The 123,600-nt window shown below is 43.4% G+C and overlaps 1 protein-coding gene across 1 annotated transcript; it reads left to right on the top strand.

Annotated features, from left to right (window-relative positions):
• The first annotated feature begins 4,855 nt into the window (after window positions 1-4,855).
• Window positions 4,856-110,181, top strand: abcb4 (ATP-binding cassette, sub-family B (MDR/TAP), member 4). The gene is made up of 22 exons (XM_080210614.1): window positions 4,856-4,909; window positions 16,190-16,340; window positions 41,555-41,615; window positions 43,023-43,214; window positions 47,562-47,733; window positions 56,600-56,724; window positions 57,423-57,594; window positions 65,062-65,175; window positions 66,211-66,321; window positions 67,328-67,453; window positions 71,791-71,994; window positions 76,274-76,444; window positions 79,700-79,861; window positions 83,041-83,208; window positions 84,441-84,587; window positions 89,335-89,439; window positions 92,661-92,738; window positions 96,310-96,393; window positions 97,113-97,316; window positions 103,099-103,199; window positions 106,998-107,138; window positions 110,069-110,181. Exons 1-22 carry the CDS (start codon window positions 4,889-4,891, stop codon window positions 110,142-110,144), a joined length of 2,886 nt encoding a protein of 961 aa, XP_080066740.1. The 5' UTR covers window positions 4,856-4,888; the 3' UTR covers window positions 110,145-110,181.
• The last annotated feature ends 13,419 nt before the right edge of the window (window positions 110,182-123,600 follow it).

The raw sequence follows: 123,600 nt of genomic DNA, 5'->3' as shown, positions 1-123,600 counted from the left end.
TCTATCGATGATAAACAAAAATGGATAAAATGGTAAATCAATACAGTTTTGCAATTTTTCATCGGTTCCCAACATCAATAGCTTGAGGAGATTTCAGCTCTCCGCTACCCTTTTGTGAAGACAAGCTTGCTAACAACTCCAAATCCCGCATATTGACAGGGGGCTGACAACACAAGAGCCAATTACATTTACCGATGAAGCCTTGAACTCAGCCTCCCAGAGTGAGTGCGGCAGGTTGATTCGTGCCGAGTCCATCAATCAGCCACGCTCATTTTCCGCAACAGGATTTGTTTAATGGATCAGCGGCCAATTTATCTCTATTGTTAGACATTGCACCATAATCAAAAACATTCAAAGTTCATTGTCTTTGAGGAACGCGCCCATTGTTATTCTTACAACCCTCAAGAACAGTTCAGAAAACCGGCACTCTGGATCTCCCTTTATCCGGCTAGGGCTCGTCCATCCTGCATATTTCTAGTCGGGAGAAATAAAGGTAAACGTTTCATTTCTCAAAGTTAATAGTTAAGGAATACGATTTGCCCGATATGTTGACTGTTTTTACGAAAGCTCCTTCATTTAAAAAATCTTATTTTACTGGAAAGTTTTGGGGTGATGTGCAGCTTTTAAATAATTGTTGAAATTGGGTTAGCTATGTACCTAATTCTATTGGAGTCCCAGACTGGATCTGATATTGGTCACTTGATAGTCTTAAATGATTTTAGGCACAATGATCTGGTACTGGTAGGTGTGAAATATATATGTTGGGTGGCATGGTGGCGCAGTGGTTAATATTGCTGCCTCACAATGCCAAAGACCTGGGTTCAATTCCCAGCTTGGGTTACTCTCTGTGCGAAGTCTGCACATTCTGTGTGTGGGTTTCCTCCGAGTGTGGCAGTTTTCTTCCACAGTCCGAAAGACATGCTGGTTAGGTGCATTCGCCATGCTAAATTCTCCCTCAGTGTACCCGGACAGGTATCGAGGTGTGGCGACTAGGGGATTTTCACAGTAACTTCATTTCAGTGTTAATGTAAGCCTGCTACAACTGATAAATAAACTTCAAACTTCTGTGGGGCTGCACACCTGAAGTTGTTCCTATTCACCCCACTTCTTCTGCCTAAGTCAAACTCTACTTCAATTTCCTGCCAATCTTGGTGGCATATGACGAACATAAAATTGAACATAAGTCAGTGAGAAGATAGACTCTGATGCAATACTGCTTAGCTGTGTGCAACTCCAACAACACTGAAGCAGCCTGACTTCATCCAGCCTACTAGATCAACACCCCATCTACCACCTTAATATCTGTTCCCTCCACCATGGTGCACAGTGCCAGCATTGTGTACCATCTACAAGATTCATGACTTGCTGAGACTTCTTCAACAACACTTTCCAAACCCACACCCTCTACCATCTAGAAGAACAAGGGCAGAGGATAGAGAGGAACACTCTCTCTAAGTCCTTGTTAGTCATACAAGATCTTGACTTGAAAGTATATTGCCATTCCATCACTGTTGCCAGGTAATGCCAGCTAATGGGTGTTAGAGGAGTTAATCCCTATTTTGTTTATACCTCGGGCTTGAGGATCCATGAGAATATAGAAGTTAGGGAGATAATTTTGAGAGGGAGCGCGCCATGGTGGCACAGTGGTTAGCACTGCTGCCTCACTGTATCAGGGACCCGGGTTCAATTCTGGCCTTGTGTGGAGTTTGCACATCTTCCCCATGTCTGCATGGGTTTCCTCTGGATGTTCCAGTTTTCTCCCATACTCCAAATGTGTGCAGGTTAGGCGGGTAGGCCATAGTAAGTTACCCCTTAATGCACAAAGATGTGTAAATTAGATTGGATTAGCCATGGGAAATGTGTTGGGCTATTAAAATCAGGCAGGGAAGCGGGCCTGGGTAAAATAATCTGTCCGAGAGTCAGTGCAGACGTGATGGGCTGAATGGCCTCTTTCTGCACTGTAAGGTTTCTGTAATCAAAATGATTCTTTAATCAAAATGATTTGATGACCCAGTTGGTCCTGTCCATATTCACACAAAGTAACTTCAACACAGTTTGACTGCCATGGCATCTCTACTTCCCCCAACATATAATTTGCTGGGAAAAGGAAACTAGAGAAAGAGAAATACAGACAAGTTCTCTTGAAGCAAATGGGGGTAGTTACTGCTCCACATGACTAGTAACGTGACACTTAGTTCTATGCATTCATGTTAAAACACATTGTGGTTAACGTGCATGTAAAACAGACCCTTTTACACATGGAAGTCATTCCCAAACCGAAGAGAAAACTGGGCAATAAAGGAGCATTTTTGGCTGCTGAGTAGCACAAGGAAGAGTAGAGTCAGTACATCCAGATTTTGTTCTCTAAATGTACACGTCAGTGGCTTTGGATATTGACTTTCAATGTTGGAGGTTTGCAGTTTAAATTTACTTTAATTAAAGAATTCCTACCGATACTAGGAGTGTATGGTGTACAGACTAAATCTGTTAGGGGGTAGAGAACGGATTCTGTGATATGCAGGCTGGATTTGTTAAGGAACAAATTAAGGATCTTCTATATTGTTTTTGCAATCCCTCTTTCATTATACTTGTCAACTTTTTAATTGTGCACTAATATATTTTAAATTGTTTGAAACTCAAAACTTCTTCCATCATGACAGTTACATTTCATGAACAGGTGAAGAGATGTCAAACCAATATACAAAAGGAAACACAGATGAGGCTGACCAACATGAAAATAATGTTCTTACTGATGAAGATGAGAAAAAGAGGTAACAAACTCTGCCAGAAAGATTGTGGAGAAATAATTGAAAGTAATTCTATGAATGATACTATGATGTAAATCACATCCTGTTATGAAATCTTGCATTTTATTTACTAGTGAGATTGTGTGAAAAAGCATTCAATTAATTTGGAGTGGCACAGTGGTTAGCACTGTTGCCTCGCAGCACCAGGGAGCCTGGTTCGGTTCCTGGCTTGGGGTCACTGTCTGCAAGGAGCTTGCATGTTCTCCCCGTGTCTCTGTAGGTTTCCTTCGGGTGCTCCGGTTTCCTCCCACAGTCCAAAGATGTGCGGGTTAGGTGGATTGGCCATGCTAAATTGGCCATGCTAATGTCAGAGGGACTAGCTACGGTAAATGCAGGGGATAATGGGGATAAGGCTTGGGTGGGATTGTGGTCGGTGCAGACTTGATGGGCCGAATGGCCTCCTTTTGCACTGTAGGGGTTCTATGATTACTTCCATGATAACCAATTTACTGATTCATTCAATTTTTATTGAAACATATTTGCCATAAAAATATATCTTGGTCTGGAATGCCAGGTTACACTTTCATTTGACAGTATAATTGCAAAATAATATACATACAGAAACGAAAGGCACACCTGTCCTACACAATCGTGATTCTCAAACGTATTCTGTCTAAAACTATCTTCTTAGCCATTTATTCATTTAACTTGCTTCAGATGGATTTTTGTAAAGTTAGCTCTCTTGAAATCGGGAGCCAGTGTAATAAATTGCCTGTAACTTTTGATTCGTTAATTAGGTTACATTTAATTATATTGTGCTCACTGGTGAAAATAATGGCAGTAACAATGTGCATTTGAGGATAATTATGCCAAATTTTAATTTGGAAATAAAGTGCTTAAGATTTTGTATTGTCCTAGCCTTCCTTCAATAATCGTTTTTTAAAAATTGTATGGTTACATAGAACATAGAACATAGAACACTACAGCGCAGAACAGGCCTTTCGGCCCACGATGTTGCGCCGACCAGTTTTTTTTAAAAAAAAACCACTGACCCACTAATCTAAACCAATCCCTTTTCGTCCATAAACCTATCCACAGATCTCTTAAACGCCCCCAAACTAGGCGCATTTACAACTGCAGCAGGCAGGGCATTCCAGTCCCTCACCACCCTCTGGGTAAAGAACCAACCCCTGACATCCGTCCTATAACTAACCCCCCTTAATTTAAAGCCATGCCCCCTCGTGCTAGCTTTCTCCATCAGAGGAAAAAGGCTATCACTATCCACCCTATCCAAACCTCTAATCATCTTATACGTTTCAATAAGGTCCCCTCTTAGCCTCCTTCTTTCCAGCGAAAACAACCCCAAATCCTTCAGTCTCTCCTCATAGGACCTCCCCTCCATGCCAGGCAACATCCTGGTAAACCTCCTCTGCACCCTCTCCAAAGCCTCCACGTCCTTCCTGTAATGTGGGGACCAGAACTGCACACAGTACTCCAAGTGCGGCCGCACCAGAGTTGTGTACAGTTGCAACATGACGCTGCGACTCCTAAATTCAATCCCCCTACCAATGAACGCCAAGACACCGTATGCCTTCTTAACAACCTTATCTACTTGATTCCCAACTTTCAGGGATCTATGTACACATACACCTAGATCCCTCTGCTCCTCCACACTATTCAAAGTCCTCCCGTTAGCCCTATACTCAACACATCTGTTACTCCTACCGAAATGAATTACCTCACACTTCTCCGCATTAAACTCCCTCCGCCACCTCGCGGCCCAGCTCTGCAACCTGTCTAAGTCACCCTGCAAACTATGACACCCTTCCTCACAATCTACCACACCTCCGACTTTGGTGTCATCAGCAAACTTACTAATCCACCCAACTATACCCTCATCCAGATCATTAATAAAAATTACAAACATCAGTGGCCCCACAACAGATCCCTGAGGCACACCACTCGTAACCAAACTCCATGACGAATATTTTGTATTAAATTTTGGAAAATTGTATAATGCTTATTCTAATAAAATAATATTTGGAGATATAAAACAGCTACATTTCACAGAAAAATCTAATTACTATACCTTGAATATTTACAGTAAATCAAAACAGAAAAAGAAGGAACAAAAGCCTGAAATGGTCAGCCCGCTGGCTTTGGTAAGATACATTTTAATGATGCATATGAATTAACTTAGTTACTTTTTCACTCAAAGTAATTGTAAGACCTGATTACATGATACTACTAAAAGATACTAAAAGATACTTACATACATAATTCATGAATTGTAAAACAAGAATGTACTTGTGCAGTTTGTCACTTCACACCTGCTGCCATCAGACTTCTGAATGGACCTGCCTCGCATTAAGTTGATCTTTCTCTACACCCTAGCTATAACTGTAACAGTACATTCTGGACGCTTGTTTCATTCTCTATAAACAGTACGCTTTATCTGTACAGCATGCAAGAAACAATACTTTTCACTGTATGCTAATACATGTGGCAATAATAATGAAGTGGGTACAATTTTGTCTTTTAAAAAGCATTTAGATAGTTACATGGGTACAATGGGTATAGAGGGATATGGGTCAAATGCGGGCAATTGGAATTAGTTTAGGGGTTTTAAAAAAGAAATGGTAGCATGGACAAGTTGGTCCAAAGGGCCTGTTTCTATGCTGCTAATCTCTATGACTCTATGACTCTAATAAATCAAATCAAATTAGTAAAGTCTCTTTCCTATTTGAGAAACCGCACACATTGGGGAACTATTTCTGATACTATTGGTGAGCATGGCTTGTCACTTCCACGCACACCCCATTCTGACTGTAATTGTTCTATTGTTGTTGCTCTAATAACAAAAGAAGCTGCCATTGGCATCCCGTATCTACGTGACAACTCCATTTGTGATGCGATAGTTTCATATGGTGCTCTTTTGTTGATGGCTGAAGAAATGAATCTATGAGAAGCAGGTTCTGTTACAAGTACCCAATTTCATGTGGTTATTGGGTGTTGTTATGCCCTGTTGTTTTAGCCATTGGCTGCTGTTATCAAGTCACTGTAGCCACTGATCACTATGGTGGCACTCACTGGACGACATATGATGCAACCATTTTCCTCTATTGTTTGGCTAGCGCCTCCCGTGTGTGAAAATCAATGTTTAGAGTCTTCATACCAAGCTTTTAAGCATCCTTGCAGCAGAGCTTTTAGTGTCCTAATGGGTCTTCCAGCTCCAGCTATCCCACCAGCTGGACTATCCTTGAGATTGCATCTGTCTTTCATTCTGTGAATTTGTCTGAGCCAGTGAAGCCACCTTGATGAGTTCTAGCATACTTGGGAAATTTGTCTTTGTGATGATTGTCATGTTAATGATGTTGTCCTTCCATGAGATTGCAAACAGTGAACATAAAATTGTTGATTTCTCCTGACAGTGGCTTCACAGTCATACAATAATACACTGACAACACATGACTTATAATTAGCATGTTGATTCCGTGAGTCAGCTTGTTGCTTTTCCATGCACCTTAAATGGGTTGCCCAAAGGTGATAGCTGTTTTCTTATGCATATATCAAATTCTACATCAGGAATCAGATTCCCCATCACTGTGAACTCTTGGTAGCAGATTTTGCTATCTCGTCTCAGTGGAGTGTTGTTCAGTGTGATCAAAGGTGGAGATATGACATTCTTGTCCTAGAATCACAGTTTTCATGATGATAAAGGAAAACAAGGTGTAGGTACAGAAGAGGTAATCCATTCTTTGTAACTAGCTTTCAGCAAGTGAGTAGCAGGACGTCAACAGCATGGATGAGCTATCTGGTCAAGATGTGTTGCATTTTTGTCTGTGTTTTTAGTAGGTTCAGTTACCAACTTCCGTAATTGAGGTTTATGACTCACAGAAGCATAACAAATGACTGTCGCCTTTTGAAGGACATGTTTTCTTCACTTATTTCACTCTTTTTGTTGTTGTCTACATTGAGTTGTGCTCAGACATAATTTTCAAATGTTGCCGTGGGATGATCTTTAAATTTATGTGTTAGTACCTTTGGTTTTATGTCATACTTCCTTTTGGTTTTGGATGTCCTTCCCCTGGGGATTCACTTCTGTTTTGTGAAACATCAGCACTAAATTATTAAGAGCCCCGAAGCATTCTATCCTTGAGTCATCATTTTCAGAACGAACATTGATTAGCACCACCAGGAATTGAAACTACAAATATAATGAGACAAAAGAGTGGAGGCAAAATAATGCAGCAAAATAAAGCACAGCTAAGTTGTTGGAAAAACGATTTGTCAACAATTGAGGAAAGACAATAAAGACTATTACAAAGTATAAAGGAAACAGTAAAGCATAAATTACACCTGGGGCTCAGAAACCAGAATTGGGCAGACAGCTGAGAACTGAATTTTTAAAAATCTGTGCTCAGGTCAGAGAGCTGAACAGGTTTGTGCTGCAGTTATTTATAGAATCATAGAATTCTTACAATGCAGAAGTAAGCCATTTGACCCATTGAGTCTGTACCAACAACAATCCCACCCAGGCCCTATCCCTGTAATTTACCTTGCTAGAACCCTGACACTAAGGGGCAATTTAGCATGGCCAATCAACCTAACTCACACATCTTTAGGGTGTGGAAGAAAACTGGAGCACCTGGAGGAAACGCACGCAGACATGGAGAGAATGTGCAAACTCCACACAGACAGTGACCTGAGGCTGGAATTGAACCCGATCCATGACACTATGAGGCAGTGCTAACCACTATGCCATGATAATAGACAAATGACAATGACAGTGATAAAGGGGTGAGGATGGATAAAACCGGCTGCCCACCAAAGCTCCATTCATTCCTTTCATGATGACATGCATTGTAATGTACAGTTTGACAGCATCACTTTCAACAAATGCAGGATGAAGGAATGGAGTAAATCAGCTCTGTGCCCTGGTTTCTACTCACTATTTAATTGAAAACCATAGAACAACTTTACTTCAATAAAAACATACAGTAGTATAATCCAACGTTCTCATAAAAAGCAAACAATTTGATTTCAACAAGACAGTAAACGTCAACACTCTCCCATTGAATGGCCAGAAACTTCTTGGTTACGAAGGGTACACTGATGGAAGGGAAGTCTGACATTAGACATACATGTATGGTTCCACATATCATATTGAAAGACAGATGACTTGGGTAGATAAAGTTGCTTCATGTGCCAAGTATTTGGCAACCAACTCTTGCAACCCTACAGCCTCAAATTCATTTAATCTGACCAGGCAAATGTCTTTGTGGTTTGTTGGAAGGTATATTTTTCCAGAAGGTGGGGTTAATAAATAGGATAGTGAGGACAACAGCTTGTTATAAAAGTTTTGAATATAAAAGTAGGGAGGTCTTGCTGCAGCTATATAGGGCATTGGTGAGGCCGCAGCTGGAGTACTGTGTGCAGTTTTGGGCGCCGCACTTACGCAAGGATATTTTGGCCTTGGAGGGAGTGCAGAGGAGGCTTACTAGGCTGATGCCAGAGTTGAGGGGGTTGAGATATGAGGAGAGGCTGAATAAACTAGGCTTGTACTTGTTAGAGTTTAGAAGAATGAGGGGAGATCTCATTGAGACACATAAGATGATGAATGGGATGGATAGGATAGAGGTGGAGAGACTCTTCCCGCTCAGAAAGGACAGTAGGACTAGGGGGCACAGCCTCAAAATAAAGGGGGGGGCAGTTTAGAACGGAGTTGAGGAAGAACTTCTTCACTCAAAGGGTGGTGAATCTCTGGAATTCTCTGCCAGTTGAAGTGGTGGAGGCTACCTCACTAAATATTTTTAAGACGCGGGTTGATGGGTTTTTGATAAGAGAGGGGATTAAGGGTTATGGGGAGAGGGCGGGAATGTGGAACTGAGCCACGACAGATCAGCCATGATCTTATTGAATGGCGGGGCAGGCTCGAAGGGCCAGATGGCCTACTCCTGCTCCTATTTCTTATGTTCTTATGTTCTTATGTTATAATGACCTTTGTCAAGTGGTCTTGCTAAACCAGTGGATATCAAGGTAGGTTTCAACTTGGTCCCTAAGCCATTTCATCTGACAATCATTGTAGCAATATTTGTGCTACAGCACACTGTTGAAGATTTATTTGGGAATTCTCTAATCAGACACATGAACAGCTTGTCTAGATCAAAACAAATATTCTTAGATGATGAGATGGAAAGAGATAGAGAATCTTATGAAATGCTGCGACAGCAACAATTTTGTTTTATTCATTCATGAGACATGGGTGGTGCTGGCTGGCCAACATTAATTGCCCATTCCTAGATGCCCCAGGGCTGCTGAGAGTCAACCACATTACTGTGGCTCTGGAGTCATATGTAGGCCAGAACAGGTAAGGATGGCAGATTCCCTTCCCTTAGTTAACCAGATGGGGTTTTTTTGACAGTCGACAATGGTTTCATAGTCATCGATAGATTCTTAGTTCCAGATATTTTTTATTAAATTCAAATTCCTCCATCTGCCATGGCGGGATTCAAACCCAGGTACTCAGAACATCAGCTGAGTTTCTGGATTAATAGTCTAATGATAATACCACTAGGCCATTGCCTCCCCGAATCTTTCCCTCAACGTCAGCAAAAAGAAGATAGTCATTGACTTCAAGAAGCGTAGTGGAAGACATGCTCCTGTCGACCTCAATGGGGATGAAGTGGAAATGGTCGAGAGTTTCTAGGTGTCCAGATCACTAACAACCTGTCCTGGTCCTCCACGCTGATGCTATAGTTAAGAAAGCCCACTCACGCCTCTACTTTTTCAGGGGATCAAGGAAATTTGGCATGTCTTCTATGACTCATCAATTTTTACAGGTGCACCTTAGAAAGCATCCTTTCTGAATGTATCGCAGTTTGGTATGGCTCCTGCTCTGACCAAGGCCATAAAAAGCTACAAAACATTTTGAATATAACCCAATCCATTACGCAAACCAATCTCCCATCTATTGACTCTATCTACATTTCCTGCTGACAAGGTGGCATGGTGGCACAGTGGTTAGCACTGCTGCCTCACAGTGCCAGAAACCCGAGTTCGATTCCCGCCTTGGGTCACTATCTGTGTGGAGTTTGCATGTTCTCCCCATGCCTGCATGGCTTTCCTCCAGGTGCTCCGGTTTCCTCCCACAGTCCAAAGATGTGTGGGTCAGGTTGATTGACCGTGCTAAATTGCCACTTGGTGCCAGGGACACTAGCTAGGGTAAATGCATGGAGTTATGGGGCTGGGTGGAATTGTGGTTGGTGCAGCCTTAATGGGTCAAATGGCCTCTTTCTGCACTATAGGGGTTCACTGAACACAGCCAGCATAACCAAGCACCCTGGACATACTGCATTCCATTAGGAGAAAAACAAAAATGGTTTTTTTAACCAACTCAGGAACAGCTTCTTCCCTGCTGCCATCAGACTTTTGATTGGATCTACCTTATAATAAATTGATTTTTCTCCACACCCCAGCTATGACTGTAACACTATTCTGCACCCTCTCCTTTCCTCCTTCCCTATGCATTCTATGAATAGTATGCTTTGTCTGTACAGTGCACAAGAAACAATACTTTGTCACAAGTATTGTGATACAGTGAAATAATAAATCAAATCAAAGCTTTCTTGATTGTGGTCTGAATTTGAGTTATGTTGAAATGGTCAGGACATTGGCTTTCCTACCATTTGATTGCTGAAGTGGAAATGGTCAAGTTGCTGATGTGGTAACAATAGCAGGTCCACAACTCTAGTCCATATAGTAGGATAGTGAGGGCAACAGCTTGTTATAATGACCTTTGTCAAGTGGTCTTGCTAAACCAATGGAGTCACTTTGCCATTGATTGTGGATTTTTATGAAAGAATGCTACTTGATGGGGTGCTGGTGTTAGGGGGGTCGTCTTTACTTGCTTGAAGTTAGAAGAGGTTTTAAACATTTTCCCAGTAACTATTTTCTTAACCCAGTGGGAACCATCTGAAGTTTGCGATTTAAGTTGCATTTTCGGATTCGTCTCAGTGTCCAGAGCAATTGCTAATGTATAAAGTTCTGAGAGGGCTTCCCTCGTGCATCTCTGTGGTATGCCCCAAATCCGAGGCTGCAGAGCTCTGGACTTACAGCCCATAGTGACTTTAACAAGAATATAATTCACTGTTCCAAAAAGACAACTGAATGTGTTCAAGCGGGCTAGCCTGTGCTTCATGCCTCAAGATCTCCAACAAGACTAAAAATAAATTATGCTCAAATTAAATAAGAATCCTGATTTTACTTTTGTCTGCATTGTATAAATTCAATTGGCGAATCTTTGGGACTAAGGTTATGATGGAAAATATCACAAATCACTTGAAGACATTTGAAAAAACATTTTCCACTTTGTATCGCCTAACTCCTCCAGAGATTGGTGTTGATTGTTATGTGAAATGAGAAGAAATGCTTTGAGCTTACCTCTGTTGGCAGTTAGAATGATTAAGATTCAGCCGACTACTGAAGATTGGATCAATGTTAACACTGTTGTCACTGAGCCAGACCTTATAAGTTGATGCAACAATCTTGTAAGGCCTATCTGGGCTGGCAGTTTGGTTTAGCCCTAAGAGGGTGCTACATTGTCAGAGGTGCCATTTTTCAACTGAGATATTTATTTGAAGCTTTCCTTGTGAAGAAAAGCATGGAGTTCTCCCAACATTTGTCCGCCAACCAAAGCTTTTAATACAAATTAACTATAGATCATCTCATTGCTATTTGTGAGGTATTGCTGTGTCAATATTGGCTGCATCTTGCCTGCAAAAGAATAATAGTTATCCCCAACCTCCCCTTACTTCCCAGAGTTATTGAATGCATTCTCAAGTCTAAAATCTATGTCTGTCTTTTCCACAACTGTATATTTGAATTTCCCTGTTTTTGTTCGATGTTCTATAGAAGCTTTCAAGTGGTTATTGGATAGGTAACATGGAGCACACCAGAATGATCGGGAGTGGGATAGCTTGACCTTGGCTTTGGACATAGCTTGGTACAACATTGAGGGCTGAAGGGCCTGTACTGTGCTGTACTGTTCTATGTTCTGTGTTCTCTCCAATCAAGTATCTTCCACTGCACAGCACTGCAATGGTCTTAGTCAGAGTCATAAGTGATATCCTAAGTGACTTTGCAAATGGTGTATGATCCCTCCTTGTCTCTTCTTGCAGCCTTTTACATAGTTGACCATGCTATCCTGCTCCAATTACTCTCCTTTATCCAGCTCAGTAGGATAGCTCTCCAATTGTTGCCAGAGCAATGCCTTTAATAGATTCTCTTCCAGCCCACATTGTTGCCTCTAAAGATCCTCAGGATCTGTTGGCTGTGTGGCTTAATTCTCTCTTTCATCTACATGATGTCCCTTGATAACATCATCTGCTTCCATATCTCACTGTTCATTCCATCTCCTTCCACAGATTGAGCCAGACTATTTGCAACCTGAAATTTATCTTCCAACCCCATAAGCTCTCCATCTGAAAGATCAACTACTTCCATATCTGTAATATCACCTATCTCCCCCCCTCCACCCTCCCCATAGCTGTTGCAAAGTTGCAGAATGAATCATTTAGAGCAATAAAGGGAATGCAGTAGATAGGGTCTACATAGATTTTCAGAAGACATTTAATTAAATAGTTCAGAAGAGACATGTATGCAAAATTCAGGCATGTGGTTGAAGAGAAAATGTAACAGCATGGATAGAAAGATGGATTTTCAGATTGTAGTACGACTAGAAATGCTGTACTTCAGGGGTCAGTGCTATGTTTACTTTTGCTGTTGATGTATAAATGACTTGGACTTGGACGTGAAGGGAGAAAAATCTTGACATTTAATGATAGAGTAAAACTTCTGCAATCTGCTATCTACCAGCTGAAATTCTCTTATTAACCAGAATTTTCTACAAATCGAAATTCTGAGATTAGGTCTTTTGATTTGATTCACCAGTGCGAGTTATTGATGGGCTGTTGTTGCTACTCTCAAGACCTCAACATCTGCATAGGATGAAAACACGGAAGTTATGTTACATCTCAGTTATATATATGTCAAATAATCACATCATGATGGAGCGAGAAATAACTGATGCATGTAAAAATGGTACAGCAAATGTCATGGGGGATTTTAAGCTACATCACAATTGGTCAAACCAGGTCAGTCAAGGCAGCCTTGAGGAGGAGTTCATAGAATGTATCCGCGATAGCTTCCTTGAACAGTATATAATGGAACCGAAAAGGGAGCAAGCTATCCTAGATCTGGTCCTGTGTAATGACATGGGAATAATTAATGATCTTGCAGTTAAGGATCCTCTTGAAAGAAGTGATCACAGTATGGTTGAATTTAAAGTACAGATGGAGCATGAGAAAGTAAGATCCAATAGTAGTGTCTTGTACTTAAACAAAGGGGTCTAAATAGGGATGAGGGAGGAATTGGCTAAGGTAGACTGGGAGCAAAAACTTTATGGTGGGACAATTGAACATAAGAACATAAGAAATAGGAGCAGGAGTAAGCCATCTAGCCCTTCGAGCCTGCCCCGCCGTTCTGGAGGACTTTCAAAGCGATCTTTCACAGTGCTCAGCAAAAATATATATCAGTGAAAGGGAAGGACTGTAGAATAAGAGATAATCAGCCATGGATATCTAAGGAAATAAAGGAGGGTATCAAATTGAAAGAAAATGCATACAAAGTGGCAAAGATTAGTGAGAACCTAGAGGATTGGGAAATCTCGAAAGGTCAGCAGAAAGCCACGAAAAAGGCTATAAAAAAAATTAAGATGGATTATGAGAGTAAACTAGCTCAGAATATAAAAGCAGATAGCAAAAGTTTCAACAAATATTTAAAACGAAAGAGTGGCTTAAGTAAACATTGGCCCTTTAGAGGACGAGAAGGGGGATGTAATAACTGGAAATGAGAAAATGGCTGAGGCATTGAACAGGTATTTTGTATTGGTCTTCACAAAGGAAGACGCAAATAACATGCCAAAAATTGATGACAGGAAGGCTATGTCAGGTGAGAACCTAGAAACTATCATTATCACAAAAGAGGTAGTGATGGGCAAGTTAATGAGGCTGAAGGTAGACAAGTCTCTTGGTCCTGATGGAATGCATCCCAGAGTACTAAAAGAGATGGTGGGAGAAGTAGCAAATGCACTAGTGGTAATTTACCATAATTCACTGGATTCGGGTAGTTCCCGCAGATTGGAAAACAGCAAACGTGACACCACTGTTTAAAAAAGGAGATAGACAAAAAGCAGGTAAATAAATATAGGCTGGTTAGCTTAACTTCTGCAATAGGAAAAATGCTTGAATCTATCATCAAGGAAGAAATAGCAAGACATCTGGATATAAATTGCTCCATTGGTAAGACGCAGCATGGATTCATGAAGGGCACGTCATGTTTGACTAATTTGGTGGAATTGTTTGAGAACATTACGTGTGCACACTGGACAATGGGGAACCTGTGGATGTGGTGTACCTGGATTTCCAGGAGGCATTTGACAAGGTGCCGCACCAAAGACTGCTATGTAAGATAAAGGTGCATGGTGTTACGGGTAATGTATTAGCATGAATAAATGATTGATTAACTAACAGAAACAAAGAGTGTGAGTAAATGGGTGTTTTTCTGGTTGGCGATCAATGATTAGTGGTGTGCCTCAGGGACTGCAATTGTTTATGATTTATATAGATGATTCAGAGTTGGGGACCAAGTATAGTTTGTCAAACTTCGCAGATGACACTAAGATGGGTGGAAGAACAAAGTGTTCAGAGGACACTGAAAATCTGCAATAGATAACCTAAGTGAGTGGGTGAGGGTTTGGCAGATGGAGTACAATGTTGGTAAATGTGAGGTCATTATTTTGGTAGCAATAACAGCAACATGGACTATTATTTAAATGGTAAAATATTACAGCATGCTGCTGTGCAGAGGGACCTGGGTGTCCTTGTGCAGGAATCTCAAGGAGTTGGTTTGCAGGTGCAGCAGGTAATTAAGAAGGCAAAAGGAATTTTGCTCCATTGCTAGAGGGATGGAGTTTAAAAAGGTTATCTTGCAACTGTCTAAGGTGCTGGTGAGACCACACCTGGAATACTGTGTAAAGTTTTGATCTCCTTACTTGAGAAAGGATATACTGGCACTGGAGAGAGTGCAGAGGAGATTCACTACATTGATTCCGGAGTGAAGAGAGTTAGCTTATGAGGAGAGACTGTGTAGACTGGGACTATGTTCATTGGAATTCAGAAGAATGAGGGGAGATCTTATAGAAACATATAAGATTGTGAAGAGAATAGATAAGATAGAAACAGGGAAGTTGTTTCCACTGGCAGATGAAACTAGAACTAGGGGGCATGGCCTCAAAATAAAGGGAAGCAAGTTTAAGACTGAGTTGAGGAGGAATTCTTCACGTAAAGGGTTGTGAATCTGTGGAATTCCCTGTTCAGTGAAGTAGTTGAGGCTACTTCATTGAATGTTTTTAAGGCAAGGATAGATACGTTTTTGTAGAGTAATGAAACTAAGGGTTATGGTGAGCGGATGTTCTGATGTTCTTATGTATATCTGATTACCCAGCATCTCTTATTCATGGAGCATGCTGGATAACACGTATGGTTTGACAAGTAGCAAGAAAGAGTGTCATAAATTTTAAGAAGTGATAGATTGGTTAATGGAATATGCAGACAAGTGGAAGATGCAATAAAATATGGTTAAGTGCAAATGTTATGCATGAAAGCAAAGACATATTTAAGAGAAAGATGTTGAAGCACATCGATAAATGCAAATATCTAGCAATTGAACTGCATAATTTCCTGAATGTATCAGTGGTAGCTAAAGCCATAGAAAGGTCAACGTGTATTTTGGATTTTATTAATTGAGTCATAGAGCAGAAGAGTAAAGATGTAATGTGAATTCATACAAAATAATGGCTAAGTTATAGAAAAGATATTAAAACTATAGAGAGTATATAGATTCATCAGGATGATCCCGAGATGGAAAGCAGAGATCTGAAAGCAGACTTAAGATAATGGATATACTTACATTGAACAAAGAAGGCTAAGAATATCTAAATGAAGGTTTGTGGAGTGAATACCCTGAGTATCATGTTATATGGTTAGGGGGTCTGTAACAATTAAAATTGTCACTGAAAGTGGAGCATGGATTGCTTTACTACAGGGGGTTGTTGTTGAGGCCATTGTTATTTTTAAGGGAAATGGTTATCTCTTTGAAGCAGAGGAAGATGAATGATTTTGCTCTTAGTAAATAAATTATGATATGATTAATAATCGTTTCTTTAACGGTGGTCATCCCAACTGGGAAAGGTACATTTTGAGAAGCAAGATGCCCTAGGATTTAAATGTATCCGATAACAAAAACAATAATTTGTATGCATTGTTTTTATTTTATATTAGAAAAATAATAATTTTTTGTATTATTGTATTATTTCTGTTTAGTTTCGCTATGCGGGCTCTCTAGACAAACTGCTGATGGTGCTTGGTAGTGTTGCAGCATTAATTCATGGAACTGGCTTTCCTCTCATGATCATAGTATTTGGAGAGATGACTGACAGCTTTGTTCAGGATGAAATGTTGAGAAACATATCAGGTAAATGCACAACTTTATTGAATCTGATTACTTTTCTTGTTCCTTCATGTAACTGGACAGCAGCCTTTTTCCGGGCTCTGTACTTGGAAGTGACTGATTAAAGTTTTTCTGTAGAGATTGAGAAAGATTTCCTAACAACATGATGTTGCTGATTGGAGAGATTCCGCCCTACTACTCAAAACATATTCCAGTGTAGTTTAACCTTTGTGCATTCTTAGGATAATGTTATTTTTCTAGACATTTTACTATTCTGTGCAATTAATAATTTGTTTGGAAATTTTCAATGCAATCTTTTGTTTTCATATATAAATTACTCTGGTAAATACATGGCAACAGTAATGTTGGGTTTATTGCACAGAAAAGCTAACAGTCTCTTGGATTTTGTATTTTGGCCGCTTTCTCAATGTAAACCTATCAGATATTTCTGGATATTATTAGATGACAGTGAGGAAGATCTATTATTTACTAGGATGTATGGTTACTGCTAGGTTTTTGGTTGGAGGGGCAGGGTGCTAATAAATGTGCTGCTGAGGCAGCAGTGCCACACACACTGAAGATTTTTTGTATTATTCTTAGAGTGATCTTGCATCTTGAATTTAGTGCTCTGTGCAAACACACGGTGGCACAGTGGTTAGCACTGCTGCCTCACAGTGCCAGGGAACGCGGGTTCAACTCCAGCCTTGGGTTACTGTGTGTGTGGAGTCTGCACGTTCTCCCCATGCCTGCGTGAGTTTCCTTCGGATGCTCCGGTTTCCTCCTGCAGTCCGAAAGATGTGCTGGTCAGGTGCATTAGCCATGCTAAATTGTCTGTCTAAATTCTGATTTTGAAGGAGATTTTAAATAGGCAGGATGGTTCTGAGTGGGTATCCCACCCTCACTGTTCCCATAGAAGGCTCACAGAAAGCCTTCCCAACCCACTGCTACTTGAGACACTTAAGTGGGCAATCTGCTGGCTAAACACAAGGCTAACTTACATTGTGCTTTGTAACATGTATTTTACTCTTATGTTTGTCAGGTAATTAATGCAAGCAGATCATAGAATCATACAGTGCAGAAAGAGGCCCTTTGGCCCATCGAGTCTGCACCGACCACAATCCCACCCAGGCCCTAGCCCCATATCCCTACATATTTTACCCGCTAATCCCTCTAACCTACGCATCCCAGGACACTAAGGGCAATTTTAGCATGGCCAATCAACCTAACCCTCACATCTTTGGACTGTGGGAGGAAACCGGAGCACCTGGAGGAAACCCACACAGACACGAGGAGAATGTGCAAACTCCACACAGACAGTGATCCAAGCCAGGAATCGAACCCAGGTCCCTGGAGCTGTGAAGCAGCAGTGCTAACCACTGTGCTACCATGCTGCCCATGAAAGCTCATGTTACCAAATAAACCTGTTGGACTTTAACTTGGTGTTGTGAAATTACTTACTGTGTCTACCCCAGTGCAACACCAGCAACTCTACATCATGGATCACCCAATTAGGGTGAAGACTTCATGCGTGGAGCTCATTTCAGGTCCATAAACACGTGTGAAACAATTAAGACTTTGAGTCTATCTAATTTTACTTTTTATTTATTCATGACACATGCTTCGACTCGCACATGTGTTAGATTCTTGGTCCTATTTCAAGACAGGTCAGGTGGCATTGCTGCTGACCCCTGACGTCTGGCTCTTGGCTCTTTCCAACTCTGGGGTGAGACGCAGTCGGGGTACACTGAAGACAGTCCACTCCAATCAAAGTCACACTGGGAGCATGGGGAACCAGTCCCTGCCTGTGGATGGGCAGGGAAGGTGTGGCTGCGTTCGCTTCCCTTGGCCCCCGGAAATGGCGAAGGCTCCAGGAAACGGACAGGAGGGCTGTAAGACTCACCGCTGGAGCAGTAAGCCACCTTCACCATCAGCCTTCGCAGCCAACCAGCCCAGGGCAACTCAGGATGGGCAATAAATGCTGGCCAGCCAGCAACACCCATATTTCATGAGTGAATAAAAAAAAAATTAATTCATATGATTTTGGTGCAAAACTAGCATTTATTGTCCATTCTAATTGCCCTTGTGAATGTATTTGTGAACTTTATTGAACTGCTGTTGCTTGTGAGGTAAATGCACAGTGCTTATAGAAGGGAGTTCCATGTTTTGACCCAGTGATGGTGAAAGAATGACATATTTCAGAGTTTAAAGAGAATTTTGCAAATGCATGCACTGTTCTTGTCCACCTGTCTCTAGGCCTTGCTGCATGTGGGATGGGTTGCTTCATTATCTGAGTAGCTGCAAATGGGATTGAGGACTGCAATCATCAGTGAACATTCCCAGTTCTGACCTTCGGAGGGAAGGTCATTGATGAGGCAGCTGAAGGTGACTGGACCTATGATACTACCTTAAAGAATTGCTGCGCTGATATCCTAGACTTGAAATGATTGGCCTCCATCAACCACAGTTGTCTTCCCTTATGATACTAACTAACATCATATGTACATTAGAATGACCTTTCTCACATATTTTTACAAGGCTGCATATACTACAGGCTCAGGCAAAAGTAGGTGTGACCATAACTATGTTATCCGCGTCATAACTATGAATTGCAGTACAGAGGTGACAGGAAATAATATAATCTGATTTTTTTATCTGTCTAAATTCTTATTGTAAAATTAAGCAACATGCACCCTAAAACTGTAATTAACAGTCTCAGTGCTCAGGAGTTTAGTCAGTATTAAACTGTTAAATAACGAAAATTGCAGGCTCAATCCCCAATCTGTGGTAAGGTAGCTCATTTCGGTCAAGGTGATGGCAGAGGAGTTAGAGCTGGCTGCAGTTAGAAAGCACGAGGGTTAGAAAAAGGAAGAATATGGAACTTGCTACTTCAGCAACCATTCCACTTCTGCTTCTCTGCAGGAAGTTCCCAGGATCCCATGACGATCATTACCATAGGCTTCCCTAAAATATTTCAGTTAAGCCGGCCTAAAGAAATTCTCAGTCAGCGCCAATTCACAATGTTGAATCGCTGCTCTGTCATACCTCTGGAATAGGAAACAAATGTGGGCAGGACATAGAACCTATGAAAAAGATCCAGTGTGGATTCACAATGATGACACCAGGGAATGAGAAAGTGTAGGGCGGAATTTTGATCTTCAGCAACTATGTGGTAATCTAATAGATTGAATCCCCTATCCGTCTATAGGAATGGCTGATATTCATATTAATGAATTGAATGGAACTGGCAAATTCTATGAAGGGCATCATCTGCTATGGCAGGTTATCAGCCAGATGGTAAAGGTGAAAAATTAGCCCTTTGATGACAAAGCAAAGCAGAACAATGTTGCGCAAAGTGACAATCTGATAGAAGTGTTGAATATTATTGATGGATTTGAAACAATAAATGGAGAGTGAATTAGCTCCCGTGATCAGGTGAGATTCCTGGGATGATGGGACTGACATATGAACATAAGAACACAAGAACATAAGAAATAGGAGCAGGAGTAGGCCATCTTAGCCCTTCAAGCCTGCTCCGCCATTCAATAAGATCATGGCTGATCTGAAGTGGATCAGTTCCACTTTCCTGCTTTCTTCCCATAACCCTTAATTCCCTTGTCTGTCAAAAACATATCTACTTGTTACTTAAATATATTTAGCGCGGTAGCCTCCACCACTTCAACGGGCAGAGAATTCCAGAGATTCACCACCCTTTGAGTGAAGAAATTCCTCCTCAACTCTGATCTAAACTGTCCCCGCTGCCCCCCCCCTTATCTTGAGGCTGTGCTCTCTAGTCCTGCTATCCTTTCTAAGCGGGAAGAATCTCTCTACCTCTACCCTATCCATCCCTGTCATTATCTTATACGTCTCTATAAGATCCCCCCTCATCCTTCTAAACGCCAACGAGTACAGACCCAGTCTATTTAGTCTCTCTTCATAGTCCAACCCCCTCATCTCCGGTATCAGCCTAGTAAACCTCCTCTGCACTCCCTCCAAGGCCAAAATATCCTTGCACAAGTGCGGCGACCAAAACTGCACACAGTACTCCAGGTGCGGCCTCACCAGTGCCCTGTACAGTTGCAGCAAGACCTCCCTACTTTTATATTCTATCCCCCTCGCTATAAAGGCTATGAAGAGAGATTCAGTTGGTTTGGATTATATTTGCTGGAGTTCAGAAGAATGGGGGTGGGGAATCTCATAGGAACCTATAAAACTCTGGCAGGACTAGACAGGGTAGGTTCAGGAAGGATGTTCCCGATCATGGGGGAGTTGAGAACCAAGGGCCACAGTCGAAGGATACAGGTTAAACCATTTAGGACTGAGATGAGGAGAAATCTTTTCACCCAGTGAATGGTCAGCCTGTGGAATTTGCTGAAGTACGGTAAGTAGTAGAGACCAAAACATTGTATGTTTTCAAGAAGAAATTAGATATAGCACTTGGGATTAAAGGGATTGAAAGATATGGGGGAAGGCAGGATCAGGCTACTGAGGTGAATTATCAGATGATTCAAGATGGATAAGCTCAAAGGGCTGAATGGCTAACTCCTGCTCCTATTTTCTATGTTTCTGAACAACGGGCCATAAATTCAGAATTAGTAAAATAAGGATAAAATGGGAGGTTTCATACCGAGATATATTGGAATATTAAATGTTTATATCGTCATTCCTTCACTGTTGCTGGCTAAAAATCCTGGCAATTGCACCCTAATGGCACTGTAGGGAGCACGGACATCAGGGATGCTTTGATTCAGCGGCTCTTCGATAACATTCCCAGGCAATCTTCAGTTGACGCTGGCATCTGGGATGGTCAGAGGTTATGACGTGGGGATGTTGGCGTTAGACTAGGGTAAACACAGTAAGAATCTCACAACACCAGGTTAAAGTCCAACAGGTTTATCTGTAGAAAACACCTAGCTTTCGGAACTGGCTGTTCCTTCATCAGGTGGGTGGGAGTTCGGTTGGCAGAGTGACGGATGAGCTGGTGCCCTTGTTCGGGACTCTGTAAGATGAGTCCACAGAGATGGCAGCGGTCAGCTCGGCTGCCATTCTGAGATGATCCTTCACCTCCCTGCTCACCCATGAAGGATGGGCACCCAGAGGTGAGACTAGTTGGTGCATCTTTCTTCCACTCAAGCATTAATTCCCTCAGATCAGTCCTTATGTGAGGGCTTGCAGATCTGAGCACAACCCCATTCTGATCCTGGAGCTGCCGCTCTATAAGAGTCGCAACTCTGTCAATGGATGAGGTTGTGTGCTCGGAGCTCAGGGTCATTGTTGCTCTTATGCTCCGCAAGGACTCCTCTGTGACAGATACCATGGCACGCAGACCCTCGGGAATCTTTGCCAGATCTTCCCACACATCCCGCTGGACGTCCAGCATATTCGCCACTTCATGGATAAGTCCTGAAACTCATAATCTTTGTCGGACTCTATATAGAACATAGAACATAGAACATAGAACATTACAGCGCAGAACAGGCCCTTCGGCCCACGATGTTGCGCCGACCAGTTACAGAAACAATGGCCCACTAGCCTATACCAATCCCTTTTCGTCCATAAACCTATCCAGAGATCTCTTAAACGCCCCCAAACTAGATGCATTTACAACTGCAGCAGGCAGGGCATTCCAATCCCTCACCACCCGCTGGGTAAAGAACCTACCCCTGACATCCGTCCTGTAGCTACCCCCCCTTAATTTAAAGCCATGCCCCCTCGTGCTAGCTTTCTCCATCCGAGGAAAAAGGCTATCACTATCCACCCTATCTAAACCCCTAATCATCTTATATGTTTCAATAAGATCCCCTCTTAGCCGCCTTCTTCCCAACGAAAACAACCCTAAATCCCTCAGTCTCTCCTCATAGGACCTCCCCACCATACCAGGCAACATCCTAGTAAACCTCCTCTGCACCCTCTCCAACGCCTCCACATCCTTCTTGTAATGCGGGGACCAGAACTGCACACAGTACTCCAAGTGCGGCCGCACTAGAGTAGTGTACAGTTGCAACATTACACTGCGACTCCTAAATTCAATCCCCCTACCAATAAACGCCAAGACACCGTACGCCTTCTTAACAACCTTATCTAGCCCTTGTCTCCAGGAGTACTCTGATTGCTGGCACTCTGGACACTTACGATCTCTGCCATCTGCCCATTCAGCATGTAGTACCCTCGCCACAGTGCCCAAACAACTTTCCCAACACAGTACTGCCACTGGCATACATGTATCTCGGCTGTTGCTGGGTGCTGAGAAATGGTGTGCTGCGTGCATATCGCCCAGTATCTTGGGTATCAGTAAAAGGGGAGGGTGGTCTGCCTGCTGGCTGGCTCTGATGGACAGCTCAACTGAAAGATAAAAACAAAGCGTAAGATTGATTAGTCATATCACACAGGTTAGTATCTCAGTACATACTGGCCATCATGATGGGCCTAAGTGGCATTGAGGTTTTTCAGTGCCCAGCACATAAACAAGGTTGTTCTTGTGGAGCAGAGACTCCATTATCACTTTCACCCTGAATGTCTCATGCTGCAGCCTAATGGATTTTTATCTTCCTCAGAGACACCGGCCATTCCACGGCCTGACAACCTTCCCCCTTGCTCACCCTCCAGGGCTCCCAGCTCATGGCTCCCCCCCACCCTCCCTTCCCCAGCTCATGGCTTACCAACCACCACCACCACTGGCAGGTGGCTCCTGGTTGTTTGACTTTGTTTCTCCTCCAAGTCAGTGCAGATCTCAGATGAGTGCTGAAACCTTCATCTCGAACACCATACCATGCTGCCCCCCCAACTCAAAACACCCTGAGATGTTTGAGAATGTTACCAATGCCCAGACACCTGAACCTTTGATGGACCAAGAGGCTGCTGAGTTATCTCTTCAACCTTCGGACACATTGGCACATGTGTGATCTGAGATGATATGAAACCCGCACACCTGAGTGTAACCATGGATGGCCACCCTCTTTATTGCCCCATTCAGCTAATGCTCATTCAATACTCACCCATACTGGGGGAAGAAGATTATTGAACCTTTTCTGGCACAAGATCTAAGCTGTCTGGACAAGGTCATGCCCACTGAGCTCCACTGCCACCTGGCTTCATGCCTTCTGCGTGAGTTGGGGTGGTCTCCTCCTCCCATTCTTCAGCACCAGAAAGCCCTTCCTTTGTTTGACTGCCTCTGAACCCTGGAGGAGGCAGTTACATAAAGGAGGGACTTTCTGGTGGTTGCCTCTGAACCCTGGAGGAGGCAGTCATCTAGGAAATGGGGCACTTGCTGGCTGCCTGAACTCTGCTCATGTCTGCTGTGCATAGTTTTTACAGGTCTTTTTTTGCAGCCTGTGGAGCCCGCTTTTGAAGTTTGCAATGGGCCACCATGGTCACAGTACCCACTGCGTGCCTAGTCCTGCCAACTCACTCCACCAGTTCGTCCACATGCTGGCTGCCACTTGGGCAAAAAGTGAAATTCTACGCAGGGAATAATTGAGGTCCCAGCACTGAACCTGGGACACCGCTTATCACATCCTGTCAATTTGAGTTTTCTTTCTGTTTTAAATTGTCCCTTAGCGCTTTAGTTGTCTGTGGCTGCCTTTTTGGCAAATAGAGCTCTTGCCACTTAGGAGTTTAAACTAGTTTGGTATCATATTATTCTTTGCACACCTCTGACCTGTCATTTCACCCATTAGCAGGTTTGCCCTGTTTAATGTGGACAGTCTTTATCTCATAAGAACATAAGAATAGGAGTGGGAATAGGCCATCTGGCCCCGAGCCTGCTCCAACATTCAATAACATAATGGCTGATCTTTTTGTGGACTCAGCTCCACTTACCCACCCATTCACCATAACCCTTAATCCCTTTACTGTTCAAAAATTTATCTATCCTTGCCTTAAAAACATCCAATGAGGTAGCCTCAACTACTTCACTGGGCAGGGAATTCCACAGATTCAGAACCCTTTGTGTGAAGAAGTTCCTCCTCAACTCAGTCCTAAATCTGCGTTACCTTATTTTGAGGCCATGCCCCCTAGTTCTAGTTTCACCTGCCAGTGGAAAAAACTTCCCTGCTTCTACCTTATCTGTTCCCTTCACAATCTTATATGTTTCTATAAGATTTCCCCTCATTCTTCTGCATTCCAATGAGTATAGCCCCAGTCTAGTCAGTCTCTCCTCATAAGCCAACCCTCTCAACTCCGGAATCAACCTAGTGAATCTCCTCTGCACTCTCTCCAGTGCCAGTATACTTTTTCTCAAGTAAGGAGGCCAAAACTGTACATGGTACTCCAGGGGTGGCCTAATCAGCACCTTATATAGCTGCAACATAACCTCGCTGTTTTTAAACTCCATCCCTCTAGCAATGAAGGACAAAATTCCATTGGCCTTCTTAATTACCTGCTGTACCTGCAAACCAACTCCTTGAGATTCTTGCACAAGGATACCCAGGTCCCTCTGCACAGCAGCATGCTGCAATTTTTTTTAACCATTAAATAATAGTACATTTTGCTGTTATTCCTACCAAAATGAATGATCTCACATTTACCAACATTGTACTTCATTTACTAGACCCTTGCCCACTCGCTTAGACTACTCTCACTCTATTTAAGTCAGACTTACCTAAATCGAGAATCTTAGTAAGGTGTTTCATCTTTCTCCCCATCAAACACCATAATCCTGATCATGTTATGATCACTATTACATCTGGCTCATTTATTTTTATTCATTTGTTGGGCATGGGCATTGCTGGCTGGCCAGCATTTATTGCCCTTCCCTAGCTGCCTGAGGGCAGTTCAGAGTGAACCATATTGCTGTGGCTCTGGAGTCACATATAGGCCAGACCAGGTACAGACAACAGATTTCCTTCCTTAAAGGACATTAGTAAACCAGATGGGTTTTTCCAACAATTGGCAAAGGTTATATGGTCACCAATAGGTTCTTAGTTTTTACTGAATTCACATTCCACCAGCTGCCATAGTGGGATTTGAACCCATGTCCCATGAACGTTAGCTGGGTTTCTGGATTAATAGTCCAGCAATAATACCATTAGACCATTGCCTTCCTGTTTACTTATTCATTACTAATTATAATATGAGATATCCCTGTTGACTGCAGGACATACTTGAGAAATGCATTGCTTCTGTGATGTGTACTGAATCGAGCTTATCGTAATCCATATAAAAGTTAAAATCCCACATTAAAACCACTCTTCCCTCAACCATCAGGATGCTAACAGCATGTTGTGCGTGCTACATGTCAAAATGCTGCAAACATGTATAAGTGAACAGATCCTATCATTAACAAGCGAAGTTCATATACTGGAGTACAGGAATGAACAGCTCCACAGGAACAGGGGCTCTGTGTCACAGACAATTGTGAAATGATTTGTTTCTATGTGGACAGAAGAGATTTTAATATTTGGTCTCACGGAGGAATGTTTGCAGGCATCCGAAGGCATTGCAGATGTAGTTAATTGCCTAGAGGTGGCCTCCCAATGGCAGGGTGGAGGGCCAATGCTCCAAGCCACCCTTGTGACCTGGTTAAAGCTGCCTCCCCCCATCCCAACCCCATGGAGGGACTCCCTCTCCACAGTGGTGGCCACGCTGATTTTTTTTATTTAAAAAGTTGGAGAGAAGATATTCTCAGGAAAAAGCTTTCTTGAGAATCCATTGGAGGTTTTCCCACAGTTTGACTGGAGGTCTGACCATGTGCTCTCTGCTCAAATTTATATTGCATTTATCTGACAAAGATGAGATCATTAGTGTTTGTTTTTATCTTTGCTTTTTCACAAGTAGTTGTTGTACACAAAGTTGCAAGAACTAGTGGGCCACCCTTGAGGCTGAGAACAGGGAAGAGGGAAAACAAAAGGTGGGGGAGTGATTTGTGCAGGGTTGGGTTGGTGGGAGAGTGTGGGGGGAGAGAGATCTGAGAGAAACTTTGATTCCTCCAGGACTTAATCGTAATTCAGTGCAAGTCCATGAATAGCTGTCTGCAATACAGGTAACACTCAAATTACCCTCTTTATCTACAGTGACAGAATAATTCATTTACTTTTAACTGGCAATAATAGGTATAACACTTGATATCCTGAATGGAACAAGTAATGACCCCATAAACTACTGATCAAATGGCTTAGAACAAAGAAAGAACAAAGAAAATTACAACACAGGAACAGGCGCTTTGGTCCTCCAAGCCTGCAGTGACCATGCTGCCCAACTTATCTAAATCCCCCTACCCTTCTGGGAACCATATCCCTCAATTCCCATCCTATTCATGCACTTGTCAAGATGCCCCTGAAAAGTTACAACCGAACCCACTTCCACTATTTCCCCTAGCAACCAGTTCCAGGCACCCACTGATCTCTGTGTAGAAAAATTGCCTCGTACAACTCCTTTAAACCTTTCCCCTCGACCTTAAACATATGTCCCCTAGTAATTGACTCTTCCACCCTGGGCAAAAGCTTCTGATTATCCACTCTGTTCATGCCTCTTATAATTTTGTAGGCTCCTATCAGGTCTCCCCTCAGCCTCCGTCGCTCAAGTGAGAACAAACCAAGTTTCTCCAACCTCTCCTCATAGTTAATGCCCTCCATACCAGGCAACATCCTGGTAAATCTTTTCTGTACCCTCTCCAAAGCCTCCACATCCTTCCGGTAGTGTGGTGACCTGAATTGAACACTATATTCCAAGTGCGGCCTAACTAAGGTTCTTTAAAGCTGTAACATGACTTGCCAATTTTTAAACTCAATGCCCCAGCCGATGAAGGCAAACATGGCATATGCCTTCTTGACTACCTTCTCCATCTGCATTGCCACTTTCAGTGACCTGTGTACCTGTACATCCAGATCCCTTTACCGATCAATACTCTTAAGGGTTCTGCCATTTACTGTATATTTCCTATCTGTATTAGACCTTCCAAAATGCATTATCTCAGATTTGTCCGGATTAAACTCCATCTGCTATCTCTCCGCCCAAGTCTCCAACTGATCTATATGCTGCTGTATCCTCTGATGGCCCTCATCACTATCCGCAAATCCACCAATCTTTGTGTTGTCCGCAAACTTACTAGTCAAACCAGTTACATTTTCCTCCAAATCATTTATATATATTACAAACAGCAAAGGTTCCAGCACTGATCCCTGAGGAACACCACTTGCCACAGCCCTCCATTCAGAAACATACCCTTCCACTGCTACCCTCTGTCTTCTTTGACTGAGCCAGTTTTGTATCCACCTTAGTAGGTCACCTCTGATCCCATGCAACTTAACCTTCTGCACCAGTCTGCCATAAGGGACTTGTCAAAGGCCTTACTGAAGTCCATGTAGACAACATCTACTGCCCTACCCTCATCAATCTTCATCAGTTCTTTGAAAAACTCGATCAGGTTCGTGAGGCACGACCTCCCCTTCACGAAACCATGTTGCCTCTCACTAATACATCCCATTTATTTCCAATGGGAATAAGTCCTGTCTCGAAGAATTCTCTCCAATAATTTCACTATCACTGATGTGAGGTTCACTGGCCTGTAATTACCTGGATTATTCTTGCCAGCCTTCTTAAACAAAAGAACAAAATTGGCAATTTTCCAGTCCCCTGGGACCTCCCCTGTAGCTAGTGAGGATACAAAGATTTTTCCCAAGGCCCCAACAATTTCCTCCTTTGCATCTCTGGGGTATATCCCATCAGGCCCTGGGGACTTGTCTACCTTAATGTGTCTCAAGATCCCCAATACCACCTCCTTTTTGATCTCAACATGACTCAAGTTATCTACCCATCCTTTCCCAGACTCATCATCCACCAAGTTCTTCCCTTTGGTGAATACAGACACAAAATACTTATTTAATACCTCGCCCCATTTCCTCTGGCTCCATGCATAGATTCCCTCCCTTGTCCTTGAGGGAGCCAACCCTATCCCTGGCTGCCCTCTTGCACTTTATATATGTATAAAAAGCCTTGGGATTTTCCTTAATCCTGCTGGCCAGTGCTTTTTCATGATATCTTTTAGCCCTTCTTACTCCTTGCTTAAGTTTCTTTCTACTTTCCTTGTATTCCACACTTGCTTTGTGTGCTCCTAGCCTCCTAGCTTTGACAAATGCTTCCTTTTTCTCTTTGATTAGGCTCACAATATCTTTCGTTATCCAAGATTCCCAAAACTTGCCATACTTATCCTTCATCCTTATAGGAATGTGCTGGCCCTGAATCCCTATCAACTTACACTTGAAAGCCTCCCACATGCCAGATGTTGATTTGCCCTCAGACATCTGCCCCCAATCTACATTTTTTAGTTCCTGCCTAATATTGTTGTAATTAGTCTTCCCCCAATTTAGCACCTTAACTTGAGGCCTACATTTATCTTTATCCATCAGTACCTTAAAACTTACTGAATTGTGGTCGCTGTTCCCAAACTGCTCCCCTACTGAAACATCGACCACCTGGCCGGGCTCATTCCCCAATACCCGATCCAGTATGGCCCCTTCCCTGATTGGAATATCTTATTACTGTTTCAGGAAGCTTTCCTGGATGCTCCTTACAAACTCTGCCCCATCCACGCCCCTAGCACTATATTGAGTCCCAGTCAATATAGGGGAAATTAAAATCTCCCACCACAACAACCCTATTACTTTTACAGCTTGCCAAAATCTGCCTACATATCTGTTCCTCAATCTCCTGCTGGCAGTTGGATGGCCTATAGTAAACCCCTAACATTGTGACTACACCTTTCCTAATTCTTAGCTCTACCCATATTGCCTCGTTGTATGTGCCCTCTAAGGTGTCCTCCTAGAGTACAGCTATGACATTCTCCTTAACCAGTAGTGCAACTCCCCCATCCGTTTTACATCCCTGTCTATCCCACCTGAAACATCTGTATCCTAGAATGTTAAGCTGCCAATCCTGTCCTTCCCTTAACCAAGTCTCTGTAAGGCAACAACATTGTAGTTCCTAGTACTAATCCAAGCTCTAAGTTCATCTGCCTTACCTGCTACGCTTCTCACATTGAAACAAATGCGCTTCAGTCCATCAGACTCTGATGAGCAATCCCACCCTGTCTGCTGTTTCCCTGAGTCTTACTGGCCCTACTCTCTGATTCCCCTTCAGCTAATTCACTTTTACTTTGGTTTCCACCCCTCTGCCAAACTATTTTAGTGTATTTTACAACATTAGATCTTCCATTTCAATGTACATTTATTATTAACGTTATTCTTTTTTGAGTTAGTTTCCAACAGCAGGAATTTTAGGCCTTAAAAGGTGCATGCCTGGAGCTGGACATTGCTGGTTCCATCCCCTTCCCAGGGTCATTTTCCTGGAGGCAGGATTGAAGAGTTGCTTGCTCACTAGCGGCGGGTAGTCAATAAACATGATTTCAAGGCCAATTAAGGAAGGAATTTTTCAATTGGAGGAATATTTTCAGGCTTCCTGAGTCATTGGGGATGTGGTTAATTGCCTGGAGGTGGCTTCCCAATGGCAGAGTGAAGGGCCAATGCTCCAAGTTATCCTTGTGACCTGGTTAAAGCTGCAGTCTGTGGAGGGACTCCCTCTTCACAAGTGGTTGCCAGGCTGTTTTTAAATTTAAAAAGTTGGAGAGAAGATGCCTCCATTTTGAGGCGTTCTTTTTTTCTCTCGGCTGAAAAGGCAGTCCGGGGCTTCTTCAATCGGCCCTCCACCTTTAAGAGCCTGTCCACTGCCTTCAATTGGACAGTGAACCCATCCTCTGGCCACTAATTGGCCACGTTGGAGAAGATCAGTACTAGTGACTGGTCCCACACAGGGCAAGTTTGTGGCCCCCTATTTGACCCCAACTTTAGGGTCCTGAAGCCCACAAAAAAAGACCTGCTCCAATTCTCTGTTAAAAGGACTTGCACTTTACATTATGCCTTTCATGAACACTGGATATTCCATAGTGCTTTACAGCCAAATAAATATTGTTGAACTGTAGTCAGCATTGCAAAGTAGAAAACACAGCATTCGATTTGCAGAATTTTCTGCCATGATTTGTAGCTGTGAATTCCACACTTGGACCATCAGCGTAGAGCATTTTTTTTCTGTATTATTCTTTGTTTATATTTGCAATTATTTGGAGACAATCTATTGCTATCTATGTTTACACAACCTTCCATTCTGGCTTAGCCTACAGAATGCCTGCAAGGAGTGTTGTCAAGTTTCAGTCTATAACCAGCCAGACTCTCGTGGCTTTCTCTGTTATTCTAGAACTTGAGAAGACAATCATTAATGGCTGCTGGCATCTAGGTAAATATGGTCAGTTAGATGGAGCTGGCATGCATTCATAGAATATCACAAAACATAAGAACATAAGAAAGAGCAGGAGTAGGCCATCTAGCCCCTTGCGCCTGCTCTGCCATTCAGTAAAAGCATGGCTGACCTGATAGTGGGTTCAGTTCCACTTACCCACCTGCTCCCCATAACCCTTATTTTCCTTGTTGGTTGAAAATCTATTTATCTGTGACTTAAACACATTTAACGACTTAGCCTCTACTGTGTCATTGGGCAGAGAATTCCAAAGATTCACTACTCTCTGGGAGAAAAGTCCATCACGTAATGATTTGAATATTTCTTGAAGAATCAGCTAACGTATTAGTTGGTTAGTCATTCACATACTGAAAGCGTAAAAGAAGCCTCCACCATTCCCACGCTGTTTGCCAATACAAGGCCACTTCCCCTCTCTTTATAGGGTTCGTGCTGCAGATCTGCACGGAACAAATACTTGGATGGTCTGACCAGACTGGTAGCTTCCTGTAAGTTCTCCTGTTCTTCTGAAATTGGCAGTTTAGGGGCTCACATTGGTGAAGAATTTTGGTGGCAAAGGAAGAAGTATAATAATTATAGTCCATGAAGGACTAAGTGACAGGAAGGCAAATAAAAATGACAAATTATTAAAAACACCCCACAAATGGTCAAGGGCTTGTGTGCTTCGAAGAGCAGAAGACCCTAATATTCCTTTGGGGTAAGTCAACAAGTATTCCAGCGAAATCAAACAGACACTGAGTGTCTCAGTGACATTGAACCTTCATTGTTTCTGGCATTTTCCAAAAACCTATAAGGATGAAAACTCTGGGCTGAATTTTGTGCATATTATTCACCCCCTCCACATCCCTTTCCCTTTGGAAGAGTCGTGAAACCGCCTGTAGACCTAAATAAAAAGGTACCTCACAGCGATGATATGTTCCAGGGGACTAAACAGGCTGATATTAGGACCTCCTCCCATCATCGGAAGGAAATGTTGTCCTCAAGATCTGCCAGCCAATCAAATCAGCAGTGCCAGAACTGAGTAGTGAGTGCTGCTGGGACTGCAAAGAGGCCCATGGAGAACTTCAGTGAATCTCAAAGTCAGACATACCCTGCAGAGAGCAGTTTGGGGAAGGATTGAGGTGGGGATGAGGGGGGTGGGGGGGGGCAGTGTTTAGTCAATGGGTTTTGGAGGCCGGATGGGGAAAAACAAACAGGGGGTGGGGGGGTGGGTGGTGAAGGCGGGGGGGCAACATCTTTGGGGATGGTTCCCCTTGCGTGTAAAGGGCCCTGAATGCTGTGCCTCTTCCCACCATTCCAAAATGTTTTCAAAATCTGCCTCACCTTTCCCATCTACCTGCTCATGCTATGGTGCGAGCAACGTGACATGCATTCCACTTGGCTTGGGAACAAGTTTATTTACCTGTCAATCATATTTTTAAAAATGTTATACAGGCTGCTGATTTCGATGACTAGGTTGAGGGTGGGTGGAAAGGCAGTACATTTTATATGCCACCCCACCCCGCAACCTGGCAGGGGGCTGTAAAATCCAGTCTTCTTTTACTGCTGTGTTTCTTGGCCAGTTGGTTGGCCTGCATCCATGAAGAATCAAAGCGTAGTGACCATGACCTGTGGGATTTGGCCTTTTTAAAGGTCAAACAAATAAACAAACTCAAGTTAAATCAGGACAAAGTAAAAGGAGCAGCTCCCCAAATGGAGGGGGAACAGCCCGAACAAAATCAATGTACAAAGGAAACCTGAAAACATCAAATTAAAATGTGATTTTTTTATATGAGTCAATAATGCACCCCAGACCCTACGGTGCCCAATGGGCACAGAACACGTCAACTGTGCCCATGTTCACTGCATGCTCCCTCTCCAGGGACACCTGGCCGTGAATGTAGCCACGGTAAAGGGGTGGACAGTCAGGATGGATGGACCCCTCAATCACTCACTGCCTGGACCTGTAAATGGCGAACCTGTGGATTTTGGGGCCAGGGTGCTTCTTCTTATCACAGTTGACTTAATTTAACAACACGGAATAAACTGGTTGCATTTTGATGCTAACAACTTCAAATAATCCCCTCAGTTAGCTCACCTGATTATCATTTATTCTGTTGACAGAACAGCTTCAATTAACTCACTGTGTGGTGTTGACAATAACAACAGCTCAGATTAGTGCCCGTATCATTCTGAACAATTTCCCTTCCTCTTGCTGCACTTTTTTAAAATTCTTTCACAGAATGTGGGCACTGCTGGAAAGGCCAGCATTTGTTGTCCATCCCTAATTACCCTTGAATTGAATGGTTTGCTGGACTGCTTCAGAGGGTACTTAAGAGTCAACCCCAGTGCTGTGGGGTTGTGCGTTGGAGTAACATAGATGACTTGGAGTTGAAGACCAAATGTAGCGTGTCAAAATTTGCAGATAACACTAAAATGGGTGGCAGAGCAAAGTGCTCAGAGGACGCTGAAAGTTTGCAAAGGGATATAGATAGTCTAAGTGAGTGGGCGAGGTTCTGGCAGATGGAGTACAATATTGGTGAGGTCATCCACTTTGGTAGGAATAACAGCAAAATGGTCTATTATTTAAATGATAAAAAATTGCAGCATGCTGCTATGCAGAGGGACCTGGGTGTCCTTGTGCAGGAATTGTCATGGTTCCCCAGGACGACAACTGACTTTAGCCAATCGAAACAGAGAGTCTGAGCCTTGATCCTCCAAGCAGTAGACTTTATTCTCCAGTACAAGACAATAAAGCCGGGATGTCCAGAACAATCCAACGAACTGTTCGCTTACAGTCTTTTTATGCTTACTGCAGCTCCATACCCCGAGATCCCTTATCTCATCCTCAAGGTTGACGTCTTTTAGCCACTGTTGTTTCTGGGCCTGCCATTTATCTACCTTGCTTGAGATTGGTCACTAATTAACGCGTCATTTACTTCTTGAAACCATTGTAGTTACAACCTTTGTCCTTATCCAAACAGCTCTGCTTATACAACAATCATGGTTTAGCTGACTCAGGCTGAATAGTAAAGAAAACATATTTACTTCATTCTTTCTTTCTAGTCATAATCATATTATGAGTTGGGTAACTGGACAATACCCATTGTTCCTCAAGGTGGTTACTGTTTACATTCATTGATTATAAGTGATTACTATACTGATTACATTAGGTAACATACATTGATTATATTGGTTATATTTGATTAACATGCTGATCTCATCACATTTCAACGTACAAGTTTTAATTACAAGTTTCAGTTGATGAGAGTAAATTCTGTCACAGATATCAGGGGCTCACACGGTGAAGCCTTCCGTTGTTTGCTGGAGCAGACGAGTGAAGGAGCAGAGAGACAGATAAGAAATTACCTGTTAAAAACCTGTTTAAATAAGTTTAAAGCACTTTCGTAGTAAGAACTTACCTTGTAGAACTGTTTAAATCATTTAAAAGCACTTTTGCGGGCTTTTTGTATCTACCGCTTTAAGAATTCTAAGGGAGTGGATAGCAGGGAGTTGTGGGGGAGCAGGCTTTAAAACAGCGCCAGGTTTAAAAGGAGGCCTGGTGTAGACAGCGGGCAGCGTCGGAGCGGGCAGCGGAGTGAGAGGGAAGCAGAATGAGCTATTAGGGCTTAGGAGCATAAGGGCTGGGGAGAAAAAGGGCCAGGTAAGTTTGTGTTGAAATTTCAATATTACTACAGTGAATAATGGAGGGGCATGTGATGTGTTGTTTCTGTATGATGTGGGAACTGGTGGACCCCAGGGTCCTTCCCAGTTACCATGTCTGCAGTAAGTGCAGGTTGCTGGAGGAGCTCCAGCTCAAGGTAGATGAGCTGGCCTCTGAGCTACAGACACTGAGGCTCATCAGGGGGAGAGAGGGTGCCATTGTCAATGGGGTGCAAGTGACATCCACCCCACCTAGACTGGCTAACTCTAAGGGTCAGGGACAAGAGGGGGCTGCTGAGCGGAGGAAGGAGGGTGGGGAGCGGAGGAAGGAGGGTGGGGAGCGGAGGAAGGAGGGTGGGGAGCGGAGGAAGGAGGGTGGGGAGCGGATGCCTCGGTCTCTCAATCTGCATAACAGGTTTGAGGTTCTTGCTTCCAGTCTGGACGAGAACGAGGGAGGTGAGGTTGGTGAGCAGACTGCACACGGTACAGTGATGCAGCAGGACATAGGCAAAGAGAAGGTGAAAAGGAACGTAGTAGTAATTGGGGATAGTGGGGTGAAGGGTATTGACACTGTCCTTTGTCACAATGACAAAGTGCACAGAAGGGTGTGTTGTCTGCCTGGTGTTCGGGCCCGGGATGTCACATCTGGGCTGCAGAGGAACCTGGAGTGGGAGGGTGAGAATCCGGTCGTTGTGGTTCATGTGGGTGCCGGCGACGTAAGCAAAATGCGAACTGAGGATCTGGGGAGGGAGTATGAAAAGCTGGGAATGGAATTAAAAAGTAGAACCGACAAGGTGGTTATCTCTGGGCTACTGCCTGAACCGAGTGCAGACGGGCGTAAGGTTGATAAGATTAAGGAAGTGAATGGGTGGCTCAGGGATTGGTGTGGGAGGAATGGGTTTGAATTTATGGGGCATTGGCACCAGTATTGGGGTAGGTGGGACCTGTTCAGGTGGGATGGGGTTGGTCTGAACCGTGCTGGGACCAGAGTCCTGGTGAATCGTGTAAATAGGACTGTAGACAGGGCTTTAAACTAATTAGTGGGGGGGAGGGTGTGAGGGTAGGTGACATTACGGGGTCTAAAGTTAAGGAGACGGTACAGGTAAGGGAGGAGGCGGAGGATGTCCCAATAATAAAGGGAGTAGGGGGCGTGAGTATGGTTGGTGGCATTCTGGCAAATAGGGTCCAGGTGAAGGCTGGGATGAAGGCACTTTATCCGAATGCACGAAGCATTCGGAATAAAGTGGATGAGCTGGTGGCGCAGATCAGCACAAATGGATATGGCTGCAAGGTGACAGGGACTGGGAGCTGAATGTCCAGGGGTATCAAGTGTTTAGGAAGGATAGGCGGGAGGAAAAAGGGGGGGGTGTAGCTCTGCTGATTAAGGATAGCATCAGGGTGGTAGCAAGGGATGATATAGGAACCAAAGAGCAGAAAGTGGAATCGTTGTGGGTGGAGATTAGGAACAGCAAAGGGAGGAAGACGCTGGTGGGTGTCGTCTATAGGCCCCCGAATAATGATCTGGAGATGGGGCGGGCTGTTAACGCGCAATTAAGTGCGGCGTGCAGGAATGGGACGGCCGTAGTTATGGGGGATTTCAATCTGCATATTGATTGGTCGACCCATGTTGGACGCAGTGGGCTTGAGGAGGAGTTCTTGGAATGTTGCCGGGATAGTTTCCTTGAACAGCGTGTGTTGGAGCCGATGAGGGAGCGAGCTATCTTGGATCTGGTGTTATGTAATGAGGCGGGTAGAATTAGGGACCTTGTGGTGAAGGATCCTCCTGGGAAGAGTGATCATTGTATGGTGGAGTTTCTGGTGCAGATGGAGGAGGAGAAAGTGGGTTCCCGGACACGCGTCCTTTGTTTGAACAGAGGGGAGTACGGTAGGATGAGAGAAGAATTGGTGAATGTTGACTGGGGGAGCGCGTTGGAAGGTAGGTCTGCTGAGGAGCAGTGGAGAATCTTTAAGGAGATCTTTCTTGGTGCTCAGCAGAAATTTATTCCGATGGTTAAAAAGGACCGTAGGAGGAGAGGTAATAAGCCGTGGATAATGAAGGAGGTGAAGGAAAGTGTTAAATTAAAAGCGGAGGCGTTTAGAGTAGCTAAGAGTAGTGGGCGAGAAGAGGATTGGAAGAGGTTTAAATGTCAACAAAGATTGACAAAGAAGTTGATAAAGAAGGGTAGGAGAAACTATGAAGCTGGGCTAGCGCTTAATATAAAAAAGGATAGCAAGAGTTTTTATAAATATATAAAAAGGAAGAGGCTGGCTAGGGTGAACGTTGGACCCTTAGAGGATGAGAGGGGGGACTTAGTGGTAGGGGATGGGGAAATGGGTGAAGTCTTGAATAACTTTTTTGTTTCTGTCTTCACGGAGGAGGACGTGAATAATTTGCCGGGTGTTAGCGATAGAAAGGTGGTAGGACTCGATGACATTATTGTCACTAGAGAGGCGGTGCTCAACAGACTGGAGGGACTGATTGTGGACAAGTCCCCAGGACCGGATGGAATGCATCCGAGGGTTCTGAAAGAAATGGCGGAGGTGATAGTGGATGCCTTGGTGGTTATTTTCCAAACGTCGCTGGATTCCGGGGAAGTGCCAGAAGATTGGAAAACGGCTAATGTTACGCCGTTGTTTAAGAAGGGTGGCAGGCAAAAGGCAGGGAATTATAGGCTGGTTAGTTCAACGTCTGTTGTAGGTAAAATGTTAGAATCCGCCATCAAGGAGGAAATAGCGAGGCATCTTGAGGGGAATTGCTTGATAGAGCAGACGCAGCACGGTTTCGTTAAGGGGAAGTCGTGTCTGACAAATTTACTGGAGTTTTATGAGGATGTGTCTAGGGTGGTGGATAGAGGACAGCCGGTGGATGTGGTCTTTCTTGATTTTCAGAAGGTGTTTGACAAGGTACCTCACAAGAGGTTATTGCAGAAGGTAAGGGGGCATGGAGTTGGGGGTAGGGTGTTAGCGTGGATAGAAGATTGGTTGTCAAATAGGAGACAGAGAGTGGGGGTTAATGGGTGCTATTCGGATTGGTGGTTGGTGACTAGTGGAGTGCCCCAGGGGCCGGTGCTGGGGCCTCAGCTATTTACCATTTATATAGATGATCTGGAGGAGGGAACCGAGTGTATGGTGTCGAAATTTGCTGATGACACCAAGATTGGTGGAATGGCAAATTGCGCGGAGGGTGTGGAGAGTCTGCAGAAGGATCTAGATAGGCTGGGCGAATGGGCCAGGAAATGGCAAATGGAATTTAATGTTGGCAAGTGCGAGGTGGTCCACTTTGGTAGGAATAATGGTAGGAAGGACTATTACTTACGTGGCGAAAAACTGCAGCAGGTGACGGTGCAGAGGGACCTCGGGGTCCTTGTGCATGAGTCGCAAAAACCCAGCCTGCAGGTGCAGCAGGTGGTCAGGAAGGCAAATGGGATGCTGGCCTTCATAGCGAGGGGGATTGAATATAAAAGTAGGGAGGTCTTGCTGCAACTGTACAGGGCACTGGTGAGACCGCAGCTGGAGTACTGTGTGCAGTTTTGGTCGTCGCACTTGCGCAAGGATATTTTGGCCTTGGAGGGAGTGCAGAGGAGGTTTACTAGGCTGATACCGGAGTTGAGGGGGTTGAGCTATGAGGAGAGGCTGGATAGACTGGGCTTGTACTCGTTAGAGTTTAGAAGGATGAGGGGGAATCTCATTGTGACGTATAAGATGATGAAAGTGATGGATAGGGTAGAGGTGGAGAGGTTCTTCCCGCTCAGAAAGGACAGCAGGACTAGAGGGGACAGCCTCAAGATAAAGGGAGGGCAGCTTAGAACAGAGTTGAGGAGGAACTTCTTCACTCAAAGGGTGGTGAATCTCTGGAATTCTCTGCCTGTTGAAGTGGTGGAGGCTACCTTGCTAAATATATTTAAGACATGGGTAGATAGGTTTTTGGTAGGCAAGGGAATTAAGGGTTATGGGGAGAAAGCGGGAAAGTGGAACTGAGCCACGACAGATCAGCCATGATCTTATTGAATGGCGGGGCAGGCTCGAAGGGCTAGATGGCCTACTCCTGCTCCTATTTCTTATGTTCTTATTTTCTTATGTTCATTTTATACTTTAAAGATGTTGAAAGCCCACTTTAGCCAACTGTTGGAAGCAGCCAGTTGGTCTTTGTTCTTTGTTCTTTGTAATTTGTCAATAAGGAAATAAGAGCCCATTCATTAGTTTCAGTTAATTATTTACTTTGTCTTAACCTTAAGGCAAACATTTATAACTGAGACAGCTGTGGATACATTTACCCTACATGGATTGCAAGCAGTTAAGATCAGACAATAAACAAACTGGTCCTGCTAGCCCCTGGGAGGAATCCCGATGGCCCATTGTATAAGGCATTGGGTCTAAAACAAAATTCTTGCAATGCACCCGGCCGGCTACACCGACACTAATCAGATTCCCCCCCCCCTCAAGCGGGTAGGAACCCAATAAATGTTCAAAACACCTCATATGCATTTAATTAGTGAGCTGGAAGCCTGTTCCCGCTATGCACCCACCTCCCACATCCCCAACAAAAAGCCCATTAGACAGGCTTTGGTGCAGGTCCTGACAAATATCACTTTGTACTCTAAAGTGGGGGAGGGGCAAGGAGGTAAGTGGTGTGCCATGTGGCCCTCTGTCGCTGCAAGACTGCAAAGGGATACCGCCCTCAAGACCCCCAGTGCCAACATTGCACAGCCCCCTTGCACCCTGGCAGTGACATCCTGGCCTGGCATCTTATACTTTGAGGGGAGGGGGACAGGGAAGTAAGTGGTATGCTGTGTCCCTCTGCACTGACTGGCTACAGAAGGAACATCCCCCAAAGGTAGTGGGGCTTGGGTGCACTGGGGCTGGGGAAAGATTATGAAGGGAGTAGATAAGATAGAAGGAGAGAAGTTATTTCTACTAGCAGGTGAAACTAGAACTAGGGGGCATAGCCTCAAAATAAGGAGAGCAGATTTAAGACTGAGTTGAGGAGGAACTTCTTCACACAAAGGGTTATGAATCTGTGGAATTCCTTGCCCTGTAAGCAGTTGAGGCTACATTATTGAATGTTTTTGAGACAACAATAGGTAAATTTTTGAACAGTAAAGGAATTAAGGGTTATGGTGAGCGGGTGGGTAAGTAGAGCTGAGTCCACAAAAAAATCAGCCATGATGTTATTGAATGGTGGAGCAGGCTTGAGAGGCCAAGTGGTCTACTCCTGCTCCTAGTTCTTATGTAGCCTAGGCCAGATTAGGTAAGAATAGTGAACTATAGCAATTGTTTATTCTTCTCTGACACAACAGTAAAGCGGGAAAGGTGACTTACAGTGGAAATTAGAGACAGAATTTAATCCAAGGAAGAAGCATTAGAAATTGACCAAAAAAGCAACAGATCTGAGGACTGGGAGCAGTTTAGAATTCAGCAAAGGAGGACCAAGGCATTCTCTCAGAAGGAGAACATAGGGTATGAGAATAAGATTGTGGGGAATATAAAAACAGACTTTAATATTTCATATAGGCATTTGAAGAGAAAAAGATTGGGGAAGACAAATTTAGGTCCCTTACAGTCAGAAACAGGAACTTATAATGAGGAAGAAGAAATGACTGATCAATTAAATACATACATTGGTTCAGCCTTTACAAAGAAGAAAAATAACATAGAACATAGAAAACTACAGCAGAAACATGCCCTTTGGCCCACTAGTTGTGCTGATCATATCCATACCTACTAGGCCTACCTATAACCCTCAATCCCATTGAATCCCATGTGCTCATCCAGAAGTCTCTTAAACGACCGCAACGAGTTTGCCTCCACCACCACTGATGGCAGCTGATTCCACTCACCCACTACCCTCTGAGTAAAAAACTTACCCCTGATATCTCCTCATAACATACCAGAAATATGGGGAACACAGGGTTTAGTGAAAGAGAAGAACTGAAGGAGATTAGTATTAGTAGAGAAATGGTGTTGGGGAAATCGATGGATTGAAGGCTGATAAATCCACAGAATCTGATATTCTATATCTCGGAGTATTTAAGGAAGTGCATACATTGCTGGTCATCTTCCAAAATTCTATAGACTCTAAAACAGTTCCTACAGATTAGAGGGTAGCTAATTTGACCCCACTACTTAAAAAAGGAGGTAGAAAAATAGGAGGTGTAGACCAGTCAGTCTGATATTGGTAGTGGGGGAAATTCTAGAGTCCATTATCAAAGATTTTACACCAAAGCATTTGGAAAACATTGGCAAGATTGGACAGAGTCAGCATAGATTTATGGAAGGGAAATCATGCTTGACAAATTTACTGGAATTCTTCAAGGATGTATTCTTCAGTATATATTAATGATTTAGATAAGGGAACAAAATGTAATATTTCCAGATTTGCAGATGACAATGCTGGGTGGGAGGGTGAGCTGTGAGGAGGTTGCAGAGATGGTTCAGCATGATTTGGGTAGGCTGAATGAGTGGGCACATACATGGCAGAATCAGTATAATGTGGCTAAATGTGGAGTTATCCAGTTCAGAAAGATAGATTATTATCTGAATGGCTAGAGATTGAGACAGTGGAATGCACAGTGAGATCTGGGTGTCCTCGTACACTAGTCTCTGTAGGCAAGCATGCATGTGCAGTAGGCAGTAAAGATGGCTAATGGTATGTTGGCCTTCATTGCGAGAGGATTAGAATACAGGAGCAATGATGTCTTGCTGCAGTTATACAGGGCTATGGTGAGGCTGCACCCAGAACATTGTGTGCAGTTTTGGTCTCCTTATCTGAGGAAGGATGTTCTTGCTATGGTGGGAGTGTAGTAAGGGTTTACCAGGCTGATTCCTGGGATGGCGGAACTGATGTATATAGTGAGATTAAGTCTGTTAGTAATATACTCACTGGAGTTCAGAAGAATGAGAGAGGAAACATGTGAACTAAGGTTCATAGTCTAAGGATACAGGGTAAACATTTTAGGACTGAGATGAGGAGAAATTTCTTCATCTATAGAGTGTTAAGCCTGTGGAATTCACTACCACAGAAAGCAGTTGAGGCCAAAGTGTGATATGTTTTCAAAAAGTAGTTAGATATAGCTTTTGGGGCAAAGGGGATCAAAGGGTATGGGGGAGGCGAGGGGAAGGCTGGGGGAGTGGGGGAGGCAGGATTAGGCTACTGAGTTGGATGAATGGCCATGATCAAAATGAATGGTAGAGCAAGCTTGAAGGGCCTACTTCTCTTTTTTATGTAATGACAGATTTCCTTGTCTAAAGGGCATCAATGAAGCGGATGGATTTTGATCACACTCGATGATAACTTCACAGCTTTCAATTGCAGAAATATTAATTGAATTTAAAACTAACTAGAACACACTGTTTTTCAGGAAATGTTACTTTACTCCCAACCAGTAGTCCATTAGGCACATTGGAGGAGCAGATGACAAGGTATAGAAAACTTCAAACATGATTACATTTGAATTAATTGCTTTTGTGACCTATGTTAGGCTGCAGATGACTTTATCCAGCTTCTATTTATTACTTCCAAACTAAATAGAACTGAAATTAACTTATTCTTGAAGTAGTTCAGCATCATCCCTATAACTGATAGTTTGTAAAAGTATTGTATAGAATGATGCAATTGATACAAAAATTGTACGGCATAGGAAAGAAAAATTGATTTTGTTGAAAAAAGAGTCATGTTATAGAAACCTACAGTGCAGAATGAGGCCATTCAGCCTTTCGAGCCTGCATCGACAACAATTCAGAGCACTCTGAGGAAACCCATGCAAGACGGGGAGAATGTGCAAATTCCACACATTCACCCGAGGCTTGAATTGAATCCAGGTCCCTAGCTTTGTGAGGCAGCAGTGCTAACCACTGTGCCACCGTGCCATCCCACCTTATTAAAGCTTTTAGCACTTAATCAGGACATATGCAAGAATGTCAAATCAAAGGGAACAACAGATTATACTGCATGAGGAAAGAGGTGCAGGTTGACTGGCAAGTCATCTCTCATTGTTTGAGACATTGCTATGGAGAATGTACCAGGGAATTATTCTCCCCCATCTCTTTTGTTTGATTTTTAAAAAACACAATACCGAGACTATTTCTTTGGTTGGTTGAATTTGGGTTCTGTTTGGATTTAATTTTGAAAAAAGAAATTTTTTCATTTATTTTGTACTAATTTTATGATAAGATAACCTTTAAAGAAATCATAATAATTAATCATTGATTTTCATTGTTCATAGTTGGCTACATAACCACTGAAATAGGGAAAAGGAGCCAACACTTCTGCTCCTAACTAATTTCCGATGATTCCTGCTGGAATATGTGCTTTTTGAACATTTGACTACAAGCATAATTGCAGTGACTTTGAATTTTGCTACCAAGCAAATAAATAGCCATCTCACTCAGTGCATTGGCCCTGAAACATAGGCCCCAAAGGATGGTAATTTGACTGGTGAAGTGTCATTGTCATAGCTAAAGATAGTGAGTGAGAAGGCGGGGAAAGATTTTTCAACTTTGCTGCCAGACTGGAGAATCTGGAAGAATGGATCTCCAACCCTTTGGAAAACCCACCTAATTTTCATTCATTCATTTCACAGATGAGTTCCAAAAAGGGTAGACACTTCTTCTAAATTATCGCACAGGTAGCAAAGTTGAACATTACTGCCAGGATCTCATGGTGGGCAGGAGTTGGTGTTGGATGGTTGCAGGATTGTAGAAGGTGGAAATTGAAAATTGAAAATGGAAATAATTTCACATCTGACTGTTCTGAAATGTGACCTATTGACTACGTACCTAACCGAAAGTTTAATTTCAAGAAAGCTTTCTTCTCTTTCTTATTTACAGATTTTCCTATTATTATATCGGGATAGGAAGTGCTGTTCTGCTTGCTGCCTATATCCAAATTTCCTTCTGGTCCCTGGCTGCAGCAAGGCAGACAAAGAAGATCAGAAGGGCATTTTTTCATGCAATATTACGTCAGGAAATAGGATGGTATGATGTCAGTGAGATTGGAGAGCTCAACACTCGTCTAACAGAGTAAGTGACCACAAATTCACACTTTAATACATAGGTGTGTAACTGAATGGACATGTGCTGGTATTTGGCTTTTTTGCCAAACCTAAATTATGGAGAGATTGTGCCATGAATTTCTAAACAGAGGTTTAATAATTGTTCTAATTAATCATTTTGCTTCAACTCATTGAAATCCATTAGTGCTGATGAATAGAACTCTTTTCTACTTTGAGCTGTAAGAGACAGCAATAAGTTCTCTCTGCTCAAGTGTGGTACAACTAGTTTAAGAGTAAAGCTTAACTATTTTTATTCCTACAATACGGTTTGTCTCCAGTGGCAGAAAGGCACCCTTGGACCTCCTCGACGTAGATTCCTGACTTTCACTGAATTGAAGTTAATTTGTGGTATCGCATATACTAAGAACTGGATTAAGATAAAATTTTGGTTTTACAGCTGGTGGACAAACATTTTTATCCCTTCTGTGTGGACTGAGTGCAAAACCAGATTCTAGCTATGAAAGACAATTCTGTTAACTCTTTAACCATGTAACGTTCAAGTAATCCTCTTACTATTACATTTTTCTTATTTCCTTTTCTGCTTCCATCCACCTGCCTTACCAAGTTAATTCTTTTATTTCCACACTCTACTGTTCCCCTTTGTATGGAGACTGGAATATTTCAATCATGTTGATAACCATTGATCTCATTAGTGCTATCTCTCCGTTAAGTGTGGTTGGGGAGCATGAAAAGGCCATTATAAAAGGAACAAGAGAAGGTGATTATGTCCATCAAGCACACTTCAACAGAGCATGCATAATTGTTTTTGGTATATACATTCTACTCAAACAAATGAATCACTTAAGGAAATTTATCGACAAATATCCCCAGATCACCAATTGTTCTTTTCATCAGTACATTTTTATGATGTAATTCTGTTCCGTTGGGTCACTTAAGTAGCTGGAGTAGCTGATTAAAATCCAGCAATACTTCTGAACACGTATGGGGGTCTTTAAGATGTGGCTCTGTCATACTGTCAGCTCTTTGAAAGTGGGATAGATCCCTAACAGGGATATGTGTACTTCCATATTGTGCAAAGTGAAACCCTACAGATGGTGATAGATTTCTCAGTAATTTAAATTGGAGAATCTTAAAAAGCAACAGCCCCTCCTCGATTCCCAGTAGCATGGATAAATTGTGTTGCAGAGGCTTGTTTATCAAACAGATTTGTTTTTAAACTGGAACTTTTTTTCATTATAAGTATTTATCCAACATCTCAAAGACATTGAACAATTTTACATCTTCTGACTTTAAGTCTCAGTTGAGGTTTGTTCAACTTAAATATGTCTTCTAGCACTCATCCTCAATGAGGAAACTCTCGCAGACACGGGGAGAGCACGCAAACTTCACGCAGGCAGTCATCTTAGCCAGAAATTGAACCTGGGCCCTGACGCTGTGAGGCAGCAATGTTTACTACTGTGCCACCATGCTGGCCATGTTGTCAGGAAGGAATAGCAAGTGGCACAGTGGGTTAGAACACAATGCTTCAATGTTTGAGTCATGCTCACATTGGCTATTCCAAAATGGTATTGATCAAGTGCATTTTGCTGTTATGCCTAAATGAGAAGAAAAAGAAACTGTATTTCTAACAAATGGTCCTTGTGTACCTATCACAAACCTTATTGCTTCATATGAAAACCCTTGCAAATAAAATTTATGAAAAAAGATTCATGTTTATGACATCCCAAAACGCCAATTGAGTTATTTTGTTTTTTAAAAGTCATTGCCGTAATGCAAGAAACACAGCAGCCAGTTTGAAAAATCAAAACATAAACATAGAAACGTAGAAGATAGGAGCAGGAGGACGCCATTTGGCCCTTTGAGCCTGTCTGCCATTCATGGCTGATCATGCAATTCAATAGCCCAATCCTGCTTTTTTCCCCATAGTCTTTGATCCCATTTGCCCCAATGTCTCTTAAATGCATTCAATGTTTTGGCACCAACTACTTTCTATGGTAATGAATTCCACAGGCTCACCACTCCCTGGGTGAAGAAATGTCTCCTCATCTCCCTCCTAAATGGTCTACCCTGAATCCTAAGACTGTGACCCCTGGTTCTGGACTCCCCCACCATTGGGAACATCCTCCTTGCATCTATCCTGTCAAGACCTGTTCGAATTTTATAAGTCTCTATGAGATTCCTCCCTCATTCTCCTGAATTCCAGTGAAAACAATCCTAACCTAGTTAATCTTTCCTCATGCACCAGTCCAGCCATCCCTGGAATGAGCATGGTAAACCTTCACTGCACTCCCCCAAGAGCAAGAACATTTTTCCTCAGAAAAGGAGGCCAAAACTGCACACAATAGCCCAGGTGTGGCCACACCAAGGCCCTGAAAAATTGCAACAACGCATCCCTGCTCCTGTACTCAAAATCTCTCACAATGATTTACCTTCTTTACTACCAGCTGCACCTGTATGCTTACCTTCAGTGACTGTGCACAAGGGCACCCAGGTCCCACTGCGCATTCCTCTCTCCCATTTTACAGGTGTTCAAGTAGTAATCTGCCGCCTTGTTTTTGCTTCCAAAGTGAATAACCTCGCACTTATCCAAATTATACTGCATCTGCCAACGATTAGCCCACTCACCCAACCAGATCATTCTGAAGGATCTCTACATCCTCGTCACAGTTCGCCCTCCCACCCAACTTGGTATCATCTGCAAACTTTGAGATATTACACTTTGTTCCCTCATCCAAATCATTAATCATTAATATATGTTGTGAATAGCTGGGGTCCCAGCACCAATCCCTATGGCATCACTCTAGTTACTGCCTGCCAATTTGAAAAGCACCCATTAATTCCTACTCTTTGTTTCTTCTCTGCCAACCAGTTTTCTATCCATCTCAATACTCTTCCTCCAATCCCATGCACTTTAATCTTGCATGATAATCTCTTGTGCGAGACTTTGTCAAATGCTTTCTGAAAGTCTGAATACACCACATCTACTGGTTCCCCCTTGTCAACACTACTAGTTAAATCTTCAAAGAATTCCAACAGATTTGTCAAGCATGATTTCCCTTTAATTATCCATGTTCGCTCTGTCTGATCTTGCCACTGCTTTCTAAATGCTCTGCTGTAAAGTCCGTGATAATGGATTTGAGAATTTTCCGCACTACCAATGTGAAGCTTACTGGTCTATAGTTCCCTGTTTTCTCGCTATCTCCCTTTTTGAATATTAGAGTGACATTCACTACCCTCCAATCTCCAGGAACTGTTCCAGAGTCTATAGAACCCTGGAAGATGACCACCAATGCATCCACTATTTCTAGAGCTACTTCCTTAGGTACTCTGGGATGTAGGTTATCAGGCCCTGGGGATGTATCCACCTTCAATCCCATCAACTTTTCCAGCACCATTTCTCTACTAATATTGATCTTCTTCAGTTCTTCCCTCTCACTAAATTTTCCATTCTCCAACATTTCTGGTATCTGATTTGTGTCCTCTTTTGTGAAGACAGAGCCAAAGTATGTATTCAGTTGCTCAGCTATTTCTTTGACCCCTATCATACATTCCCCCATTTCTGTCTGTGGGGGACCGACATTTGTCTTCACCAACCTCTTTCTCTTCACGTATTTATAGCAGCAGTTTGATAATGACCACACCAGATGTTCTGTTTATAAATGCCGGGACTAGGGAATGTGCCATCATGTTCATGTTGCAAGTCAGAGAAGGAATGGATTATAGAATCCCTACAGTGCAGAAGGAGGCCATTCAGCACACCAAGTCTATACCAACCACTATCCCACCCAGGCCCTATCCCCATAACCCTACACATTTACCCTGCTAATAAGCCTGACATTTGGGTCAAATTAGCACGGCCAAACAACCTTACCTGCACATCTTTGGACTGTGGGAGGAATGTTGTGAATATGCCGGCGTTGGACTGGGGTAAACACAGTAAAAAGTCTGACAACGCCAGGTTTAAGTCCAACCGATTTATTTGATAGTAAACTCACGAGCTTTCGAGGTTAGCCTCTTCGTTCACCTGATGAAGAGGGTAACCTCGAAAGCTTGTGAGTTTACTATCAAATAAATCGGTTGGACTTAAACCTGGTGTTGTCAGACTTTTTACTGTGGGAGGAATCCAGGGCACCCAGAAGAAACCCACGCTGACACAGGAAAAATGTGCAAACTGTGCACAGACAGTGACCTGAGGCCAGAATTGAACCTGGTTCCACAGCGCTAACCACTGTGCCGTCCTATATTATAGAAGACCATATCATAAAACTTCTGTGTAAAATAGCAAAACATGCCTCACTGCAGACTAACATTTTAGGAGATGTTGATGCTGAGTTATAATTGCTTTGTCTTTCAGTGATATCTTAAAAATAAGTGAAGGAATTGGCGATAAAGTAGGCTTGCTCCTACAGTCACTGGCCGCCTTTGTAGCTGGCTTTGTGGTTGGCTTTGTGAATGGATGGAAGTTGGCACTGGTGATTCTGGCAGTGAGTCCAGTCCTGGGAATTTCTGCAGCGATCTGGTCCAAGGTTAGTGTGTCTGTTTTAATTATAATAAAATCCTGCTTACCTAAGACATTCTGAATTTTTGTTATTTGTAAAAACTAATGAATATTATGCCCTAATTTCTGCCCTAATTTTCTCCCATGGCTTTTTCCAGCGTCTGCAGCATGGGCAGAAGCTCATCATCTTGAACCAGTTAATAATAACTGTGCCAAGGGTCATGCACCCAATCATTGCCTTAATTTCCAGAACAGTTACTCTAGTTACTATAGAGCAATGAGACATGATGCTGCATGGTCCTGACACATGGATGCCCATTACCATGTCTTTAGACCTTCCGTTCAAGTTGTTGAGATATCTGCACTCCCTGTGGGGATTTTATTTCCCCAGACATGACTATCAACACAGGAAGGAGTGGGGTGTAGGGATCTTAAACATTAAAGGGTTCACATGCCAGACTTCATTGGAAGCTGGGATATCTGTAACTCTGCATCTGATTTTGAATGGGTGCTGCTGGAGGCAGCTATGCTGAACTTTCTTATTGTGGGCACTTAGATGTCACCCTAGTGATGCAATGCTTTGTACTTTGCAGGCAGATTGGGATTCCCTTGCAATCATGGAATGTTTCCCGGAATTGTTCATGAATGTTCCATGGGTGTAATCCTAACCGACGTGCTGGAGTCATTGTTCTGTGTATTTTCGGTGTCTAGATCCACAGTTGAATCTGCCAGCACAATACTATCCAGAAAAAGGAGCAATAACCTCATCATTTAATTGAGGGATTGCCTTACAATGTCATCCGATATAAAAAACAAAGAATAAAGAAAATTGCAGCACAGGGACAGGCCCTTCGGCCCTCCAAGCCTGCACCGACCATACTGCCCGACCGAACTAAAATCCCTTTCCCGTCCAGAGATCATATCCCTCCATTCCCATCCTATTCATGTATTTGTCAAGACACCCCTTAAAAGCCACTATCGTATTGCTTCCACTACCTCCACCGACAACTAATTCCAGGCACCCACCACCCTCTGTGTAAAAAAACTTGCCTTGTATATCCCCTTTAAATCCTGCCCCTTGCACCTTAAATCTATGCCCCCTAGTAATTGACTCTTCCACCCTGGGATAAAGCTTCTGACTATCTACTCTGTCTATGCCCCTCATAATATTGTAGACTTCTACCAGGTCACCCCTCAAACTCCATCGTTCCAGTGAGAACAAACCAAGCTTCTCTAACTTCTCCTCATAGCTAAAACCCTCCAAACTAGGCAACATCTGTTAAATCTTTTCTGATATCCTGGTAAATCTTTTCATTGGTAAAGATGTTGACTGGGATGGGCTACAGTACATCACTCCTCATTCGCACTGAAACTTTTCTCTAATTTAACACAACTGTTTGACTTGATATACACATCCCAGATAAAACTTGTGGTTTTTTTTAATATATTTCCATAGTTTCCAACTTCTTCATGAGGAATTTATGAAGTGCTGGGGTCTCACAAAACTGACTGCTAACTGTGATCTGTTCAGCTGGAGATTTCTAGAGTGTAGAGCATGGACTGGGATTTTGCTCCCTGCCCGCGGAATGTTTCGCAGCGACGGGAGATGGCCTGCCACTCACTGGCAGCAGGATTTTATGGTCCTGCCATTGTCCTCTGCTATTGAATGCTCTCCTTGCCGCTGGAAATCCCACGATGGGGAGTGCCATTGGCAAAACCGTAAGATTTTGGCGATGGCGTGTTAAATTAAATACATTTTGTTGTGAGTAGTTTGAAATATTTACAGACTTTTAAAATGTAATGGAGAGTATTGATTCTGAAGTTGTCCATTGTGACTGCGTGACTTTCTCAGCAGCTTTCCCAATGGTATATAAACAGTTTATTTTTTTATGGTTATGAGGTCAATGATCTCGCATCCTTTGCATCCTGTCAGTACTTTACCTGTATTTGAAGTTTAATGCTAGGCAAATAAACATAAAAATGTGCTGCATCAATTCCACCCTGATAGCCTTAAATGGGATTGCAGTGAGCTAATGTGGTTTAAAATATCTTTGCCTTAGACTAGGCTGAACTTTGAAACTGGTTGGAAAGGGAAACGCTTTTGTCAACATGGTTATCTCAACTTACGGCGAAAGTTCAAATCTCTTGGAATTTTAAAACACAACAGTTAACCGTGTCATGCAAAAAGAATTTAAAATATAATTGAGTTTAAAGTTTATTGATTTGTCACAAGTAGGCTTAGTTAACACTGCAATGAAGTTACCGTGAAAACCCCCTCGTCGCCACACTCTGGTACCTGGTAGGGTACTCCGAGGGAGAATTTAGCATGGCCAATGCACCTAACCAGCATGTCTTTTGGACTGTGGGAGACTGGAGGGGCTGATTGTGGACAAGTCCCCAGGACCGGATGGAATGCATCCGAGGGTTCTGAAAGAAATGGCGGAGGTGATAGTGGATGCCTTGGTGGTTATTTTCCAGACGTCGCTGGATTCCGGGGAAGTGCCGGAAGATTGGAAAACGGCTAATGTTACGCCGTTGTTTAAGAAGGGTGCCAGGCAAAAGGCGGGGAATTATAGGCCGGTTAGTTTAACGTCTGTGGTAGGTAAAATGTTAGAATCCGTCATTAAGGAGGAAATTGCGAGGCATCTTGAAGGGAATTGCTTGATAAGGCGGACGCAACACGGTTTCATTAAAGGGAAGTCGTGTCTGACAAATTTACTGGAGTTCTATGAGGATGTGTCTAGGGCAGTGGATAGAGGAGAGCCGGTGGATGTGGTCTTTCTGGATTTTCAGAAGGCGTTTGACAAGGTACCTCACAAGAGGTTATTGCAGAAGGTCAGGGGACATGGAGTTGGGGGTAGGGTGTTAGCGTGGATAGAGGATTGGTTGTCAAATAGGAGGCAGAGAGTGGGGGCCAATGGGTGCTATTCGGATTGGCGGTTGGTGACTAGTGGGGTGCCCCAGGGGTCGGTGCTGGGGCCTCAGCTATTTACCATTTATATAGATGATCTGGAGGAGGGAACCGAGTGCAGGGTGTCGAAGTTTGCTGATGACACCAAGATTGGGGGAAAGGCAAATTGTGCGGAGGGTGTGGAGAGTCTGCAGAAGGATCTAGATAGGCTGGGCGAATGGGCCAGGAAATGGCAAATGGAATTTAATGTTGGCAAGTGTGAGGTGGTCCACTTTGGTAGGAAGAATGGTAGGAAGGACTATTACTTACGTGGCGCAAAACTGCAGCAGGCGACGGTGCAGAGGGACCTCGGGGTCCTTGTGCATGAGTCGCAAAAATCCAGCTTGCAGGTGCAGCAGGTGGTCAGGAAGGCGAATGGGATGCTGGCCTTCATAGCGAGGGGGATTGAATATAAAAGTAGGGAGGTCTTGCTGCAGCTGTATAGGGCATTGGTGAGGCCGCAGCTGGAGTACTGTGTGCAGTTTTGGGCGCCGCACCTGCGCAAGGATATTTTAGCCCTGGAGGGAGTGCAGAGGAGGTTTACTAGGCTGATACCGGAGTTGAGGGGATTGAGCTATGAGGAGAGGCTGAATGAACTAGGCTTGTACTCGTTAGAGTTTAGAAGAATGAGGGGAGATCTCATTGAGACGTATAAGATGATGAATGGGATGGATAGGATAGAGGTGGAGAGACTCTTCCCGCTCAAAAAAGACAGTAGGACTAGGGGGCACAGCCTCAAGATAAAGGGGAGGCGGTTTAGAACGGAGTTGAGGAGGAACTTCTTCACTCAAAGGGTGGTGAATCTCTGGAATTCTCTGCCCGTTGAAGTGGTGGAGGCTGCCTCGCTAAATATTTTTAAGAAGCGGGTTGATGGGTTCTTGATAAGAGAGGGGATTAAGGGTTATGGGGAGAGGGCGGGAAAGTGGAACTGAGCCACAACAGATCAGCCATGATCTTATTGAATGGCGGGGCAGGCTCGAAGGGCTAGATGGCCTACTCCTGCTCCTATTTCTTATGTTCTTATGTTCTTATGTAAAACCAGAGCACCCAGAGGAAACCCACACAGATCTGGGGAGAATCACAGAAACCCTACAGTGCAGAAGGGGGCCATTCAATCTAGTGAGTGACATCCCCGTGGATCCTTAGACTGCCTTATGAGAGTGTGAATTAGGAGAAGGTTCACTTACCCTGGTGGAACGTATCAGATCATTCATTCTTTTTCTGCACTGCAGGGTGGCCCTTTTCTGTGGCTCCCTGGCATTGGCCTCCCTAGGGACTGCCTCACAGGCTGGTGTGGTCAGGGTAGTGGACCTCCTGCTCATGTCCCAAGGATGCAGGGCCTCCCACCTTTTCTGGAAGTGTTTTTCCAAGAAGGCCTCGCTGAACCATAGAGTGGAGGGTTTTGTACATTTGGTTGCCATGCTAATGCAATTGTTCATCCCACACGGGGCCTGCAGTATGTGCAGGTGCTGTTTAAATATGGTCCCAGAACTTTCACCCCAAACCTCCCCCCCCATCCCCCAATGCCTCCATGAGATTTTAATTTGATTTGATTTATTATTGTCACATGTATTAGCTTACAGTGAAAAGTATTGTTTTCTGCATGCTGTACAGACAAAGCATACCATACATACAGAAGGAAAGGAGAGAGTGCAGAATGCAGTGTTAGAGTCATAGGGTGCAGAGAAAGACCAACTTAATGTGAGGTAGGTCTATTCAGGTAACAGTGGGGTAGATGAATCACTGTACGTCCCATCAATGAGCTGAAGACTGGAAGATTTGAAGTGAAAATCCAGCCTATCGGAATCACGCTGATTTTCCAGCTCACCGCTGCACTTAGTCTTCAAAATGGAAAACTTCACCAATAAACTCTTATTTTCACAGTTGCTGCCGAACTTGATGCATTTTTCCAACATATTCTGTTTTTTTTATAGGGGAGAGATTCTCTTGTTTGGAGATATGTAACATATTGCTGTTTCTGTGATGTTTGCAGAATAATTTTCTTCTTGTTCCCCACCCCAACAACTACATTGTTAATGTAATGTCTGTCAGGAGGTTTTTGTCTTGAGGCTCTTTTGTGTATAAGTGCTGATCAGTTAGTAATGGAAGTGATTTTTGATTATCAAGTCAATCCTTGATTTGAAATGCAAATTGCATGTTTGTGGTCTGTTTGACAAATTCAATTTCCCCTCCAGTTTCAACTATTGTGCATTTTTAAAAATATAGTTCTGCACATTTTTTAAGGTTTCTTTAGCATGTGAAGTTGGAAGAGCTTTGAACAAGCAATTCTTTGATGAGAATCAGGGAAAAGTACCCAAGTAGCAGGAGGACATAGACTGGCCGGTCAGATGGGCAGGTCAGTGGCAGACAGAACTTAACCATGAAAAGTGTGAGGTGATGTGCTTTTGTTGTGGGAAATGTACCACTGAGTCAGGCAAAAGGTTTCAACAATACAGTTTTATTTTAATGAAGCTTCGTGGAGATAAGGCACTAACAAGCAGCAAACCTTCTCTCAATGATACAATAGGAGTGGTCTACCTTTATACCTTTTACGCAATAGATGGACCAGACATCATTAACACATCGTTGTAATCAAGTAGGTGAACGAACGTTAACGCATTGTTATAGACAGATACAGACATGAGCATTTTAATATTGCATTGTTCCATGAATGGACATATTTCCTCTTTATCAGTGACTTAGTTTCGGTCTATTCATATAGTAATTGATTTTCCTGCATTTATGTATTCCCGTTCCCATTCGTGACTAATCTCTCTATCAGACCTCATTGTCCCAGGACTGTCTTCATCTTTAAGGTGCCTAGCTTCCTGCAGTATTTGTCCCCTGCATGTTTAATTTTAAATAACTGTCTGTCCTGCATGTTTAAATTTCAAGTAGCTGTCTGCATTGAAAGTCAGTGCCTGCTTAATGTCTTTTAACCCTTCATGTGCCAGGCAGCTATTTGATGCCAGGTATCCATCTTTATGATTTTTTTCCACCACACTTTGGAAGGACTAACAAGGTTAGGGAGAACCCAATGAATGGCAGGACACTAGGAAGATAGAGGAAACAAGGGATCTTGGGGTGCTTGTCCACAGATTCCTGAAGGTGGCAGGATAGGTTAATAGGATAATTAAGAATGCAAATGGGACACTAGCCTTTATTGGTTGTGGCATAGATTATAAGAGCAGGAAGGTTATGTCAGAGCTGTACAAAACTTTAGTGCGACCTCAGCACTTATATACAAAAAAAGCCTCAACACAGAAAAAGTTTCCATCGACCAATGACCTGCCCACCTGACTATATGGTCTATATCCTCCTGCGATGTGGGTACTGTGTGCAATTCTGGTCACCTCACTATAAGAAAGATATGATGCACTGGAGAAGGTGCGGAGGAGATTCACCAGGGATCCAAAAGGTGATAGTGGATGCCTTGGTGATTATTTTCCAAACGTCGCTGGATTCCGAGGAAGTGCCGGAAGATTGGAAAACGGCTAATGTTACGCCGTTGTTTAAGAAGGGTGGCAGGCAAAAGGCGGGGAATTATAGGCCGGTTAGTTTAACGTCTGTTGTAGGAAAAATGTTAGAATCCGTGATTAAGGAGAAAATAGCGAGGCATCTTGAGGAGAATTGTTTGGTAGAGCAGACGCAGCACGGTTTCGTTAAGGGGAAGTTGTGTCTGACGAATTTATTGGAGTTCTATGAGGATGTGTCTAGGGCGGTGGATAGAGGAGAGCCGGTGGATGTGGTGTTTCTTGATTTTCAGAAGGCGTTTGACAAGGTGCCTCACAAGAGGTTATTGCAGAAGGTAAGGGGGCATGGAGTTGGGGGTAGGGTGTTAGCGTGGATGGAGGATTGGCTGTCAAATAGGAGGCAGAGAGTGGGGGTCAATTGATGCTATTCGGATTGGTGGTTGGTGACTAGTGGAGTGCCCCAGGGGTCGGTGCTGGGGCCTCAGCTATTCACCATTTATATAGATGATCTGGAGGAGGGAACCGAGTGTATGGTGTCGAAATTTGCTGATGACACCAAGATTGGTGGAATGGCAAATTGTGCGGAGGGTGTGGAGAGTCTGCAGAAGGATCTAGATAGGCTGGGCGAATGGGCCAGGAAATGGCAAATGGAATTTAATGTTGGCAAATGTGAGGTGGTCCACTTTGGTAGGAATAATGGTAGGAAGGACTATTACTTACGTGGCGAAAAACTGCAGCATGCGACGGTGCAGAGGGACCTCGGGGTCCTTGTGCATGAGTCGCAAAAACCCAGCCTGCAGGTGCAGCAGGTGGTCAGGAAGGCGAATGGGATGCTGGCCTTCATAGTGAGGGGGATTGAATATAAAAATAGGGAGGTCTTGCTGCAGCTGTATAGGGCACTGGTGAGGCCGCAGCTGGAGTACTGTGTGCAGTTTTGGTCGCCGCACTTACGCAAGGATATTTTGGCCTTGGAGGGAGTTCAGAGGAGGTTTACTAGGCTGATTCCGGAGTTGAGGGGGTTGAACTATGAGGAGAGGCTGAATAAACTAGGCTTGTACTCGTTAAAGTTTAGAAGAATGAGAGGAGATCTCATTGAGACGTATAAGATGTTGAATGGGATGGATAGGATAGAGGTGGAGAGGCTCTTCCCGCTCAGAAAGGACAGTAGGACTAGAGGGCACAGCCTCAAGATAAAGGGGAGGCAGTTTAGAACGGAGTTGAGGAGGAACTTCTTCACTCAAAGGGTGGTGAATCTCTGGAATTCTCTGCCCATTGAAGTGGTGGAGGCTGCCTCGCTCAATATTTTTAAGATGCTGGTTGATGGGTTTTTGATAAGCGAGGGGATTAAGGGTTATGGGGAGAGGGCGGGAATGTGGAACTGAGCCACGACAGATCAGCCATGATCTTATTGAATGGCGGGGCAGGCTCGAGGGGCTAGATGGCCTACTCCTGCTCCTATTTCTTATGTTCTTATGTTCTTAAAAGAGAAAATGCTGGAAAAGTTAACTTTGACAAAGGGTCATCTGGACTCGAAACGTCAGCTCTTTTCTCTCCTTACAGATGCTGCCAGACCTGCTGAGATTTTCCAGCGTTATCTCTTTTGGTTTCAGATTCCAGCTTTTATTCACCAGGAAGTTTCCTGGGATGGAGCATTTGAGCTATGAAGAGAGGCTGGACGGGCTTGGGTTGTTTTGTTTAGAGCAGAGAATGCTGACAGGGGACCTGCTTAAGGTGTATAAGGTTCTGAGAGGTATGGGCATGGTGGATAGTTGAAAGGTCAGTAAAAATGAGGCATAATTTTAAGGGGAGGAGGAGGAGGTTTAGAGGGGATCCAATGAAAATTCTTTTCACCCAGAGAGTAATGGGAATCTAGAATGCACTGCCTGGGAGAGTAGTAGAGGAGGAAACCTCACACCCTTTAAAAACTACGTGGACGAGTTTTGAAATGTCATAATATTCAAGGCTGTGGGTTGAGTGTTCGAAAGTAGGATTAGTGTAGATTTAGCATTATATCGTCAGTGCAGACTCAATGGGCCAAAGGGCCTCTTCTGTACTGTATGGTTCTATGACTATGGGCAGGACTTTTCAGCCGGTCTCATCCCAAAACCTGAAAATCCCATCCAAGGTAAACGGACCTTAGCATGGTCCGCCCCTTGCTGCTACGATTCCCATGGCGGGTGGGATGGGAAAATTCCACCCTATGGCTGAATGGTTTGAGTGCGTGGAGGTTGAGTGGGACAGGGTCTTGCCTGGTGAGAAAGTTTGCCTCTCTCCATTCCTTCACCTCCCCATGGTTAAGTAGCTTAAACTCAGTGCAGGAAATTAACAGCAACTGTTGGGATGAACGTCAGTTCATCAGGTGACGTCTGTTTTTTTCTCCCTATTTTTCTGATGCTACCTGACTGTTGGAATATTTGTGATGCGTCAATTGATGTGAGTTGTGACATTGCTCCTTATTTTGAATGATTCAGGTGCTGACTTCATTCACAGAACGGGAACAAAATGCCTATGCAAAAGCTGGAGCAGTAGCAGAGGAGGCATTGGCAAATTTCAGAACTGTGGTGGCTTTTGGAGGACAAAAGAAAGAAGTTGAGAGGTTAGAACTTTAAATTACTTTCCCAAGATTTGTGGGGTATGGGTGGGGAGAGGACACTAAACATGTGTTTTTGCAATGGGATTTATTGGTTTTGTACAGCACCTACTTATGAACGATATCTAAATGCAGGACTTTTACCATACTGACTTACCCTCACATTGTCCCAAACCTTGAAAGATGGTTCCATTATTTTGCCATCTTTTATGCTATCCATTTGCATTTTTTGTGTTCTCCTGTACGCATGAATACATGTGAATGAGAGGCAACTGGTAACCAGTAGTATAAAATCGGAATGGAAAATTTTACCTATCATATTGAGTCCAATTACATTTTGTATTTGTTTGTTCCTGTTAGGTAGCAAAGTGGTTCACATTGCTGCCTCACAGTGCCAGGGACCCAGGTTCAATTCTGACCTTGGGGCATTGGCTGTGTGGAATTTGCACATTCTCCCCATGTCTGTGTGGGTTTCCTCCCACAGTCCAAAGATGTGCCGGTTTCGTGGATTGGCCATGCTAAATTATTCCTTAGTGTAATGTGGATTAGCAGGGGAAATACATTGGGTTATAAGGATAGGGTGGGATTGTTGTCAGTGCAGTCTCAATGGACCGAATGGCCATCTTCTGACTGGGATTCTATGAACCAAAAGTGGTGGTTGGGTTATTTTTCCAGTACCTAACTATATTCATCTTTTTATGAAGGTATGAGAAAAACTTAATTGAAGCTGAGAGGATTGGAATAAAAAAGGCCATTAGCACCAATATATCAGTGGGTTTTACCTTCTTCATGATCTATGCATCATATGCTCTGGCATTCTGGTATGGAAGTACCCTCATTCTGAATGAGCAGTACACAATTGGAAAAATGCTGACAGTAAGTGACGTCTCATGTTATGTTAAACATCCAAGAAATAATTTTTTAAAATGCCTTAAAATTGTGTTTTTCCTTTTCCCTTATTCTACTCTAATTATTTCCATTTCAACCTCATGGCATAGGAATTAATCCACACCTATTGTCAGGATCCCAGTTGATGTTTTAACCGGATGGGAAGATCAGAGAATGGAACACTGGCTCAAAAGATTTTAACTTTTACTTTTTATAAAACAAAGGACCCTGTTAATTTTAACAATAGGAAAAACATTTATTAAAAATGAAAGAATTGAATTATGATACAATACTCCTTTACTCCCCCTTAGCTTAACAAGTACACACAGATTTTAAGACTAACACAGATTACAAAGTACATCTTAAACTATAACAGTCTCCTTAACATACAATCTCTTTTAAGCGCACATGATGACTGGTCTACTGCACGCACTCCTCTGAAGCCAAGTTAGTGCACATGGTTTTCTCCTCAGAATTCTTCCAGTTGATTGTCACATGAGAGTTTCTGAATTCTACCCCCAAAATGTGTTTTAAAATCTTCACTCATAATATTTCCCTTCAGTGGTTTGCATTCCAAAATCCAGTTTTCCAAATGACACGTTTAAACAAAACTTCCGCTCCTCTTTTAACAGCGAATCCAATCTATGTTTTTACATCAACCCCTTTAGGATTTCTTTGTTTTAACTGCTGTACAAACTGTACACAATTGTTTTAACTCTTGATTCCTAGGCACTCATTAAAATGGCATCAGGCATTTCATTTACCCCTGAAGTTTGCAGCCCCACTTTAAATCTAATTATTGTGATTGTCTTTTTAACTCAAAACAATTTGTTTACTCTTCCTTGAATTTTTCTGAACCATACCTTGTCTCTGTTCACTTAACTTCAGTCTTCTTCGACATTTTTTTCGGTTCCATTTCCCTGGTTATCTGGAATGTATAATGTTTCTTAGTAAGCTTGCATATTTTCAACCCCTGCTGGCTTTTGCTGGCAGAGTTAACATAAGAAATAAGAACATAAGAAATAGGAGCAGGAGTAGGCCATCTAGCCCTTCGAGCCTGCCCCGCCATTCAATAAGATCATGGCTGATCTGTTGTGGCTCAGTTCCACTTTCCCGCCCTCTCCCCATAACCCTTAATCCCCTCTCTTATCAAGAACCCATCAACCCGCTTCTTAAAAATATTTAGCGAGGCAGCCTCCACCACTTCAACGGGCAGAGAATTCCAGAGATTCACCACCCTTTGAGTGAAGAAGTTCCTCCTCAACTCCGTTCTAAACCGCCTCCCTTTTATCTTGAGGCTGTGCCCCCTAGTCCTACTGTCTTTTTTGAGCGGGAAGAGTCTCTCCACCTCTATCCTATCCATCCCATTCATCATCTTATACGTCTCAATGAGATCTCCCCTCATTCTTCTAAACTCTAATGAGTACAAGCCTAGTTTATTCAGCCTCTCCTCATAGCTCAATCCCCTCAACTCCGGTATCAGCCTAGTAAACCTCCTCTGCACTCCCTCCAGGGCCAAAATATCCTTGCGCAGGTGCGGCGCCCAAAACTGCACACAGTACTCCAGCTGCGGCCTCACCAATGCCCTATACAGCTGCAGCAAGACCTCCCTACTTTTATATTCAATCCCCCTCGCTATGAAGGCCAGCATCCCATTCGCCTTCCTGACCACCTGCTGCACCTGCAAGCTGGGTTTTTGCGACTCATGCACAAGGACCCCGAGGTCCCTCTGCACCGTCGCCTGCTGCAGTTTTTCGCCAGGTAAGTAATAGTCCTTCCTACCATTCTTCCTACCAAAGTGGACCACCTCACACTTGCCAACATTAAATTCCATTTGCCATTTCCTGGCCCATTCGCCCAGCCTATCTAGATCCTTCTGCAGACTCTCCACACCCTCCGCACAATTTGCCTTTCCCCCAATCTTGGTGTCATCAGCAAATTTCGACACCCTGCACTCGGTTCCCTCCTCCAGATCATCTATATAAATGGTAAATAGCTGAGGCCCCAGCACCGACCCCTGGGGCACCCCACTAGTCACCAACCGCCAATCCGAATAGCACCCATTGACCCCCACTCTCTGCCTCCTATTTGACAACCAATCCTCTATCCACGCTAACACCCTACCCCCAACTCCATGTCCCCTGACCTTCTGCAATAACCTCTTGTGAGGTACCTTGTCAAACGCCTTCTGAAAATCCAGAAAGACCACATCCACCGGCTCTCCTCTATCCACTGCCCTAGACACATCCTCATAGAACTCCAGTAAATTTGTCAGACACGACTTCCCTTTAATGAAACCGTGTTGCGTCCGCCCTATCAAGCAATTCCCTTCAAGATGCCTCGCAATTTCCTCCTTAATGACGGATTCTAACATTTTACCTACCACAGACGTTAAACTAACCGGCCTATAATTCCCCGCCTTTTGCCTGGCACCCTTCTTAAACAACGGCGTAACATTAGCCGTTTTCCAATCTTCCGGCACTTCCCCGGAATCCAGCGATGTCTGGAAAATAACCACCAAGGCATCCACTATCACCTCCGCCATTTCTTTCAGAACCCTCGGATGCATTCCATCCGGTCCTGGGGACTTGTCCACAATCAGCCCCTCCAGTCTGTCGAGCACCACCTCTCTAGTAACAGTAATGTCATTAAGACCCTCCATTCCTACCACCTTTCCATCGCTAACACCCGGCAAATTATTCACGTCCTCCTCCGTGAAGACAGAAACAAAAAAGTTATTCAAGACCTTAGCCATATCCCCATCCCCTACCACTAGCTCCCCTTTCTCATCCTCTAAAGGACCAACGTTCACCCTAGCCAGCCTCTTCCTTTTTATATATTTATAAAAACTCTTGCTATCCTTTTTTATATTAAGTGCTAGCCCAGCCTCATAGCTTCTCCTACCCTCCTTTATCAACTTCTTTGTCAATCTTTGTTGACATTTAAACCTTTCCCAATCCTCTTCTCGCCCACTGCTCTTAGCTACTCTAAATTCCTCCGCTTTTAATTTAACACTTTCCTTCACCTCCTTCGTTATCCACGGCTTATTACCTCTCTTCCTACTGTCCTTTTTAACCATCGGAATAAATTTCTGCTGAGCACCAAGAAAAATCTCCTTAAAGATCCTCCACTGCTCCTCAGCAGACCTACCTTCCAACGCACTCCCCCAGTCCACATTCGCCAATTCTTCTCTCATCCTACCATACTCCCCTCTATTCAAACAAAGGACGCGTGTCCGGGAACCCACTTTCTCCTCCTCCATCTGCACCAGAAACTCCACCATACAATGATCACTCTCTCCAAGAGGATCCTTCACCGCAAGGTCCCTAATTCTACCCGCCTCATTACATAGCACCAGATCCAAGATAGCTCGCTCCCTCGTCGGCTCCAACACACACTGTTCAAGGAAATTATCCCGGCAGCATTCCAAGAACTCCTCCTCGAGCCCACCTCGTCCAACATGGGTCGACCAATCAATATGCAGATTGAAATCTCCCATAACTACTGCCGTCCCATTCCTGCACGCCGCACTTATTTGCGCGTTAACAGCCCGCCCCACCTCCAGATCATTATTCGGGGGCCTATAGACGACACCCACCAGTGTCTTCCTCCCTTTGCTGTTCCTAATCTCCACCCACAACGATTCCACGTTCTGCTCTTTGGCTCCGATATCATCCCTTGCTACCACCTTGATACTATCCTTAATCAGCAGAGCTACGCCACCCCCTCTTTCCTCCTGCCTATCCTTCCTAAACACTTGATAGCCCTGTACATTCATCTCCCAGTCCCTGTCACCTTGCAGCCACGTCTCTGTAATGGCCACCAGATCGTATCCATTTGTGTCGATCTGCGCCACCAGCTCATCCACTTTATTCCGAATGCTTCGTGCATTCAGATAAAGCGCTTTCTTCCCAGCCTTCACCTGGACCCTATTTGCCGTAACGCCACCACTTGGGACATCCTCGGCCTCTTCCCTTACCTGTACCCTATCCTTAACTTTAGACCTCGTAGCGTCACCTACCCTCGCACCCTCCCCCCCCTAATTAGTTTAAAGCCCTGTCTACAGTCCTCTTTACTCGATTCGCCAACACTCTGGTCCCAGCACGATTCAGACCAACCCCATCCCGCCCGAACAAGTCCCACCTACCCCAATACTGGTGCCAATGCCCCATAAATTCGAACCCATTCCTCCCACACCAATCCCTGAGCCACCCATTCACTTCCTTTATCCTGTCAACCCTACGCCCGTCTGCACTCAGTTCAGGCAGTAGCCCAGAGACGACCACCTTGTCGGTTCTACTTTTTAATTCCATTCCCAGCTTCTCATACTCCCTCCCCAGTTCCTCAGTCTGCACTTTGCCTACGTCGCCGGCACCCACATGTACTACAACGACCGGGTTCTCACCCTCCCACTCCAGGTTCCTCTGCAGCCCAGCTGCGACATCCTGTACCCGAGCACCAGGCAGACAACACACCCTTCTGTGCACTTTGTCATTGTGACAAAGGACAGTGTCAATACTCTTCACCCCACTATCTCCAATCACTACTACGTTCCTTTTCCCCTTCTCTTTGCCTATGTCCTGCTGCATCACTGTACCGTGTGCAGTTTGCTCACCAACCTCACCTGCCTCGTCCTCTTCCAGACTGGAAGCAAGAACCTCAAACCTGTTATGCAGATTAAGAGGCTGAGGCCTCCGCTCCTCACCCCCCTTCCTCCTCCTCCCAGCAGCCCCCTTTTGTCCCTGACCCTTAGATTTAGCCAGTCTAGGGGCACCCTCTCTCCCCCTGATGAGCCTCAGTGTCTGTAGCTCAGAGGCCAGCTCATCCACCTTGAGCTGGAGCTCCTCCAGCAACCTGCACTTACTGCAGACATGGTCACTGGGAAGGACCCTGGGGTCTGCCAGTTCCCACATCATACAGAAACCACACATCACATGCCCCTCCATTATTCACTGTAATTTTTTATGGGGAAAAAATTTTTTTCCTTGTTTCTTGCTGTAGTAGTTTTGAAAAAATTTTTTTCCTTGTTTTTTTTTCAAACAAACTCACCTGGCCTTTTTTCCCTCCAGCCCTTTTTGATATTAAGCCCTATTAACTCACTCTGCTTCCCCCTCACTCCGCTGCCCGCTCAGACGCTGCCCGCTGTCTACACCAGGCCTCCTTTTAAACCTGGCGCTGATTTAAAGCAGGCTGGTCCACAAATGCCTTTTCACCACACCCTCAGAATTCTTAAAGCAGTAAATACAATAAATAAATGCTTTAAACAGTTCTACATAGAGTAAAGTGCTTTAAACTTATTTTAAACAGGTTTTTAACAGGTAAAATCTTAGCTCTCTCTCTCTCAGCTCCAGCAAACAATGGAAGGCTTCACCGTGTGGCCCCTTGATAATTAAAGCAGGCTGGTCCACAAATGCCTTTTCACCACACCCTCAGAATTCTTAAAGCAGTAAATACAATAAATAAATGCTTTAAACAGTTCTACAAAGAGTAAAGTGCTTTAAACTTATTTTAAACAGGTTTTTAACAGGTAAAATCTTAGCTCTCTCTCTCTCAGCTCCAGCAAACAGATGTTCACTCTCCAGTGATCTGTCTCAAATTGCAATATACCCAGCTAAAAATAAAACACAAGATGTTTTTTACCCTCACAAGGGCTTTGTAATAATCTTACTGAAGCCAGTCTTCCATCACCAATCACACTTTATTTAGTGTGCCCTGAACACTATTCAGTGGCTACAGAATGCAGGTCTGCCCCCGGGCTTTTGATGCTGGCCTGAGTGGAGCTGGCTGGTTTTAAACCCTCTGCTCCTCCTTCACTAATGGCCAAGCTTCCCTCACCGAATAGGGAAACAGAGAACTCGTATTCTATGAGGTGCATGGTGAAAACTATTGCCAATCCCCCATGGCCTTCATAACATCCCTTCCCCCACCCCTCCAAGTCCATTTCTTCTCCCGCATCACGCCACTGGGGGACCTTTTCCACTGTTTAACGATTAGCCTGTGTTAATGAGAGACAGAACTGGATTGGGGATGTGAAGAGGATGGGAGTCCTTCACTTCTGAAAGGACTGCTGTAGAGCCACTGACACTGGTCCTTCTTGAGGTGTCGCTTCAATGGGAGTGTCAACTCTTCCACTTCTTTCTCAGCATCCATGTCCTCATCACCCGAGCGGGCAAGTATGGTGTCAACTCCAGGACATGGATCGACGCTGGCAGTGTTTGTCTTCACGGCTGGCGATGTGGCTTGCAGTGGCACAGGCTTCCTCCTCCTGAGATGGTCCAGGTGTTTCCTGACAATTTTGCCCTGCGCTTGGACCATGTAAGATAAGGGCCCTGTTTTCCCTGTTATGATCCTGGCGACCCAACTGAGGTCATCCCCAAAATTCCTCACGTGAACTGGGTTGCTGTTTGTACAGAACCATAGTTTTTCTTCTGGTTCTCTTGTAGGGACACCACCCTCCCTGCCAGGTTTAGGAACAATAAGCTCAATCTTGTCCAAACCTGCACCCTATTCACAATACTGCTGGAGCGATTCCTATTGTGTGAGAGGCAGACCTGTAGTTGAATAAAAATTGTGTCAATTTGGTCTCTATGGATGCTGAAAGATGCATCTTCACGTGAAGCTTAGAAGCCTGCACCGCTTATTCAGCCAACCCATTCAATGATGGGTGATGGGGTGCTGTCCTAATGTAATTGATTCCATTAGAAACCATGAAGGTCTGAAACTTGGTGTCAGTAAAGACAGTGCCATTGTCAGAGATCAAAGACTTCAGGTTTCCTGTATGTGTAGAAGTTTTGTTGTAGTTTCTCAAGAGTAGCATGGGAAGTGGTAGCACCAATGCAATGTACTCCAACTATTTGGAGTGTGCATTGACCATAAGTAAGAACATAGAACCCAAGAAAGGCTCAGTGAAGTCTTCTTTCACTCACAGCTAGGGCTTACAAGGCCACTCCCATAGATGTAGGAAGAATAGAATCCGCACAGTGCAGAAGGAGGCAATTTGGCACCGATCCTCTGAAGAGCATCTTCCCCAGGCCTACCTACACCGCACCCCCCACCCCCGGCCCATTTAGCCCACTAATCCTCCTAACCGACGCATCTTTGGACTGTGGGTGGAAACTGGAGCACCCAGAGGAAACCCAAGCAGACACGGGGAGAATGTGCAAATTCCACACAGTCACCCAAGGCCTGAATTGAACCTAGGTCCCTGGCGCTGTGAGGCAGCAGAGCTAACCACTGTGCCAACTGACCACCCCAATTCAGGCTGGGTTCTGGCTTCTGCTTCCATGGGTATGCTGCTCATCCCAAAATGAACCTAGACTAAGTTGAATCCTAAGCCTTTTAATGGAACGATGGTTATGTAATGAAGTTCAGAACAGGAACAAACAAGTAGCATCACTAGTATTGTTTTGCAAAGAGCGGCCTTTTTTAATTTCCATACTTCTTAAAAATCTTCAGGTGTTTTTCTCAATTCTGATTGGCGCATTTGCCATTGGCCAGTGTTCACCAAACATTGAAGCATTCGCCACTGCAAGAGGAGCAGCATATATGGTCTTCAAAATCCTGGATCAGGTAACCTTATCATTCCACCGCAGCACATATAAATCTTTGTACCTTTATGAGTCATAACTGGAATGAGGGCCTGAGGAAAATGCCATCTTTTCCTTTGACCAATGAATGGAGCAAGGAATGAAAGAAGCTAGTAAAAACACGCAGTCAAATTTACCTGCGCAGTATGTTTTGAGTGAGCAGGAATTCAGAATGGCTGCTGAGAGACTAATTGAGCCACTTCAATGGCTGACTGAGGGTAAATTCCTGCCTTAGCAGGGATTCTCCTCGTTGCATAGGGAAACTGCCAGTGAAACATAGTGGTGTGGAAACAGGCTCCACAGGGAGGGGTCCTTCTTTTGGGGACTCTGTGGACTGCAGGCCTATGGCAGGGTGATGGTTCCTCCTGACAGCAACGGCTGCCTCTCATTCAAATTCACTACCAATATTCAGGGGCACTCCCCCACCCTGCCTTCGACTGCCAGGGCCTGCTTGCCTTGCTCTAGTGTTCTAAGGATGCCAGATCATTGAGGCGTCCTCTCCTTACAGCTTCACCTCTGAGGTGGCATTGCCGAGGCTGCTGAGCTGCAAGCCCACTGACCGTACCAGCAACTCCTTGAGGGTAGGATGCCATCCTTAATTAGTGCCCACAAAATAGAGCCATTTGTATTTTAAATGCAGTTACTTGCTACAATTTGTCTTATCTGAAATTGCTAACTTTCACTTTTTGTTCAATTCTAAGGCTTTAATCCTTAGCTAGCTAACTAAACTCTTGATGCGTCTCCACCCTCTCTTTGACCCACGAATAACAACCGTACTATGGCTAGTTTCATGCCCTAATCCCCTTGCCCTTGGTGAATCACTTCCTTTGGGTTTCCCTTCCTAATCTCCACTTCCTTGCTTTAGTGTAGGGTGTTCTTTATGCCTCTGTGAAATGTCTCAGGACGTTTTTCTATATTTCTACATGCCCAACTACTGCAAGCAATTTTATAATTATAAACAGGGGATAATTCTATGATCTTGTTTAATTTATGATTATTTTTCTTTATTATAATGCAGGAACCATTGATTGATAGTTATTCTGAAAGTGGACATAAACCTAATCAGATTAAAGGGGATGTGGAATTTATAAACGTGCACTTCACATATCCTTCACGGCCAGATGTTAAGGTAGGACTCATTCTATCTCTTCAAATCCGAGATTGTTGTATCGTGTTTTTGATGTATTAAGATTAAGAGTCCTTACTCAAATTAATCTATCAAAAAGAGACTTGAGTTTACATTAAATACTGTCACAACAATAAAAAACTGAAAAACACTTCCAATTCGAAAATTTTGCAAAGTCTCCAACCTGAAATGGGCTCATTGGGGATGGGCTGGAAGTTGGGAGGGTTTGCAAAATGGCACAAACACGGTGTCTGGATTTTGAGGGGTGGGCATCCCAACATCTTCCCATTGCCATGCCATTTTTCCAGCAGATTGATGGTTCTGATGCCTGTCAGGATTGAGGTCCTTAAGGGCCACTACCTGCATCTGCAGGTCAGGAAAGACCCCAGTGCCTGGGGAGACCAGCGGGCTCTAGTGTGGTGGATGGGAGGTGTAGTATAGGGAGATTGTGGGGGGAGGGGGATGGAATCCTGTATCAGCAATCATGGAGGTGCTTCCCAGAGTAAATGGCAGTTCCCACTCCCAACCCTCCAGGACATCCCTTCAGTTGTTAGGTCCCCTAACAACACTCATCCCTCTGAATCTTTGGGATGGCTTCTGCGTGAGCTGTAGCCTCAGCAATGGCCACTGCTTGTGGTGGCACTGCTGACCAACAGTTTCTGGGGGCAGTCAATCTTCCTTAATTGAGTTGAGGCCACTTAATTATCACTCTGAGCCAAAGTCCACCCCTTTGTCCCGCTTTCAATCTAACTGCGGGATTTCTAACATCTCAGGAAAATTCAACCCAGTTACCCTGATTCTCTCTTTACAGATTCTGCCTGACCTACTGAGAATCTCCAATTTTTTTTTTGTTTTATTTCTGGTTGAATTAAATTAGTACCCTGCTCAAATTTAAGTTTGCGATCTCTTAGTCTCAACTGAAAGATTTGCACAATCCTGTCCACTGTGCCTTAATTTTCAGAACAGAAATAAAATATCTTTTAAATCTTTCTCCGTTGTGATGTGCTAGGTATTAAAAGGACTGCAACTGAGGATGAAGAGTGGGCAAACAATTGCTCTCGTCGGCAGCAGTGGCTGTGGAAAAAGCACTACAATCCAGCTCCTACAGAGATTCTATGACCCTGAAGATGGGATGGTAAAGAATTTGACAACACATGTCACATTGTGAAACTAAAGTAGCAAAGCTCCAAATGAGTTTCAGTTGTAAAGTCAAGGGGCTCTAAAGTCAGGATATTCTTAGCAAATAGATTTAACATGCAGTGAGTTTCCAACAGGGAAGCATGGTGGGTAACTTCCTCCCTGCCCAGAGGAGAACAAGGACATGGCAGTTTGAACTGCCATGGTCAGGGCAAGTCATAGGCCAACATTTTTTTTTTGCTTGGTGTTTGAGGTAAGAACAGCAATTGTACAAATAGACTCCTGCATGCAGAAGATAGTGTACAGTCCCTGTACATCCACAAGGTGAAGTACTTGGGGGTGATTTGAAGCAAATGAACAAGGAAGCTAATCAAGGAATACTGAGATAATACATCAAAGTACGTCGGCAGGATAAGCTGTCACAGCTTTAAGTAGAAAATGTGAAATGTCAATTGGGAAAAGAAGTACACCTTAAAATGGTAACATTTTAAATAAGGCAGAGCCTGAGTATACAGTTCTTCCTCCATCACCAGTGCACAGTGGCAGCAGTGTGTACCATCTACAGAATGCATTGCAGCGACTCCCCAAGATTCCTTCGACAGCACCTTCCAAATCCGTAACCTCTACTATCTAAATAGACATGGGCAGCTGATACTGGGAACACTAGTACTTACAAGAACCCCTCCAAATTGCTCACTGTCCTCAACTGGAACTACATCATCATTTCTTCACTGTTGTCAGGTCAAACTCCTGGAACTCTCTCCCTACGCCACATAGACTGTGTGGTTCAAGACGATGGCTCACCAATACCTACTCAAGGATAATTAGGACTAGTCAGCAATGCCCATGTCCATGAAAAAAAATCTTTCTAGAAGTAGTACCCTCTATATAAAAAAAACAAGTATTAAATGAAGCAGTTCAAGTAGAAAAACATTATAATTTGTTTTGTATCTGGAGATTATAAAATCAAAAAGGAAATAATGTTCAACTTAAGCAAAAACTCTGTTTCCATCCGTTAAAAGTATTGCATGTAAAATTGGGACATCATTATTGGAAGAACAGAAAGCGATGGAAAAAGTGCATATAGTTGGTGCTTTCTTTCACTGAAGCTGACAGATTATTCAATGACTGCATGGAGATATTTAAGAATTGTGATAGATTGTACAATGATTAACTGTTTCCACTGTCAGTGAGAGATTAATAGAAGGACATTGGGAATTCATGCTTACCCCAAGAATGGAAAATCCCACCCAAAGTCAATGGACCTTTGTATGGTGCTGTCCTGCCTAACACGATTCCGTAAAAAGTCTGACAACACCAGGTTTTAGTCCAACCTATTTATTTGATAATATACTCACAAGCTTTCGAGGGACACCCTCTTCGCCTGACGAAGAGGGTGTCCCTCGAAAGCTTGTGAGTATATTATCAAATAAATAGGTTGGACTAAAACCTGGTGTTGTCAGACTTTTTACTGTGTTTACGCCAGTCCAACGCCGGCATACCCACATCATAACACGATTCCCACAGCAGGCGGGAGGGGAAAATTCCATCCGCATACTTAGAATAACCAGAAAAAAAAAGGATTTTATATAAAGCTTCTTTACAAAGAGAATGCTTAGGTTGTGGAATTACCTGCCACAAATTGAAGCAGAAGCCACTCAGATTCTGCAGTCAGAGAACAAATCCAAGGCAATGAGAAAGCTCAGGTTTTTATTTAATATAAATTATTAACTTTTCATGGGATGTGGGTGTTGCTGGCTGGACCAGCATTTATCGACCATACCTGAGGGCATTTAAGAGTCAACCACATTGCTTGTGGCTCTGGAGTCACATGTAAGTCAGACCAGGTAAAAGCACAGATCTCCTTCCCTAAAGGACATTAGTGAAACAGATGGGTTTTTACCACAATCAACAATGGTTTCATGATCATCAATAGACTTACAATTCCAGTTTCTTAGTGAGTTCAAATTTGCTGTGGTGGGATTCAAACCTCGGTCCCAGAGCATTACTCTGGATCTCTGGGTTACTAATCCAGCAACAAAACCACTATGTTCATGCCTCCCCCTAAAATATAACAATATCATTTTTAAAATTGTTGAATGAATCTGGACGTTTCTGGAACTGTAAATTAAAACAAAAAGTCTGACAGCCTCTTGAGTTTTATAAATAGCATCTGAGAGGGTAGGAGTAAAGAAACAATGATAAGCATCCCTTTGCATTGGTTAGAATATTGTGTGAAATTTTGGATGCTCCATTGTGGAAAGGGCAACAAAGTCTCAGAGTAAATAGTGTAGATTCATCAGAATAATGCCAAAAGATGGAAACTGCAGTTATGAGGAGACAGTTATGATACAGACACCATGTGCGTGGGAGCAATGAAGATAAAAATAAATATTTAACATGAATTGATTTTTAAAAGTCATAGTATCCCTACTGTGTAGAAGGAGGCCATTCGGCCCATTGAGTCTGCACCAACCACCCAGGCCCTATTCACGTAACCCTACATATTTACCCTGCTAATCCCCTGACACTAGGCACTTGACTGCTGAAAATACGGATGCATGGGATTGAGGGTGATTTAATGGTTTGGATCAGGAATTGGCTAGCTGATAGAAGACAGAGGGTGGTGGTTGATGGGAAATATTCAACCTGGAGTTCAGTTACTAGTGGTGTACCACAGGGATCTGTTTTGGGGCCACTGCTGTTTGTCATTTTTATAAATGACTGAGGTGAGGGTGTAGAAGAATGGGTTAGTAAATTTGCGGATGACACTAAAGTCAGAGGAGTTGTAGACAGTGCGGATGGATGTTACAGTTTGTAGAGGGACATAGATAAGCTGCAGAACAGGGCTAAGAGGTGGCAAATGGAGTTTAATGCGGAAGAGTGTGAGGTGATTCACTTTGGAAGGCATAACAGGATTACAGAGTATTGGGCTAATGGAAAGACTCTTGGTAGTGTGGATGAGCAGAGAGATCTTGGTGTACATGTACATAGCTCCCTGAAAGTTGGCACCCAGGTTGATAAGGTTGTTAAGAAGGCGTATGGTGTGTTAGCTTTTATTGGTAGAGGGATTGAGCTTCGGAGCTGTGAGATCATGTTGCAACTGTACAAAACTCTGGTGCGGCCGCACTTGGAGTATTGCGTACAATTCTGGTTGCCGCATTATAAGAAAGATGTGGAAGCATTGGAAAGGGTGCAGAGGAGATTTACCAGGATGTTGCCTGGTATGGTGGGAAGGTCTTATGAGGAAAGGCTAAGGGACTTGAGGTTGTTTTCGTTAGAGAGAAGAAGGTTAAGAGGTGACTTAATTGAGGCACACAAGATGATCAGAAGATTAGATAGGGTGGACAGTGAGAGCCTTTTTCCTCAGATGGTGATGGCTAACACAAGGGGACATAGCTTCAAATTGAGGGGTGATAAATATAGGACGGATGTCAGAGGTAGTTTCTTTACTCAGAGGGTAGTAAGGGCGTGGAATGCCCTGCCTGCAGCAGTAGTGGACCCGTCAACTTTAAGGGCATTCAAATGGTCATTGGATAGGCATATGGGTAATATTGGAATAGTTTAGGTTAGAGGGTCATTAGCTTGGTTCCACTGGTCGGCGCAACATCGAGGGCCAAAGGGCCTGTACTGCGCTGTAATGTTCTATGTTTTATTTACCATGGCCAATCATCCTAACCCGCACATCTTTGGAATGTGGAAGGAAACTGGAGCACCCGAAGGAAACCAACGCAGACATGGGGAGAATGTGCAAACTCCACACAGAGAGTGACTGGAGATCGGAAATGAACCCTAGTCCCTGGCGTTGTGAGGCATCAGTGCTAACCACTGTACCACCCTTGCTACCATGCCGCCCTGGTCTTAGTTATTTTGCTGTTTGCTGTCAAGTTAGAATTGGAATTGGTTGTATGTATGGGAGCTGAGTTGGGGTAAGTCCTCATTTTAACTGCCTTCCCAGCTGCTCTTTGGAGGGGGTTAAGATTTTCAGCATTGTAGGGTATAGGTCATAGCTGCGTAATGAGCATTGGACGTAACAGTTCTGCGGAAAGTAACTGAACCAACACAAACTCACATTCTGGCCTAAGCCAGATTTGTTTGAGGCTTGTAAGGGCATTCATTGTATGTGGTCTTGTTATGCACAACTAGTGATCCTGATTATTTTATATCCCTACCTCTTCACATTTTCGATTGACCTGAAATGTTGTGTATCATTACTGACACTTTTGCTTGCCTGTAAACTTCCCACAGTTTTACACGGCAATAGTTTTCACATCACAGTACATTAACATTTGTGATAGCATTTTTATTGACTTGAATGTATAAATGTTTCAACAGATTCTGCTTGATGGACAGGATATCCGAACTTTGAATGTTAGGAGTCTCAGGGAAATGATTGGGGTCGTGAGCCAGGAGCCCGTCCTTTTTGCCACCACAATAGCTGAAAACATTCGTTATGGTCGTGAAGATGTCACTGAGACTGAGATTGAAGAAGCTACCAAGGAAGCTAATGCCTATGATTTCATTATGAAATTGCCAAACGTAAGAACATAAGAACATAAGAAATAGGAGCAGGAGTAGGCCATCTAGCCCTTCGAGCCTGCCCCGCCATTCAATAAGATCATGGCTGATCTGTCGTGGCTCAGTTCCACATTCCTGCCCTCTCCCCATAACCCTTAATCCCCTTGCCTATCAAAAACCTATCAACCCGCGTCTTAAATATATTTAGCGAGGCAGCCTCCACCACTTCAACGGGCAGAGAATTCCAGAGATTCACCACCCTTTGAGTGAAGAAGTTCCTCCTCAACTCCGTTCTAAACTGCCCCCCCTTTATCTTGAGGCTGTGCCCTCCAGTCCTACTGTCCTTTCTGAGCGGGAAGAGCCTCTCCACCTCTATCCTATCCATCCCATTCATCATCTTATATGTCTCAATGAGATCTCCCCTCATTCTTCTAAACTCTAACGAGTACAAACCTAGTTTATTCAGCCTCTCCTCATAGTTCAACCCCCTCAACTCCGGAATCAGCCTAGTAAACCTCCTCTGCACTCCCTCCAAGCCCAAAATATCCTTGCGTAAGTGCGGCGACCAAAACTGCACACAGTACTCCGCACAGTAAGCACTGACCTTCGTTGCTATTGAACTAATGGATTTATTTAATGGATTACTAGATTCTTCAAGCTTGATTACTGCTTTGATAAGCTTGGCTCCATTTCCTTAAGAGACTGTTTGACTTTTATTTATTGTATTAGGAATAGAACAGTATCATATCCTTTTCTGTGCTAATCCACGTGGTATAGCTTTCTGGAGTTACTTTTCAACTAACCAACCAGTAATACCCAGATTAATGGTTTGGCACTTCATAGAGTCATAGAGGTTTATAGTATGGAAACAGGCCCTTCGGCCCAACTTGTCCATGCTGCCCTTTTTTTTAACAACTAAGCTAGTCCCAGTTGCCACGCATGGCCCTTATGCCTCGGTAGACATCTTACTCATGTAGCTGTCTAAACACTTTGTAAAAGACAAAATTGTACCCACCTCTACTACTATCTCTGGCGGCTTACTCCAGACACTTCCCACCCTCTGTGTGAAAAAATTGCCCCTCTGGACCCTTTTGTATCTCTTCCCTTCCACTTTAAACCTATGCCCTTTAGTTTTAAATTCCTCTACCTTTGGGAAAAGATATTGACTATCTAGCTGATCTATGCTCCTCATTATTTTATAGACCTCGATAAGAACACCCCTGAGCCTTCTATGCTCCAGAGAAAAGAGTCCCAGTCTATTCAGCCTCCCCTTATAACTCAAACCATCAAGTCCTCGTAGCTTCCAAGTAAACCTTTTCTGCACTCTTTCTAGCTTAATAATATCCTTTCTATAATAGGGTGACCAGAACTGTACACAGTCTTCAAGTGTGGCCTTACCAATGTCTTGTACAAGATGTCTCAATCCTGTATTCAATGTTCTGACCGATGAACCCAAGCATGCCAAATGACTTCTTCACCATTCTGTCCACCTGTGACTCCACTTTCAATGAGCTATGAACCTGTACCCTTAGATCTCTTTGTTCTATAACTTTCCGCAAAGCCCTATCATTAACTGAGTAAGCCTTGCCCTGGTTTGATCCACTAAAATGCATCACCCGCATTTATCTAAATTAAACTCCATCTGCCATTCATCAGCCGACTGGTCAAATTGATCAAGATCTCATTGCAATCCAAAATAACCTTCTTCACTGTCCACTATGCCATCAATCTTGGTGTCATCTGCAAACTTATATATTAATGATCTCATCCAAATTATTAATATAAATGTCAAATAACAGTGGACCCAATACCAATCCCTGAGGCACACCACTGGTCACAGGTCTCCAGTTTGAAAAACAACCCTCGACAACCACCCTCTGTCTTCTTCATCAAGCCAGTTTTGTATCCGTTTGGCTACCTCACCCTGGATCCCATGAGATTTAATCTTAAGCAACAACCTACAATGCGGTACCTTGTCAAAGGCCTTGCTAAAGTCCATGTAGACAACATCAACTACATTGCCCTCATCTCCCTTCAAAAAACTCAATCAAATTTCTGAGACATGATTTTCCACTCACAAAGCCGTGCTGACTGTTTCTGATCAGTCCTTGCCTCTCTAAATGCCCGTAGATCCTGTCTCTCAAAATACCTTCTAACAATTTACCCACTGTAAACGTGAGGCTCACCTGCCTGTAGTTCCCAGGCTTTTCCCTGCAGCCCTTTTTAAACAAAGGCACAACATTTGCCACCCTCCAATCTTCACGCACCACATCTGTGACTATGGATGATTCAAATATCTCTGCTAAGGGACCAACGATTTCCTCCCTAGCTTCCCATAGCGTCCTGGGATACACTTCATCAGATCCCGGGGATTTATCTACCTTGATGTGCTTTACAACTTCCAGCATTTCCTTCTCTGTTATGTGTACATCCTCAAGACATCACTATTTATTTCCCCAAGTTCCCTAACATCCATGCCTTTTTCAATAGTAAATACTGATGAGAAATATTCATTTAGGATCTCACCCATCTCTTGTGGATCCACACATAGACCTTGCTGATCCTTAAGAGAGCCTACTCTCCCTAGTTATTCCTTTGCCCTTTATGTATTTGTAGAATCTCTTTGGATTCTCCTTTGTCTTATCTGCCAAAGCAATCTAGTGTCCCCTTTTTGCCCTCCTATTTCTCTCTTAACTCTACTCCTACACCCCCTGTACACTTCAAGGGATTCACTTGATCCCAGCTACCTATGAATGTCATGTGCCTCCTTCTTCTTCTTGACCAGGACCTCAATATTCCAATTCATTCAGGGTTCCCTACACCTACCAGGTTTGCCCTTCACTCTAAGAGGAATGTTCTTACCCTTAACCTTGGTTAACACGCTTTTGAAAGTCTCCCAGTTACCAGATGTCCCTTTGCCTGCCAACAGACTTCCCCAATTAATTTTTGAAAGATCCTGCCTGATACCATTAAAATTGGCCTTGCAATTTAGAAATTTAACTTTTGGCCAGACCTATCATTCTCCGTTGCTGTGTTAAAACTAATGAAATTATGGCCCCAAAGTGATCCCTCACTAACTCTTCTGTCACCTGCCCTTCCTTATTTCCCAAGAGGAGGTCAAGTTTTGCCCCCTCTCTAGTCGGACCATCCACATACTGAATGAAAAATTTCTCCTGAATACAATGAACAAATTTCTCTCCATTCAAGCCTCTAATGCTATGGCTGTCCCAGTCAATTTTGGGAAAGTTAAAATCCCCTACTATTATCACCCTATTTTTCTCAGAGCTATCTGTAATCTCCTTACATATTTGCTCCTCAATTTTCCGCTGATTATTTGGGGGCCTATAGTACAACCCCATCAAAGTGATTTCTCATTTCTTATTTCTCAGTTCTACCCATATAGACTCAGTGAACGAACCCTCGGATATCCTCTCCAGTACTGTTGTGATGTTTTCCCTGATCAAAAGTGCAACTCCCCCTCTTCTCTTACCTCCTGTTCTATCTTTCCTATTGCATCTGTATTCTGGAACATTGAGCTGACAGTTCTGTTGCTCTCTTAACCACGTTTCAGTAATAGCTGTAATATCCCAGTCCCATGTACCCATCCATGCAGTGAGTTCATCTGCCTTGCCCGTCAGGCCTTTTGCATTGAAATATATGCCGTTTAATCTGGACTTCCCTTGCTCTGCTCTGCTTTAGCCTGACCTGTCTAGTACGAGGATTACCAACAGTGCCTTTACTATCTAATTTGCTCTCTTTAACTTCTGTGCTGCCGAGAACCCTTTCTACTATCTCCCTACTGCTTTAGGTCACATCCCCCTGCCAAACTAGTTTAAACCCTCCTGAGCGGCTCTGGCAAATCTCCCCACCAGGATATTAGTCCCTCTCCAGTTCAGATGTAACCTATCCCTCTTGAACAGGTCACCCCTTCCCCAAAAGAGATCCCAATGATCCACAAATCTAAATCCTCACCCCCTGCACCAGCTCTCAAGCCATGTATTTATCTGTCTGATCTCCCTATCCCTATTCTTAGATGTCTGTTCTTCCAACAAACAGCCACGGCTTTGCATTGCTGGATTGTTTGGCTAATTCAGGTCCTTGGGGAGTACACGGCTGGCAGATAACATCCAATTGGTATGGGCTCTAGGGTATGAAGGTTCACTGGTGTAAGGTTGACAGTCTGTGTAAGTATATAACGAGCAGTGCCTTTTACTCCAAGTGCACGAATATTGATGATAATCCCTTTTAATTAAACAATAGCATTTTATTTCCCGTAACATTACTGAGTTTTTTTCTGTAGAAATTTGAAACATTAGTTGGGGAAAGAGGCACACAACTGAGTGGAGGTCAGAAACAAAGAATTGCCATTGCACGTGCTCTGGTACGCAATCCCAAGATTCTGCTATTGGATGAAGCTACATCTGCATTAGACGCTGAGAGTGAAGCTACTGTTCAGGCTGCTCTTGATAAGGTAATGATTGTTTTTATTGAGTGCAACCATCTGTGCTAATTTAGAGATATTGAAAAGTATTGCCCAACTTTAGATTTGGCGACAAAACATTCTTCGGGCAATAGTTCAGGAATAAATTAAGGCTGGAACTTGTTCAATTCATTATTTGTAGCAAAATATTAGATAGGGATTCACATTTTGATTGAAGACAACAAAAGAATATGTTCCCTGGTGCCACCATCTGAGATTTTTCAGGATTTGGCAAGTGAAGCCAATTATCCAACTATTGGCTCAGCATGCCAGAACCAAATAATTTTACTCAATGCAAAACAAAATATAGAAATAGATTTTAAGGTGCAATTTTTCAGACCTCCTGTCCGAAACAACCTTAAATAGAAGCCAAAAAGGCTTTAGTAAGGGGAGATTTTGCTTGCCAACATTATTGACCTGGTTCAGGAAGTGGCATCTCAAATGAATTATGGAAAGATTCATATTTAATAAGTCGGAATGTTTCTGAGAACTTTGCATTTTCTTTGCATAATAAGAACATAAGAACATAAGAAATAGGAGCAGGAGTAGGCCATCCAGCGACGTCTGGAAAATAACCACCAAGGCATCCACTATCACCTCCGCCATTTCTTTCAGAACCCTCGGATGCATTCCATCCGGTCCTGGGGACTTGTCCACAATCAGCCCCTCCAGTCTGTCGAGCACCGCCTTTCTAGTAACAGTAATGTCATTAAGACCCTCCAGTCATATAAATATAGAAGGAAATTATTAGAAGACGGTACCATGACTTTCATAAATATCTCAAAGCACTGTCGTCACAGTGTGTATGAGCACAAATCCCAACATGTAGTTTGTGGGATTTATATTGAATGAATTAATGAATCTAGAATTAAAACCTGGTCTCAGTAATGGTGAGGCCACCAGATCTGTGCTTTATTAATGTGTTTTAAGGAAGGAAATCTGTCAAGCTTAACCAGTCTGGCCCAGATGTGACTCTAGACCCACAGCAATGTGGTTGACTATTAACTACTCTCTGAAATGATCTAGCAAGCAACTCAATTGTACCAACTACTACAGAAATGTCAAAAGAAATAAAATCAGATGACCATCCAACATCGATTTAGACATTGACAACCTCTCTGGTTGACCATACAAAGTTGTTTTTAGCAAAAGAGGGACTTGTGCCAAAATTAGGAGATAAATTAATCATGCTGTAAATAAAATGGAAACTAATTGCACATGGCTGTCTTCAGACTCAGGTGATAACAATAGTAAGTGTACTTCAAAATAATACTTTTTTAAAATTCTTTCATGGGATGTAAGTGTCATTGGCAAGATCAGCATTTGTTACTGATCCCCAATTGCCCCTGAGAATGTGCTGGGTAGCTGTCCAACCTTTGTCTGTCATGGACGCTGCGCTGGGTTTAGCTGTCCCACGGATTAGTCAAGTAACAGTTTGACATAGTAATCAGAGATCAGGCATCCTCTGCTTTATACTGCCAGCATGAGTCACCATTTTTATTTAGCACAGAGTGCTGCACAATGTGGTGAGAAAAATCGGCTTTGAAGCTGGCGAGCTGCACACTTGTTTTCTCGCCTCAGCCAGCCCTCTGTATAAAAAAGAGAAAATTACGCTCATGAAAGGCATTGCTCATAGTGCTATCAAACAGCACTTATTCAGCAATATAGCCTGCTCATTGACACTCAGTTTGAGTTCCTCCAGAGATAATCAGCTTCAGGTCGCATTATAGTCTTCGTCCAAACTTGGATGAAAAAGCTGAATTCGAGAGGTGAGGTGAAAGTGACTGGTATTGACATCAATTCATGAGATCTAATATGGAATCAAGAAACCTCCCCAAAATTTAAAGTCAGTGGGAATTGGAGATGGTGGCCGAGGTGGTAGTGGGGAGAAATTCTCCACTAGTTGAAGTCATACCTGACAACAAGTCAATTATAGTTGTTGGTGGCCAAACGCATCAGCCCCAGGTCATCACTACAGGATTGATCTTAACCATCTCAAGTCATTTTATCAACAGTCCTCCCTCCATTGTAAAGTCAGAAGTGGGGATGTACACTGACGACTATAATTTTTAGCACCATTTGCAACTCCCCAGATACTGAAGCAGTCCATGTCTAAATGCAGCAAAACCTGCACAATATTTAGTCTTGGGCTAATAAGTGGCAAATAACATTCATGCCACACAAGTGCCAAGCAATAATCATCTCCAGCAAGTGAGACTCTGACCAGCTTCCCTTGACGTTTAACAGCATCGCCATCATGGAATACCCATGATATCCATCAACTTCCTCGGGATACTGTTGGCCAGAAATGTAACTGAATTATCCATCTTAATACTGTGACTAGAAGAGGATGGTGGAGTCTAGGGATTCTGTGATGAGTAAACCACCTCCTGACTCTCTAAAGCCTGTCCACCATCTACAGGAAACCAGTCAAGGGTGTGATGGAATACTCTCCACTTGCCTGGATGAGTGCAGCTCCCACAACACTCAAGATGCTGGACACCATTCAAGCAGCCTGCTTGATTGGCATCCAATCCACTATTTTAACCATTCACTCCCTTCACCACAGGCACAGTGACAGCAGTATGTAGCATCATCTTGTCTTGGAGCTATTGTTATTCCTTCAATGTCATTGGATCAAAAGCCCTGAACTCCCTTCCTAAGACCACGTGGACTGCAGCTATGCACCACAATCTTGCCAGTGGCACTTACATCCCTTGAAAGAATTTTTAAAAGTATTACTTTAAAATACAGTTGCGATTGTTATATAGGCATAGATTCTGGCCATTTCACACACAACAATATCTCACAAATAGCAATGAAATGAATGACTAGTTACTTACTTTTTAGTAGTGATGGCTGAGGCAGGAATATATACTTAAAATGGTAAGATCTGAGGAATTATGGGGAAAAATGGGAGTGTGGGACAACTTGGATAGCTATTTAACAGAATTTACATGGATGGGCTAGATCTGCTCCTATTCTGCCGTAAGATTTTATAATTTTATGAGTGTTGTCAGGACATTTCCTGTATCATCAGCTCAGCACTTCATATGAGGCTCAAATTTACCACCTTCAGACCCAGATGTGGCTTGCTACTAATTGTGGTAAGCTCTTGTAAAGATTTTCAAGAAGCTAATATCCTTGAGTATATTCCTTTCTTTAAAAATAAGCTGCATGGGCACTGGTGCGGCATGTATGGGGATATGTGCCTAACTTGAACATTCTCTTCGTATTTTGTCAAAGGTTCGGAAAGGCCGCACCACGATAATTGTTGCTCACCGCCTGTCAACTGTCCAAAATGCAGACATCATTGCGGGATTGCAGGATGGTGTCATTGCGGAGATAGGAACCAATGAAGAACTGATGGCAGCAAAAGGAATTTATTATGCCTTGGTCACTGCGCAGGTATCTTTCTGAAGCCAATCTTTTAACTCAGAAATGACTTTAACCATTGACTAAACTTGATAAGGTTGTGAAGTTAAGTATCGGTAAATACATAAACATATCTATAATAATTTGTTTAAAGGCCAAGCTGAAAATGTAAATATCGGGGGTTGGGGGGGTGGGGGGGGAGGTGGGGTGGTATTTTGACCCCTTGCTCTCCGTGCGCAAGTTTTCCGAAGTACTGTCAAAATTCTGTCAGAGTTGAAAACTGTGATTCACACTGGCATAATAGAGCGGCGCAATTTTCAAAGTTCTTTGGCAGCAGAGTAGTGCAAAACTCACTGAGGAAGGTCAAGAAGCCAATTTTAATACATTTTCATCTCAGTATCAGACACTATTCACAGGGTGCTAGAGCAGCGTCAGGCCACCGTGATTTACAACGCCTCCATAAAAGGCTGAACCTGGTGTCACTACCTCTGGGAGGAATTTTGGAGGTGAGCCCTCGGGAGGATGTCACCCTCAAAGGTCTGGGAGCACTGGAGATGATGCGGGGGTGCAGTTGCAGATAAGTGCAACAAGGGGCCAGGATGGGGGGGCTCGAGGGGAGGGGTCCTTTGCAGCCCTCGCCTTCCCCACTTGCACTCAACTTGAGGTGTCCCCTGCCTCAAAGGGGCCTGGTGGTTGGCTTGCCTGGAGTGCCTCCCATATCCTCCCTGCTTGGCTGCTTTTCCATTCCGCACAGAGTGAGTGCCTACCTTTGTGTGAGCTTGAGGTTGGGTCACATGTGAGGACTGCAGAAGGTCAGTACTGGTTTCCACTCTGAGCTCCCATGTTGTGCTTTGGGTGTGAGGGTTGGCTCTTAGGGCATAGTGGGAGTCTTAGTTCCTGCTGCATGAGGCTTGAAGACTCTCCAACGTAGGGGAGGGTGGCTGCTGTGTGTTTTGAACTCCCCGCTCCCACTCAGGCAACAGTTTGATCCCAAAGGAGGTTAGCTGCAGGGAAGCTCAAATCCACTTCTCAGGAAGGCGATTCCTAGGAATAACTCTTAGTGTGCATGGCTGTGGCTGACGGAAGGCAGTTTGACTTTGCAGCTCCTGTGACCTGGGAGAATGAGGGTGCCTGTACGAATGTGCTTGACATGCTAATTGCAGTCCTCTCAAGAATGAACTGTGCCTCATCAGCTATAAGAGGAAGCTAGTTTCCAGAAGAACAACCTCGCCCTTCCTTGACTAGTCAATCCTGTGGATTAAAATCTCCAGAGCTAAACATCAGTGGAGCTAATCCCTTAACCCTTTGGAATCCTTGGCTCCCCAGTGCAGAGATGGGTGGGGGAGGAGGAAGACCTGGCTGCTTGCCCCCCTATTGCAGCGATATTTGCAGCTGGGTGTCCCTAGAGAGGAAGTTGCAGTGTTCATGCTCACTATTGTGGTGGTCCATTCTCGTTGTGCACTGCAGGGACTCGGATAACTTATCAATCCCCCTTCAATCACATTTTGGTTTGATGTTTTAAGTTTCATTTGTGATTTGTTTTTGTTTAGGGCAATATCCCTTTAAGGGGCTGCTCCTTTTATTTTGTCCCTCAGTTTTAGTTTAGTTGTTTAACTCAAAAGAGCTGGAATGCTACACCCAAGCATTTAGATGCAAAGTTCATACAAGCTTCCACATGACACAAATTACACTGACGTGAAACCTTAGACAAGGCATGATGGTGATGCCTATCACCAATCACTTCGTTCAATATCATGATGGGGGCTATCTTTGTGGTACCCCGTCAGGATGCAGACGCTGGTCTCATGCATCCATTCACCTGCCCTTCTATGTGATGCCAGGTTTTATGTGTGTGTGGGGCGGGTGGAATTCAGGGTTAGATGTCACTGAGACTCTGGAGGGTTCTCACACTTCATCCTGGTGGAGTTAAGAGGTGGTGATGTGACTGTAGCCTGAGAGGGGAGGATGTGAGGGATAGCTAATTGGGGAGTGTTTGGCTGAAATGACGGAGGTGTTGAGGGATGAGGGTCAGAGCTCACACTGGTGTTCTCCTTTTTTCACTGCACGGTCCTGGAGAATTGTGGATCCATGTGAGTTGGCTTTTCTACTCATTGAGATGGAGCAGTAGTGGAGACACCAACATACTGCTGCATCCGACTAGGACCAGAGCCCTGCAAATGAGCAGCAGCACAGATAGATGCTAGAGCCTCGTAGGAAACACTATCGGCTAAAGCTCTTCCTCCTCCCTGGCCTACTCAAGCGTTCTCTCCTCAAAGGGCATGAGAGTTCTGAGCACTGGCCTGATTCCTCAACGCTGCACCCACTCATGCCCGTTGTGGTGGGGGTTTGTCCTGCAATGAGGCAGTTGGGGAGAGTGTGGGTAGGATTCCTGCCAGTTCAGATGGTGATGGGGTGTGGCATGCGTGGGACTTGAGTGGGAGCTGGAGTGTGAGGAGATTAGCAGGTAATGGAGGGAGGGAGACATGGGAACTGGAAGGGGAAGAGGACCTCATGATAGGTGTTGGCAACCCACGAGGCAGCTGGGTGAGAGATCAACTTGGAGGTGCACGGGGTGTGTGAAGGGGGCCAGCAGGAGACTGGAGGAGGTCTCCACTCTTACCCTGGCCACACAAAGAAGTTCATTCATCTTGCGGCACTGCTGCTCCATCCTCTTTACTAAGACTACCACAGCCTCCCAGGTGGGGGTGGTCTCCTTGCTGGAAGGACGTCTTTGATTTTGTTTTGATTTTGATCGGGACATCCCATCTCTGCTGCACATGATCCATGAGTTTGGTCAGGGCTCCCTCCAAGAAACGTGGTTATGGCTTCCTGGCAGCCATCCCCTTTAATGGATCTGGAACAAGTGTTGGGGAGGCATTAATATGGAGCTCCCCACTGATCACAGAGATTAAGTTGACCCGGGGTGAATGATTCAGAGGGAGGCCACCAGAAGTATAGTGTGAATAATGTTGGAAAAGAAACATTGTTAATGAGGCTCAAAATTCCATGAGAAATCCCAACAGCAGCGCCTTTGGGATTCGCACCACTTTTCTCACCTCTGATCCCATTGATGATGGTACAATAGGAAATCTCACTCATAGCGGTGGGATCAGATGTCACCACTGGCCAACAGCATGTCACTGGCCAACAGCATCCCATCTCTCAGGTAAGGCCACAGAATCCCAGCAATAGCTTCATTTGTTTTCTTGCAGACATTTAAGAATGAAGACGATGAGGAAGATGAATTGATTGATAAGGAAAATGAACCTGAACGTGAGACTGTTAGAACCACAAAGCCGCTGCGAAGACAGTCAACAAGAGTTAGCATGAAAAAGGTAGAAATGGGCACAAATGAAAAGGACACTGATACCATTCAACAGGTATGGGCCACTCCAGATTTGTCAAGAAATATATACTTTGTACTTTATTAAAACTTGGATTGAAATAGTGCATCAATAATACATTACGAAATGTTATTTTGTATGAGTTCTCATGTTGTGTGTAAATGTTATTTTAATGTATTATTTTTCTAACCTTGTTTAAAAATTACTAATTCAAAGGCATAAGGGAAATAAGCATAAGATGCCTCTTTGTTGATTCAGCACTGTGGTATTTAGGCTGACTATATGGTATGGGTTTCAGGTGTTGACAGTTCTCTCTGCATACTATGTATTCTTGTATATTTGTGCAATCTTGTATAGAGTATACTGGGAGACTAGGGCACATGTGCAATAGCACCCCTAGCATTCTGCAGCTGGTTTCCTGGCATGGACACTACTGATGGTGAGGCATTGGATTAAGAAGCCATAGGGATAGGCAAACATTGTGGAAACTGGAAGAATTTCAGAATATGTTTGGTCTACATCAAGCTCAGCCATAAAATATTCAAAGACTCTGCTTCCACTGCCTTTTGAGGAAGAGTGTTCCAGAGGCTCATGACCCTCTGAGAGAAAAAGGTTCTTCTCATCTCTGTCTTAAGTGAGTGGCCCTTCATTCTTAAACAGTGACCCCACAGACAAAGTATTGTTCTGCAGGGAACATCTAAGCCCACAGCAGGACCTCCAGGGATTGAAGGAACAAGAGTTAGAGGGGATGGGGGTGGACGGGAGGTGTCCAACATTCTGTTTCCATTCTTTGGTTCACTGAAACCTTGTTGACAATTCTGGATTGGAGCCACTCTGACCTTGCTGAGTCCCTTAAAATAACAATCCTTCAATTAATTGGTGTGAATCTTCATCACACCCACAATTTGTCATTGGTGGAAAAGTCCGGAAATGGAATGTTAATATTACTTTGTGGCAAAGCTTGTTGCACTCCAAGTTGCAACGCACACTGCCTGCTGGGACCGCCACTCCAAGAAGAACAGTTCACTTAAAATTCTGTCCGGTGTTTCTGACCCTTCTGATGAAAGGTCATCAAATCTTAACTCTGTTTCTCTCCTCACTGACACTGCCAGGCCGGCTGAGCATTTGCCAGTTTTCTGTTTTTATTTCATATAAATTCATTCCCTTGGCCTTTTTGTTAGGTTTGAACAGATGAACAGAGAGAAGTTCCATCATTTGCAGATTACAGATTTGACAAGCATATTCCATATTTTCATTTTGTTTTTCAGGATGAAAATCTTCCCAATATGTCCTTTTTGAAAATTCTTCAGATGAACAAGACAGAGTGGCCTTACATGGTTGTGGGAACAGTCTGCGCTTTGATAAATGGTCTCGTGCAGCCTGCTTTTGCTGTGATATTTTCAGAAATTATAGCAGTAAGATTAAAATCTTTAATTTCATTTTGGTTATGTGATTAAACACGCACTTGGAAGAAACTGCATTTTAAAAATCTTCTCTTGGAAGAAGAATTAGTGGCAATCCTATAATCCCTAATAATTAGGAGATAAAGGTACACTGACCAGAAAGTATTAAACAGCCTACAGAGATAGAAAGACATAAAGTTCATCATTTATATTCTAGGATACCAAATTCTTGTATGCTGAAGCCAAAAATAAGTCCAGCCCTTATGTGAAGCTTTCCAGTGAATCAGCAATTCAATGCTTGAGCTGGCAATCTCTCTATAGATCTTCGTGAAAACAGGAGAACCATTTTACATCCAATTTAGTCCTGCCAATATATAACTTATAACCATGACCACTGGGTCCTGTCTTATCTATTCAGTTGAAGTAATTGATCCAATAAACACAAACATAGAGCATAGAACAATACAGCACAGTACAGGACCTTCGGCCCTCGATGTTGTGCCGAGCTTTGTCCGAAACCCAGATCAAGTTATCCCATTCCCTATCATTCTGGTGTGCTCCATGTGCTTGTCCAATAACCGCTTGAAAGTTCCAAAAGTGCCCGACTCCACTATCACAGCAGGCAGTGTATTCCACACTCCAAACATTCTCTGAGTAAAGAACCTACTTCAGACATCCCTCCTATATTTCCCACCATAAACCTTATAGTTATGCATCCTGGTAACAGTTACATCCACCCGAGAAAATAGTCTCTGAACGTTCACTCTATCTATCCCCCTCATCATCTTATCAACCTCTATTAAGTCATCCTTCTCTGTTCTAAAGAGAAAAGCCCTAGTTCCCTCAATCTTTCCTCATAAGACCTACCCTCCAAACCAGGCAGCATCCTGGTAAATCTCCTCTGCACTCTCTCCAATGCTTCCACAACCTTCTTGTAGTGAGGTGACCAGAACTGCACACAATATTCCAAATGTGATCTCATCAAGGTCATTGACCCTGTAATCCACATTCAAGTTTGTCCTACCAAAATGAATCACCTCGCACTTATCAGGGTTAAACTCCATCTGCCACTTTTCAGCCCAGCTCTGCATCCTATAAATGGATAAATATAAACCATAAATATTTTATAAATTTTGCTCAAGGTTTCCATCTCGATGGTTTTCTATCATTATACAGACGCAAGTCTTTGAGCCTATCTGAGATAACTGAAGTATTTTAAACTAAGGAATTAACCTTAAGATTCTTCTTTACGCCCCTTCCAGAGCCACAATAGCTTCCAACATGCAAGGAAACTAAAACTAGACGACGGAAGTCTAGCTCAGGCCTAACTAGAGTCTTGGGAAGACCAAATGTAATGTTTTGTTTTATAGTGGATTCAACCTACATCCCTGTTTGCTATAAACGTACCTTCATTGTGTGTTACTTTTTGAGACAAATGCATTGAAGAATTCAAGACTTTAACTTTTTGCACTGACTTTAATTTTGTATTCGATCAGGTAGAGGATTATGTTCTGCTTACATGCAAAGCACTATGCTTTTCTAACTGAGATATCATTCACCAAGCTCAAGTCAGCTTTTCCAACACATCAAGATATGAGCGTATGAATTAGGAGCAGCAGTATTCCGACGTTCAATCAGATCACGACTAACCTGATTGTAACTTCAGCTCCTTGTAGCATCCTACCCCCGATAATCTTTTACCCCTTTGTTAATCAAGAAACTATCTAGCCATAAAGATATTCAGAAGCTCTGCTTCCACTGCCTTTTGAGGAAGAGAGGTACAGAAACTCATGACCTTCTAAGAGAAAACAAACTTCTTATGTCTGTCTGAAATGAGTGACCCTTTTTTTAAACAGTGACCCCTAGTTCTAAATTCTCTGATAAGAGAAAACGTCTTCTATACATTTGACATACCAATTCCCCTCAAGATCTTCAAAGTTTCAATCTTAAATCTATTAAACTCTCATGGATTCAAACCTAACCTCTCCATTGATTGGGATCTGAATGTTGAAAGGTATGTGTCATTAAGGAAGGGCAGGAAGATAAGAACAAGTGAAGGCATGACTCAGTTAATTATTGATGGTATTAGTACTTTAGAGAAATAGTAATTAAGTTCAGGAAAGCAGGATGTAGAAGCAGTTTGGGTTGAGATGAGAAATTATAAAGGCACAAAGTCACATGTGGGAGTGGCGTACAGACCCCCTAATTGTAATTACACAGAAGGACAGAGTAAAGAAGAAGAGATAATGGGAGCTTGTCAGAAAGGTACTGCAATAATCATTGGGTTTTTAATCTACATATAGATCGGGAAAAATGGGAAGGTGGCAGAACTGTGGTTAGCACTGCTGCCTCACAGTACCAGGGGCCCGATTCCAGTGTTGGATGATTGTACATGTGGAGTTTGCACATTCTCTTCGGGTGTGTGGCTTTCGTCTGGATGCTCCAATTTCCTCCCACAGTCCAAAGATCCAGGTTAGGTGGATTGGCCGTGCTAAATTAGTGTCCAAAGATGGTAGGTTAGTTGGATTAACTGTGGTAAGTGAGTGAGGTTATGGGGATAGGGTGCACGGTAGGCCTGCATAATACACTCTTTCTGAGAGTTCGTGCAGAGTTGGGCCGAATGGCCTCTCTCCGCACTGTAGGGATTTTATGGTTCTGCCTGGATACATGGCCCACCTGCCAATCACAATGGTGGAAAGGCCATGTAAATTCACAGTAACTTCATTGCAGTCTTAATGTAAACCTAACACTAATAAATCAACTTAAACTTAAAATGGCCCCTTAATGGCTTTAACTGCCCACTTAATTGTCAGTGGACTCGCTTCCGACTCCCGTTCATACCCAACAACTGAAATATTACGTGATTAAGAAGTTGGGACACAAACCTGATGACTTCTCATGCAAATTTAGGTGCTTCCAGGTTGGGCACATGGCTGCCTGAGCAATGTAATATTTTGACCCAAATGACCAAATGCCAATCACTGCAGGACATCACTGGCGATCTCCAAATAAATCCAAATATATGGACCACAATTTTATAACTATGTGTATTTAACTCATTCCTAATCCTCTTCATTGCTTTTCAATTCGGGGGATGCATACATTGCTGGTATGACTGGCATTTTTCCCACATTGTCTAGCTAAGTTGGTGCTGAGCCTGAGTAATACACTTGGCCATTTCAGAGGGCAGTTAAAGGTCAACCACACTACCATGGGTCACACGTTAGCCAGAATGGGCAAGGAGAGACAATTTCCTTATCCAAAGAACATTAGTGTGCCTGATTTTTTTTACGACAATCCATTAGTTTTATGGACACCTTTATTGACACTCAGAACCAGATTTTCTCCTTCAATGCAGAAATCGCAAGCGGGAGATTTCTCAACATTGTATGCCGGCCCACTTATTTTTATGGTGGAGTGGCAGCGCATCACCTCTGGAAACTGGCTTGAGAGGGGAGCAAAGACTAGTCCAGTTAGGCACCATAGCTCCCTTAAACCCCTCTCACTTCTCCCGCCTCCATACTCCGGTGCCTCCTCCATACCCATGTACTAACCCCCCACCCCCATCCCCATGCCTACATACCCAATATCCAATACAGACAGAAGTGAAGAGTCCTATAATGTTGCAAAGTCTTTGAGATGCTCATGAAACTGGCAAAATAAATAGCCATTCAAAAACTACTTTAAAAAAATCTTCTTTGGATCTCATGAAACAGTCGATCTAAGTAAATTCACAGTCCCCTTCACAACTGTATCAATAGCTCCTTTGAGCTGAATCATGTGTGGAGTTTGGAGTTCAGCAACTGATGGCCATTTGTTCCACTGCTCCAGAGGCTGAACAGATAGACGTCTAACAGACCAAAGTACAGGGTACAATTGAACTAATAAAATCTGAATGCAGAACAGCACTTCATCCCACAGATAAAATTAAGCTGATACAACTGAAGATCATTCCACCTTCACAACACTGGTCAATTCACCAGTCGCTTACCTTTTCTAAAAAAAAAGCCCCATCATGTGAAGTTAGCAACACTTTTTAAGCTTATTGGTCAAAAGGTTCCCAAATTCAGAAAAGGTTCCCTCATAGTTTATGGCACCTCTAAACTAGTGTGATTTGTATCTCCTTCAGAAGCTTGTCCAACGCCATGAAATCGTAAGGGGGTCTAAAATTATCCACTCAATGGATCTGCCAGTTTTGGGATTTTTGTGTGTGGGTTCACAACTCATTCGCTAACCCCATGCCATTAAAAACATTTCATGATGCCATCCTGGAATTGAGCCTTATCCTCTTATGTGGTTCCCCTGAGCAAAGTAGCTTTGCTTATGTTGGAATAGCAACATCTAGCACTAGTTTTATTGCAGGCTTTTGTTTTAATTAATCAAATTTAAAATCCCCAACTCCCATGGGCTGAATTTTAACCTTTTTAAAAAAATGTGTAATTTGGGTCAGGTGTGGGGAAGATACAGTTAAAGACTCAGAACTCTGTTTCCTAGCCTAGACTTGCTTCTAACCTATCTATATCTATATTAGATATTGTTTTTGGTGCTGAAGGAAACAGGGGATATGGAGTGGGGGGGAGGCAGGAGCAGGATATTGATGATCAGCCATGATCAAAATGAATGGTGGATAACACTGTAAAAGTTGTTCATTTTTACAGCAATCATGAATGTTTTCTTTCTAATCTTGCAGTAGTAAATTTACTACATTTGTTGTTATGTAATCATCACGGTTGAATTGTATTCCTTTTACCCAATATAGGTTTTTGCTAATACGGATAGACAACATGTTAGCCATCAGAGTACACTTTTTTCCCTGTTATTCTTGGCAATTGGAGGCGTCTGTTTCATCACGTTTTTCCTGCAGGTACAGTTTAATGAATTTTTGAATAAATAGAATGCTGGATGGAATTGCAGTAAAGTTACCCTGTTGAGTGGTTCAGATGGAATTATGCAGACTTGATGGGCCGAGGGGCATAATTCTGCTCATATGTCTTAGGGTCTATGGTCTTATGGTTTATGCACTGAAGGAGCAAAGCCAAGCAAAGACTTGGCTTGTATCTTGTGTAGTTTTCCTCGATAACAAACTATATAAGTAAACAGCACTGAAAAATCATTGCTTTCTCCTGATATTACTGGAGATGTAAGGGCCCTCAAAATGGGGTCAGTAACCGTTGGAGACCCAATCTGTTCCATTTTAAAAAAGATTTACTACTGGTTATCCAAAGGTTCTTCCTGTTTCAGGTAATATGTTTCTTTTTAGTATATGGAAATTAATATCTTTTCATACAAGTGAGACGCTGATTATCATTTTAGTTCAGAACTGGCCACCTACGCAGTGCCAACCCCAACCTGTTCCATGGATGTTGCAGCTTACAAGAATTACTGAAGATCAGTGTTGAATTATTTTTATGGACAGAAGTGCTCCTCCAAAGTTCACAAAGATAACACTAACCACTGCTGCCTCAACATCCCCCCTCCTCCATTCTAGAGCATAAGAACATGAGAAATAGGAGCAGGAGTAGGCCATCTAGCCCTTCGAGCCTGCCCCGCCATTCAATAAGACCATGGCTGATCTGAAGTGGCTCAGTTCCACTTTCCCGCTTTCTCCCCATAACCCTTAATTTCCTTGTCTACCAAAAACCTATCTACCCGCGTCTTAAATATATTTAGCGAGGTAGCCTCCACCACTTCAATGGGCAGAGAATTCCAGAGATTCACCACCCTTTGAGTGAAGAAGTTCCTCCTCAACTCTGTTCTAAACTGTCCCCCCCCTTATCTTGAGGCTGTGCCCTCTAGTCCTGCTGTCCTTTCTGAGCGGGAAGAACCTCTCCACCTCTACCCTATCCATCACTTTCATCATCTTATATGTCTCAATAAGATCCCCCCTCATCCTTCTAAACTCTAACGTGTACAAGCCCAGTCTATTCAGCCTCTCTTCGTAGCTCAACCCCCTCAACTCCGGTATCAGCCTAGTGAACCTCCTCTGTACTCCCTCCAAGGCCAAAATATCCTTGCGCAAGTGCGGCGACCAAAACTGCACACAGTACTCCACCTGTGGTCTCACCAGTGCCCTGTACATTTGCAGCAAGACCTCCCTACTTTTATATTCAATCCCCCTCGCTATGAAGGCCAGCATCCCATTTGCCTTCCTGACCACCTGCTGCACCTGTAGGCTGGGTTTTTGCGACTCATGCACAAGGACCCCCAGGTCCCTCTGCACCGTAGCATCTGCAGCTTTTCGCCCTGTAAGTAGTAGTCCTTCCTACTATTATTCCTGCCAAAGTGGATAACCTCACACTTGCCAACACTGTATTCCATCTGCCAGTTCCTCGCCCACTCGCTCAGCCTATCTAGATCCCTCTGCAGACTTTCTATACCCTCCGTACAATTTGCTGTTCCACTTATCTTTGTGTCATCAGCAAATTTTGACACCTTACACTCAGCTCCCTCCTCCAGGTCATCTATATAAATGGTAAATAGCTGAGGCCCCAGCACCGATCCCTGGGGCACTCCACTAGTCACCAAGATAATGATCTCTACCTTATCTTCATTCCCTTTATGTGCAATTTACCTTGTTTAATTTAAACCAAAATTGCCCGGGGTCTCTGTGCAATGGTCCAAAACCATTAGAAAAAAATTAAAATATAAACAAACTCCAGGAGTAGTGCAAAAGAGTTCATAACAAAGAGGAGGCCGTATAAGATGATGAATGGGATGGATAGGATAGAGGTGGAGAGACTCTTCCCGCTCAGAAAGGACAGTAGGACTAGAGGGCACAGCCTCAAGATAAAGGGGGGGCGGTTTAGAACGGAGTTGAGGAGGAACTTCTTCACTCAAAGGGTGGTGAATCGCTGGAATTCTCTGCCCGTTGAGGTGGTGGAGGCTGCCTCGCTAAATATCTTTAAGACGCGGGTTGATGGGTTTTTGATAAGCAAGGGGATTAAGGGTTATGGGGAGAGGGCGGGAATGTGGAACTGAGACACAACAGATCAGCCATGATCTAATTGAATGGCGGGGCAGGCTCGAAGGGCTAGATGGCCTACTCCTGCTCCTATTTCTTATGTTCTTATGTTCTTATTTGCAATGAAAGAACAGCTGGAAGTTGCTGGAGGAACATCGCTTGAATAAATGGTGATACTTCCATGCCAGAACTTCATAAGATGGTGGGAAGGTAATGGGGAGAATTAAAAGAAGAGAGAATATATAACTATCATAGCTTAGCACTCAAAAGATGACTTTCCTTTTTTGAATAATTGTGTAAATGGGAAATTTTGAGAGACCCTGAAATGCATCATATGACCCTCTAATTCCGAAAGGCTTGTTCTGCTGGAGGAATGCTGGAGTTTAAAGTTTATTTTCTAGTGTCACACAAGGGCTTATATTAGCACTGCAATGAAATTACTGTGAAAATCCCCTAGTTGCCATACTCCGGCACCTGTTCGGGTACACTGAGGGAGAATTTACCATGGCCAATACACCTAAACGGCATGTCTTTCGGACTGTGGGAGGAAAACGGAGCACCCAAAGGAAACCCAAGTGGACCCTATAACACTCCCAAGTAAAGAGGCTCAGGAATGGAATTGTCCAAATGGACAGAACAAGCTGCCGGTACATGCTACAGCACATTACTAGCATGCACCCTGCTATTTCCCCATCACTGTTACTTTTTAAAGGTTTGGTGCTTTACAGAAGAACCCATGCCAGTTCTGGATGATTTCTTGGGAGTTCTGCTCAGTTGAATTCAGGAATCAATTTGACATTTGAGGAATGTTCAACATGTTCATTATAGATTCCTCTACGTGCTGTTTTTTATTTGTGTGGCTTTGAGCCCACTTAGTACAATGCCTGCATAAAAATAGCGTGAACAGGAATGAAGGTCAAGGTGCATGTTCCTGGACTTTAACAAACAGAAGTTCTACACTGCCGTATCCAAGCTTTTAAAAATTGGTCACGGTCAACTTTTTTGTTTGGAACATTTTGTTTAATTAAAAACCTCCAGATCATTTTAACTCTTTGCAAAATTGATTTGGGTAGTTGTGCTATTCTTTTGGTTGTTTTAAATTACATCACATTACTTTTCTTTAGGGTTTCACATTTGGCAAATCTGGAGAAATATTGACAATGAGATTACGATGCATGGCTTTTAAGGCAATGATGAGACAGGTAAAAACCATATATATTAATATTTAGTTTGTTTCTTTATTATCTTGCAAATACTTACAAATTTAGTTGGCTGCATTTACTTTGCACTCACTAAACCTTATTCAGAGAGAAAAAGAACTTTTGTTATCACTGGATCCAGTTAAATCAGTAGTGATAAAGAACAAAGAACAAAGAAAATTACAGCACAGGAACAGGCTCTTCAGCCCTCCAAGCTTGCACCGACCATGTCGCCCGACTAAACTAAAACCCCTATTCATGTATTTGTCAAGACGCCTCTTAAAAGTCACTACCTTATCCGCTTCCACTACCTCCCCTGGCAACAAATTCCAGGCACCCACTACTCTCTTTGTAAAAAATCTGCCTCGTACATCTCCTTTAAACCTTGCCCCTCGCACTTTAAACCTCTGCCCCCTAGTAAATGACTCTTTCACCTTGGGGAAAAAGTGGACTATCCACTCTGTCCATGCCTCTCATAATCTTGTAGACTTCTATCAGGTCGGCCCTCAACCTCCGTCGTTCCAATGAGAACAAACCAAGTTTCTCCAACCTCTCCTCATTGCTAATGCTCTCCATAGTAGGCAACATCCTGGAAAATCTTTTCTGTACCCTCTCCAAAGCCTCCACATCCTTCCGGTAGTGTGGCAACCAGATTTGAACATTATATTCCAAATGCGGCCTAACTTAGGTTCTACAAGGCCTCACTTGGAGTACTGCGTCCAGTTCTGGTCGCCGTACTACCGGAAGGATGTAGAGATCCTGGAGAGAGTGCAGAGGAGATTTACCAGGATGTTGCCTGGTATGGAAGGGCTGTCTTACGAGGAAAGATTGAATGAACTTGGGCTGTTTTCCCTTGAGAGACGTCGGCTGAGGGGGGATCTAATAGAGGTTTATAAGATTATGAAGGGGATAGATAGAGTAAATGGTGGTAAGCTTTTTCCGCTATTAGAAATGGATAGAACGAGGGGTCACGGGCTTAGGGTGAGGGGGGCTAGGTATAAGACAAATATTAGAGGGCAGTTTTTCACGCAAAGGGTAGTGGGGGTGTGGAATGCACTGCCGAGTAAGGTGTTGGAAGCAGGCACGCTAGGGTTGTTTAAGAGTCACTTAGACAGCCACATGAGCGGGCTACATATAGGGGGATATAGTAGGCCTTACTAAACATTGTAGGCTTGGGAATACGTTTTGCCTCAGGGATGTTAGTCTTTGCCTGTTTAATAATGAATTTTTTTGTCTCCACAGGCATTTAAGTCCAGCAAGGGGCATGCATGCGGCAGGTTGTAGTGGGCTGCTCTTGGACGTTGCTTCGGGAGTTGCCTATTGCTTCATGTCGTTAGTGTGCTTAAACTGGACCATCTCAAGGGCAACATGACAGCTCAGAGACTATCTCTGTTACTGTGCGGACACATGGATTTGGGCCTGTGTCTGTGGGAGTTTGCACGTTCTCCCCGTGGTTGCGTGGGTTTCCTCCGGGTGCTCCGGTTTCCTCCCACATCCCCAAAGATGTGCTTTTAGGCTGATTGATTGGGGTACTAAATTGTCCCTAAATTGGACCTCCCTGATCAGGCGTAGACTAAAATCATGAATAGGTCACTGAGACAGTGGGGCGGCGGCGCGGGCTCGTTGGGCCGAAGGGCCTGTTTCCCGTGCTGTGTTGTTCTTTGTTCTTTGTTCTTTGTACAAAGCTGCAACATGACTTGCCAATTTTTAAACTCAGTGCCCCAGCCGATGAAGGCAAGCGTGCCGTATACCTTCTTGTTTATCTTCTCCACCTACATTGCCACCTTCAGTGACCTGTATACTTGTCCCCCCAGATCCCTCTGCCTATCAATACTCTTAAGGGTTCTGCCATTTACTGTATATTTCCTATCTGTATTAGACCTTCCAAAATGCATTACCATATGTTTTGTAACTGTTTTATGGCTAATATCTTCATTTGCTATATTTCTAGTGACATGGCAAGTTTTCACCTTTTAAAACTTTCACCATAACAAATGCTGAAAAGCATGAGTGACTGTTTTCATTTTGTAGGCAACATTTTTTTAACTTATTCATGGAATGTGGGCAGCGTTTGTTGCCCATCTCTAATTGCCCTTGAACCGAGTGGCTTGCTAGGTCATTTCAGAGGCCATTTAAGATTCATCCACATTGCTGTGGATTTGGAGCCACAAGCAGATCAGACCGACAGATTTTATTCCCTCAGGGGCATTAATGAAGTGGATGGGTCTTCACGACAATTCCTCATTCCATAATAAATCCATCTGCTGCGGTTGGATTTGAACCAAAGCCACCAGAGCATTACCCTGGATCTCAAGATTACTAGTCCAGTGACAATACCACTACACCATTGCCTTCCTATTAAATTACAGAGGGTAGCCCTCTATTATACTTACACTATTATACATCATACTCTCTAGGGAAGGGGCCACGGATGTATCTTTTTAAGGAGAGCGATAGTGATGGTTCTTTTGAAAAAGATGGTGCCTGAAGAGAGAGAATCAACAGGGCGGCACAGTGGCACAATGGTTAACATAGAACACTACAGCACAAACAGGCCCTTCGGCCCACAAGTTGCGCCGATCACATCAATACCTACCAATCCATAGACCTATCTATAACCCCCAATCCCATTAATTCCCATATACTCATCCAGAAGTCTTTTAAAAGACCCCAGCGGGTTCGCTTCCACCACCACTGACGGCAGCCGATTCCATTCACTCACCACCCTCTGAGTGAAAAACTTACCCCTAACATCACCTCTGTTAGCACTGCTGCCTCACAGCGCCAGAGACCTGAGTTCAATACCAGCCTTAGGTGACTATTTGTGTGGAGTTTGCACATTTTCCTATGTGCGTGGATTTCATCTAAGTGCTCCAGTTTCTTCCTACATTCCAAAGATGTGCACGTTAGGTTGATTGGTCATGCTCCATTGCCCTTTATTGTGCCAAGATGTGTAGGTAAGGGGGATTGGTGGGGTAAATATGTGGGGTTCTGGGGATAGGGCATGAGAAAGATGCTCTGTTGGAGAGTCAATGCATATTCAATGGACTAAATGGCCTCTTTCTGCAGAATAGGGATTCTATAATAAGTAGCTGCTGGACCTGGAAGACCATGATCTACAACTGTCAGACTAGCTCATGAACCAACAATGCCATAGAGTAGTGGTATAAATCCCCTAGACTGTCAGCAAAGACTTGACATGTTTATCACGGTGGCTTGATTTCTCAGGTTCCTATCCACTGGGATAGGAATCTGATTTTCACTCATACCAAATAAAGGGGTAATCCTGCAGAAATAATTTATATGACAATAGTTAATTGATATTAATTTATAAGGTGCAATTTTACTGTAGTGATTCCAGCAAACTTTTCAATTGGCTTTCAGACATATTAAATTCAGTATCCATTCAGCAATCGATAAACTCTTTTCATTTAACATTCTAACAAATAATGCTGCAAAATACATTGCAAGTGATTTAAGTCCAGGCAAAAAGACAGGTGAATGTGCATACATCTGATGGTCTTTTGTTGTCATAAGTGCATAACAAATTCATTTTTATGTATGTTTATTTTAGGATATAAGTTGGTTTGATGATTCGAAGAACAACACTGGAGCATTGACTACCAGACTAGCCACTGATGCATCTCAAGTTAAGGGGGTAAATATCTATTGCCTTCTGGCTTTGAACATTCCAGTTCACCGCAGGAGTCAAAAGTTGTGATGAAACCTAGTTGAATTATTGTAAAGATCATGTTAGATTCATTGAATAACGCAGCACAGAACAAGGTCATTTGGTTCATCGAGTCTGTGCTGGTCCTGACAAAGTGCAGTCCTTGCTATTTCTCCATATCCCTTCACTTTTAGTCCTTCAAGTAGCTGAAGGAGAAAAATGCTTTTGATTTAGTTCTTTAATCAGATGGATATTCCATTACATCGGCAATTTAAGAGAAAAACTTACTTTATTTAAATGTCTTAAGAAGTAATTGAAATATCCTCGTTCATAAGCCATATCTCTATGACAAATGCTCATTTTGATTTTGGGCTTATTGTTGGTCAAGTTATGACAAATAATTAATTTATTGAGAAAGGAAGCTGCCAACAAACGTAAGGTTAACATGCACAGTACTAACATTGCTTCTTGTGCAGTTCCTGACCTAATACTGAGAGGCTAAGTGACTTCCAGAAGATATCAGCTCAATTAATTTCAGTTCAACCAAAACACTATAAACAATATGCATCAAGTTCCCAAAATGCTAAACAAGTTTGTTAAAGGTTGAGAAATTAACTTAATCGAAACATTAAAGAGAGTAGCTACATTTTTGTTTCTAAAAACTTAATTTTAATGAACAGTTTCTTGCATTCATGTCTTTACTGTAGGCTACTGGCATCAGACTTGGTATAATTGCTCAGAATATGGCTAACCTAGGATGTGCGTGTACTATTTCCTTCGTATATGGCTGGCAGCTGACATTATTGATCTTAGCCATTGTGCCAATCCTGGCAATAGCGGGACTGGTACAAATGAGAATGCTCACTGGACATGCCACCAAGGATAAGAAAGAACTTGAGAAATCTGGAAAGGTGGGTAATTTTGAAGGGAGGGAATGACATTTGATAGTATCTTTGAACTTCTAGAATTGAATTTAGCACACTTCTGTCACTATGTTTGAAGATGGGGAATCATGTTAAATCCAATGAGCAGGGCCACCACCTACCTAACAGTCCCGCCCCCACCACAATTATGCCAGAGGCAGGGTGGAATTGAATGGGCCACCTGCCAGTGGGCCAGTTGAAGCCTTTAACTGATAAGCAATGCCCTCATATGGTTTCCTCTCTTCGCCATTGGAATTTAACCAACTGCGGGAGAGGCCCACACCGATTGACCAAACTGAGCTGCATGGACTCACAGTGGACAGGATGGTCCATACTTAACTGACAGTCCCCTCCACTCCCCCCAACCCCATTGTGGACTCCTGCCATCAGCCCTCAAAAAATTACAAAGTTCCAATTCATTGCAGTTCACCTCCTCGTGGCCCAAGTACAGTATGGGCAGTGTCCACCACTCCCTCTAAAGATCAGGCATGTTTAGCTGTGGGAGGGAGGAAGGATTTCTGAGGAAGTGATGGTGATAATGGGGGTGGGGCAGGATATCTGGATAGAGTCATAGAGGTTTACAGCATGGAAATAGGCCCTTCGGCCAAACTTATCCATGCCGCCTTTTTTTTAATGACTAAGCTAGTCCCAATTGCCCGCATTTGGCCCATATCCCTCGATAGCCATCTTACCCATGTACCTGTCTAAACGCTTTTTAAAGACAAAATTGTCCCTGCCTCTACTACTACCTCTGGCAGCTTGTTTCAGACACTCATCCCCTCTGTGTGAAGAAAAACTGTCCCTCTGGACCCTTTTGTATCCCTCCCCTCTCACCTTAAAGTAAGTCTATTTATTAGTCACAAGTAGGCTTAAATTAACACTGTAATGAAGTTATTGTGAAAATCCCCTAGTTGCCATGCTCCAGCGCCTATTTAGGTACACTAAGAGAAAATTTAGCAACACCCATTCACCTAACCAGCATGTCTTTCAGACTGTGGGAGGAAACTGGAGCATCCGGAGGAACCCCATATACAAAATGGGGGGAATGTGCAGACTCTGCACAGACAGTGACCCAAGTTGGGAATCGAACCTGAATCCCTGGTTCTGTGAGGCAGCAGTAATAACCATTGTGCCACTGCACCACCTATGCCCTCTAGTTTTAGGCTCCCCTACTTTTGGGAAAAGATATTGATTATCTAGCTGATCTATGCCCCTCATTATTTTAGACTTCTATAAGCTAAAACTCCTACATTCCTGAGAAAAGAAGTGTCCCAGTCTATCCAGCCTGTCCTTTATAACTCAAGCCATCAAGTCCTGGTAGCATCCTAGTAAATCTTCTCTGCACCTTTTCTAGTTTAATAATATCCTTTCTATATTACTCCATTAACTGAGTAAGCCCTGCCCTGGTTCGATCTACTAAAATGCATCACCTCGCATTTATCTAAATTAAACTTCATCTGCCATTAATCACCCCACTAGCCCGATTGATCAAGATCCCATTGCAATCCGAGTTAACCTTCTTCACTGTCCACTATGCCACCGATCTTGGTGTCATCTGCAAACTTACTAACCATGCCTCCTAAATTCTCTTCCAATTCATTAATATAAGTGACAAATAACAATGGACCCAGCACTGATCCCTGAGGCACACCGCTGGTCGCAGGCCTCCAGTTTGAAAAACAATCCTCTACAACCACCCTCTGTCTTGTGTCATCAAGCCAATTTTGTATCCATTTGGCTACCTCACCCTGGATCTCATGAGATTTAAACTTACGCAACAAACATACTTACCATGTGGTACCTTGTCTAAGGCCTTGCTAAAGTCCATGTAGATAACATCAACTGCACTGCCCTCACCTACCTTTTTGGCTACCCTTCAAAAAATTCAATCAAATTTGTGAGACATGATCTTCTATTCACAAAGCCATGCATTTCATCAGGTCCCGGGGATTTATCTATCTTGATGCACTTTAAGACTTCCTGCACCTCCTTCTCTGTTAGATGTACACTCCTCAAAACATCAGTATTTATTTCCCCAAGTTCCCTAACATCCACGTCTTTCTCAATAGTAAATACTGATGAGAAATATTCATTTAGGATCTCACCCGTCTCTTGTGGATCCGCAAATAGACCTTGCTGATCCTGAAGAGAGCCTGCTCTCTCCCTAGTTACTCTTTTGCCCTTTATGTGTTTGTAGAATATTTTTGGATTCTCCTTTGCCTTATCTGCCAAAGCAATCTCATGTCCCTTTTTTGCCCTCTTGATTTCTCTCTTGACTCTACTTCTACACCCTCTGTACTCTTCAAGGAGTCCACTTGATCCCAGCTACCTATGAATGTCATGTGCCTCCCCCTTCTTCTTGACCAGGGCCTCAGTATCCTGAGTCATCCAGGGTTCCCTACATCTATCAGCCTTGCCTTTCACTCTTAGAGGAATGTGCTTACCCTGAACCCTGGTTAACATATTTTTGAAACTCTCCCACGTAACAGACATCCCTTTGCCTTTCCATAAACTCCCCCAATTAACTGTTGAAAGCTTTATCTGATACCATTAAAATTGGCCTTGCCCCAATTTAGAATTTTAACTTCTGGGCCAGATCTATCGTTCTCCATAGCTATCTTAAAACTAATAGACTTATGGTTACTGGTCCCAAAGTGATCCCTCACTAACTAACTTCTGTCACCTGGCCTTTGTTATTTCCCAAGAGGAGGTCAAGTTTTGCCCTTTCTCTGGTTGGCTGTTGATCAATTATTGCCGTACATGGGTGCACAGGAAAGATTGGAGATTGTAGAGATTGGATTTGGGTGGATTTGAACATATCACAAATGGAGAGGGTGTATAATGGTGGGATTGAGGGTGAAGTGGGTTGGCAGGTGGGGAGAGCAATCAATAATCTTGTTGGCTGAGAAATCCAATGTACTTTCTTGAGCCTGGAGAAATACTCTTGTTCCTCTTGGGTAAAGACACTTAGCTATGGATCCGGCTCTTCTCCACTCCCTTCTACCTGTTAGGTTTTCTCAGGCCAGCAAAGCACATATAACAATATTTGGAAATAAAAGACTTTTTGAAATAGAGCAAGCAGCCTCAGTGATAGCTTTCAGTGACTGACCCACCTCCTGAGAGTGAACTGGTGGCCCACGCTTCATTCTGCAGGAAGAGGGCAGGCTCAAAGCAAGTCTGAAATTGTGAAAATCCTACTTTCCCACCCAACCCAAGCCCACACATTTCGCGGGGCGGGGGGGATTAAAATAATCTCCATGGTGTCTGGCAGTTGGGATCCCATCCACTACAAATTTGAAAGACCTTTTGAATAGGTTATCAAGCTTCCTATTAGTTACAGTTGTTAATGGTCCATGTAAAACTCTTGCCATCTTGATCCTAGTGCCCTACTGTCAAAGGAGGTTAGAACCAAAACTTTGGCCCTTTTGTGACTCGCAGGGCTCTCCTGTGCTTCGGGTTGGTAGGACATTCCTCTGCTCAAGAATAAATACAAGACTGAGAGCGCTGGCATTGTTTTCTCAGCTTTCACAGTTGAGAATTAATGACTATCCCACTGGGAGATAAATACAAGCAATGTCTTATTGCATGTCCGTTCCCCACATTTTATTTTGCTCTTTTCCCTCTCATTTGCTCTTCTGGTTCTGCAGCTGGTTAGGAAGCAATAATTATCTCTGCCTCTCCTCACGTAACTTTTGTCTTAACATTTTGAGCTCTCAGCTTGCTGCAAATTTGGGTTTCATGTTCACTCAGCAATGTTCTACATTGAGAGATGTTTCTTTACAAGGAGAACATTCAACATGAATCATTATAATAAGGAAAATTCACTCAGCATGCTTCATCATCATATACTTCTTCAGGTTATGGGACAGCTTAAGCAAGTGTCTCAGATCTGGCCACGTTATCTATAACTATATGGAGAACATTCATTTTTAGGAGCACTGTAAACTCCATGTGCTGAGGGACGTTTGGCAAAGCTCGATTCGATATTTGCTTTGACAGCGAGAGCTGCAAACAACATGTTGTTTGTTTCTTGATGAAAAGTTAACCACAGGAGACTGTTGCAATCACTTTTACACTAGTGCGCACAAACAAACACGTGGGTGTGGGGAGAGGGGTGTTGAGTGGTAATATTAACCTAAACAAAATGAGCAAATTTGGGTCAGGTGGGAATGGGAATTGAATTGATAAAAAAAAATCCTGACCTCAACCCAGCCACTTCTGGTTTTAATAGAAGTGGGAACAAGGTCATATTGGTGGCCATTCCCAAAGACAGGTTGGCACTTCAAATATTATAGCAAAAATGACTTGTTTGTGTTCACCATTTGAAACGTAAGCCTGGTTGGTAGGATTTCTTCAGCCTCAGGAAATTCACCAGCTAAATGGGAGAAGAGACTGCCGGTACAGGAGGTAAGTGCCTTTTACCTGCAGGATCCAGCATGCTTGTCTAGCCTATCTCTCACAATTGGACAACCCATCATACCCTACTGATGTCCAACCTCTCTTCCTTCAAGACCTGCAATCCCCTACATGTAGGCCTCCGATTGCTCCAAATTGATCCCCACTGGTTGGTTATACCTTCAGAAAAAATGAATAAATAAAGTCATGATGTCATTTGAAAATGTGCAGAGTACATCACAAGAGTTGTCACTGTATTTATGGGAATGTACTTCAGATGTCTCCGCACAAAAGTGCAATGCACTTTGAAGTGCACGGCAACTTCAAGAAAATCTCAAAAGAAGCCCTATCAGGCTAACACACTCCCTTACACAAATGCTCAAACATACAGATATTCTGCTTGAGATTAATTCTACCTGAGGAACATGCTTTATATTTCTATTCTGCAATTGTTCTGAGGCTTTCTATGGATGAAGATGAAGGTGCTTGATCTTTTTTTGATTAGATTTAATATTGTCACATGTATTGGTATACAGTGAGAAGTATTGTTCCTTGCACACTATACAGACAAAGCATACCTTGCATAGAGAAGAAAAGGAGAGAGAGCATAATGTAGACATAGCTAAGGTAGAGAGAAATATCAACTTAATGTGAGGTGGGTCCATTCAAAAGCCTGATGGCAGCAGTGAGGAAGCTGTTCTTGAGTCAGTTGGTACGTCTCTTCAGACTTTTGTATCTTTTTCTTGATGGAAGATGGTGGAAGAGAGAATGTCCAGGGTGCGTGGGGTCCTTAATTATGCTGGCTGCTTTTCTGAGGCAGTGGGAAATGTAGACAGAGTCAATGGATGGGAGGTTGGTTTGAGTGATGGACTAAGCTTTGTTCACGGCCCTTTAGAGTTTCTTGTGGTCTTGTAAAGAGCAAGAGTCATACCAAGCTGTGATACAACCAGAAAGAATGCTTTCTATGGCACATCTGTAAAAATTGATAAGAGTCGTAGTGGATGTGCCACATTTTCTTAGTCTTGCAGCAGCCATCCGTCTAGCATTCCTTTACTGAAAACTAACATGGATATTCTGGATTATTGTGAAAATCAGGCCCTGTAAAATTGAGCAATGCCTTAGGCTGTGTTGAGATGTTAGAATAACTTATTTTCAAAATCTTCATAGCTGTTACTGCTTTTTTTTGGCCTATCAGGAAAGAATAATTATATGCTTGCCTAGACAACCGGGTCAAGGTTAACAAACTCAGCTGGTGAAAGAAGTTGAGTTTCACGATTGGGAATTTTGAAATTCATTAACTGAATTATTCTTACTGTGCTAAAAGATTCTCCCTTAATTTTGTTGTATTTAATATTGTATTCTCCACTTTAAACAGATTGCTACAGAAGCAGTTGAAAACATTCGAACAGTTGTCGCTCTAACAAGAGAAAGAAGGTTTGAACAAATGTATGAAGAAAGCTTGAAAGTTCCTAGCAGGTAAATGACAATCAGACTTCTTTAGTTAACAGTGGCTTCTGGTTGACAGCAGAAAGATCATGATTCAGACTGAATAAGACAAATTCTGTTTGTACCAGAAAAAATTCAGGGCTTTTAATCAGAGCTTTAGAAAGCAGGGCCTGGATTTTCTCAAGGCTTTGAAGAAGTGTTTAGAGTTGGGAGGGTTGGTAAAATGATGGTGAAAGACATTGGGAGGGAAATCTGATTCCATCCCCAAAGATATTCCCAGGGGACAGGAATGGCTGGAGGGGTGCGTTCAATAGGAAACCCCCTTGACAATGATGGGACCACAAGAGCCAGCTGCCAACAAGTGACACACCACCTCCCGCCACCGTGAAACACATCGAGATGATATCCCACCAATCTCTCAGCATTTCTCAGTGAGTGGGCAACAAGTTGGCAGATGCCGTACATGATGGCAAAATGTGAGGTTTTTCATTGCGACCATAAGAGTAGCAAAGCAGAATATTTTTTTCAAAGGAATGAAACTTGTAAAAATTGATATTCAGAGAAACTTGGGTGTACTCAATGAAGGAGTATAAAAAGTTAATGTATAGTTAGGAAAGCACAGAATCACAGAATTGTTACAGCACAGAAGGAGGCCTTTTGACTCATTGGCTGGAATTTTACTGTCCCGCCGCCATGGGAATTGGAGCAGGTGAGGGACAGAACATGGAAAGGATCGCTGACCCTGGGCAGGAATTACGATTTTGGGACGAGTGAGGCCATAAAATCCCGCCTGTTATGTCTGCACCAGCTCTGAGCAATGCACTTAGTGCCGTTCTCCCTCTTTTTCTCCGTAACCCTGCACATACTTCCTTTTCATATACCAGTCTGATTCCTTAAACCTGCCTTAGGCAGTGCAGTCCAGCCTTAATTACTTGCTATAGTAAGTTATTCTCTTGTCACTTTTACGTCTTCAACCAATTATTTTACATCCTTGTCCTCTCGTTCTCAGTGTTTTCATAAGTAGGGAAAGTCTCTTCCTATCTACTCTGTCCAGATCCCTCATGATTTTGAATATCTAAATTAAATTTCCTCCCATCTTTTTTTCCAAGGAAAGCAATCCCAACTGCTGTGATGGTGGAGTTGGATACTTTAGGAACTTTCAAGCAGTTATTGGATAGGCACATGGAGCACACCAGAATTATAGGGAGTGGGATGGCTTGATATTGGGTTTGGACATAACTTGGCACAACATTGAGAGCCGAAGGGTCTGTACTGTGCTGTACTGGTCTATGTTCTATACGTTCTCTAATCTGTCTTCATAACTGAAGTTCCTCATTCCTGGAACTATTCTCATGAATCTTTTCTATACTCTCTCCAGTGCCTTCACATCCTTCTAAATAGCAAATGGCCGTTATTTCAAGGGTATTACAAAGAACAAAGAACAAAATCAGCCTGGGAAACAGGCCCTTCGGCCCAATGAGCCCGCACTGCCATCTCAACACCACCTCTCTACCCATGACCCCTATCTAATGTTTTATGGCCATCCAGATTGAGGGAATCTGATTCAGGGACAATTTATTTCTGCCAATCAGCCTAACAGCACATCTTTGGGGTGTGGGAGGAAACCGGAGCACCTGGAGAAAACCCACGCAAGCACGGGGAGAATGCGCAAACTCCCACAGACAGCAGCCCAAATCCATGTGTCTGCACAGCAATCAGTGATAGTCACTGAGCTGTCGTGTTGCCCAGTATCTTGTCCAGTTTAGGCACACACTAACGACATGAAGCACTAGGCCAATCTCGAACAACCAAGAGCAGCCCCAGTACGACCCATCGCGTGTATGCCCCTCGTTGGACACGAGGTGGACCGACTTAAAACCTGTGAATGAAAAGAGAAAAACATTATTATCATACTATACCCATTTACATTTCTAGGGACACCCCAATGCTAATGACCCTTAATTAAAGGTTCTCCTATATCCACCCATCTCCAACTCAGTCATGTGCCTGTCTAAATTACTCTTAAAGGACTCTAGCATGTTTGCTTCCACCACCTTACTTGGCGGAGTATTCCATTACCCCCACTACCCTCTGTGGGAAAAACCTCCCTCTAATATCTGTGTTGTACCTCTCCCCCCTCACCTTAAGTCCATGGCCCCTTGTCCTACGTGACTCTATTATAGGAAATAGCTTACCTCTGTTTACTCTATCTATACCCTTCATAATATTATATACCTCTATTAGATCCCCCCTCAGTCGGCGTCTTTCAAGGGAAAAGTGCCCCAATTTCTTCAATCTTTCCTCATACCCCAGTCCTTCCACACCAGGCAACATCCTGGTAAACCTCCTCTGCACTGTCTCCAGAGTCTCCACGTCCTTCTGGTAGTAAGGTGACCAGAACTGTACGCAGTACTCCAAATGCGGCCTAACCAACGTTCTGTACAACTGCAACATTAGACTCCAGCTCTTATATTCTATACCCCTTCCTATAAAGGCTAACATACCATAGGCTTTCTTCACCACACTCTCCACTTGCACTGCCACCTTCAAAGACTTGTGCACTTGCAGCCCCAGGTCTCGCTGCGACTCTATGCTCCTTACAGGCTTACCCTTTATCATTACTCCCCCCTACATTATTCCGGCCAAAATGCATCACCTCACATTTATCCGGATTAAACTCCATTTGCCACGTATCTGCCCAATCAACCAGCCTATCAATATCCCTCTGTATTGCCAGACACTGCTCCTCACTGCCCGCCAATCCAGCCATCTTGGTGTCATCAGCAAATTTGCTGATCACACCACCTACTCCCTCTTCCAAATCATATATATACACTACAAAGAGAAGAGGTCCCAGTACTGAGCCCTGCGGCTTTTTACTGTGCACACCACTAGTGACAGACCTCCAGCTAGAAAAAGACCCCTCCACAACTACTCTCTGACTCCTCTTTGCAAGCCAGTTCTCTACCCATCTAGATACCTGGCCACGTATCCCATGAGTTTTAAAAGTATTGGAGTACAAGAACAAATAAGTCTTGCACAGAGCTTTGCTGAGACCACATCATGTGCAATTTGAGTCTTCATACTTAAAGAAGGATATGCTTGCATTGGAGGCAGCATAGCGAAGTTCAATAGATTGGCTCCTGGAATGATGTTCTATGATGACAGGATGAATAAATTGGGTCTACACTCTCCGGGATTTAGAAGAATGAGGCAATCTCATTGAAACATTTAAGATTATGAAGGATCTGAACAGAATCAAAACTAAGATGTTGGTTGAGATCTTATGGCGTTGTTTATCCCGAAACCGTAAAATCCCATATTAGGTCAACGGACCTTTCCATTATCCGTCTCTCGATCACTCTGTGGTGGGCGGGGGTGTAAAATTCCGGCCATTGTTTCCCCTGGCTGGGGGATGCGGAATACAGGGGGCACAATTTTAGGCTAAGAAACAGATCATTTAAAACTGAGACAAGGAGAAATTTCTTCAACCAAAGGGTGTGATATTTGGAATTCTCTATTCCAGAGCATTGTGGATGACAAATGCTTGGTCTCTCAGGGAATAAAAGAAAAGGGAGAGGGCAAGAAAGTGGATTTGAAACCCAATATCAGCCATAATCATATTGAATGGTGTTGCAGGCTGGATAGGCCAAATGATCTTCTCCTCCTATTTCTTATGTCCTTACGTTTCTAAAAAAGCTGCATGGTTAAAATAGCAATTGTATCCCTTCCAATGTTCACCCCATTCCCATCAGTTTTAAAATTGTACCTGAACATTTCCTGCTGGGCGATAGAATTGTCATGTATTTTCCTTCTTATTTTCCAAAGGAATGCAGAAAAGAAGGCTCAGGTTTATGGAATCACCTTCGCACTTTCACAGGCAATTCTGTACTTTGCTTATGCAGCATGTTTCCGGTTTGGGGCCTGGTTGGTTACAAATAATTATATGGTTTTCCGGGATGTTATGCTGTAAGTATGAATGATTGTTACAGATGTTCAGTTTATAGAAAGACAAAGCAGAATTTTTCCAGCCCCACGAGGGATCATGGTGGGGGATTGCAGTAATAGGGGAGGCAATGGCCTAGTGGTATTATCGCTAGACTATTAATCTAAAAGCTTAGTTAATGTTCTGGGAACCTTGGGCTCGAAATCCATCAAGCCGGACGTGGAAATTGAATTCAGTAAAGTGTCTGGAATTCAGAATCAACAGATGACTATGAAGCCTTGTTGATTGTCGGAAAAACTCCACCCACTAGTGTCCTTTAGGGAAGGAAAACTGCTGTCCTTACCTGGTCTGGCCTCCCTGTAACTCCAGATCGACAGCAAAGTGGTTGACTCTCAACTGCCCTCTGAACTGGACTAGTAAGCCACGCAGTTCAAGGGCAACTAGGGATGGGCAATAAATGTTGGCCAGCCAGCGACGCCCATGACCCATGGATGAATTAAAAAAATACTGGAGGAGACAGCTATGAGGAACTGGTTATGTCCTGCCATCAGAGAATTTTACTGACAGCAGAATTGGCTTTGGAAGCAAATTTAAATATTCAAATACTCCATTAAGGGCCAATTTAACGAGGCCTTTTTTTTGTCAACAGTGGATCGATGCCCCAACAGCTGAGTGCAGGCAGACTCCCAATGGCAACACAGGTTGGGGGAGGGGAGAGATATTTATTTATTTAAAGGGGGTGGTGCAGGCAGAGAAGGCAGGCCTCACAGCCCCAACAATTAGCTCGGAGGGCTTTCTCCTCTGTCAACATTATTTTCAAGTTTTTTTTCCAAAGGTTCTCCCATCCATCTGGTGAAGTCTGCAGGGCCCATGCCTTCCTTATTGGCCTTCTTATTGGTAGTCACGATGTGGAGATGCCGGTGTTGGATTGGGATAAAAACAGAAAGAAGTCTCACAACACCAGCTTAAAGTCCAACAGGTTTATTTGTAGCAAATTCCACGAGTTTTGTGGTGTTTGCTACAAATAAACCTGTTGGACTTTAAGCTGGTGTTGTGAGACTTCTTTCTCTTCTTATTGGGCCAGTAGCTCCAGGGGACAGGTGGCCATCCTGCATAGAATGACAACCCCGGCAGCAGCTTCTTCAGGAGATACCGCTTGTGAAACGGTGGAAGTCCCACCAGTTTGTCACTGGTGCTGCCGACATGCACCTGCGGTTGCTGTCAGGACTTGGACCTTTCCAAGAAAACTTTACCCCAATACTTAACAACTCGACAATTAGAGCAAATCATTTTTGAGACAACTGCTTGAAGTGTGTAAAATGCTTAAAATGGAGTCACAGTTCTAAACCCTCTGAGCTCTTGGACAGTAAATAGCAACACAGAGACTGCCTTTGCATCTCATCCAACTTCCTTCATGCTCTTCCCAGGCAGTTTCCTTAAAACATGTTTATATGCTTCTCAGTGAATTATAGTTGCAGTTCCCCCCAAGCAATTAAGGCAGAAAATGTTGGGAAATGCTCAACAATGCATCTATGAGGAGAACAGAATAATGTTTTAGGCATAAAACCTTTCATAATTTTAAGGTAACGTTTATTATATTTATTAGTTACAAGTAGGTTTACATTAACACTGCAATGAATTTACTGTAAAAATCCCCTAGTCGTCACACTCCAGCGCCTGTTCAGCTACATTGAGGGAGAATTTAACATGGCCACTGCACTTAACCAGCACATCTTTCAGACTGTGAGAGGAAACTGGAGCACCCGGCAGAAACTTACAGAGACACAGGGAGAACGTGCAAATTCCACACAGATAGTGACCCAAGCTGGGAATCAAACCTGGGTCCCTGGCGCTATGAAGCAGCAGTGCTAACCGCTGTGCCACCATACTACAACTCTATAATGCAAATCTATATCAAATCTTACTAAGACCATGATTGGAACACTTTGTGCTGTTTAGGAAAGGTGCAGAGGCTACTGAGATGGTACTGCACAGATTCACTAGTATGCTGCGGTAAATGATGAAATTCGAAAAAGTTTTAAAAATTGCTTCTTTTTATTGCAGCAGAGCAGAATGTGGGGATGTGATAGTGGTGTCTAAAATTATGACAAAATGGGATAGAGTAGGTAGAAATAGACCACTTGCAGTGACTAAGGAGTCTGGATTGAGAGGACAGATTTAAAATTAAATATAGGAGATATAGAATTAAAAGCAGGAGAAAGAATTGTGAGGCTTTGAAATGTATACAAGTATCAGGCACCTTATCCCACACATCCCAAAATCCAGAAGGACCCAGAGACTGGATCCTGTGCTGGAAACCAATGAATGGGAGAAAACATGTACAATATTTTGCTTTTGTATTTTCATTCAGCTGGAAAACATGAGGAAAAAGTGATGAGGAGGGAACTAACAGATTGACCAACTATAGACAGGGAGTAAAGATGTTAAATCACTTAAACGCTGCTCAATAAAAGACAGTTCAGTGAAAAAAAAGATTGACAGTTTTCCATCCAGCCCTCCACCACGGAACGCAAAATCTGGAAAATCCCCATATCCAGTACACATCCAGCCTCGAGCTTCCTAGATGAAGGGTCCAGTATCCATACGACCAGAGTTGGTTAAAGCAGAGACCTAATCAAATTTTTAAGAAACAGTTACATAGGCAGTTGAACGAAATGAAAACCAAGGTGAGCAAGTGGAACTGTGACTATTGCTTTTCTGGAGATTAAACACCATGGGCTGGTTGGGCTGAATGGCCTGTTTCCACATTACAGTTCCAATCTAATGAAATTCTGTGAGTGTCTCCAATATTTGCCAATGTTCTTTCCTCATGTGTCTATCTCTCTATCTATCTTCTATATATTTGCTTCCGAACATGGTCTTATGCTTTTCCCATCTATATTTTCTGTTTGTTTTCATCTCTTTCACTGTCTGATGGTTTGGCACATCACAGAGAAGAAAGTTTCAGTTTCTCTTTCCCCCACTGCCAGCTTCTGAGCTCAAGGAAAGATGTACTCAGACAGTTGTAATGGTCTTCCTGGGTGACTGCTGCAGAACGCTGTTGGTGGGGCTGAGGATGCAGGCTTTCTGAATGCTGCCCTGCTGTTTCTGTGCACTGGTATGCTTAGCACCTTTCTGCTTTTAATGAAATTTATAACAAGTAGCCCTTTGTTGTCAATGCCATACCTATTAAACGTTGCAATGCATTTACATCTGACATGTAGTACAATCATTTTAAGACAAAGCAATCAAAATGTTTGCATACTGTATGAAGACTTTATAAATTCCCTTTGAATGATCAATGTGTACAGAAAATAACATGTTAGTAAAGGTGAGACTGTGCATTGCTTAATTTTATTTGTAACAATTCCAGCGTATTTTCAGCAATTGTGTTTGGAGCTATGGCTTTGGGGCAGACCAGCTCATTTGCACCTGACTATGCAAAGGCCAAAATGTCTGCTGCTCACATCCGTATGCTACTTGAGCAAGTGCCAACAATAGACAGCTATAGTGACGCTGGTAATGTTCCCGTAAGTATTCCATTGTTTCGTAAAATAGTAAATTAGGAAATGTAAATCCACAAAATACTTTAATCTTGGGTCACTCAGAAGCAGCGTCTCGTTAAACTGTTTGCACAAAGCTATGAAACGGACATTCAAATGTTTGAATGGTAAGGTCAGAAATGTTTGTAAGATTCCAAGAATTGAGACAAACATATAATATGAACAATGGATATGTTTTCAAAGCAATCTGAAATATAAACAGATGTGAGGACTGTGCTTTACACAGCATCTGTAGAGAAAAAAATAGTTTTACAACGCGAGTAAAGGATCTAATGTGCTTAAACTTGTTACGTGGGTAATGCTTTCACACTATGTTGAAAGGTGACCAACTTGAAACATGGGGCTAGATTTCATGATTGCATGCCAGGCATGTTTTCAGTGAAAGGTGGGAGGGGAGTTGCCCTGTGCACTTGTTGGGGAATAACGCTTCCCCACCAAGATGTGGTACAATGATTAGCACTGCTACTTCACAGCACCAAGGACCCCGGTTCAATTCCAGTCCCGGCTCACTCTCTGTATGGAGTTTGCACGTTCTCCCCGTGTCTGTGTGTGTTTCCTCCAGGTGCTCCAGTTTCCTCCCACAGTCCAAAGATGTGCGGGTTAGGTTGAACATAGAACATGGAACATTACAGCACAAACAGGCCCTTCGGCCCACAAGTTGCGCCGATCACATCCATACCTACCAAGCCATAGGACTATCTGTAACTCCCAATGCCATTAGATCCCATGTACTCATCCAGAAGTCTTTTAAAAGACCCCAGCGAGTTCGTCTCTACCGCCACCGAAGGCAGTTGACTCCACTCACTCACCACCCTCTGAGTGAAAAACTTTCCCCTAACATCTCCTCTGTGCCTGCTTCCCAGCACCTTAAACCTGTGTCCTCTCGTAGTGACCATTTCAGCCCAGGGAAATAGCCTCTGAGAATCCACCCTATCTATTCCTCTCAACATTTTATAAACCTCTATCAGGTCGCCTCTCAACCTTCGTCTCTCCAGGGAGAAGAGCCCTAGCTCCCTCAACCTATCTTCATAAGGCATGCCTCCCAATCCAGGCAGCATCCTTGTAAATCTCCTCTGCACCCTCTCAATAGCTTCCACATCCTTCCTGTAGTGAGGCGACCAGAACTGCGCACAGTACTCCAAGTGGGGTCTGACAAGGGTCTTATAAAGTTGATTGGCCGTGCTAAATTAAGCCTAATGTCAGGGGGCTGAGCAGGGTAAATATATGGAGTTTTGGGAATAGGGCCTGGGTGGGATTGTGGTCGGTACACACTCAATGGGCTGAATGGCCTCCTTCTTTACTGTAGGGATTCTATGATGCTACTCCCCCTTTGTACCTGCCCTCAAAATCAATCTCACTTCCCCCCACCCAACCCCCAGCACTCCTGGGTGCCTGAACCAATTCCCCCCAAAAAGGCGTGGCATTTTATCATACAAATGCGGGCACAAATGTTCTGATATTGTTTATATTGCAGAGTGCAAATTTTTGCTTAGTACGTTCCTGTTTGCTTTCTAAGATGCAAATAGACACCAGAACATTTGAAGAATGCATCTTTGCAAAAGTTATTCTGGAATTGTTTATCTTAAAATTGTTATTCCTGTTTTTTGTTTCCAGGGTTCATTTGAAGGAAGAGTCAAGTTTGAAGATGTTGGCTTTAACTATCCTACCCGTCCTGATGTGACTGTATTGCAAAGTTTGACAGTTTCTGTTGGAAAGGGACAAACCTTGGCTCTAGTGGGCAGTAGCGGCTGTGGGAAAAGCACCACAGTCCAGCTGCTGGAAAGGTACTACGATCCACTACGTGGAAGAGTGGTAGGTCATTTACTGCTTTTAAACAGGATGAGCATTATGAAACTTGTTTGACTTTCTCAATTTTTTTGAAGGAAAGTCTGGATCTTGGAAATTTTGGTCTGGATTCTTCTTAGATTTCCTACTCGTTTATGGACAGCTTTGGTGCTTTCCAAGGGGTAAAATGGGATTGACAGACCCGCCAAGAAATTTCATTGGAATTTTCCTCCCTAGAATCCCACCATTGCCATTTAAAACCTCAACCTACCTCATCATTTTAAATGAGCGTGGGTGGGTGTGCTCAATCTCACCAAAGTCAGTTGATGCCACCATTGTTCAACTAAATGAGCAGCAGAGAGGCATCCTTGATACTGCCATTAAAGAGGCCATTTTGTTTGCTGGAGCTTGAGGTTTGTGTTGCTTTGTCTGTCTTCAGACTTGTTTGGTGCTTTGACGGTCCTGATAGCTTTTTTCTATGCTCTTTAGTCTGCTCTGGTTCGGGTGCAGAGATCTTTAAAATACCAAATATAGGTACTGAAAATAAACAAGAAGGCTAATGGAATGCTGGACTTTATATCCAGAGAACTGGAATGTAAGTTCCAGACCAGTCTTAACATCTGTCGTGGGGAAATTATTAGAGTGTATAATCAAGGATAGTTTTTGTGCAGCGTGCAGGAGGGTTTCCTGACACAATATGTGGATAGGCCGACAAGAGGTGGGGCCACATTGGACTTGATATTGGGTAATGAACCGGGCCAAGTATCAGATTTATTTGTGGGAGAGCACTTTGGAGATAGTGACCACAATTTGGTGTCTTTCATTATTGCAGTGGAGAGGGACAGGGCCATACAGCAGGGTAAGGTTTATAATTGGGGCAGGGGTAATTATGACATGATTAGGCAAGAATTAGGGAGCATAAGATGGGGACAGAAACTGCCTGGAAAAGGCACAAATGAAAAGTGGAGCTTGTTCAGGGAACAAATACTGCGTATCCTTGATAGGTATGTTCCTGGCAGGCAGGGAGAAAATGGCCAAGTGAGGGAACCATGCTTCATAAAAGAGGTTGAATGCCTTGTCAGGAGGGAAAAGGAAGCGTATGTAAGGATGAGAAAACAAGGTTCAGTTGGGTCGCTTGAGGGTTACAAGATGGCAAGGAATGAGCTAAAAAAAAGGGTTTAGGAGACCTAGGAAGGGACATGAGAAGTCCTTGGTGGGTTGGATAAAGGAAAACCCCAAGGCCTTTGAGAAATAAAAGAATAACCAGGGTGAGGTTAGGGCCGGTCAAGGATAGTAGAGAGAACTTGTGCGTGGTGTCAGAAGAGATAGGAGAGGCGATGAATGAATACTTTTCTTCAGTGTTTACCGAGTAGAGGGGCCATGTTTCTGAGGTTGAGAGTGTGATACAGGCTGATAGGATGGAGGAGATAGATGTTCTGAGGGAAGATGTATTACTAATTTTGAAAAACCTGAGGGTCAGCAAGTCCCCAGGGCCAGATGGGATATATCCTAGGATCCTTTGGGAGGCAAGGGATGAGAGTGTAGAGCCTTTGGCTCTGATCTTTGGGCCCTCACTGTCCACGGGGATAGTGCTAAAGGACTGGAGAGTAGCAAATACTGTTCCTCTGTTCAAGAAAGGAAATAGGAATGACCCTGGTAATTATAGGCTGGTTAGTCTTACTTCAGTGGTCGGTAAGTTAATGGAGAAGGCCTTGAGGAACAAGATTTATGACCATTTGGAAAGATGCAGCTTAATCCAGGATAGTCAGCACGGATTCGTGAAGGGTAAGTCTTGCCTCATAAATTTGATTGAATTCTTTGAGGAGGTAACTAAGTGTGTAGATGAAGGTAGAGCAGTTGATATCGTATATATGGATTTTAGTAAGGCGTTTGATAAGATTCCCCATGGTAAGCTCATGAAGAAAGTGAGGAGGTGTGGGATAGAAGGAAATTTGGCTGATTAGATAAGTAACTGGCTATCTCATAGAAGACAGAGGGTGATGGTGGATGGAAAATTTTCAGACTGGAGGCCAGTTACCAGCGGTGTACCGCAGTGGTCAGTGATGGGTCCTCTGCTATTTGTCATTTTTATCAATGACTTGGAGGAGGGGGCTGAAGAGTGGGTCAGTAAATTTGCTGATAACACTAAGATTAGTGGAGTAGTGGATGAGGTGGAGGGCTGTTGTAGGCTGCAAAGAGACATTGATAGGATGCAGAGCTGGGCCGAAAAGTAGCAGTGGAGTTTAACCCTGATAAGTGCGAGGTGATTCATTTTGGTAGGACAAATTTGTATGCGGATTACAGGGTTAACGGCAGGGTTCTAAGGAATGTGGAGGAGCAGAGAGATCTTGGGGATTCATATCCACAGATCTCTGAAGCTTGCCACTCAAGTGGACAGAGCCGTGAAGAAGGCCTATAATGTGTTAGCATTTATTAACAGAGGGTTTGAGTTTAAGAGCTGTGGGGTTATGCAACTGTGCAGAACCTTGGTGAGACCACATTTGGAATATTGCGTGCAGTTCTGGTCACCTCACTATAAGAAGGATGTGGAAGCATTGGAGAGAGTGCAGAGGAGATTTACTAGGATGCTGCCTGGTTTGGAGGGTAAGTCTTATGTGGAAAGGTTGAGGGAACTAGGGCTTTTCTCTGTGGAGCGGAGGAGGATGAGAGGCGACTTAGTAGAGGTATATAAGATGACGAGGGGGATAGACAGAGTGGACATTCAGATACTATTTTCTCAGGTGGATGTAGCTGTTACTAGGGGGCATAACTAAAAGGTTCATGGTGGGAGATATAGGAGGGATGTCCGAGGTAGGTTCTTTACTCAAAGAGTGGTTGGGGTGTGGAATGGACTGCCTGCTGCGATGGTGGAGTTGGACACTTTAGGAACTTTCAAGCGGCTATTGGATAGGCACATAGAGCACACCAGAATGATAGGGATAGCTTGATCTTGGTTTCGGACAAAGTTTGGCACAACATTGAGGGCCTAATGGCCTGTACTGTGCTGTACTGTTCTATATGTTCTATGAGCATGCAGAAGTTGTACTGCATCTACACAAAACCCCGGTTAGACCCCACTTGGAGTAAGCTAGTCTGGGACCACACCTTAGGAAGAATACACTGGCCTTGGACAGACTGCTGCGCAGGTTTACAAGAATGATACCTGGACTTAAGAGGTTAAGTTGTGAGGAGAGATTATACAAATTGGGCCTGTTTTTCTTGAATTTAGGTTAAGAGGTGATCTGAGTGAAGTCTTCAAGGTATTAGCAGGAAAAGACAGGATAGTTAAAGATGAACTATTTTCACTATTAGATTCTAGAACTAAGGGACATGGTCTAAAAATTAGGGCTAGAACATTCAGAAGAGATTTCAGGAAGTACTTCAATGCAAAGGGTGGTAGCAGTTAGAAACTCTTTTTCACAAATGGCAGTTGGTGCTAGATCAGTTGCTAATTTTAAATCTGAGATAAATAATTTTTTGTTAATCTAAGGTGTTAAGAGATTTGGGCCAAAGGCAGGTATATGGACTTAGGCCACAGATCAGCCATGAATAACAGAACAGGCTCAAGGGGCTGAATGGCCTTCTCCTATTCCTATGCCCCTATGCTCTCTGGAAGAGTGAATTCTAAACACTAAAGATGCTCTGAAAGAAAAAAATTCCTCCTCATCTTAGTCTTAAATGGGAGACCCCTAACATTTAAACTATATCCTCTAGTTACAGACAGCCCCAAAAGGGCAAATATCCTCTCAGCATTCATCCTGTCACATCCCCTCAGAATTTCATGGGTGAGACTTTATGCCCTTGCTCAACCTGAGACCAGAAAACCCTAACCAAGGTCAATGGACCTTCCCATTGGTCGCCCCGGCCCACTCCGATTGCATAGTGGGCAGGACGATAAAATTCCAGTGTTTATGTTTTAATAAGATCACCTATCATTCTTCTAATTTCCAAATGGTATAAGCCCAACATGCTCAACATTTCCTGAGTTATGAGGAGTAGATGATGACGTGTTGTGGCCATTATGATTTCTTTCACTACAGTTGGTATCTGCTGTGAACTCTTCAGATCGGGTATCCTGTAGTTTGGTAGAAATTTCAGTTATTTTCCAGCTTCTGCAAGCTTTTTGGCTTTTGCAGAAAGAGAATTAGATGTTCCTGCAAAAGCTGGCTATCTTTGCAGGGGCTCTGCCTCAGTTATTGTATTCTCTTCAGTGAGGCAAACTTTCAGCTGCATCTCCCACAACTCACACGCGCAGACAGTGTGCAGTTTTGGTCTGAAAGTATATACTTGCATTGGAGGCAATACAGTGAAGGTTCTCCAGAGTGATCCCTGGGTCGAGTGGGTTGACCTCTGATGAGAAGCTGAGTAAATTGGGCTTATACTCCCTGGAGTTTAGAATGAAAGACAATGTCATTGAAACTCTGCAGCTTCTGAAGGGGACAGATAGATGTTGGGAGATTGTTCCAGTTGGTCGGAGAATCTAAAACACAGCGGCACAGTCTCAGGATAGGAGACTAATCGTTTAAGGCTGAGATGGGGAGGAATTACTTCATTCAACTGCTTGTGAATTTTTGGACTTCTCTACCCAGAGAATTGTCAATGCTCCATCATTGAATACATTTCAGGGTGGGATAGACAAATTATTTTGTCTCAGGAAATGTAGGGATACAGAGAGAGGGTGGAAAAATTGAGCTGAAACCCAAGATCAACCATGATCGTATTGAATGGGGAGTGGCCAGATGGGCCTTTTGATTACTCCTATCCCTATTTCTCATGTACTCCTGTTTCATTTGTTGACATTTTGTCCAACCTATTGAAGTCATTGACCCTCTTCTTTACCACGAGGCAGGGTGGTGCTGCTTCAGGAACCTCATTTAAAGGAGCTGCAATCAGTCTCCAAAATCTTTCCCTGCTGGATCTTACGTAAGTCATTTGAACTCTTTTGTTGTTTTCTCAGGAATGAGGCCCTGCGATATTTTGGACACTGCAGCACGACTCTAATTCCCTTCCTCCATGCAGCAATGGCACAATGATATTTCCGCTCCTAACCCAACTACAAGTAGGGCCCCAGGTGGAAAAACTGTCAAAGTCATGTGGGCAGGAGGAAACTCTGTCACTAATCCCCAATCCAAAGAAAACCCAGCTCCTTGTCTCCAGAGTTAATCATTTCTATTCACTTTATGAAGTAACTCTACAAGTACTTTTTTTAATTCCTTCATGGAACATAGACATCACTGGCCGGATCAGCAACATTTATTGCCCAACTCTTGCGAAATGGAAATGAGCTGTCTTCTTAAACCTCTGCAGTCCACGTGGTGTATGTATGCCCACAATGCTATTAAGGAGAGCATTTCAGGATTTTCACCCAGCAACAATAAAGGAATAGTGAGCTATCTCCAAGTCAGGATAATATAAAACATGGAGGAGGTCTTGAAGTTTTTGTGTTTCCATCTGCCTGTTACTCTTGTCCTTCTAGGTGGCAGAGGTTGCCAGTTTTGAAGGCACTGTCTTCCTTTGTGCTAGGTATGACTCCAGCAGTGGAGAGTTTCCCCGCATTCCCACTGATTTCAGTTTTGCTAGCATTCTTTGATGTCACACTAGATCAAATGCTGCCTTGATGTCAAAGACTGTAATGAGATCATGAGCTGAGTGGCCCTGGCAAGACCCAAACTGAACATCAGTGAGCAGGTTATTGCTGCGTAAATGCCATTGGAAAGCACTGGAAGCAACGACTTTCATCATTTTGTTGATGATTGAGAGTTTACAGATGGGGCAGTATTTCACTGGATTAAATTTGACCTCTTTTTGGACTCAACATACCGAGGCAATTTTCCACATTTCCACCTTGCCAGTACTGCAGCTGTATTGAGACAGCTTTGCTCATGGTATGCCTAGTTCTGGAGCACAAACTGACAACACCACAGTCAAGATATTGTCAAGGCCCTGAGTATGTCTTTATTCAATGCACTTAGCTGTGTCTTGATACCATGTGAAGTAAATTGAATTAGTTGAAAACTAGAATGTGAGGATGAAATCACAGGAAGAGGCTAAAATATATCACTCACATGGCACTTCTGGCTGATGATGACTGCAAATGCTTCATCCTTTCTTTTCTAGTTATGGGCTGGACTCAGCTATTGATAATTGTGATGGAGTTCCCTCCTCTGGTTAGCTGTTTAATTGTCCACCACCATTCATAACTGGTTTTGACAGAACTGCAAATCTTTGATCTAATCCATTGGTTGAGGGATTGCTTAGCTTTGTCCGTAAGCATTCTTGTAGTCCTGTGTTGTAGCTTCCCCAAGTTGGCACTTAATTTTTCGGCATGTCTGATGCTGTTTCTAGCATGCTCTTCAACATTCCTCACTGAACTAGGGTTGATATCCTGGCTAGGTAAGACATATGCCAAGCCATGTTGTTACAGATTGTGGTGGAACACAATTCTTTGATGCAGATGGCCCACAGTGCCTTGTGGATGCAGTTTTAAGCTGCTGGATCTGTTCTGAGTTAATTCTATTGAACATAGTGGCTGCGTCGTACAATGCAATGGAGGATGTTCTCACTGTAAAGACTTTGATTTGATTTATTATTGTCACATGTATTAGCACTCAGTGATTAGCATACATATTGCTTCTTGCACGCTATACAGACAAAGCATACCGTTCATAGAGAAGGAGTTGAGAGAGTGCAGAGTGTAGTGTTAAGTCATAGCTAGGGTGTAGTGAAAGATCAACTTAATGCAAAGTAAGCCCATTTAAAAGTCTGATGATAGCAGGGAAGAAGCTGTTCTTGAGTCGGTTGGTACGTGACCTCAGACTTTTGTATCTTTTTTCTGACAGAGGAAGGTGGAAGAGAATATATCTGGGGTGCGTAGGGTGCTTTGCTGAGGCAGCGGGAAGTGTAGACAGAGTCACTGGATGGGAGGCTAGTTTGCGTGATGGATTGGGCTACATTCACAACCTTTTGCAATTTCTTGCCATCTTGGTCAGAACAGGAGCCATACCAAGCTGTGATACAACCAGAAAGAATGCTTTCTATGGTGCATCTGTAAAAGTTGGTGAGAGTCATAGCTGACATACCAAATTTCCTCAGTCTTCTGAGAAAGACTGTCGTTGATGGGCTTTCTTAACTCTGGCATCAGCGTGGAGGGACTAGTTGGTGATCTGGACACCTAAAAACTTGAAGTACTCGATCCTTTCTACTTTGTCCCCATTGATGTTGACAGGGGCATATTCTCCTTTATGCTTCCTGATGTCACTGACACTGTCCTTCATTTTGTTGCCATTGAGGGAGAGATTATTGTCGCTGCATCAGTTCACCAGACTCTCTATCTCATTCCTGTACTCTGTCTCATTATTGTTTGAGATCTGACCCGCTACGGTGATATCGTCAGCAAACTTGAAAATCAAGTTGGAGTGAAATTTGGCCACACGGTCATAGGTGTATAAGGAGTATAGTAGGGGGCTGACTTTTACTTCCACAGTGATTGTGTTGTGATCACTCTTACCAATATCTTCATAAGCAGATGTGTATGCAAGAGGTGGATTGGCGGAGAGTAGGTCAAGCAGGTTCTCCCTTTGTTCTTTCCCCATTTCCTGCATGGCCAGTTTGGGATATCTGTCATTCAGGACTCAACCAACTCAGTCGGTTGTTGTACTATTGAGCTTCACTTGCTGATGGACATTGAAGTTCCCCACCCAGAGAACAGTCTTAGTAGTGTTGAAGAGCAGAAGGAGTCTTAGTAGTGTTGAAGAGCAGAAGGATCTTGGGGTCCGGGTCCACAGGACTCTTAAATCGGCCTCGCAGGTGGAGGATGTGGTCAAGAAGGCGTATGGTGTACTGGCCTTCATTAATCGAGGGATTGAGTTTAGGAATCGGGAGGTAATGCTGCAACTTTATAAGACCCTTGTCAGGCCTCATTTGGAGTACTGTGCGCAGTTCTGGTCGCCTCACTATAGGAAGGACGTAGAAGCTATTGAAAGGGTACAGAGGAGATTTACAAGGATGTTGCCTGGACCGGGAGGCATGCCTTATGAAGTCACGTTGAGGGAGCTGGGACTCTTTTCCCTGGAGAGACGAAGGTTGAGAGGCGACCTGATAGAAGTTTATAAAATGTTGAGAGAAATAGATAGGGTGGATTCTCAGAGGCTATTTCCCCGGGTTGAAATGGTCGCCACGAGAGGACACAGATTTAAGGTGCGGGGAGGCAAGTACAGAAGTGATGTTAGGGGTAAGTTTTTCACTCAGAGGGTGGTGAGTGAATGGAATTGGCTGCCGTCAGTGGTGGTGGAGGCAAACTCACTGGGGTCTTTTAAAATACTTCTGGATGAGTATATGGGATTTAATGGGATTGTGGGTTATAGATAGGTCTATGGATTGGTAGGTGTTGACGTGATCGGCGCAACTCGTGGGCCGAAGGGCCTGTTTGTGCTGTAGTGTTCTATGTTCTATGTTCTAACACATCAAATAGTGCATGAACCAATGCATTTGAAGTTATAATTTTACAGTTGTGTCTGTCAAATTTTCTTGAGAATACACATCTTGATGTTTAACAAATTAGATTTTTAACATTGTTGTTTTCCATTGAGGTGCAGGGGTTCATGAAGTTCAGACTGGTGCGTGAAAAATGTGAAATGTTTTTGAGAATTAATCCTGATGTTTGTGGAATACTGATAGCAGATGACTGTGCACACTAACAATGCCATACTTTGAAGCCGATAAACAAAAGAACCTGGGGAAATGAGCAGGGGTGGAGGACTGTTTATATATTACACAAAAAAACAGGTAGCGGTGTTCTTCCTCCCTTTCCCCTGACATTTGAAAATATTTGTTCTCACACTTTGAAAATCATGCTTTATCAGCAAAATAGAAAATCATATAAAATTACAAACTACACATTATAGCACCAGCTACACACATCTTAAAGGCTTCTGTAACATCACAAATATTTTGAAAAACTTTATTTTCCTATTCATTTCTTAGAACTTTATTTCTTAAGTAAATGTCAACAGTTACACTGTTTCATCACAGAAAAATAGGCCAAAGTGCACAATTCAATCATCTGTGTGAAAAAACAAAATTTGTCATTTTCAGTTACCAGAATGATAGAATTCCCACAGTACAGAAGAAGGTCATTCAGCCTACCAAGTCTGCACTGATTCTCCAATGGAGCATCCCACTCAGGCTCTATCTCTGTAACCTCACATATTTACCCTGCTAATCCCCCTAACCTATACCAAGGGGCAATTTACCATGGCCAGTCCACCTAACCTGCACATCTTTGGAGTGTGGAAGGAAACCGGAGCACCCAGAGGAAACCCACACAGACACGGGGAGAATGTGCAAACTCCACACAGTCACCCAAGGCAGGAATCGAACTCTGGTCCCTGGCACTGTATGATAGGAGTTACCATTGTGCCACTGTGCTGACAATGCTGTGAGGCAATGACATTGAGCATAGAAGTTCACCACCTATACTGACAGTATTCACACAGTTGCCAATATGTTAAATTATCTTCTACTTTCTTACTGAGGATAATTTGAAAACAGGTGTTTATTTCCAATGAACATTTAAAAAAATGTGACAACAAAGCCATTTTATTGAAGTATGATTAGTCAGTATTTGCCCATGGTATAATTCAAACTTCTAACTGTAGGAAGTGTCTATTCATATTGTTGCAATATTAATAGCCTTTCTTGTTGCTGTCATGTGCATGTGATAGGCATTAATCATCACTTTGCCATATGTACTCGTGGCTGTTATTGTGCAAGGATCCTAATTATAGAATAAAATCCCATTTGACCCATGAAGTCTGCACCCTTTGACAAAGTGCCTTTCCAGGCTCTTTTCCTCACTCTACCTCTTAACCCCAGGCATTCACCATGACTAATCCACCTAACCTATACATTTTGGGACACTAAAGGTCAATTTACCATGGTCATTCCACCTAATCTGCACATTTTTGGACTGTGGGAGGAAACCAGAGCAGCAGAAGGAAACCCACGCAGACACGGGGAAAATGTGCAAACTCCACACAGACAGCCACCCAAAGTCGGAATTGAAACCAAGTCCTTGGTATTTTGCTGTGCAATAACTGTAAATCCTTAATGTGTCGGTTGGTCCCATGATCATTTTTTGATTCTCCTGCATCCAATCTACAACCTACATCTACTTCAGTGGCTCGGAGTGTAGCATTGCTCATTGAAATATGTTTCTCTCCAGCTTTTAGATGAACACAATATGAAGGACCTCAATATTCAATGGGCTCGGGCACAGATGGGAATTGTGTCCCAAGAACCTGTTTTGTTTGACTGCAGTATTGCTGAGAACATTGCCTATGGAGACAACAGTAGGGTTGTGTCCCAGGAGGAGATAGAAGCTGCAGCCAAAGCAGCAAACATACATTCCTTCATTGAAACACTCCCTCAGGTAAGCGTGTGTGTGTGGTGACACTTGTAATCATGCAGCAACTTAGTAAGAATGGCTTGTTTATCCTAGAGTTCTGGTGAGATAAGTACACGTTGACTATGAGACCAGCTGTTTGTTGTAGAGGTTGGTAGCTTCCTCTATGAGATGAGGAACCAGGCAAAAAAAAATTTTCATTCAGTGAATCATTGGGGTGAATGATACCTACAATCCAAAGAATTAGATGTACCATCTTATCTTATTCCTTTCCAACAGTTTAGCATGCCTTATGGACTGAATATTCCTGGTTGGGTCACGATCCCAAAGTTGGCCTCAATTGTCACTATCTTCTCAAATGCAATCAGTAAGGAGGTGCCTCCAGAGACCCTGGTCAATTAATGATGGTGGGCAGACTAGGGGAATCTTAGATTCATAGAATCCCTACAGTGCAGAAGGAGGCCACTTAACCCATTGTGCCTGCACCAACAACAATCCCACCCAGGCACTATTCCTGCAACCCCATATATTTACCCTCCTAATCCCCCTGACACTAAGGGGCAATTTAGCATAGCCAATCAACCTAAACCTGCACATCTTTGGACTGTGGGAGAAAACCCACAGAGCACCCAGAGGAAACCCGCGCAGACATGAGGAGAACATGCAGACCCTGCATAGATGGCGACCTAAGCCGGGAATCGAACCCCATGTCCCTGGCACTGTGAGGCAGCAGTG

Source organism: Carcharhinus amblyrhynchos, chromosome 2, assembly GCF_965287045.1.
Source record: "Carcharhinus amblyrhynchos chromosome 2, sCarAmb.v2.hapA, whole genome shotgun sequence".
In the NCBI taxonomy this organism is placed as follows: Eukaryota; Metazoa; Chordata; class Chondrichthyes; order Carcharhiniformes; family Carcharhinidae; genus Carcharhinus; species Carcharhinus amblyrhynchos.
Note: the sequence above shows the minus strand (reverse complement) of the source record. Positions and strands in the feature narration are given on the sequence as shown.

Bases quoted from the DNA above. Each gene is read 5' to 3' on its own strand.
- abcb4 (XM_080210614.1), top strand. From the start codon at position 4,889: ATGGTCAGCCCGCTGGCTTTG. The intron at 43,215-47,561 runs GTAAGTGACCAC...TTTGTCTTTCAG, and splicing joins CTCAACACTCGTCTAACAGA to TGATATCTTAAAAATAAGTG. The intron at 97,317-103,098 runs GTGGGTAATTTT...CACTTTAAACAG, and splicing joins AACTTGAGAAATCTGGAAAG to ATTGCTACAGAAGCAGTTGA.